This window comes from Equus asinus, chromosome 12 (genome assembly GCF_041296235.1).
Source record: "Equus asinus isolate D_3611 breed Donkey chromosome 12, EquAss-T2T_v2, whole genome shotgun sequence".
In the NCBI taxonomy this organism is placed as follows: domain Eukaryota; kingdom Metazoa; phylum Chordata; class Mammalia; order Perissodactyla; family Equidae; genus Equus; species Equus asinus.
This window is the reverse complement of record NC_091801.1, coordinates 34449738-34593916: the sequence shown is the minus strand read 5'-3', so window position 1 is coordinate 34593916 and position 144179 is coordinate 34449738. Positions and strand designations below refer to the sequence as shown.

The window sequence follows — 144179 nt, the reverse complement described above, 5'->3', positions numbered from 1 at the left end:
TGGATAGTGTTTCCCCCTCATTTATTTTCTGGAGGAAATCATGTAAAAATGGTATTAATTCTTCTTTAAATATTTGATAGACTTTCCAGTTAGACCACCTGGGTCTGAAGATTTCTTTTTGGGGGGTTTTATTTTTATGAATTCAGTTTCTTTAACGGTTACAGGGTGATTCGGATTGTCTAGGTTGAATTTTAGCAGTTTGCAGTTTTATTCCAATTTTTAAGGAATTGTTCCATTTCTTCTAACTTGTAGAATTTATGATCTTGTTGTAGTATTCACTTACCATCTTTTTAATTGAGGTCAGATCTTTATGATATATTTTATTTCATTCTTTATGTTAGCGATTTGTGTGTTCTCTATTTTTGTCAGTCTTGCTAGAGAGTTATAATTTTACTGATGTTTTTCATAGAACCAGCTTTTTTTCCACTAATTTTCTCTGTAGTTCTCCTATTTTAAATTTCATTGTTTGATGATTTATCTTTATCATTTCTTTCCTTATAATCACTATGGGTTTATTGTACTCTTCTTTTCTTTATCCTTGAAGTAGGAACTTAGGTTATTGATTTGAGACCTTTCTTCATTTCTAATGTAAGTATTTAGTGCTATAAATTTCCCTCTCTAAGAACTACTTTAGTTGCGTCTCACATATTTTGATATGTTGGTTTTTTTCATTGATTTCTATGTAATTCTTATTTCATTTGAGCATGCATCTTTGATCCATGCAAATTTTGGAACTGTGTCTTTTAATTTCCAAACGTTTGGAGATGTTCCTCTTATTTTTCTGTTATTGGTTACTACTTTGATTCTATTATTGACAGAAACACATTCTGTATCATTTCAATTCTTTTAATTTATTGAGGTTTGTATTATAACCCAGATTATGATCTATTTTGGTCAATGTTTTATAGGATCTTGAAAAAAAGGTATATCTTGCTGTTGTTGAGTGAAGTATTCTATAAACGTCAATTAGATCATAGTGATTGATTGAATTTTTCAGATCTTCTATAGTCTTGCAGTTTTCTACCTAGTAGTTCTGCTGGTTGTTAAGAGGGGAGTTTTGAAGTCTCCACCTATAGCTGTGGATTTCTTCATTTTTCCTTTCAGCTGTATCAGTTTTTGTATCTCTGTGATTGAATGAGAAGAGAATTTCTTCTAAGCAGCATATAATTGGGACTTGTGTTTTTATGCACTCTGATGATCTTTTGTCTTTCAGTTGCTGTATTAGATCTTTTACATTTATGGTGCTTATTGACATGATAGCACATAAATTTGCCATTCTCTTTTTTGTTTTCTCTTTATTTCTGTTGGTTCATCTTCCTTTGCTTATTTTTTCTTGTCTTCCTATGGAATACTTAAAATATTTTTTTGGGATTCCATATTGATTTGTTTATAGTGTTTTGGATATTATCTCTTTGTATAGTTTTAATATTCATTGCTCTGGTTATAACTATACGCCTATGTGACTTATACCAGTTTACTGGTATCAGCAATTTACCACTTCAAGTGAAGTGTGGAAAACTCAATTCCACATCTTTTATAAGCTATCCAATTTGTCTCTTCACTTTCATATGTAATCCACTGCCTACTTCAGATTTTGTCAACTCTTCCTGGGACTAAAATCATGTGCCATATAATGACATTTTGGTCAATCTTGGACCACATATTCAACAGTGGTCCTGTTAGATTAGTACCATATAGCCTAGGTGTGTAGTACCTTGTGCCATCTAGGTTTGTGTAAGTACTGCAGAGGAAGAAGAAATTTTTCTCTACCCTTCTAGGTTCTTCTGCCTGGCCTAAGAATTAAATTGACATGAAAAAGATTAACAGGAAAAAAACAAAGAAAAGTTTAATAACATGTGTACATGGGAGAAACCCAGGAAAATCAAGTAACTTGCCAAAATGGCTGAAGTTCTCACCTTAAACCCCATCCTCAGCTAAAGACAAAAGATGTTGGGGATGGGGGGATTCAGGGACTTCAAAGGGAAGGAAGGCAATTCACAGGTATATGAAAAGGAGTAAATGTTTGGGAAACAAATGTGTGGGCACACAGAAACAGAAGAACATGGTGGGAGCCCAACAACTGGACTTTTCTAGGTTCCTCCCTGTGTGCCACCTAGTTCATGTTATGTTAAGACGATAGCTTTCTCCCTGAGATGTGTCGTTTTTTCATTCTGAATTCTTTTAGGCAACTAAGGGAGGGGTAATAAGAAAAACTTTCTGATTTATTTTCTTAAAAATAACTAGCCTAAAGCAATCCTTATGTTAAGGAGTAACAAATTTTGTTCCCCTTCAGTATACTCTATAATGTTTGCACGAAGAGAAAATTGCCTGAGACACATTTCTCAGAAGTATCCCCATCGTTAAATGACACGACTGTATAGTAACAGCTGCAAAACTGAGCTCCCTCCCTTCATATTTTAGCCCCTTGGTCTGTCCTCCTCACTGAGCCACACTAATCTAGGACCTTCGCATGCTTTCTGCTGAGACATCAGATGAGCCCCTCTAGGCTCACTGCCTTGGGATTGCCTCTCACTTCTTCCTCACTTGTACACCTGGTTGCTTGGAGTCCCCCACATACCACTGTCTGTTTCACTTTAATGCTTTGCTTGTTCTGTTTCCTCTGCCTAATTCGTTTATTCTTTACCTTTTTTCCCTGGCTAATTTTAACTCACCCTTACAAGCTGAGTTAGGCATGACCTCTCCAGAGATGCCTTTCATAATTCCTCAGGATTGGTAAGGTGCCATTTTTCCGGGCTTTCCCAATGTCTTACCCATTTTTCTGTTTCTGAGCTGTATTTATGTGGCTGTCTCCCCTAAGGCTGGCGCCACATCAGTCATCCCCATCATTGCAATTGCTACACTCTCTTACAATTAATTGCCTGTTTACTCACTTATTTACTCAGTTAGATTATAAACTTTCTGAAGGCAGAACTTATGATTTATTTATTCCTGTATCCCCAGAACCCTTTAAACATTAGACATTTAATCTTTGTTGAATGGCTAACTGAATTAATTTCACCTCTCATTCATTTTTTTCTTCCTTTTCAGATTTCTAATGTCTTTTCCTGTTTTTTTCTTTTCTTTTTTGAATTGGAAATTAATATCTTTTATTTCCGTGTTACTGAATAAGGAATTCAAAACAAGAGTGAGATATAATGTATTTTGCAAGCCTTTTTCCTATAGGAACTTGATTCAGGAAATATATTCTGTAAATATATACTTTCCTTACACACAATGAACAGTGTTTACATAGTTCAAATAGGAATTCTGATGCAAAAGAGGAAGTACCTCAGGACAATGGACTCCAAGTGAAAATGGAATCTGTGAGGATCTAAATCTGTGCGTCAGAGTCAGCCACTGGGCATGATTTAAGTCCATTTACTCAGTAATACTCCCTGAGTACCTTCACACAGTGGAGTTCAGAAAGAAAAGATACATTTCTTTGTTTAATGACACTTTTAATGACTAAGTTGACTCTAAGCAAGTTTCACAGTCATATTCTTCCAATATATATAAAGTCAGGTTAATTTCTCACCACTTCACATAAATTATGCCCAGTGGTCTAATAGGCTAGTTCTTACTAAAGATAGCTAAGAAAAGCAATAAAAGAAAATAGGTTCCTCTCACTCATAATAAGCTTAAATGATAAACTTAAGTTGCCTTTTTTCCCCCCTCAGGTTAGTCAAAGAACAATGATTTGAATTTCCTCTGCCATGTCACTTAAATATTCCCTGTATCGATGAAAATATTCTGGAAAATCACTATAACAAATCATTTTGGGCACTTGTAGATGGTTTGTATCAATACAATCAAGAAGTTGATTGGTAAACTTTGAGATAAGATACTGGCCAAAAGTTTGAGATCAAATCCATCTCCTGTAGAAGTTTATCATCATCAGCTTTTATGACTCTCCATGTCTGTGCTGATACCCTGATATCGTGCCACATGTAGGAGTTGCAATTTGAGTGGATAGGGGAGCCCTGAAGAAGGCTGTAGTAAGAAGGACTTGGGCTCTGGACTCCTGTAGACCCCCAGACAGATCTAGGTTCTATAACTTGACATGAAGTGACTTTGGGCCATCGGTGACTTCACCCAACCCTGTCCTCTTATCTATAAGTTGCATATAACAAAACTCGACTCTCATGTATATCCTAAACATTAAAAAGGACAGCTTATCCCAAGTTGCTGGCACAGGTTTGGACTCAGGACCTATTGGTTTCTGTCCTACCTGTGCTCTACCCCAGGATTTCAATGCTGTGAGGATCTGTCTCTTGGAAAGAAGCATTTGTGTTCACTGTCGGCTTCAAGGGGGGAGGCGGAGAATAGGCTCTTCCCTCATGAGTTTTATAGCTATGTTGGCACCTTAGTCCCACCCCTAGACCAGAGGAGGGAGAGGGGCAGCCCCCACACCACCCCATGAACACCCCACACAAGGGTCTCTCTGGATGTTTACGGCTCTGCCTTGAATGTGAAGAGGCTCCCAGGGTAGGGACACACAAATACAGAAGAAACAGAGAGTTTGGGAACACAGCATCTCTGCTTGGCACAGAAGCCAAGTGTACTGATATCTGACGGAAATCTTGACTCAACCAAAAGTGGTATTTAAAATATTTGGCTATTACTTTTATATTAGTCACACACACACACACACTGTTATTTGTAGAACAAGGCTTATTACTTTTCAATATCCTAACCTGGGGTGCATATGGAGAGAGAATGGATAGCCAATTATCAGGAGAGGTGAGGAGGGGCATTAGTGAGAGAGGAATTAGAGAACTTGAGAACATTGGGGAGAGACAAGAAATGAGTAAGAGGCACACCCTGGGCAGATATTAAAAGGGCGTGAGGAAACAGTGAAGGTGTGAAGGGGAGGATCAGAATCACCACCAGTGCTACCTAGATGGCAGCAAACAGCTCGCTTTTACACTAGATTAGGTAGAATTTCTATGCTTCCTTCGTGTTCCATCCTGCCGCATGAACATTCTCCTGGTCTGCTGAGGTGGTAGGGTGGCTCTTGAATGCCACACTGTACTCAGAAGGACACATCTTGTGTTAATTTAAGCTCAGAGCAGTTAGAGAAGAAAGGGGGTTCTGCTCTACACAGGTGTCTCAGGGTTGTCCTGGGGTCTGCATTGTTCAGAGGCCATGTCCTTTGACCATGCTAACCCCTCATCTCTGGAGAAAGGTGGGATGGAAATGAGGACCTGAGCTGTATTTTTCTAACAATAAGTGGGAAGCTGTGTTCCTGGCTCTCATTTGAGAGTGTTGTTGTTGGAACTTGCTCTCTCACTGAAGTGTGCTGTGTAACGTGACACAACATGGATTCCAACCCTCGTGCATGGGTTCACTGTGCTTTCTTCTCAGAGCCAAGAATGTGCCACATAAAACAAAACAGCTTTTAAATAGGCATTAAAAACCCTTATAGCTTTCTGCCTCATTGCCCAAAGGCAGAAGAGCCATCAGTGGTTTTAACCTGGACCTCGACAAGCCTTGGATTTTAATGTTATAGTTGTCCACTTGATGTAATGAGGATGGTAAAGTCCAGGTCAGAGAGTTCTGAGTTCTCTCAAGGAGGACAGGGCTGGAATATCACACACAGTGCCTTTGGTTGACCAGTGTGATTACCCCTAAATAAACAAAGTTGCCTGGAGAGGAAGTGAAGTGTGACCAACACAGGTGTTGGTCTCAGCTCTTCTTCTAGTGAGCTTTGTTGCTGTGGCTGGTTCATGGAAGTTTTTTGGGCCTCAGTTTCTTCTTTTGCACACCTGGGTGGGTTAGACGACACACCCCCTAATGTTCCTCAGGTATCAAGTCTCCATGTTTCCCAGGTGTGATTCTGGCCATCACTCTCCTGCTTACTATGGGTAAGCAAGCAGATTCTGGAAGTTACTTTTGCATACGCAGGCACTAAAACAGTAGGCATTGGGCAATGCATCCTGCAGAGCCTTGGGAATGCCTTCTCTCAGTGTGAGTGGGATTAACAGAGCCAGGATCTCTTCCTGGTTGGGGAAAGCCCTTGAATATGTTTGTGTACCATGCAAGAAGTAGGCAGTCTTTTCTCCTACTGCTGTTTGTCTGGTTGAATATTTCTCATGAAAATGAAACAGTATTATATAGATTTCTACAGAAATGGCTTCCTCTCCATCTTCTCCTCTCCAAACAGCATTCCATTATTTTCCTCTTTAAAAGGATGAACACTTAAACCCAGGAGTTACTGAAACCTCTATCACCTTTGTTTTTTGGAACTGTTGAAAATTCTGCTGAAAGACTATAATTCAATCCTAATTCTAAAAAAAAAATAACAATAAATTTGGCTTTGCCTGCATCACATTTAAGGAAATTGCTTATGCTTTTTTTCTACTAAATTTTTTTCCATTAAATTTTCTATTAGATTTAAATGATTAACAATAAGTAAAGCCGCTGGGTTTTATATAGTCTTTAAAGTGTGACGGAGGGCTTTTTTTTCCTAGTCACTTGAGCGTAGGTATTATCATGAAACATCTGACATTATCTTGCCATCAAACAAAAAATGAGCAATAGTGTTCAAGCCAGTATAGTTACAAGACTTTGAAAAATTTAAGATTCAGAATGAGGAGGGAATAGTTACAGAGTACTTTCTGCAGAGAGTTCCGCATGCTGATGATCTTATACTGAGGGTAAAATTTGTGGAATATGATGTTTACTGTAGGCATGTCAGGCACACAGGGTGGGAGAGGCCTCCATTCAAGTCACTGAACATTGACTGAGCACCTGCTGTACGCTGCATGTGATGGTTGGCTATGAGGACACCACAGACAGTGTCTTCTTTTTCAGGGATGGTTCATTTCTTCTTGGGGACATCATACCTCAGATGACAACAATGGAAGATTTTGTATAATCAGACACTGGAGTATAAACTCATCCATTTATTCCATATTTATTTAGCACCTACTATGCACTAGGCAACTATAATTCCATATTGTTACACTGAATGTACTTTAAAATTCAGGGAGGTTTTGATTAGTTGGCAAACCTGAGAGTGTTTGTTGAATTATATGAAAAGGAAGAGTTGTCTGATCTTATCTGTCCCCCTGACAATATCTATCATGCCAACATCCCAAACCTTCTCATTGTCACTGGGTGTCCACAGCACTATAGCCTGGTAGACTCACCCACTTGTCCCTAGTAGATGTCTGCCAGCCTTGTACTGCTATGTCGTGTGCCTGTCCCATCTCTTCTAACCATTCAGAGAGGAAGCATGAGGGTGAATAATTGTGAAAGAGAGCAAAACAGAGGCTGCACTGAGAGTGATAGTTGTTTGGAAGAAATGGGGATGGCTCTGAGAAGTGAATTTCCTAGTTATGTAATAGTTTGATGAGAGGGAATGGGAGAATGCCAAGCAGAGGGGAAAGAGAGCAGAGACTAAAAGTCGGTAAGTGGGCAAGAGTATTTGAAAGGCGGGAAAGGAACATGTGTTTACATTGATCACTTACAATGAACACAGACACTGTTTCCACAGTGCAGGAAGGCCGGTCAATGAAACAGTATCTACTCTATCTAATCTAATAGCATTTTCTTCCAAACTTTTGCAGTGCCTCAGTTTATTCCATGCTGTGGTGATGTGCCAGGCAGGATATTATAAATTATGCCTTGAAAGCAAACTTTATGAAAATCTCAAGGGCATAAAACAGCAGAGTTTATTTGTTACAAAGACTAAGTGTCCAGGGCAGATCAGCAAGGTGGTCAGGCCATTTCTGTCACACGGTGACAGTGGGTCCACGTGGAAATGTGCATGCATATTTAGGAAACTACCAATTTAAGGTAAGGGGTGGAACGAAGACCTTCCAGCTCCTGCTTTCATTTTCATAATGAGATAGAAAACTGCAGATTGTAGATTTAAATCCAGTTATTATCCCATAAACCTGTCTTAGTTTTTTTACAAATGAAATACTTCATTTCAAAAATTATACTCAACATTACATTAAAGACTGCATAGTGATAAATAGATTATTGTCAGCTTCCAGTGAATTCTATAGAGTGGTATGGCCTTGGAGGCTGGAGCGGGGTTGGGGGGGCACATTTACTTTGCTAATCTTAAAAATCTTTTACATTAGGAATTTATACCCACCTTATATGAATTATTTGAATGTTCTATGTTAGACATATCCACTTGGTATTCTGTAGATGCTTAGAGACTACAAACAAACCAGAATTTTGTGGGACTTATCTCTTTCTTCCATTTTGCAGTTTGAAGAATTTTGCAAAAACATAATTTAAAAGTACAAGAAACAGGTGATCCCTTCCTAGCATTCTTAAAATGATGCTGCTCCAGGAAATGTAGGATTCCACTAATTACACAGGAATTCTGGCAGCATTTGTGGTATTTTTCATATTTTTGGACTTAGAGGGAATTCCTAACAATTTTCTAACCCATTGATTATTTGCATCCTGCTATTTAGGAAATCAGTCCTACGAGAACACTGCTGTTGGCTAATGGCATAACAGAGAGCAAGTGTAACATTTGTACAGTAGAGTGTTTGCCTTTATTGTTAATATTCATCATATCCAGTGGTTCAGTTCTCAGATTTTTCCTTGCCCCAGTGTTCACAGTCCCACCTGTTCCTTTGGAAGCAAGCGTCCTTGCTGAGAAGCACTCCCCCTGGCATATGTGATACAGTCCACCTGGCCTTCCCTTCTTGCACTGCACTCTCCGAGGTAATTGACCTTGTAAGCCACAACAAGAAAAAGCCTGAACAAACCAGCAGGCATGCTTGCAGGTCATGGCACCAACCCTGATACATACTTTTAAATGATGCCCTGCCACAGGGTTCTCAGAATGGAATGCAGCCAAATAACTCTTAATTCATATAATTTAAACAGCAGCCTAAATGACTAACTGCAAAGGGCAAAATATAGCAGAGGTATTAAGAAAATAATCTAAACTGAGTTGCAAAATCAAATGAAATCGCACTTCCTGTGTGATTGAAATTAGCTGACTTTGAAAGGATGAGCCTCATCGTTACTCTGCTTTAATGAGCATTTGCATGGCTCTGGGACCAGAAAGATAAGTATGCTCGGTACACAGAGGAAGTGAGAGCTTCCCAAAGCTTCCTGGGCCTTGAGCAGTAGATGCAAACGTGCATCTTCCTCCAGGGAATTACCAGCTACCCATTGTGATCTGCCCAACTTGTTTTCCTGATCAATGGCACTAACATATCTTACAAATATTTTTTAAAACATTTTAGTGGAACTTTAGTAGATTAAGTCATTTTTGTGTTTTTAAAAGATAATAAGCAGAAGGAGATTCAAAGAAAAGGATACTCATTCATTCATTCAACTGATATATGCTGGGGGACAATTTTGTATTTAATATTGGATTGTTGTTACTGATAGAGAGAAGAAAGAGACCACACTGTGTCCTCAGGATGCCCACAGCTTGGGCAGACGTGCAGAGATGAAACTGGAAGATTGAACATTGTGTCTGCATCCTGCGCTTTGCAGATTCGTGTTCCTGTATGCTATTGAAGGACTTATATTTTCCTGAAATGGGCTTCCCTCTCCTGATCTTGAGGGTTTCTGGATATTCTTGGTGTGTCCCATGTGCTGGGACATGCTTTCTTCTCCCCTGATCTGGCCTCCTGTGCCCACCATACCCACCATATCACAGCACTGCTGCTCTGCTGGGCCCCAAGGCAGTGGGAATGCCAGGCCCCCAAAGTGCTTAGGTGGGTAATGTGGACTCTGAGGCACCCAGGTTTTTTCTCAAAATGAAGTGGGGTGAGTCCTGACCTCTGCACTCCAGAGCCATCCCTTGGGTCCTCGTTTATCACCTCACAGAGTTGTCTTCTCATAAACCAGATTTGAGCATTTGTGTGGCTCCATAGGCAGGAAAAGAATAAAAGTAAAGATGCTAGTGAGGAGGCTGAGAAGGACAGCTAATGTTTCCTGAGCTCTTACTAGCTGCCCCGGCTGTTAACTTCTAACCCTCTCACCATCCCAACATCAGATAGGCAGCACAGGCAAGCTGTGCACAGCAAAGGCAGGTGCACTGGTTCATGCCAGGGACTCAACCAGCAGAGACAGAGCTGTGAGACCCTAGAAGTTGTGCCACCGTCAGGAGATTTACACCCAATCCTCATTCTACATCCCCCTCCTCCCTACCCTGCTGGGTTCCCTGTTGGCTACACCCAAAGCTGGTGGGCACAAATGTGACAGAGAGCAGGGTAGGGGTTGGGGACTGGGTTTCCAAATCCAACCAGAAGAAATACAGAATGGATTTCAAGGCCAACCAGAAGACGTCAGACACAAACCCTGTAAAGCAGGTGCTCTCCCAGCACCTCATCCTCAATTTGATAGGAAAGTGAAATTTTCTAGGCAAGCAATGGAACCAGAAAAGAAGCTTCCTGATTTTAGAGGCAAAGTATTTTAGAGCCACTGGCCTAGAATTCAAATCACACACCCTATTCTGAGCAGTCACCCCTCTCCTCTAGACACCATTCCTAGTTACTAGCCAAGCTTTTCTGCCCCATTCTTTCCTCTCTTAGGATGCAGTGTTCCCCTGAAGGATCCCATATTTCTCATGGAAGTAGACATCTGGTAGGCCTGCAGTGCCCAGACATGTGTGTTGGCATCTCTGGGTGAACACACCTGGTCCCTCCCCTGGAGATGCTCAAACTCCATGAGAATCACAGGGCAGAGTCATGGAGAAATGGACCCAAAATATGCCTAACGTAAAACTGAGCTAAAGTGTTAAGGTTGAGTAAAAATCCCTCCTCCTTTGCCCACAGTTACCTCCACCACCCCCACCCCCTGGCCCTGCTCAGTGTCACATTAGTCTCTCCAAAACAAAAATCTGGCCTTGTCTATCCCTTGGTTAAAACTCCCTATGGCTCCTCAAACTCCCAGCAGAGCAGGCACTGCACATAGGACCTGACTTGCCTGTCTCCTCAGTTGCCTCTCCTGGGAGCATCATACAGTGCCATACAGGGCCTGCTCTCTAGCCATGCTGAACCACTTTTATTTTCTAGAAAGTGCCATATCCCTCCACACCTTCGTGTTTGTGTTCGTCTCTGCCTGAGATGTCCATCTTCACCACAGTCAAAGACCACATATGCATCCTTCGAGATTCAGCTCCAACATCAGCCCTTCTGCAGATCTCCCTTGCTCCTCTTTAAGCAAGTTAAGACTTTCCCCTTCTATGCTCTCCAAAGCTTGCACTAGCATCATCACAGCCACCAGTATAGTACTGTAGTGTATTTATTCTTCACCTGTGCTCCCTCAGCCAGCCAGGAGGGTAGGGACTCTGTTCATTTTTACCTTCAATAATCAGCATGTGCTCAAATATTAAAGACAGGAAAAATACTTACATTTAATCATTAAATATTGACACTTACTAGTTAACCCAGAATGCATAGTTTTTAAACTTCAAACCTATAGAGGACCTGAAATAGATATTTTCCAAAGAAGACAATACAAATGGCCAACAGGTAGATGAAAAAGGTGTCCGACATCACTAATCATCAGGGAAATGCAAATCAAAACCACAATGAGATATCACCTCACACCTGTTAGAATGGCTATTAGAAAAAGACAAGAGATAATAAGTGTTGGAAAGAATGTGGAGAAAAGAGAATGCTCGTTCATAGTTGGTGGGATTGTAAATTGGTGCAGTCACTATGGGAAACAGTATGGAGTTTCCTCAAAAAATTAAAAATAGAGCTACCATATGATCCAGCAATGCCACTTCTGGATGTATATCCAAAGGAAATGAAATCACTATCTCAAAGAGATATCTATATCCCCATGTTGATTGCATTATTTACAAAAGCTAAGCTATGGAAACAACTAATAAATATTTGCAAAAGTGAAAGTAATTATTTTTATAAAAACATAACTTTTACACAGAACTTATTTTATGAGCTATAAAATGAGTTCACAACAGAAAATGAAATCAATGATTTAGTGATCTTTCAGTGCCGTAATATATCTAAACAATCTGCTCCTTTTTACTTACTGAAAAAGAAGAAAGCCTAGCTCCAAGGTTTGTTTCAGTCATGGAGAGTAAGAACTGTCTCAGCTGAGAAGTGGAAGACTGTGAGTAGAACAGAAATTGGAGGGGGGCAGGGGCAGGATCAGGAGTTTGGTTTGGGTTATGTTAAGTTTGTGTTATCTGTAGACACTGTTGTGGGTTGAATTATGTACCCCCGGAAATTCACATGTTGAAGTCCTAATCCCCATACCTCAAAACGTGGCCTTATTTGGAAACAGAGTCACTGTAGATATAATTAGTTGATGAGATCATGGTGGAGTATGGAGTATGGTGGGCCCCTAATCCAGTATCACTGGAGTGCTTATAAAAGGAGAACATTTGGATATGGACATGCATGCAAGGAGAATGCCATGTGAAGAGGAATGCAGGCATCAGGTGCTGCTTCTACATACCAAGGAATGAAAGATTGCCAGTGAACCACCAGAAACTAGGGGAGAAGCATGGAACAGATCGTTTCTCAGAATCCTTAGGAAAAACCAAGCCTGCTAACATCTTGATTTCTGGCTCCAGAATTGTGAGACAATAAATTTCTGTTGTTTGAGCCACTCAGTCTGTGGTACTTTGTTATGGCAGCCCTGGCAAACTAATACAGCATCCAAGTGGAGACTGTAAGTAGATGTTAGAGTCAGGAATTTTGGAGAGTAGACTGGGCTGGAGATAAAAATGTGAGATTCGCTGATGGATAGGTGGCATTTAAAACCATGAGGCCAGATGAGATCACTGGAAGAGAGCATCTATGGAGCAGAGCAAAGCGCAGAGGTGTGACTCCTAAGCTTTGCAACCCAGCAAACGAAGACCCCGTGAGGCAGCAGGGAAACTGGGGCTCCCTAACCTGGGGAATAAGTGATCAGGCTTGTCTTCCTCCAGGTGACCCCAGAAGCTAGAGCAATGTCTGATACGTGGGAGACCTTCAGTGAATAGTTGCCAAATTAGTCAATGGCTGTGTTATCCTGTGAATTATGCTGTTGGAATGGCAACTTTTGTTATTTGGTTACTAGCTCTGTTTTATATAGCAGCATAAACTTAAAAGTGTTGATTTTAAAGCAAGTATTTATGATTTATAGCAAGATAACTGATTATTCACACATTCCTGAAGATCAATAGACTTAACAAGAGCTGGTTTTTTAATAAGCCTGCATTCAAGGTTGGGAAATCCAAATGGTACAAACCATTGTATAGGGAAACTTGCTCATCACTGCCCAGTGGCCACTCAGCTGGGATGGATCCAACAAAGGCAGCCAATACCATTGACCCATGCCTGTTTGTGTCTCCAGCAATACTTTGTGCATATAGTAGACACACACACAAGTGCACACACACACTCAGTATTTCACTTTCCTTTCTTTAAACACAGATGAGCATCCTACGCACACTGCTATGCACCTTGTTTTTTCCTCTTTTTCTGTTTTACTCTATTTCTTGGAGTTTCTCCCATCTCTGTACATAAAGGGTTTCACCCCCTACCATTGCCTGCAAAGTATTCCATTTTCTGGATATAACACAATTTATTTAAACATTCCTTCATGATGGGCATTTAGGTTATTTCCAGTCTTTTGTTACCACAACCAGTGTTTCCACGAGTAACCTTGGCATATTCCATTTCCCATGTGTACAAATGTATTTGTAAAATACACTTCTAAAAGTGGAATCTCTGGGTCAATGGATATGTTAGTTGTAATTGGAACTGATTTTGCCAAATTGCCCTCCAGACACTTGGGCCAGTTCACATTCTCACCAACAAGTGCTTGTTCCTGGACACCTTGCCAAAATTGTGTTCTCTCCAAAATTTTGGTCTGTGTTTTAATCTAAGTGAAAAATTGAATTTTCAAGTAGCTTTTATTTGCATTTTTCTCAGCATGAAATTGAGAACTGTTTCATATGCTTAAGAACCATTTGAGTTTCGTCTTTTGTCAACTGTTATATCCTATACTCATTTTTCCATTAGTTTATAGGATCTCTTCATACATGTCAGGAAAATAGGTCTTTTCTTTATGGAATGAATTTCAAAGGTATTTTTTCTAGCTTCTCCTTTGCCTTTTGTTTTCACTTATGATGGTTTTTGACATTGATACTTTATTTTTATGCAATAAAATTATTAATCCTTTTTTTATGGCTTCTGAATTTGTTTCTTTGCTATAAAGGCCTTTGCTTCTCTGGAATTATAAAATAATTATCTTAATCTTTTTCACTATACTTTTAAATTTTTACTTTTTACTTATATGATTGGTTTATTTTATGCTGTTGATGTGAATCCAGTGTTTTTTTTTCCCAGATGGCTATCCATTTGTCCCAATGTCAATCACTGAATAGTCATTATTTCTTTTTTTAATTTTTATTTTTTTTCGGATGTACATCATATTTCAAATTCTGGATACATTACATCATGTTCACCACCTGAACACTAATTATAGGGAATCCCCTCACATGTGACCCTAATCACCCCTTTTGCCCTCCTCCCTCTCCCCTTCCCCAATGGTAACCACTAGTCCAATCTCCAATGCTATGTATTTTTTTTTGTCGTTTTTATCTTCTAGTTATGAGTGAGATCATATGGTATTTGACTTTCTCCCTCTGATTTATTTCACTCAGCATGATACCCTCAAGGTCCATCCATGTTGTCACAAATGGCTGGATTTCGTCATTTCTTATGGCTGAGTAGTAGTCCATCGTGTACAAATACTACATCTTCTTTATCCATTCGTCCCTTGATGGGCACCTAGGTTGCTTCCAAATCTAGGCTATTGTGTATAATGCCACAATGAACATAGGGGTGCACGTATCTTTATGCCTTTGTGTTCTCAAGTTCTTTGGATAAATACCCAGCAGTGGAATAGCTGGATCATATGGGAGATCTATCCTTAATTTTCTGAGGATACTCCAAACTGCTTTCCATAGTGGCTGCACCAGTTTGCACTGCCACCAGCAGTGAACAAGGGTTCCCTTCTCTCCACACCCTCTCCAACATTTGTTGTTTCCTGTCTTGTTAATTATAGCCATTCTGACTGGAGTGAGGTGATACCTCATTGTAGTTTTGATTTGCATTTCCCTGATAGCTAACGATCTTGAGCATCTTTTCATATGCCTGTTGGCCATCTGAATATCTTCTTTGGAGAAGTCTCTGTTCAGATCTTTTGCCCATTTTCTAATTGGATTGTTGTTTTTTTTGTTGTTGAGCTGTATGAGTTCTTTGTATATTTTGGATATTAACCCCTTATCTGATATATGGTTTGCAAATATCTTCTCCCAATTGTTAGATTGTCTTTTCGTTTTGTTGATGGTTTCCTTTGCTGTGCAGAAACTTTTTAGTTTGATGTAGTCCCATTTGTTCATTTTTTCTCTTGTTTCCCTTGCCTGGTCAGACATGGGACTTGAAAATATCCTGCTCAGACCAATGTCATAGAGCATACTGCCTATGTTTTCCTCTAGAAGTCTCGTGGTTTCGGGTCTTACATTCAAGTCTTTAATCCATTTTGAGTTGATTTTTGTGCATGGTGTAAGGGAATGGTCTACTTTCATTCTTTTGCATGTGGCTGTCCAGTTTTCCCAACACCGTTTATTGAAGAGACTCTCCTTTCTCCATCATATGCTCTTGGCTCCCTTGTCGAATATTAGCTGTCCATAAACGTGTGGGTTTACATCTGGGCTCTCAATTTTGTTCCATTGATCTGTGTGTTTTTGTGCCAGTACCATGCTGTTTTGGTTACTATGGCTTTGTAGTATAATTTGAAATTGGGGAGTGTGATACCTCCAGCTTTGTTCTTTTTTCTCAGGAATCCTTTGGCTATTCGGGGTCTTTTGTTGTTCCATATAAATTTTAGGGTTCTTTGTTCTATTTCTGTAAAAAATTGTTGTTGGAACTTTGATAGGGATTACGTTCAATCTATAGATTGCTTTAGGAAGTATGGACATTTTAACAATGATGTTAATTCTTCCAATCCAAGAGCACAGAATATCTTTCCATTTCTTTGTGTCCTCTTCGATTTCTTTCAACAATGTTTTATAGTTTTTGGTGTACAGATCTTTCACTTCTTTCATTAATTTTATTCCTAGGTATTTTATTCTTTTTGTTGCAATTGTAAATGGGACTGTATTCTTAATTTCTCTTTCTGCTACTTCGTTGTTAGTGTATAGAAACACAACGGATTTTTGTACATTGATTTTGTATCCCGCAACTTGACTGTATTCCTTTATTATTTCTAAAAGTTTTTTAGTGGACTCCTTAGGGTTTTCTAAATATAAAATCATGTCATCTGCAAAGAGTAACAGTTTCACTTCTTCTTTTCCAATGTGGATCCCTTTTATTTCTTTTTCTTGCCTGATTGTTCTGGCTAGGACTTCCAATAGTATGTTAAATAAGAGTGGTGACAGTGGGCATCCTTGTCTGGTTCCTGTTCTTAGAGGGATAGCTTTCAGTTTTTCTCCATTGAGAATGATATTTGCTGTGGGTTTGTCATATATGGCCTTTATTATGTTGAGGTATTTTCCTTCTATACCCAATTTATTTAGAGTTTTTATCATAAATAGATGCTGTATCTTGTCAAATGCTTTCTCTGCATCTATTGAGATGATCATGTGATTTTTATTCTTCATTTTGTTAATGTGGTGTATCACGTTGATAGATTTGCGGATGTCGAAACATCCCTGCATCCCCAGAATGAAACCCACTTGATCATGATGTATGATCTTTTTAATGTATTGGTGTATTCGATTTGCTAGTATTTTGTTGAGGATTTTTTCATCAATGTTTATCAGTGATATTGGCCTGTAATTTTCTTTGTTGTGTTGTCCCTGTCTGGTTTCAGTATCAGGATAATGTTGGCTTCATAGAATGAGTTAGGAAGCCTCCCCTCCTCTTCAATTTTTTGGTGGAGTTTGACTAGGATAGGTATTAAGTCTTCTTTGAATGTTTGGTAGAATTCACCAGGGAAGCCATCTGGTCCTGGACTTTTATTTTTTGGGAGGTTTTTTATTGCTGTTTTGATCTCCTTACTGGTGATTGGTCTATTCAAATTTTCTACTTCTTCTTGGTCTGGTTATGGAAGGCTGTATATTTCTAAGAATTTATCCATTTCTGCTAGATTATCCAATTTGTTGGCGTATAGCTTTTCATAGTATTCTCTTATTATCTTTTGTATTTCTGCAGTGTCCATTGTAATCTCTCCTCTTTCATTTCTGATTTTATTTATTTGAGCCCTCCCTCTTTTTTTCTTGGTGAGTCTAGCTAAGGGTTTGTCAATTTTGTTTATCTTTTCGAAGAACCAGCTCTTGGTTTCATTAATTTTTTCTATTGTTTTTTTTAGTCTCTATTTCGTTTATTTCTGCTCTGATTTTTATTATTTCCTTCCTTCTGCTGATTTAGGGCGTTGTTTGTTCTTCTTTTCCCAGTACCTTTAGGTGTACTTTTAGATTGTCTATTTGGGACTTTTCTTCTTTGTTGAGGTAGACCTGAATTGCTATAAACTTCCCTCGTACACCCGCTTTTGCTGTATCCCACAGGTTTTGGCATGTCGTGTTTTCATTTTAATTTGTCTCCAGGAATTTTTTTGTTTCTCCTTTGATTTCTTCATTGACCCAATCATTGTTCAGTAGCATTTTGTTCAATCTCCACATCTTTGTGGCTTTTCTGGTTTTCTTTCTGTAGTTGATTTCCAGTTTCATACCTTTGTGGTCAGGAAAGATGCATGGTAATATTTTGATCATCTTAAATATATTGAGGCTTGTTTTGTGGCCTAATATGTGATCAATCCTGGAGAATGTTCCATGGGCATTTGAAAAGAATGTGTATTCCGTGGTTTTTGGATGGAATGTTCTGTATATATCTACTAAGTCCATCTGGTCTAATGTGTCCTTTAAGGCGAGTGTTTCCTTATTGATCTTCTGTTTGGATGATCTATCCATTGGTGTAAGTGGAGTGTTAAAGTCCCCTACTATTATTGTGTTACTGTCTATTTCTCCTCTTATGTCTGTTAATAATTGCTTTATATATTTAGGTGCTCCTATGTTGGGTGCGTAGATATTTACAAGTGTTATATTTTCTTGTTGGATTGTTCCCTTTATCATTATGTAGGGCCCGTCTTTGTCTCTTATTACAGTTTTTGATTTAAAGTCTATTTTGTCTGATATAAGTATTGCTACCCCCGCTTTCTTTTCTTTGCCATTTGCATGGAATATCTTTTTCCATCCTTTCACTTTCAGTTTGTGAGTGTCTTTAAGTCTGAAGTGTGTCTCTTGTATGCAGCATATACATGAGTCTTATTTTTTTATCCAGTTGGCCACCCTATGGCATTTGATTGGAGCATTTAATCCATTGACATTTAAAGTAGCTATTGATAAATATGTATTTATTGCCATTTTGTCACTTTTTCTTTTTCTTTTTGCATGTTTTAGTAGTTCTTCTCAGTTCCTTTCTTCTTCTCTTGCTCTCTTCACTTGCGGTTTGATGGCTAACTTTAGTAATATGTTTGATTTCTTTTGTCTTACTTTTTTTCCTGCTTGATATAGGTTTCTGGTTTGTGGTTACCATGAGGATCCTATTTAATATACTATGCGTATAACAGTCTATATTGAGTAGACAGACTATTTAACTTGACCTCTTTCTAAAAGCTCTACTTTTTCACTCCCCTCCTCCCACATTATATGTTTTTCACATCATATATAGTCTTTTGTTTAGTGTGTGTATATCCATTCCCCTCTTATCATTGAAATAGGTAATTTTAATACATTTGTCATTTAAACTTCATATTACCTTCACAGGTAGTTGATCTGCTGCCTTTACTATACTTTGACCTTACAAGTGATTTTATTGCCTGTTTTTTCTTGTTGTTGTTTTGGGATTTTTTGATAATTTTTTTCTTTTATCTCTATTTGTGGTCATTACTTTCCCACTTAAATAAGTCCCTTCAGCATTTCTTGCAGAACTGGTTTCTTAGTGATAAACTCCTTTAATTTTTGCTTGTCTGGGAAGCTCTTTATCTCTCCTTCCATTTTGAATGACAGCCTTGATGGATAGAGTATTCTTGATTGTAGGTCTTTTCCTTTTAGCACTTCAAATATGTCATGCCATTCTCTTCTTGCCTGTAGGGTCTCGGCTGAGAAGTCTGCTGACAGCCTGATGGGCTTCCCTTTATATGTCACTTGTGGCCTTTCTCTTGCTGCTTTTAGGATTCTCTCTTTGTCTTTAATTTTTGACATTTTGATTATAATATGTCTTGGTGTGGGCCTCTTTGGGCTTCTCTTGTTTGGAGCTCTCTGTACTTCCTGAACTTGGATGTCTGTTTCCTTCCTCAGGTGAGGAAAATTTTCCTCTATTATTTCAACAAATGAATTTTCTGCCCCTTTGTCTCTCTCTTCTCCTTCTGGGACCCCTATAATCCGAATGTTAGCACGCTTGATATTGTCCCAGAGTTCCCTTACACTGTTCTCATTCTGTCTAATTCTTTTTTCTCTTTTCTGTTCTGCTTGGGTGATTTCCTCTAATCTTTCGTCTAGCTTGCTGATCCGTTCTTCTGCTTCTTGTACTCTGCTATTGAGTCCCTCTAGTGAATTTCTCATTTCCAGTATTGTATTCTTCATTTCTGATTGGTTCTTTTTTATATCTTCCAATTCTTTGCTGATGTGCTCACTGTGTTCATCCATTCTTCTCTGCATATCTGTGAGCATCCTCATGATATTTTGTTTGAATTCTTTGTCGAGTAGGTCACTAGTTTCTGTTTCACTTAGTCCTTTTTCTGGTGTTTTGTAGTGTTCCCTTGCTTGGAAAGTATTCCTTTGCCTCCTCATTATGCCTCTTTCTCTCTGCTATTTTCTTTGTACTAGGTGAGTTGGCTATGTCTCCTGATCTTGGAGAAGTGGCCTTATGTATGAGATGTCTTATGAGGCCCAACAGTGTGCTTCCCTCTCGTCACCAGTCCATAAGAACCAGGAGTGACCCCTTTGTGGGCTACTTGTGTTCTTCTGCTGTGGCAGGGTTGCTCCCACTGCAGGTACCCAGGGAGTCTGATCTTTCCTTCCCTGGCCAGCTGTTTGTAAATCCGGTTTGGAGAGGCCTCAACATTGTTGGCTACAAAGTCTATTAGCACACTCTTATTGCAAGTGTCCTCTTAATTGGGTTGGTACCCAGTGTAGCTGGTTGCTTGGCTCAGGGGCATATAGTTGTGATAGGCCTGAGGTCAACAAGACTGATGTCAGTTCTCTTAGGAGTCCAGCGGAGTGGAGCTAGCCCTTGGCATGGAGGCACTCAGTTGTTTCAGGCTTTGGAAGGTGGGGCTGATGCTTTTTATGGCTATTTGTGAAGCACAAGTCTTCTGAGGCTGATAAGTCTCACCCCCTCCCCCCCCACTGGACCACATACACTGTCAACACAGTCCTGGTCCATGCACACTTCTCAACCTCCTGGAGCGTACCCCGCCACTACACTTCAGAGGCCCCCATCTCTGCCCCAAGGCCCCCCCACAGTTCACCTGGTCCTCACACAAGCCCTGCCCCTCAGAGGCAGACACCCTTGCCTGCCTGTAGAGGATCAAGGCACTCAGTCAATGCAGGCTGAAAAGTAGCCTGAGGGCTTGCTGTTAGGTGGGGCCCGTCCCTAGGGCGGGTTGCCTGCCTTGGCTGAACTGGATTAAATCTGTGCTCTAGTGGGTGTGGCAGACCCCTGGGCTAACAGCCCAAGGGATGCACCTCAATGGCCCCCACCCATGTCCATATCAGCACACCTGGACCAGCTCAGAACAACGGCCCCCACCAATGTCTCAGTCTCAGGAGAGGATCGTCCTCTCACCGTGATGCCCCCAGAGCCCACCAGGTGAGTCCCGCTCCACCAAAGGACAGTCAGCCCTCTCTCTGGTGATTCCAGGTCACTGCAATGAGTGAGTCTGTGCGTGGGCCCCCCAAGACCCAGATCCCTTCGGCTTTCGGCTGATAGCCCCTCTGGGGTGTCCTCGCTGCAGTCAACAGCCAGCAAAGCCAGATAGCAAGACCCCCATCCCAGCTGGGCCGAGTCCGAAGGATGGATACAGCAGCACTGCCCCTGCTCCGGACCCCACTCCTCCAGGGAGGGCTGCGCCTCGCCAGCTGAGAAGCTCCGCTGCTCCCAAAGGTGGCTTTTTTCTTCTCCGGCCGAAGTCACTGCCTCTTCTGCTCTCGCCAGGACCGTCCCTTGTCGTGGGGGTTCCTCTCATTCAGTTTTCAGCTTTCAATCTGGGGTGATTCCCCCCAAAATTGCTGCAACCCGGTTGTGTTTATGGGAGGAGGCGAGCCCAACATCTGCTCACAGTGCCATCTTGACGAGAACTCTGAATAGTCATTACTTTTCTTCTTCAATATCAAATAATTCCTTTATTACACATAATACTCACAAATACATTTGAGTCTACACCAGAATGTTTTATTCTATTCCATTGCTCTGTTTGTTTGCTCTTGTATCAGACCACATTAATTTTAATTATCATGGATTTATAGTATGCTAATTTCCTCGAAGCATTGTTACCCTCTTTTTTCTCTTTCTTTTCCAGAATTTTTCCTGATATTCTTGTTCTTTTGGTGTTTCAATAAATTAATCTAATTTAAAAATATCTCATCCTGTTTTTAATGAGAGTATGTTAAATTTTAGATTTACTTAGAATGGATAGCTTCATAGAAACAATCATTTCATGCATATGCATGTTGCAAACGTTCTCTGTAGATTTGTTTTAGTCTTGAAGAAGTAATTATAATCTTTATGTTTTAGAATGCTCTGTAGTTTCCTGAAATTTAAATACATTTAAATAAAATATTAAAAATGTTTTATTTGTGCTTGTTGTGATTTCTCATGCATTTCTCTGTGTAGGGATACCAGAAATATTATGAAGTGTTTTTATAATCATTGTTGGTGTAAGGATCTCCATAATGTGACTGAGATTTATATCCAGTGTATCAGTAGAGATGACTAACATCTTATGAAATACTATTTTTTGCACATAAGTCTCATTCTTCAGGAAAATCCATTAAAATGTCAATAAACTAGGATCAAATTACAGTACAAAAGTGTTTACACATCCTAGGGCTTAGTGAATTTCCCAAGATCATCTCAAAATAGTATATGTGTTTATAAATAAAAGTTTTACTATAGTGGAACAATGGGGACAAGAGCAGAACTTCATTGAGGACAGTGTAAAATATTTTTTCTTTGGTATAAATTCTGTTTTACAGTTTCTGATAATGGATAATTAAATATAGGAGTCTGTTTCTGAGCACATCAGGCCTGTATGGTTCCCCTTGGAAAGATGTTATAAAATTTCTTCTAATTAGTCTAACAAAATATTTGTTGTCATTTCATCCATTTGAATGTGGCATTTTTAGGAGCCATTAGAGAACTATGGCTAATTTAGCATGTTAATTCCTTCTTACTACTGAAAAAAGTTGTCTTGTGTTTTAAAACATCAACAAAACATTTAACAATATACAAGGCTAATTAATTATTGAGAATCAACATGTTTCCACAAGGCAGTGAGTGAATAAGGTGTAGCTGGACTTTTATTTTAACATTACCAACTCTTATTTGCAGACAAGCCCCTTAACTGAGTTGGTCTTCATTCAATTTGTAAACCATGATGCGGTAGGAAAAATAGATACATGGTCCACCTGCTTAGTGGGACAAATGGGGGTAAAGTTGGGCGTGGCCAAAAGTGAGGAGAAGAGGCATCTGAGAACTTTGTCAAAAACAAAGCAGACATAATAGAGACTCAAATTAGTGAACACAGAATTTGAGTAAAAATTTGATGTGGATGTGGAAAAAAATATTTCATTTGCCACAGACTGTGGTGTCTATAATGAAAGGAAACTAAAATAGTCAAAAGTTTATTCAAGTCAAAAGTAAAGGCTGATGTGCCTGGATTCAAATGCGTTCTTCACTGGGTAAGAGTTCCAACCTCTCTGCAGGTTCTGCTTTGTTGTAAGATCCGATGGAGAATGTGGTCAAGATTTGAGATATCCTTCAAACGTTGCCCTTAATCAATAATATATTATGGGATATTTGGGAGAAGTTGAAAGAGAAGGAATGGAGATCGCAATATTTTAAATGCATAAAAATCTATATGTAATAAATTCACTGATGGGTTTTAATTATCTGCCTCCTCTGATCAAGGAAGCAATTCGTCAATCCCTTAGTAGCTCATTAATGCAATAAGAAATCTAAACTTGACATTGCAGAGAATAAAAGAATTTTTTAAAGGAAACACAGGTATTATGCTTTTTTTCAACACTGGATTTACTTGCTAATATATTGTTTAAAATCTATATCTATCTATGGGAGAGATTGGTCTGTAAATTTCCCTTGCAATAATATGCTTGCTGGGTTTTGGTATGAAATTTATGCTAGTCTCATAAAATGAATTGATTGCTAGTCTCTATTTTCTATTCTTTAGAAAAATTTGTGTAAAAGTCAATGTTATTTCTCTCAAATTTTTGGAACAAATTACTAAGTAGAATAGTCATGCAGCCTCAACATAGGCACCATTTAGTTCTTTAAACTGAGGTTATTTGCTTAATTTCTCTGTGCCTCTGTCTCTATGTCTGTAAAGAGGATTTTATACCTTCTCGAATTATCTTTCAGACTCATTGTGGAGACAACAAGTTCTTCTTGCTTTACATTTCATGTGTAAGCAAGTAAAGTGCCATGGAAATATATCATAAACATCTTTATAAGTCCTAACACTGTTTTGTGTAAGAAGGCCAGTTAGTGGAGAAGACTAGACAGCAGGGGTCAGAAAGTCCAACAGAAGTGTAAGGAGGTAAATGCATCCTCAGAGGGAGGTAAATAGAAGTCATGAAAGAGATCCTTTGCACTATCAAGGTGAGGGACGCTACGAACTTTCCCACCAAGGAGTGGATCCGCTTTCCCCCACCATGTTGCCTGGTGTGAAGCCAGGGAACACCATCCCTTCCCTATCTTCCACGTCTATCAGCAAGCACCTATGACATATGGGAAAATATCTGGGATAGGACCTTGGTAGTCCACATTTCAAGATGTACATGAGAATACTTAGACTAAAATTGAACTTTTTTTTAAGAGGAGACTTAAGTTACAAAAATGAAGGAGTGAAGAAGAGGTTTACTCAGCCAACCACAGATTGCTTTCTTTCTGTGCCCCAGAAAATCATAAGAGATTTTTATTCATGAGGGAACCTCTAATAACTACCTTGATCTCAGTAGATCAGTGTCTTTCCAGTGCATGGAGCAGAAGCTGTGGATGCCCTGTCCGTGTCTTCTTAGCCTAAGTCTGGGCTTGCTCTAGAGAGCAGGCAGTTGTCTACACTTGGCCAGGACAGCCTAAAGGAGAGTAGCACCAAGGGAATGCTCAACAAATTAGAAAAGGGAGTCTGTGAATAAATACTTCAGCCTTCTTTCCCCTCAAAGAGATAACACCGAATTGTCTTCTCAGGTCTGCACTGATTGAGCCTAGTGTCCCTTGGGAGTCACTCTTTGTTAATTCTTTTATTGACTTTCTTCTTTATTGTCTCGATTTCCCACTTCTTCAACGTATTTTTTGAGATCACATCCCAAGTAAACTACATGCATATAAATCCTTGTTTCAGTGTCTACTTCTGGGGGATCCCAAACTAAGATAGTGCATTTGACATATTGTCAACTGTCAGCCGCCAGCAGAGTAGTACCATCTTTTATACTGGGACAAGAGAAGGCTCTGTTTTAACATGTTTGCCCCGTATTTCATATTTTCTCTTTGCTCCATTGTGACTTAAAAGAAATGTTGGTTGACTTGGGTGAAGCATTGGTGCTCTATTAAAGGATGTTTAGATTGAGTCTAGATTTAATTTTAGTTTGAGTGCTCCATCTTTAAACAAAATAGCAGCTGAAAAATTTCCAAATGGATTGTTTTCAATAATTTATAAACTACATTCTACAAATGTAGTTTGCAAAAGGAATTTTCTACACAGACAGAGGTCTCTTTGGTTGCCTTGAATGAAGCATGTAGTTCACTAAGACACAATATAATATAAGATCCATAAAATTGAAGTTCCCACATGTTTCCATGCAAATAGCTGTCATTTTCACCCACTGGCTGTGATTCAGCCTGAGACTAATTATTCCAAAAAGTGTGTGCTGGAGTAAAAAGACTGAGGGGAGTATGTCAGAAATCTTTATTTATTCATCCAGTTATTCGTTTATTCATAGAATATTTATTGAACATCAAGTGTATTAAAGGCATTTGCTTTACTCAAATTGTGGGGAAGACTATGTGACATAATTATGAGGACTTAGCTGGTTTGAATTATGTTCTTTGCTTTGTTTCGTTTTGGCCTTATTTTCTGATCCACTATTAAGTCAAACTGGAGGAATGATAACCCTGTAATTAGTCTCTGGACTAGAGAAAGGAAGAAGCCCATAAGTCAGTGGGAGGGTGTGAAAAATGAAGCTTGGGGTCTGAGTAAACCTTCGCTATGAGGGCAGTCCCCTTTCCCTGTTGAGTTGTGTGTGTGTGTGTGTGTGTGTGTATGTGTGTATGTTTGTGTGTGTGTGTGTGTGTGTATGTGTGTATGTTTGTGTGTGTATGTATGCATGGTGTGTTTCCGTTTTAGGATAGAGAGACAAAAAGAATGATCTACAATTTTTCATTGAGTTTGGGACTGGAGCTGAAAGGATGAGGTTTAGAGTCCAAAATGGGAAAGAGAAGGAGTGAAAGCTGGAATATGTGAGGCTTTTGTCCTGGAGGGTGCAGAGCTGCTCCAGCTGCACTGGGAGCCCCACTGCTCTTCAGGATTAGAGTCTCACTTTAGTTTCTCTTTTTCTAAGAGAGCTGTTGTCCCACATTATGAAGCATTACAGGACAGGTTGGGAGGCGATCAAAGTTCCATTCCAGATTTTTTCTCTCCCTTCAAGAAATTTCCTTACTGTGTGTCTTTGGAGAGGGGTGGATGTGTGAAGAGCCATAGCTGGAAGATCTCCCTATGCATGTGAGATGTGATCTGAAGCCAGGTGGATCTAAAAGCAGGCATTTCGCCCACCTGACTGTATGTGTGGATGTGATTCTGTTGCAAGAGGGAATTTACACTGACCTCTAAGATCCCTCTGCATGGAGTGATGTCTGGAGAGGTTTTTTTTTTTGTGATTTTGGATGCTAAAAATTGCAGAGACTAGTTTCTACTCCACCTCTCACAAAAATACAGACCCTTATGGCACTTTGTGGATCTCCTGCTTTTCTTTTCATTCTGCCATTTTTTCTCCCTTATTTATTTTTTACATATTTGCATTATATAATTTTGCATACCACTTTGTTGCCTTTTAAGAATAGAATATAATTGAATTAATATATTCAAATAGCATTTAGGGAAGCTTTAAATTGCATAAAACCCAGCACACTAGCAAACAGCTTTAAATTGTAACAGAGGAGAGTAAAGTTAAACATTAAGAAGAATGTACTGACTATTAAGATTATTAAATAGCTTGCCAGGGAATGTTGCGAAGTCTCTTTCTCTGGATATTTTTATGGTAGTCTACTCTCTGATGCAGTTTGGTTGGAGTCCTGTTTGTAGAGAGAAGGATATGTTCCATTTTTTCCCCAAATGAAAGAATTAGAAACTCAAATCACTGGGTTTCTTTCCTTTCCTTTGAAAGGATCAGCAGCTGCCAACTCTGAGGTTAAGGGGAGGAATAAAAAAAATTCTGCCCAATCCTTGCAGATAAATTATCACAAAGAGGGAAACTCCTCTGCCTAACTTATGGCTACACTTGTAAAAGCAGTAAGATACTTATTTAGATAATTAAAGCCAAGTCCATTCCTCTTACAATTGCTCCAGTTTCCTCTTAGTCAAGTGGCCTGGAGCTCACTTTGGATGGGCTGACACTGCTGGGACATACATGCACAGCTGCTCTTCAAGTTCTGGCACCAGACTGGACTGGGGGAGGCAGCCCAACTATATCACAGTGCAACAATATATTCCATGAGATAAGTTGTGCTATGATACAGTAACCAATTGCTGGCCCAAAGTGCAGTGCTGGGAAATAGCAGTTTATAGTCAGACTGGCTACACACCGGTTGAAGTTCAGTAGGGGCTCTGCTTATTTTTGTTGCTCAGAAACCAGGATGATGGAGCTATCATCTTCTTGAAAGTTGCCAGCTGAGGGTCAGAGGGAGGGAGAACTCTGGAAAGTCTTGCATTAGCAATTACATGTTTGGCTAGAAAGTGATACATATCAATTCCACTCATGACTCATAGGGTAGAACAATTATATGGTCTCATCCATCCAATAGAGTTTCAGAAGTACAATCCTACGAGGGGAAAGAACTAAAAATAATTAAGAACAGGGGCTGTCCTGATGGTGTTAAGTTCAGCCTGCTCTGCTTTGGTGACCCGGGTTCACAGGTTCAGATCCCAGGTGCAGACCTATACCACTCATCAAGTCATACTGTGGTGGTGTCCCATATAAAAAATAGAGGAAGATTGGCACAGATGTTATCTCAGGGATACATTTCCTCAATCAAAAAGAGGAAGATTGGCAACAGGTGTTACTTCAGGGATAATCTCACAAAAAAAAAAATATGAGGACAGCACTAATTATTAGAGATTAAGCATCTATTACTCTCTCTCAATCTCTCTCTCTCTCTTCATTTTGTGGACTGTAAAATTGTGCAAAATTGTTGGGCACTTGTTCCATGAGTATGCACACTACAGAATATGTGTCCTTCCTGACTTCAGGAAAGATTGTAAATATCTGTTGATAATGTAGAGTGCTGAGAGCCTCAAGATCATTTATTTGAGGAACAAGATATGATTTACAATATGAATTGGACACTAGCAATATAGGTAGGAATGTTAAAAATCTTATTCCTGTATATTTTTCCTTTCAAAGATCAATAAGGAAGTCTTACGGTTCTAAGGAAGAGAACCATTTTGGCTTTCACTGACTTAATAAAATCACTTGATTCCTTTTTTAGTGCTAAGCTAGTCAACATGCCAAGAAGGGGTAATTAACTGAACCATGAGATAGAAACGGAAAGAATAGACGTTTGTTCTAATCAAATGTTACGCAAATCTAAACTGTGTGATGGCCACCAGGCGGGCATGATGTATCTTGCTGAGTTGGCTACAAGGAACAAGTTGTAGGTTAGCTGGAGAATGTTGTAGCATCCATATTCTGAAAAACTACAAGTACTTTAAAGATTTCATTCTTTGGCTGTGTATGTAGCTGCAGTATTGTTAAACTTGGAATGGAAAATAAACCCTAATCACATAAGTATGTAAGTACGAGTTATTTGGGTCCAAACATACTGTCATGTGTTTATTTGGTGTTTTAAATCAGTGTGTGTGTGTGTGTATGTGTGTACTTATTCTGTGTTATTCTCTATAGTGTTCCATTTCCTCTGGGAGGGACTCTTTCCTTGGGAATGGTCTAAGAAGCTAATACTCCCATTGCCCTCCTTCTGAAAAGGCCATCTCATCATCTGATGTTTAAACAGTGATCAGTACAGACCTGAGTTCCTTCACTTGAGAACATGTGACGGGTTTAATTTTCTTACCCTTCCTCAGAGAACTACTGCTACAAAGCGTAAAAGTGGTGAGTCCAGTATCAGTATAATTTTCCCTCTCTGGTTCACACTCACAGAACACAGAATCCTTTGTTTAACTCAGTTAAATAAGCATTTTGGGGGGATATCAGCTATAGGTCCTGTATTTACTGTTAAGGAGAGTAAAACTTATAGTTCTTGTCCGCAAAGAGCTTAGTCTATCTTGAGAAAGATGATATTTGTGTGTTACTATGTAAGAAAACTTAGAGCATATTTAACTTATTGTTAAAGTAGTTAGGCATTCTGACTCCTCACAAATAACAAGTAAGACCTGGAAAAGGCATGATTAGTTGGAGTAACACCACAGCAGGATAAATATATGTTGGGGGATCTTTCAAGCACTTGTAACTCACTTCCAATCCATATGCTGGACAATTGGTTTTCATAGTGCAATTGTAAAACTAGCCGTGAGCTGTATTGTTTTACCTATCTTGGTCCTAGGATCTGAGTTTGCATAACAACCTTAGGCAATTTTGATTTTTTTTTTAGTTTTCACTTTCTGCATGTTCTGTAGACTGCTTGTTTTATGCAGTTATGTACCTTCTCAAAGTAATGATTTTATATTGATTGCACTAACCCAAATGTTGCACTAATCAACCCAAGCTTTTGCAAACTTATGGGTATGGCCTAAAATAGTTTCAGTGAATAAATTTTGCTTTATAAAGAGTATGTCTAGGTTTTCCTTTTCAGTATTTTCTTTAAAATGTGCAGACTTGGTATCCAGTGTTTCCTACACAGGATTAACATCCTGAAGTCACACAGGAGGTGTAGTCTGAGGAAGATGTATTAGAATGAGGCATCTTAATTTTGGTATTGTAGCCACACTTGGCTCTGGGTAAGTCAATATTATCTTGGCAGAATGTTTTGAGAGGACCCCACGTTTCTGCCATAGCCAACTGCAGTGTTTGTTTCAGGAAACAGTGCCTTGCTTCTAACAATCCCTTTCCAAAATATCTTTTAGTGTTTGGCGTGCAGTTATTACTGACTCAGGGATCTAATGGGAAAGTTGTAACCGACCCAGGTTGAGTCCCAAATTGAACTGAGACATATTTCAGCATCAGGCTCCTTACATGAAAAGTCAGAAGATGAAGCACCATGTATGTGGATAGAAGCTTAAAAGCCAAGATCTGGTGGCCTCCTTCCAATGGGCTCTCAGAGACTCAGGAGAACAGCAGGAATTACAAAACTGGGGTCAGAAACCTCCTGGTCTCAATCCATGCCTAGTCTATTAACTTGGCTTTGCTCTGTGATGATGACATTTCAAGCCCCTCTCACAGTATTCAGCTTTTCAGTTGCTGGACATAACAAATAGATTCCGTCCTTTATTAGCCGTGAAACTTTAAACAAAATTTTAGCCCCATCTATGCCTCCATGTCGTTTTCTGAAAAATGGTCAAGATAATAGCATCTACCTGATAAGATGGGAAATACATAAAATACTCAATAAGGGCTAGTTATTATTCTAGGAAGAAATGTTATATGATAACTGATACTGGATTGCAAACACATTCAATTGTAATTCACGTTACAATTAATTATGGCCTATTCCAAAGTCCACTCTGCACTGGTGATCTTTAGATCTTGTAATAGTCATATTGAAGTTCAAACTCGCATTTATGTTTTTAAAAATAGTTCATATTGATGGGACAGCATACAATAGCTTTCACATTATTAGATTGTTTTACTTGATTTAATCATCGGATTTCCAAACTACGTATAATATATACACTTATATAAATCTTACATTCTATCAGTCTGAAATGTAAATGTCTAGTCTGAGGTAACTCAGAGAGATTTGCACATGAACTAACCTAAAATTCAATTGCATTAAAAGATAAGATATACTAGTTGGAACTAATACTAACACTGCACCTATAGTTAGCACGTTACTGATATTAACTATACTAATACAAAATTTAATCGGAGAGTTAAAAGATAAAAGTTAATATGAACACTTTGACACAGGAGATTATTTTTTCTCCTGGAGTTATGAAGATCTAGATTGATTTCTTTATATAGAAACAATCTTAACTCCTTTCAGGAATGGAAATTGCTAAATAAAAGTAAGAGTTGAAAAGTACGAGAATATGGTTTAAAATGGCAGTCTAGGCACATGCTTTTACTTCCAATTCCTCCTTAGATCCCACCATACTGACAACAGAGGAAAGGAAAAAGGAGTAAAGTCTTACTACATAAGATAGTAGGGGAGGTCAGGGCATGGGGCTTGGGGCAGATAAGCTCACCTATAAACAAGATATCTCTATAAATTTCCCAGGATGGGAAATGAGTGGGAGTGGGAAGGCAGAACAGCCTCACAATATCCTCTAACAGGGCTGGAGAGCCCCAGGGCTTCAAGTCAGCAGGTGCACAGAGGGTGAAGACCCAGGTGATGGGGGAGGAAACAGAGGGTCAACACGTGAGATTCTTGCACTGATGACATTCCCTAGCTCTTGTCATAGGAAACATTGTTTTCAAGGCCACTGCCATTGCCATTTGTTTATTGTTGTGGATATGTATATGACATCAAATTCTTGCCCTTTTTTAATATATTTCTTTCACAGAGACAATAAACCTTAGCGATGATGTCTAGTTTTAATGATAGAAAGACTTCAGGGCAAAATGGAATCACTGAGAGAAAAATAGAAAGGTGATGTTAAAAATGTTTTCTCATTAGAATACAGATCAAGTGTGATGGCAGATTAGACATACATCCTCCCTTAAGAAGTCAGTTGAGAATGACTTTCAGCAGTATTAGGAAATAAAACAAAGGAAGAGAAAGACATGATAAGTAGATTCATCCCTCCTGGGATGGGTCTTCAAGTACAGAGCATCTTGAAGAGCCTGAGTTTCAAGCTTGGGAAGTATCTTACAAGACTAAAGTAGGAGGAAGGTAGCTTTAGAAAGGAAGTCCTCAGTAAAGAAGGGAACTTGATGAAATAGGAAGTATGATTTGAGCTTAGAAAAGCATGCAGCTCTAATAATGTCAAATAATGCAAATACAAAAAAGGCAATCAGAATTTTGGATAAAGAAAATCTGTATGAGAAAGTTATTGCTCAAATATGGAGCAAACTAAAATGTGGAATGTTCAAGAAAGTAAAACCATCTTAGAAGAGAGAATCCATTTGCTCTTGGGGACAGCAAACACATAATTTGGGTTGTCCAGATTAAGACACTGGATTCAGAGGAAGAATTTCTGGTCTACCAATTGACTTAGTGAGAAGTATTTATACAATCATAATACTGTAAATGCTTTATTGGTTTTCACTCTTTTGAGCCAACTCATGGACAAAGTCGTGGAGACTAACTTGTGCTACAGAATGTGTGTAAAGGAAAGCTTTAGTGGGCACACTGTGGGTAGGAGAAAGGTAAGGACATTCACATTTATACTCACCCAAAGTTTGGGGGAAAAGGCCAATAGTTGGTGAAAAAAGTAAATAGACTTTTAAATACATGTAATAAGTAGAAGAACTAAAATGCACATTTTAAAACTGAGGGGAAGGAGGTGGGAGTATAAGTGAGCCAAAATCTCATGTCTTGCAGGGAAGTCAGTGACTATTGTCTAAAGCTATACATCAAGAATAGATGCATGCATTTATTATCTAGATTTGTGGAAGTAACCATCAGGAGAAATAAAAAATAACAACCGTAGGAAACATTTAAAATAGTTTGCTTTAACAATGAGACGAGGAGGAAAAGTTTGGACGGAAGTCTATTTTTCTTTATAAGTCTTTTTTGTACTATTTGATTTATTACATGTGCATATATTATTTTGATAGTAATTTTGAAATAAAATTAATTTAAAAGAACTGTTTTCTCACTTAAGTACTGTGTGACCTAGGGAAAGTTACTTAACTTCCCTGTGCCTCAGTTTTTCCACTTGTAATCTGGAGATAAAAGTAATACCTACCTCACATGGTTGAGTTAAGAATAGCACCTACCTCTCAAGAACAGTGCTTGGTATATAAGCACTCGATCAATATTAGCTTCCATTAATAGTATCAGCTCCATCTTGATGTAGGTAAGTTGGCTAATGGGAAACTCTACCTCATTTGAGTAATTTCAGTGCTTTCAGAAACCCTTAGAGAAGCTAAATTTGTCAATAAAGAAATTGACTTGTTTGTGCCAAGTTTTCACATAGAAGAAGATCAAAAATAACCTCTCTCTCTCTCTCTCTATCGACTTTTCTCTCTGTTCATCCTCAGGCTGGAAGTGAGGTGGCCGCAGTGGTCACATATTCATTTCTTGTCACAACCGTGTTTAAGGAGGGAGTGAAGTGATGGCTCTGTTTTAAGAGAAGGAAAACTTTTCCTGGAAGTTCTCAACCAACAGCACGTGGGCCAGTTTTCAACCCACTCACTGAGGCTGGGAGACCAGGCAGCTTCCTGGTTTCCATGGGAATGAGCTGGACATTGATACAAGGATCATGTCCTGAAGGTGGATGCTGGGTATCCTATACCTGGTGATGACCTAAGGAAACTACAAACAGAGGGAAAGGGCTCATGAAAACTAAAATAAGAAAGTCTGAGGCAGCGATAGCATTGTAATAAGCCAGGAACCAATGTGGAAATAATCAGACAAGGCCATGGCATAGGAGTGATCTCCCTTCCTTTTATGACATGTCTGATACCAGGAACTATAGATCCATTATATTCCCACTGGTAAACTGTTTCAGAGATAGAGTAACATACAGCAAAGCCTCCCAACTTTAGTCTTGTTATTACTATGGTTGGCCATGGCATATGTGGAAAAAATATTACGTGACATGCTGGGATAAATGGGTAATGCTGCTCAGGACTAGTACCAGCTGACTCTGTGGTCATGCCAGGACTTCAAGACAGGTGCCATGGAAGCATCTCCCTTCCAACTGGTAAATGGCAATAGAGAGAGCAATTGAACTGGGTTTTGAACATAAATGTTCTGCCATCTAGATTCAGATCTCAGTTGGACCACTCTGTCTGCAGAGCTCCCAATGGGTGTGTGAATGTTTCTATCCTTATAAGGATAGGATTTCTTGGATTTTCCATATGCTTCTCTTCCTTTCAGAGAGATCCTGGAAGTTTCCATGATGATTCTGTTACTGAAGGGGAAATATAAGTAACGACCCTGTAAATACATCCTAGTACAGATCTATCTATGCCTCAAAATTTTCTTACTGAAGGATATATTTTGCTCCAGTAAATAGTATGATTTTAGCTCAAACTCAAGGTTCTAAATACTAGCTATCCAACCATTTTCAGCTATCAACAGAGATCACAGAAGTTTTAAAATTAGGCATTGTGACAAGTGTTTTCTGTTATCTATAGATCTCAACTCCCATGGGCACATCCAGTGGAGTTGTTTTTGGATGGCCATTATGAAGTAAAACAACAGAGTCCATAAGAGGATGTGGATTAAGAGAAATAGGCTTATTTCTGGCAGTCTCCAGGCTTATGTCCAAGACTGAGTGTAGTGCCTGGGTAAGGATTTTGTGTTATAACTCCTACACATTGATTCTTGTAATGACGAAAATCTACTATGGGGATAAAATCAGTATGGAACATATAAAGCGGATTTCAGAAAACCCAATTCCTCCATCTTTAAATAAGTATTCCAACCTAATTGTGAATGTGTGTTTCAAAGATGGAGTCTCTGTTTTGACAGTCTCCCAATTATGGGGTGGGATCCTCTACTGCATAGAAAAGACATTAGATTAGTGAGTGATATTTTTTCTTGCTCTATTTTATTTCCTCTAACTCTTTTCTCTCATGGAGACGCTGACCAGGATATAAATGGTATTTTATGATGGGAAATAACAAAAGCCAAGGTTATCTCTCTCTGCTGAAATATCACAAAAACAATGGCAATGTGGAGAATTTTCAAAGCAGTGCTTTGAGGGGAAACAACTGAGGGTCTGTGTGTGTGTGCAGCAGAATGTGTAACTGCTGATGGGGATTTCCAGCCCAGAAGACCTAATAGTGATGCCCTCCTGACAGACTCTGGGCTGATCTAGAGCCAAAGGGCATCTATGTGATGAGACTGCCCATCCGGCTGCACAGAGCTCTCTCTCCTCTGTAACCACCTCCTGACTCTCCCCTCTGTCACTCTCTCCACTTTTTTCTTGGAAAGCTTTGAATATGGAGCAATTTTCTTTTAATGAAATTTCCCCCAGACCTTTCCCTCTTCTAGTCCCTGAATAGTTGCCTGATGCAAAGACAACGGCTCGAGAGCCACATGACCTGGGCTTTCTCCCTGGACACCTGCTTGGCACCTTTGCACTGTTAACCTTCAGCGTCAGGATTTTTTTTTAGTAGTTTGGTGTTATGTAAATATTAATTAGCATTTTGATAGCCACTCCAAAAGGGGGAGGGTGGTTTCACCAGCAGAGAGCATTCATATTTGGTAAAACCTTTGAAAGGAAAAAATAGCATAAAGGTGAATGATTTAAATTCCTTATGTGTAATAATATAAGGTGTTTGGAAACAATTTCATAGAGAATTTTCTTTCTTTTTAAAAATCATTTTGATAGTCTAGTAGAAAAGTTACTATCTTAAGAGAATTCATTATGTTTTTCATATCATGGACTAGTTTTGGTAAAATAAGATGTATGTTAGTATTTTTGAATAGCTCAGCAAGTGGGAGGCATGACAGGGTTGTTAAAAGCACAGGATACAGAACTGCATGGATTTGAGTTCAGTTCCTGAGTCAGTTGCTTACATCTTGTGTGAATGTGGCCAAGTTACTTAATCTCCTTACGTCTCAGTTTCTTCATTCCTAAATGGGATGATAACAGATTCTACCTTGCTAGATTTTAGGAAATTAAATGAGATAATATCTATAAATTGTTAAGCACAGATGTTGACACCTCATATGCCTGAATAAATGTGAGGTAATGTTAATAAAACATTTTATTTTCCTACCATGTCAATAATAGCCTATATGTCCATGGCAATGCTTCATAATGAGTCTTCCATTCTTTGTCCCTGGAGCAAGTTAATAAGGCGCTACTCATCTTTCCCTTTAATCTCTTGCCATGCCAAACTCCAGCATCGAAAATCTGGGATGTTTTCCATTGATTTCTGATAGTCTAGGATGAAAAATAAAAAGGAAAGTGTGTAGGTATGAAAAAGGGAAGGCGTATCTGGATTTAGGGTCATGAACAAAAATGACCCACCCCTATCAGAAGTAAGCTGTATGATCCAACAACTTAAAACTTCTCTGAGCTTTAATTTCCTCATCTGCAAAATTTGAGGATAAGACCTATCTTTCCAAATAAAAGAAATAACATGCACAAAAGCAGTCAAAATTATAGTTAAAGCATAGTACATTTTTAATAAAAATCTCTCCCATCCATCTATTCATCCATGTATCATTCATGAATCCAGCCATGCATTCATTAATTGACTTCTACAATATTTAAGAAACATAAGGGAGTGGGGAGGAGGGCTATACTCTGTCATTAACACCTCTACCTTTCACACTTTGCCTACAACAAATCAGAGACTTAAGCAGACTGGGAAGACCTGTCAGAGAGCAAAGAAATAAAAGAGAGAGGTATTAGTAATTGTGATAGACAGAATAATGGTCGCCAAAGATGTCCACATCCTGATCCCCAGAACCTGTGAATATATTGCCCTACATGGCAAAAAGGGACTTTAAAATGTGACTAAGATTAAGTATCTTGATATGGAGAATTTTTTCTGGTTTACCCTGGTGAGCCCAATCTAATCAGGTGAGCCTTTAAAAGCAGAGAGCTTTCCCGAACTGTGGTCAGAGAGAAAGATGGGAAAATGGAAAAAGAGGCAGGAGGAATTTGAAGCATGCAAGGGACTTGACTCACCACTGCTGACTTTGAAGATGGAGGAAGTGGCCATGAGCCAAAATGAGGTGGTCTCTGAAACTGGGAATGACAGGAAACAGATTCTCCCCTTGAGCTTCCAGAAGCAACCAGCCCTGCCAACACCTGGATTTTAGCCCAGTAAGACTCTTGTTGGACTTCTGATCTCCAAAATTGTAAGATAAAAAGTTTGTCTTGTTTTGAACCCCTATTTTGTGGTACTGTGTTCTGGCAGCAATAGAAAGCAAATACAGTAACTGAAGGGCAGTGGGTTCAGACACAGAGAGGAGCATTAGATCCCAGGGATCAGAGTGGGTATTGGGACTAGATGGAGCTCATGGGCATGCGAAGAAAATGCAGGCTGAATGCAGCCATCCTAGACTGACCACACATAGCTCCTTTCAGAATTAGGGGCACAGTTTGCAAATGTGTGCACTAAATAAAAGTCTGTGAGATTTGGCCAAACACATGTGGTAGGTGTGTGAGACAGGCTGAGAGGGTGGTCATAGAAGAAGCAGGGAAGGAGCAAAAGGAAGTGAATGGAATTGGCAGAACACGCAATGCTTGATATCATGATGGAGATGCAGCACGACCATGCTAAGGAGCCATACAAGATTAAAGCAAGGGCTATCACTCCAATCAAAGTGAATGTCTGAATACCTAGATTGACATGAGATGTATTGGGGGTGTTGTAATTTACTGTATTGAAGAGGCCTTTAAATAACATGTATCTACTTATAACTATGTTTTTAAAAGTCCTGTTGATAATAATAACCTTTAATTTATCCCAGAGCCAGATCATGTGTGTGGTTTAAGAAGGCTAATAATTTGGTAACCATTGAAATTGGTATGCTTTAAACATATATTTATCATTTACCAGTAGGGATAGGAAGAAACTGAATTTTTTACTAATAAATAAAAAATTGTATTAGGGGCCAGTCTGGTAGCGTTGTGGTTAAGTTCGTGTGCTCTGCTTCGGCAGCCTCAGGTTCGCAGGTTCAGATCCCTGGTGCAGACCTACACACCGCTCATCAAACTATGCTGTGGTGGTATCCCACATACAAGACAGAAGAAGATTGGCACAGATGTTAGCTCAGCAGCAATCTTTCTCAAGCAAAAAAAAAAAATGTATTAACCAAAAAATATTTGTGGAGCATCTAGTTATGCTAAATACTATGTGCTGTGAACTAGAGGCACTGAGGGAGCAACACAGTCTGTAGAAACAGATCCACTGGCCAAAGCAGTCACTATCAGAAATCTATAATATGTATGCCATATCTGTATGTACATTTCCAGTATGGCCACATGGTCCCCACCGTAATGCTCCTCCTACCCTTCCAATCAGCCACTTCCCACAGTCCATCTTTGAGGTGTCTGGGGACTTCTGCTCCTATTCCTGCCATGTGGGAACTAAGAGGGGGGAAGCTAACTACCTCCTGCTGTCCTTCCTTCCACCTTACTGTGCCTCATTGCATTTTGAGTGTGACTTTTGTGTGTGTGTGTGTGTGTGAAAGGGTGGTGGGCAGCCTGACAGGCAGCATGTTTTCCAGAGCCCCAAACATCAGGTAGAAAGGTGCTCTTGCTCTCAGTTGCTCTCCCTTCAGTTATCTGAAAGTTATCCCATGCTGACCCTTCTGCAAGGCCAAAGCCTAGACAAGGGAGATGGAAACTCCCTGCCTCCCGTGACAGGCCCAATTTCTTCCTCCTACCTTGGCCAGCAGGCCTAGTAGCTGAGAAACGTAACTGAGATGTTTATTGTCTTTACTCAATGAAATGAACACAATGATCTGAGTCTCCCTGACGTTATTCTCATTTTCTTTTTAAACCAGCATGTGGATTACTAGCTTTTCCACTGAAAACTTCAGGCCTGGTAATTTCCTCACCCTTGACGTCAGTGGGGTCCTCAGGTGGAGTTCTTGAGATACTCTAGGAATGTGGGACACATTCACCTACTTTCAGGTTTATTGTCCTGCTGCAAAGTCCTGTTGTGTTTGCCACAGGTTGCGTATGAGCTACATTCAACTTTCTCTGCATTCCTGATGACCAACTTAAGCCTCTTCCCCTTACCCACCAGACCCCTGCCCTCTTGGGGGATGGGGTGACTTGAACAGCTGACAAAGAAAAGGTCAGGAATGTCAAAATGCAAAAGACAAAGGAGCCGCCCAGGTGGCACAGTGGTTAAGTTTGCACGGTCCTCTTTGGCGGCCCGGGGTTCACCGGTTCGGATCCTGGGTGTGGACATGGCAATGCTTGGCAAGCCATGCTGTAGCAGATGTCCCGCATATAACGTAGAGGAAGATGGGCATGGATGTTAGCTCTGGGCCAGTCTTCTTCAACAAAAAGAGGAGGATTAGCAGCATATGTTAGCTCAGGGCTAATCTTCCTAAAAAGAAAAAAATGCAAAAGAAAGAAGCATGGCAATTCTGAGTCTCAGTTTCTTCTTCTGTAAAACGAAGGAATATTGGGAGGATAAGAGATGAGTGGTGATCTGGCCATCTTGGTGTGATGGACATGAGATTCTGTAAGAATCTGTAGCTACTGGTGGGTAACATGTATGTATGAACCTGTGTAGAAAAATGGTGCTGGGGAGAAATTTCCACCAAAGGTGGGCAATATTTCATTACCAGGAGATACTGACATTGCATCTTCTGATCCCACATGCAAAGTTCCCAGATTATTTTCAGTCTAATTAAAAGATCCAATTTTTTGGAAGATATAGGGTAGTCTCAACTTCCAGAGTCTATTTGATGAGATTTTGGGTTCTTTAAAAATCCCACTCCATTAGGTGTGAATAACAGTTGGCTGAAGGGTAGACTCTCTTTATGATTTGATAACATTTTTCTATAGAAACTCTAGTGTAATATGCCCCAAGGAGGTTTAAATAATCTGTGAACTTGAGAGAAGAGTGGATCTCTGCTTCAGGATGTACTTCTTAAACTCATGCGACCCAGGTGTTTCTACCAAATGGAGATAAAATTTACTAGCTCTTGGTGGGGCCTGAGACTCGTGATAGTGATGCTGCTCGTCCACGGGCCCCGCAGTGAGTAGAGGCTGAAATGCTGGTGGGGATTTGAAGTGTGGGGTATACCAGCAATGCCCTGCTGCTGGTCCATGGCACCCCTGTGATTGGACTGGGGAAGCATACACTGGAGGGCATTCCAGGCGATGCCTGGCTGCTGTTACTGACCCCCTTGTGAATGGTGGGCAGTGCTGCGTGTGGTGTTTGGGAACCCATATGATGTTCCTGCTACTTAGGCTTATGGAGAGCAGTGTGAGGTGCCCCAGGAGGAGCCAGCATGCTGGTTCACAGCCTCAGTGAGCAGAGAAGGTGTAGAGCACAAAGCTGGATCCAAAGTGGTGTCAGTGCTGCTGCACTATGGACCACAGTGTGATCAGTGGGTGTAAGTATAGGGTTTCCCAGAAGAAGTCCATTCTGCTTTTCATTGACCACACTGAGCTTTGAGAGAGCAGAGCCCATCTCTCTCCTGGGCATTCTGTGAGGCCTGTGCAATATCTCCATGGCCCGTGCTGGGAAGAGTGGGGGTTTACAGCACTGGGCTTAGTGTCCTCAGTGATGCCCAAGTCCTTGCAAAGCAATCATGCCGAGGGGCGGGGCGTGGTGCAGAGTGTAGAGGTTCTTAGCAGCTGACCCACTGTGGGTAAGGGCAGAGAGCATAATACTGGCAGCCTTCCAGGGGTCTTTGCTGCTTTTCCACAGAGCCTACCATGAGGACCAGGTCTTAGAGTGCTGTGATGGTTAATATTGTGTGCCAACTTGACAAGCCCATGGTAGGCAGATATTTGGTCAAACAACAGTCTAGATGTTGCTTTGAAGATATTTTTTAAATGTGATTAACACTTAACATCAGTAGACTTTGAGTAAAATAGATTGCCCTCCATAATGTAGGTGGGCTCATCCAATCTGTTGAGGGCCTTAATGACTAATGTCTTCCAAGGAAGATGGAATTCTGCTCAAGACCACCTTCAGACTGGAGCAGCAATATCAGCTCTTCCCTGGATCTCCAGGCTTCTGGCCTGCTCTGCAGAATTGGGATTAATAGCCCCAACAATGACATGAGCCAATTCCTTACAGTATATCTGCCTCTCTCTGCATGTAAACATCTATTGGATATTTCTCTGGAGAACACTGACAAGCAAGTGTGGTGCTGGGCAACCTCAGTGATGCCCATGCAGCTTTCCCACAGACACCCCATGAGGAGTGTTCTGAGGAGCAGAGATGCATGTGGGTGAGCATCTTCCCTCTCCCTGGATCACAGAATGAAACTGGAGATTGGAGTGCAGCATGGGAAACCCAGGGGCTGCCACAGTGCTGCTCCATGGACCCCACTGTGAGTGGTGGATGTGGAGAGAATATTGTGAAATCTCAAAGGATACCCATGGTGATCTGTTACAGAACCATGTGATTTATCTCTGTAGGGGGCACAGTGTGGGGTCTCCAGGATGTGGGTACTATTGTATATGGGGTATAGTGTAGGGTCCCCATGGGCATCGATGCCGTTCATCAACAAACTGCCCTGAAAGGAATTGGGGTAGAGGTCACAGATTCCAGTATCCCAAAGATGCATGTGGTGCTGGCCTATGGGTCACACTGTGAGTCCCAGCTGTAGAGCACAGGGTTGTGTCAGCACAAGATATCTGTTACCAATTTCCGTGGACCACCCTGTGTGGTTGGGGTCACAGCACAATTTTTGGTATCCAGATGGTGTTGATGCTGCTTATTCATGAACTATACTGTGAGTTTGGGGGTATATAGCATAGTGGGGTGCCCCACGCAATGCTGTGCTAAACTCAGGGACCGCATGATGAAGATGTGTGGAGTCCATGGCGTGTGTTCCAGGTGACATGGAGGCTGCTTTCCAAAGTGCTCACTGTGCCTGGTGGCTGTGCAGTTCTCAGAGTGAATATTTTGGGTGGTACCCATACTGCTGACCCACAGACCACTATCAAAATGTTTGGTTTACAATGCAGTATCATGTATCTCCGGAGATACCTTCTTGCTTTTCCACGAACCACCCTATGATTAGTGGGGTATAGAGCACAGGGTTGAGTGTCCCAGGTAGTGTCGTGCTCTACTGCTCCACAGACCACATTGGGAATGGCTGTGGACCACATCTCAGTGTTGGGTATTCAGGTGTTGCTTGTACTGCTGCTCCATGCACCACAGTCTGATTCACATAATGTCCTGCGTGTCCTGGAATGCATTTCTGCATTGTTATTCCCATAGCCCTGCCTGAATTGCTCAACTCAACTCTGCTGTAATTGTGTTTCAGTACAACCAAATGCCATCCTTCTTGTGCATTGCAAGATGAATTTGTGACCGATAAAAATGTTCACAATGTTTGACCACTGAAATTGACCCCCTTGGAAGAACTTAGAATGTTCAAACTGCTTTGGAATTACCACCCCCTTCATGAGTATCTTGGCTGGATAAACAGCAGGAGAAGAGGAGAGAGAAGGTGAATTCCAAAGTTCTGAAGAATGAGAAGATATTTGTAACCTTTCTTAATGTATTTTGAAGATCCTCACAGAGTTTGGTTCATGTTGTTCTTCTTTACACACTCTTGGAGAACTAAGAAACCCTGGTTCTAAGAAGAAGGGTCCCACAGGCCTCTGCCCCTTTCTGTCCAAGCGTTTGCAGTTCCCTGTAGGAGACAAAGAAAAGGACTCCTGCTTGCAGAGAAGATGTCATGAAAGATAAATCTGTCTCCCAGCAAAATGTTTTCTTCATGAGCACACATGTCTCATGGCATTTTCCTGTTAGCCTCACACTAGTGTTTGTGAATCTTTGAGAAGGGTGTTTTGGCACTTTGCAAAAGATTTAATGGGCCCCTCTGAAGTCTGTGTCTTCATATGATGTTCTTCATTGTGCCTCCCACGCGGGTGACTGCAGTCAAGTCAGGTCTAATGCCTGCCTCTTACTAACACTCGTAAAATGGATATAAATCCCTTGCTGTCTGCTTAGCCTGCTGTAAGTGGTGATAGAGAAGCAGGGCTGGGAAGAATTCTGGTGGATCCTTGGGCTGTTGGAGCTAAAGGAGGATAAAGTGTCCAGTATGAGAAAGACTCGTGCTCAGGCCAATTCAACCTCATCCCAAGGAACACATTCAGAACAGCAGGAAAGTCCTTCTCCTTAGATGGCAGAAAGCATGGATTGCCAACAGTGAAACAGCTGCTCAGAACAGTTCCTAATAATATTTCAATAGCTGACTTTGGACTTGAATTTGTTAAAGGAGGAATGAAAGGTTTCCTCTTGGAGACTTTTGAGAGGTTCACAGCAAGTGGAAATTCCCATGGGAAGCATCTGTGCAGAAGGACAGAGGGCGGAGGAGTTAGTATGATGTCTCAAGGCCTGGGGAACAAAACATGGGGTAAGGGAAGCACGTGGGGCTGCATGAGTGCTTGGACAAGGCCTTGATTTCTTCCACAAACTCCCAGAGAAATTCACGCCACCCCAGGGCATGCAACCAGTACCAGAGGTTTCTAGGGCCACTCCGACAGGGCTGGGGTTCACCTCCATTCCACCACTGTGAAACCTGTCTTCAGTTTTTGCCCCCAATCATATAAGGGTTTTTTGAGGGGCAGAAGCCTGATATCTGTGTAGGGCCAGTACTCCCTCGGGAGTCATGCTGCATTGAGGGAAGGAGGCAGGCACTGGGCACTAGCTGTCCCCCAGTGACAGGAACATCCCTATCTGGCTGACACTGTACCCCTGGATGGCTAGAACTGTGCTTACAATCCCTGCTCAGTGACATCTCTTTTGACATCCCAATTAGCCCCTGCAATGTTTAAAAAGAGTGGTAAGAATGGACTTTCTTTCCCCCAGGCTCTGCGTCTGCCAAGGGAAACAGCATTTGACATTTTACCAGCATAATGATTTGTTCAAGAAATAGCTGAGAAAAAAATGAAAGTGAGGGCCACAGTGAAGTTCATGAGAAGGGTACACTGAGAGTAGGTGCGGGGAAGGCATGGGGTCTGCATACAGCCTGGGAGTGGCATGGTCCAGAGGGCTTTGCTGACCTGAGGGTATGAAAGATTGGTGGTTCTGTGGAGTCCCCAACACCATCAGGACACCACCCCATTGCAGAGGCCTCCCCTCTGCCTGCTGGGACAGCAATGGCAGTAGCTCACCCTGAGGACAGGTGCTCAGGGAGGGTGCCTTCTTCTCTCATTCCTGCTCCACTTGCTTTTAGTGGGGTATCTACATCCAGCCCTCCACCAGCTTTCTTTCTCTCCTCCTCTGCACAAGTCATGGCACCTTTGGGAAATTCAAATGGGGCTGTGCAAAGTCTATATCTATACACATGCATGTATAGTGTGTGAGGGTGTGTATGTGTACTTGTGTACATATATGCATATATGTAGGCATGTGTCTATATAAATATATATATATATATATTTTGCCCACATACTGTTATATAAGAGAGTGAACTCTGCAGTTGACACACTCAAGGAGAGAGGCGAGCAGCAGAATTATAGTCCTGTAGGTGACATTCAGTGGCTGTGAAGAAGGAGGGTCCCAGAAAAGGAGACAGACCTTCTGTCAGAGGAGCCAGTTGTGATGGGAGGAGTAGGGCTGCATTCCACCCCTGCAGGTGCCAACTTCCTTCCTTCTGCTCCACGGGCCAAACTCCAGTCATGACTACACACACCCTTTCCACTTGGGTAGATCAGGCTGGACAGGTGACTACTGTTCTCTGTTCCTGCTCTTACAGGTGTCTGCATTCCTGAGAGCGTTGTCACCACAGCAGCGCTTGCTGCAGGCTGCACATTTGTCTGGGCTCTGGGTGGGGGTGGATGGCCTGCACTGCTCGAAAAATGTCTTCTAGGTCTGAATTAGAGCTCAAAATAGCCCTGCTGGCTGCCCAGCTTCACAGGGAAGGACTGGGTACTGAGGGTGTAGGCTCAGCCTCATATTACATTTCTGTGCGAGTCAGAGTTAGGGAATGAAAAGATGGAGATTTGGGTGATTTCTATTGAAAAGGTCCAAAGTTTGTCCCCCCATAGGTTCTGGTGACACTTTAAAAAAAAATTTCAGATGCTATTAGCACAGAAAACCAATTATATTTCATGGAAATCTGTTAGAGTTTCAGTAAACTATGTGTGCATGATTTCTATCAAGTGTGCCTGTCTCCTAGAAGTCAGAAGCCCCAAGAGGGCCGGCCATTGGGTAGCGCTGGCTTTAATAGACCCTTGCAGCACTCTTCCATGGTATTTGAGTGTCGGTATGCCAATATGAACATTTCTAGGTTATATTGCATTCATCCTAGAAGTGAGGAATTGTAGAGGCTAAACCCTTTGCTAATAGTGGGATCTACCCAATTAACTTGAGTTCTAGTTCAAGCTTTGCTGCTACTGAGCTCTGTGTCCTTGGGCAAGCTGCTCATTGTTTGTTAGTGGAGGAGGGTATTTTACTGATGGTCCTCACGTTTGTGATGCTGCATCCACCTGTGTCAATTTCAGGCTCAGCATCCGCCACATAATGGTGCTCTGTGAATGTGAACTCTCCTCCTTTCCCTCACCCAGAGACTTCTATCTATAAGAAGATGTTGTCCACACTGCCCATGATAGCAATGCAACTTTAGTTATCATTGCATCCAAGACAGGTTTAAAAGAGGACCTCAGTTACTTAGGCGGAGAAACTAATAACAAAGAGAATGGTGTGAAAAAGGAAGATTGGGAAATAAATGAGAGGTCTAAAAAATAGAGAATAATTTCTTTTATCAGAGGGTACTGTACCATAAATTAATTTGATAAATGAGCGATAACAAACCAATTCCTCAGACAGCCAGGTTGTTTTTATTGTCACAAAAAACATGATGTTACTTTCTATAAATCCATCAGGAGGTATTATATTAGATGCACATTTCTCAAAAGAATGACATGGATGCCTTTCAAATGGCTATGAGAGAAATATCTAACTGCCCAGGCATTCCAGGCTATGCACCACTGACCCACCTGTCCTTCCTGCCTTCTAGCCCACCTCTCACCTCCCTGAACCCTCTGAGCCTCCCTCTACACTTGGGCTCTGACAGAGGTCTGTCTCCTTTTCTGGGACCCTCCTTCTTCACAGCCACTGAATGTTACCTACAGGACTATAATCTCCTGTTCTAACATTGATGCCATTCCACCTGTTTAGAAAGCCCTGCTCTGTTACTCCCACGGAATCTGAGCCTTAGGGCTCCATCTTTTCCACTCTGCTTTGTTCTACTCTATGGAATCCTCTCCCAGTATATCTTGCAGGTTGATCACCTCCCTCTTAACCATTCTGTGATGTTTTTAAAAATAGACTTCATTTTTTAGAGCAGTTTTAGCTTCACATAAAAATTGAGAGGAAGATGCAGAGATCACCCATATACCTCCTGTCTTCCCATGCACAGCCTCCCCCATTGTCAACATTCCCCTAGATGTACCAAAGCCATACATTTGTTAGAATCCATGAACCTAGACTGACACATCACAGTCACCAGAGTCCACAGTTTACCTCCAGGGTCATTCTTGGTGATGGACATTCTATGTTTTGGACACATGTATGTTGACGTGGATCCACTATGTGAGATTGTTTTTAACCCCAAGTGTTCCTGATATCCTTCCTGCCTACTTACTCTGTTTGACAAGTTGTAAAGCATTATGAGCCTGTTGTGATCTCCTTTCCATCATCATTGGTTTACTGATTAAGTCATGCATAGTTAGAACACCATTGCTTGGGCTGCGCTTCAGAGCGGGATCTGTCCACTTCAGGGCACCCTCAATTGTCATCTCTGGCAATCATCAAGAAGTGTTTGTAAACTTGATTTTACTCTATTCATGTGCCTACCTCTACTTCACATCTCCTCTTTGATGTTTCTCCCAGTTTTGTTACTCTTGGGCCATACAGATTTTAATCCTATTTCTTGCCCTTTTAGATTATATAGATGAACTCTCCAATATGGTGGCTACTAGTGATAGGTGGCTATTTAATTTTAAATAAATTAAATTTGAATTAAATTAAAATTTAGTTCCTCAGTGGGACTAGCTACTGAAATTTCATGTGCTCAATAGCCACATGTGGCTAATAGCCATCATATAGGTCAGCACTGATCACAGAACATTCCTATCATCCAAAAAAGTTCTATTGGACAGCATTGTTGTATATTTAAAGGTCAATATATACTGTGATCTTTTAAAAGTAGAAAACAGATCAAAGTTTCCACATTCATTGCCCTAGACAATGCATTTTAATGTAGTCACTTTCTTTTTTAATGTTACATAGTCAATAGATTGCCTTATAGCAAATTTTTTCTGGCTAGAGAATGAGCCATTCAATTTTGGGAGCATTTTCATATTATTATTTATCAAATCAAATGAAGAGTGTTATAACCTAAATGATGTTTATGTATTAAGTTCATACTTTGGAACAGATGAAAGTTCTCCCCTAAAAAATGGAAGACCAAATAAGAGCAGAGGTCATGGGCAGTATCTCTTGTTTTTAGGTTGGAGAAGAATGTTCTAGACATGTTTATTATCAATTTGTAATTATTTGACTTCTGCTTTAACAGAGGAGTAGAAAGTTGCCCCCTTTTGAAGGAAGATGTAATTCACTTCAAGTTTAAAACTGCACCAAACAGAAACAGCTGTGTCCATATGTTACTTAACAATTATTTTCTAAATAGTAACACTAAAATTAAACTTTGTGTTAGAAAGAAACTCACAGATGATTGAGGACACTGTGGGCTTCCTCGTTGCCAAAATGCCTTTACTTTGATTCTACAAGAGCCCACTGAGGTGGGGAATGGGAGTATATTGGTCAAATTGCCACTGGGTTACTTATTTATTTTTTTTTCTGAGGAAGATTTGCCCTGAACTAACATCTGTTGCCAATCTTCCTCTATTTTGTATGTGGGTCACTGCCACAGCGTGGCCACTGACAAGTGATGGAGGTGTATGCCCAGAAACTGAGGAACCCGGGCTGCCAAAGTGGAGTTCACCAAACTTAACTACTTAGGCCATGGGACCAGCCCGCCACTGGGTTATTTAATGAGTAACAGATTACAGCTGTTGGTGTGGAGCGATGTATCAGCACTAACAAGTACTCTTATTGGTCTTAGTTTCAGCCTGCCATAATTTCCCTTCTTACAGTGGGGAAAAAAAATCAACAAATTTCTAAAAACTAGCTTGCATTCTCTTCACATTTGACATTTTAAGAGTTAGGAGATTGGAGTCATCTTTTGTATTTTTTTCTTGAATAAAATTAACGTTAATTTCCTCAGACTTTGTAGTGGATCTACTGCTTGTAAGAATCAACTGGCTTTAGGAAAAACTGTTAAATTTGCTCAGATAGAATGGATTCTTAATCTTCATCAATTTAACTGAAGTTTTCAAAATACTTTCCCCCTACATCTTATATGAACAAGCAGCTTTTAGTTTAGCATAAAAATGCACATGACACGATGTCCTTCTACCCCATGACCCCGACACGATGTCTATCTTTCACATCAGCAGCTCCCACAGCCATCTTTATTTTCTGTAGTTAGATAGAAGTTTGTGAGGTCCAACAGATCTGGAGGTTAGGCCACATGTGGCTGCTTGACGGGTGATCATTTGTAGGATGTACAGGGAAAGATCTCCACGTGAATACTCAAGTCTAGCTCCTTTTTTTTGTTTGTTTGTTTTAATTTACCAGTAAGGGGACTTTGTATTTCCAGACATATTTAAGCCTATTTTCTCTATTCCTCCCTAATAAACATACAGAAAATATGCTTAACCTGTGAAATATGTAAGTTGGCTCCTCCTACTGTTTTCAAATCAGCATCAAGCAACTGGTTTTTCAGTCTAAAAGTAAGGAGGGAAATAGAGTCATGGAGAACTAGTTTCATGCTAAAACAAATAAGAATTAGCAAAGAAAATATACCCATAACACCTAGCTCCTTTAGGACAGGACTTTCTTTAACCTTGCTGAAACAAAATGGTTATTTATTCAGTTTTAATCACAGGGATTTTGCAGCTTATGAACACATTGTGATCTGAAAGTTAATTTGTGAGTTGGTTGTTCAAGAGTCAGAATTCATTTCGTTATAGACATGTTATTGACTGTGGCTGTATTCCCAGGTTAGCTCACACAATCCTGTTGAAGTCACGGTATGTCAGGATTATATTCCCAGTTGTAGTCCAGTGACCCAGATTCTAGTGAGCGCACAGTCCTCTGACCTCCAAAGCCAGAAGTGGGCAGAGAGATGAGAAAGGAGGTGGGGAACCAGACGGAAGTTCTGGAAGCCAGGCAACTCTCTAAGCATTATTAGAACCAGGTCCTGGAAGTAGCCAAGTGAGAAGGTGGGAAAGGGTAGGGCCTCATGATGGGGCTCTGCTGGTGGCAGTGACTTTGGGGGTGGGAGGGCCAGCTGTGGGGCATCTATCTGTAGTGAATGGGAAAGGTCTTGGCTGCAGGAGTGGCCCTGAACAGAAAGCAATGTGGAGGTTGGTTACAGACCAGGATGGGGGTTGGGAGAAGGGATGCAGGTAGAACTGCAGTGATGTTTGAATGTTCTGGTCCTTTCTAAGTCGAATATCCCGCAGCTGAGCCCTTTCATATCAATGTTGATTTTCTCCGCTGAACCATGGTGGACTGGGATCAACAATTTTTACATTGTAGGATCCTGGGATGCCCTAAATACGAGGATGTTTTATTCCTACCCTTACTAGGTGTGTGTGAAATATTTTTGGACAAATAAGAGTCTCAATTTCTTCATTCATAAACTAGAGATAATACTTGTTCTTTGCTGCATACCTCGCAGGAATCTTGTGAAGATGTAAAAAAATAAATTTTAAAATATTTAAAATAATATATGTAGCTTATGCTAAAGCCAATATATTTAAAGAGATAATATATATAATTTAGGTAATAAATATGAGAGTCCTAGTTAACTAATTGCTTTGCAAATTATTTATATCTGCAAAATTAGTTCTCATGATGTTCCAAATTACCAAAAATGGGATACATATGATTCAGATGGTCCATATATTTTAATAGAGAATTTTGCTTTAACTGTCGATTCCAAAGTGCGTATCTGACATGTATAAAAATGTGTACAGAGACGATACAGAAGCAAGAGAGCAAGAGCAAATTGCTGGAATAACTTTCAGTATTTAAGGAATGCAAAGAGGATTCTGATCTGCACTTGTCTCTTAATTAGGAAGAGTTGAAACGCATGCTGTGAACACTTGGCCAAGGTCTCTACCAGAGCTACAGAAATCCCGAGCGGAAGCGTGAACGTGTGGACATGAAACTGCCTGGGTCCACCCTCAAGCCCACTCTCCACCCCTCCCGGTGTTCTCGTAGCCCCCAGCCTTGCCAGCGACTGGCGGAGGATACCGACGGCTGGCCGCGCCTCCATCTCTCCAGGGTGAGCCATGTGACACGGGGCAGGCTCTCAGCGCGCGGTTCACCGGAAGGTCCCGGCACAGCCCGGGCATGTCAGCGGAGGATCGGCAGGCAGTGCAGAGACTTGTCATCGGCAGCCCAGGCGGAGGTCCGCTCTGAAAGGCTTTGTTTCCCTGCTCGCCCAGTGGGCATCCTGCCTCACCAAGCGCCTACCCGAGGCCGGGCCGCGAGAGGCGCGGGGCACGGAGGCATGTGCAGGGAGGAAAACAGGTATGAGCCTTCAAGTCTGGGCAGGGCGCCCCATTAGTCATGTCGTCGTGAAGTGGGCAGCACCCGCCGTTCTGTTAGTCAGAGCAACAGGTAAATAAAGAACTTAGTGTCTAAGGGGCTTTTGCCCCGAGTGGTGAGCTGTGTCATTCTGTTTCCAAAACAAATGCTCCCGCAGCTCTTCTTAAATGATTTCCTTACGTGAAGTGAGCACTTGAGGCAGAGTGTTGAGACAGGTCGGCTGTGGCATCTACTGCCAAACAGCCAAAGGCCCAGGCTCCTGCGGGCACAGGGAACCCTCCAAAGGCCCTTCCTCTCTCCTCCCTCCTTTCCTTCACCTGCCCCAACTGCCCTACAAAGAGCATCCTTCTGAAGCAGGGCTTGGGCAATGTGGTGGATGCAGGAATCATACATTGTTTTGTTTTTTTCTCCCCACAAGATTTGGAAAGGGTTAGAGAGAAAAGAGGAAAAATGAGCTTGTTTGTTAGAAAATTAAAGCAAAATCCTTGTCAGATGTAAACGTTCAAGCATATTTTAACACTGTTGCTAGAAGAGTTCTATTATAGTGATTATTCCTGGTCACACTGTAATTTATTAGATTCCTATGTGATAACCATAGGACATTGATTGGACATGTGTAGAAATGACACTGTGTACTTTATTGCACATAACTTTCTTTGCAGTGAATGCTTTTGGTTCTTCTAGGTAATAGTGGAAAAGATGCCATGTCTGAAAATTTCCATGAAGCTCCTTGAGACCGTGGGGCACTGAGAGGGAGCTCCATGAGACAAGCATTTGAGCTCCTGTAAGCCTGACACTCTTGTCAAACTTCCCACAATAGACAGAGACTGGGAGGGATCATAAACTGCAGGCTTGTCGGAGAAGGAAATCCTAAGGTTCAGACTATTATGATGAAGCAGGAATCTATGTCAGGGAGCAGACCATGGTCTTACCTCAGAAACGTTTAGTTTCTCACAGGGGCAAATGAGAAGGCAGTGTTTGCAAATGTCAGCTGACACTTTTGCCATATCTCAATCTTTTTAGAGCAGCAAGTGTGAACTGATGGACAGGACGTGACAGCTGAATGCATTTACAAATTTGCTTACTTTTTATTGCTTCCTTTATTACTATTGTTTTCTGGATAAAATCTTTCCACACTGAAGAGAGGGAAGGCATTACTAAGCTCATAGAGAGAAACACCCACGGTTGACTTCAGTTTGAATTTGCTTCATCTAGTAGACCTGATTTCCTTCTTTTTTCTTGTAGCTTATAGTCCCTGTCTAATCAGAGATCCTTGTGGAGGTGGGGAAGCAACCTCTCTCTTCTGTGATACATGTTTGATGAGGGTAATACAATGCAGGAAAGGATGCCATTTCCCTTATGCTCCACATGCTTTCGTAAGATTTTCTTTCTTTTTTTTTTTGATTTTATAAACTATTACATACTCATTGTCTATAATAAATGTGCTTAAAAATAATGGTAATATATACTAATAATTCTGCCACCCACCTCTCACTGTTTTGCCATATTTCTGGGACTCTACCCCGCCTTCTCCTTAGTGACTGAGAGATCTTTGAAATGTGCATGGCTTCAGTACCATCTCTATGCAGATAATTCCTTAACTTTCATTTTCAGTTTTGCTGCTGCTTCCTGCCATAATCCCCTATCTTCTTAGCTGCAATTTTACATCTCCCTGGGCATGGCCATTTTCAATTTTAATTTCTTTTTTTCTTTTGTTTTGGTGAGGAAGATTGGCCCTGAGCCAACGTCTGTTGCCAATCTTCCTCTTTTTGTTAGAGGAAGATTGTTGCTGAGCTAACAGCTGCACCAGTCTTCCTCTATTTTATGTGGGATGCTGCCACAGCATGGCTCAATGAGTGGTGCTAGGTCTGCACCCAGGATCTGAACCTGTGAACCCCAAGCGGCCAAAGTGGAGCAAGTGAACTTAACCACTACGCCACCTGGCCAGCCCCTTCAGTTTTAATTTCTAAATGTCCAAGACTGAGTTCCAGGCCTTCTGGTCCAGACAAGACAGTATTTACTCATTTTTTCTCATGTCCACAAGTTCAACTACAAACTCTGGAAACAACACAAAGATGGTCACAGGAGGACTCTAAAGTGGAAAGAGGGAAGCACACTGGTCTGGGATTCAGGAAGGAGTGGCACAGTGCAGGCTTAGGGCCCCATCCAACAGAAGGTGGCCCAGGTGTGCCCATTCCTCCCTGGATGACACAAGGTCAGCCCACAGAACCTACAGGGGTGTTGGTGCAGAGGTTTGCTGACACCAAGAGGCCAGGGAATGGGTTGTCCTTCCCACTGAGGATGCCAACACACGCTCTTTATCCCTAGAGGATAAAGAATCCTTGGAGACCCCCTTTCCCTTCCTAGAGGCACTGTGGGGCCAGGAAGATCCACTAAAACTGGTTCTCAGGCCCAGAAGTGCTCTTCAAGCCCAAGAGCAGAAATTCCTTCTACCATCTGAAGATGCCAGGCAACTGGGCAGCCAGGGACCAGCAGATTCAGCCACAACAAGCAGCCACTCACCCAGGGAATGCTCTCTGCCAGGCTGAACCTGAGACTTCTCTTCTCTCCTTAGGGACAAGGGACAGCCAGGTAGCAACAGGGGGCTATCTTGTTACAGTAAGCACTGGCCTAGAAAATGTTTTGTTTTGCCCGAGAAGGTCTGAGACGCCCTTCTCCTTCAGAGGGCCAGTGCTTCCTGGTCTTGGGGGCTCCTCTTGCACCCTCAGCCAGCATCATCAGGGATCACCCTCAGCAGGGATCACCAGCAGTGGAGCACCAGTGGCCCCAAACAAACCAACCAGACCAAAATAATATCGCAAGGACTCTGAACTTAAATTGTCATTGGAGCCATTGCCCACAAAATTACTTAGGACCTGCCAGTTGTCCTAGACAGGCTGACTGCTTGTTAAAATGGAGGATTGGAATAGGACCCAGAGACTCCTAATATAACAGGCAAAAAATCCAGGATACAAACAAAATTCACCCATCATGCAAAGAACCAAGAAAAATCACAAACTGAATGACAAAAGATGATTAATAGATCCCAACACAGAGCTGAACCAGATGTTGGGATTAGCTGACAAGAGTTTTAAAGTAGCCGTCATAAAAATGCTTTACCATGTAATTTCAAATTCTTTTGAAATAAATGAAAAATAGAAATAAAAATTATAGAAGCAAAGGAAGGAAGTTATAAGAAGAACCAATGGAATTATAAAGCTGAAAAATACAACAAAAATAAAAACACATTGGATGAGCTCAATAGCAGCAAGGAGAAGACAGAGGATAGAATCACTGAACTTAACCACAGATCAATAGTATTTGCCCAGTCTGAACAAAGGACAGAAAATAAATAGAAAAGAAAATGGAGAGAATCTCAGAAACCCCAGAGAAAATAGCAAAAGCTCCAAGATCCGTGTTGTCAGAATCCCAGAAGGAGAAGAGAAAAGGGCTTGGGTTGAAAGAGTTTCAAAGAAATAAAGGATGCAAACTTCCTAAATGTGAAAGATTTACAAAGAGCTGAGCCAATCTCAAGTTGGACGAACCTGTGGAAATCCATGCCAAGAGACATCATAATCAAATGTCTGAAAACTAAAGCCAGAGAAAAACTGTTGTTAGCAGCCGGAAGGAAGCACCGTTTGAATGACAGCAGATTTCTTATCTGAAAAGTGGAGGCCAGAAAGAAAAAGCGCAACCTTTCATAAGTGCTGAAGTAAGAGAACGGTACACTAGAAATTCTGTATCTGGCAAAACATCTTTCAGGAATGAAGGCGGGAAAAAGAAGAAAACTAAGAGCACTTGTTACTAGCAAACTAGCCCTTAGAGAATGAGGACCGGAACTTCTCTAAACAGGAGGAAAATGACATTAACGAATCCTAAGAACTTTAGAAAGAAAAGAAGAACTGTCCAATGGATACAAATAGCGGTAAATATAGTAGATTCTTCTTCTTATGATTTACTTAAATGATATGTGATGATTGAAGCAAAATTTATGAAACAATCTGATATGATGTTCACAATATGTTGAAGAAAAACCTAAGAGAATTGTGAATAAAGTTGAGTAAAAGATGACTAAAAGATGAAAAGGTGAGTAAAGAGATCTAAAAGGATGTATGGTTTCTATACTTCACTATAATTGGTAAAACATTGATACCAGCAGGCTGTGATAACTTAGGTATGCATACTGTAATACTTACAGCAACCACTAAGAAAAACATACAAAACAATGTCGTAACAATCACTATAAAGAAATCAAGATGGAATTAGTAAATTAAGCTTCATAATATGCAGTTACTATAAGTCCCACCAATTGCACTGCCAGGCATTTATCTCACAGAAATAAAACTTATGTTCACACAAAATCTGTACTTGAATGTTCATAACAACTTTTTTTGTAATAGCTCCAAACAGAAAACAACCCAGAAGTCCTTCAATGGGTGAATGATTAAACAAACTATGGTATATCTGTACCATGGAATACTACTCAACAATAAAAGAGAATGAACTTCTGATACGTGAAACAACTTGGATGAGTCTCCAGGGAATTATGGTGAGTGAAAAAACTAATTCAACAGATTACATACTGTACAATTCTATTCCTAAGACATTCTTGAAATGGCAAATTCATGGAGTTGGAGAACAGATTAGTGATTTCTCTGGGCCAGGGATAGTGTCAGCAAGGGAAGGAGGTGGAGTGTACGGATAAAACAGCAACGGGGAGGAGGGGTTCTTGTAGTGATGGAACATCTGTGTCACAACCATATCAATGTCAATATCCTGGTTGTGATATAGTATTATAGTTTTGCAAGGTGTTCCCATTGAAAGGAACTGGGCAAAATGCACGAGGCCTATCTTTATTATTTTTATAACTGCATGTGAATCTACAGTTAGGTAAAATATTTTAAAAAGCTAGGCCAAAATTTAACCCTAATTTAATAAGATGAAGGAACCAAAAGGTTCTAACACCAGGGAACGTCTGGCTAACATTTTTATCTTTTGTTTAAATTGGAATGCTTGTGTTAATTTTCATGATGGTGATATATAGCGACAAATTAAGATTGCTTGATTGCTGTTTAGAAAACTGCCTTTTGTTTATAGTTTTTTATATTAATACCTCATCTCCTTGGGCAATATGCCACATGAAAATTATACCCACAAGGTGACAATACTTAGAACAAGAATAGAAACAGCTAAATAAATCAAATTATAATAAGGGTGATTGGTAGAATAAAAATTGGTGTTTGAATTCCTTTTTTACTTCAGAAACACTTTAAATAAGATAGGAAATTTGAACTAATTTGATATGAAAAATATGTATCTTTTCAGTAAGATCTGTGTTTTTTAAAGTAAGAGAAGGCTTTCATTTGAAGGTTTTTTTTTTTTTTTTTTTTTTTTTTTTGCCCCATGACATTTAATTGAAAGCATAATAAACACTGTGTGGCAACCACACACTGTTAAATGTGCAATTTCGTTAAGCAATATGTGGGAGAAGCATTTGGCTAGTTGACAATAAACTGAGGTAACATTCAGGATACTTTTGTTTATAAACAGAAACAGAGCACTTAAAATGATGGTGTTTGATAGCATTTGAGACTGAAGCTTAGCTATATTCATTCTTTCGACTTGGTTGTCATTTCTTGGTTTATGGAGATGGCTTTGTTGGTAAGCACAGGGAGGTGGTCAAGAGTAATTGTACCAGATGTCACAAGATTTCCAGGCCTGCTGCTGAGCAGACAGGGGTGCAGCTAACACTCAAACACCAACATTTCAGTGCTCGTGTAAATAATCTGAACCACACACATGTCTTAGCAGACTTTTTTCCAGCTAGCTCAAAAATCGTTTTGAAGACCATTGCTACACTGATTTAAAAGAATAAACTTGATATATCAGCTAAATGGATTTTCATTCTAAATAGAACAGCTAGCATATTAATCCAACTTCTTGCAGGTAAAAAAATTAGTGACTCCTATTCTTAATGTAGTATCCCAAGAGACCTCAAATACACAAGGAGAACAATTCATAATGAATTGTATATAAATCCAACTTGGCAAGTCTTATTACATTAACTAGGACAGTACCAAAGGATCTTAAACTTAAATTTAATAGCCAAGATTTAAAAACAGAAAAAAAAGATACATAGCACAAATGCTTGCAGCATAGTATAAATATTATTGTTAAAAAATAAATTAAGATTTTTCCTCTTTATCTTTATCCCAAATGCATTACCTTTGGCCCAAATTGTCAAACCTTTGAAAATGATAAATAAGCTAAAAATAACAGTAATTGGAGTGTTCTGTAATTATATGCGTCAAAGGAATTTTGTTCCTTGAGTTTTTAGTATACATTGACTTTGAAAGAAAGGAGAAGGATCACCCTAAGAAGCAATTTTTTTCAAGTTCAGATGCAACTTGCCTATCAGCTTTTCTATTAGGGATTAGTTCTCAATATTTTTTTAGAAGAAAAAAATTTAACTTTTTAAGATAAAGAATATTTTTAACTACTTAAGCCCACTCTATGAGTTTTCATCACTGTACCTTCTCCAAATCGACTATTTCATATTATTATATGAGGTGAAATAGGCAGTAACAACATGCAGGTGTTTGGACATGTTCCTTATGTTTGTTAATCCATCTCAGTATTATAATGCCAGCTAGAGAGGAACCTAATGACAGAGAACTAGACGCTTTGTCAGTAGTCACTTGCTACTGCTAGAATTTGGAAAGCAGCTGTCTGTTTTGAAACTATAGCTTAATAATTAGAATCAACATGGGTCCCACGACCAGCTTTTTTTTTTTTTTTTTTTTTTTTGAGGAAGATTAGCCCTGAGCTAACTACTGCCAATCCTCCTCATTTTTGCTGAAGAAGTCTGGCCCTGAGCTAACATCTGTGCCCATCTTCCTCTACTTTATATGTGGGATGCCTACCACAGCATGGCGTGCCAAGTGGTGCCACATCCGCACCAGGGATCCGAACCGGCGAACCCCGGGACGCCGAGAAGCGGAACGTGCAAACTTAACCGCTGCACCACCGGACCGGCCCCCCAAGACCAGCTTTTGATATTTGCCATTGGGTACACAATTATTTTACACATAAAGCATTCATCTTGTGCCCTGGCTTTGGGATCTATGAGGACATGTGGGAGGGCCAGTCCCCACCACCGCACGTTCGCAGCACAGTTGACAAAGACAGCCCATTGAGGATGTATCTCCACACAATTGGATCTTGAAGAGGATGGGAAAATTGTCAAAACTCCCGTAAGTTACAAGGAATGCTGCTTTTCCTTTTAATCTACCTACCTATTCTTCAAAAGTTAGACCAGAATGGATCCTGAAACCTCCCAGGTCCCCGGGGCCCATCAGGAGGCAAGCACTTGTGGCTGAGGCTGGGATAAGACCACAGGGAGGCTCAGAGCCTGGGGGGCTGGGGTCGGCATGCCTCTCTGAAAGCACTTTCAGTGATTTTTACAACTTTGTAGAGGTCAAAGAAATCATGACTACCAACAGTTTGGGGTTCTCACACTACCAAACTTTGATCCCTGTTTTAAGTAAAAACAGAGCAGAGAGCAATATAATTCCCATTCCCTCACTCTTACAATGAGGCAGCCCCATGTCAGCATTAACATTATTGCATTTAATCTTAACAAAGTCTTATGAATTAAATGTTATAATTCTCTTTTTTCAGTTTTGAGGAAACCAAGGCTCAGAGGTAAGTAACTGGCCTAAGGTACATGGTGAGTAAACGACAAAGATTTCTACCCAGCTCTGCCTCAAAATTCTAGTTCTTAGCACTCTGCCCTACTGGCTCCAATAAAGAAGACCATGCGACGCAGATGGCTTAGGGAACAGCCAGTGGAGGAGATGAGCAAAACACAAATAACCACTGTGCAGGCATTCACCTTTGTTCTAAGGAGGCCAGCCTCTCAGCAGGGAAGACTAGGTCTTTATCTTTTTAATTTTAATTTTATTTTTATTGAACCAAAACCAGATGGCACAAAACTCGCATTTGCAGCATAGTGCCTGGAAGTCAGGCAAATTCTTATTCCCTAGGATCTTACCCACAGGTGAAGACTACCTGGGATGTCTTCTCTTTAATTCAGTCCCTGGACACATTCCCACCTGGCCTGATCTCATATCCTTTAAAGTGCTGTGGATGTGGATATGGCCTGGACTGCTCTTGCGGTTCTCACCAAATTTGATTTTCATTATGCTTATTCTATGCTTTTCTAACTCAAGACATCAGTGTTAGAGTCCAAGAGAGCTAGGGTTGGAACTAAGTTCTGTCATTTACTTGCTGTGTGACTTTGGGAAAGTTAGTTAAATACTTAAAATCTTGATGTTCTCATGTAAAGTGGGCATAATGGTATTACCCACTTTCTTGGATTGTTGTAAGGATTAAATCTTGGACCGTTGTAAGTTTGAAATCAAGTACTGAACACAGAACTGGTACATAGTAAGCTCTCAACAACAGCTTTTTGTAACTTTTATTAATGATAATATATGTTAATATTAGTGATTTTATTTCATAGCCTGTTCTGTTCAAAGCCAGTCTAGTTTAAGACCTATCTGCATCTATTCCATTTAGTAAGTAAACAAAAATAAACCTGAATCATATTAAGTATCTCATTAAAGCATGGTATCACACATGAAAATTATTAATATAACTAATTCTTGTTTTCTTTCATATCTTCAACAAATATTAGTTTGAGCACTCTTGTGTAACCACTATTCTATTCTCTGTAGATATAGCCATACCTCTTGGAACTCACAATTTTTTATTTAGATAGGAACGTCAAAAATTAAATTAAAGATTTAAATTTTAAATACATACTTTTTTTTTGGCTATCAGTTTCAGACAATGTGCTTGAAAATGGGCCTTAGAATAGTCTGTTTAACAACTAAGTTTTTAATATTTTAACCCACAGAAAATCTTATAATTATTTATTTAGAATATCCTACATTTCCACATAAACTATTCCAGATAAACTATAAAACTATTCCAGATAAACAATAAAACTAAAAATAGAATTAATATTTGATGTGTTTCTCTCAGACAAGGGAGCCTTGAAAGTGTGGGTTTTCAAAGGGGAATTATGCTTCCCCCAAATAAAATCAGAGTTGTGTGACTCAAGAAGAATATGGATGTTGGGGACAGCCTGCATTCACTGCTGCAATATTAGGAAGTAACCAAGCCAGATGCTGAAGGACAAGATAGACCTAGATGATAAGTTGGTGAGCACAACAGGAAGGTTACATACTATATGAATCAATGCTTACAGGATTCTTGAAATGACAAAATTATAGAGATGGAGGACTCTGTGTGTTTTTGCTTCATGAATTTGAGGCTCTAATGTTTGGTGCATATACATTTTGGATCATTGTATGACTCAGTGAATTGGTCCTTTTAGCAGCATATTTGTTTCCTAATGAAAAATAAGATTTTGCATCATAAATTCCCACAAACTGGTTGGCTTCTTTCATGCTTCTGGAAGTTAGAAGTCTGAAATCAAAGTGTTGGCAGGGCCACGTCCCTCTGAAAGCTCTCAGAAAGAGTCCTTCCCCACTTCCCTACTAGCTTTTAGTGGTTGCCAGTAATACTTCCAGTGGTTGCCAGTGGTTGGAGTTCCTTGACTTGTGCATTCATTACTCCAATCTCTGCCTCTGCTGTTGCATGATGTTCTTCCTGTGTGTCTATCTGTGTCCAAATTTCCCTCTTCTCGTAAGGACAAGTTATATTGTACTAAATTCTACCTAATCTGGAAAGACAGCATCTTAACTTGATTACATATGCAAAGACCATATTTCCAAATAAGGACACGTCACAGTCACTGGGCATTAGGACTTGAACACATCTTTTTGGGGGTCACAATTCAACCTACAAAAAGCAGTATATCATACCCCTCTTTGCCTCTAGTAATTTTCTTTTTCCCTCAAGTATACGTAGTTAGATGTTAAGATAGCCATTCCTGGTTTTTTCCTTTTATTATTAATGTTACATGGCATATCTTTTCCCATCTTTTAACTTCTAACTGCCTGTGTCATTGTAATTGAAGTAAATTTCTTCTTTTTTTTAGCTTACAACAGTAAAGTTTTATTTATCACTCATAGGACATATTGACTGTGGGCTGGCTTTGGCATTGCTCCATATATCTTCTTCATTCTGAGCTCTAGACTGCTAATAAGGCCATGTTGTTATCTGGAGTAGAGAAAGGGACAGAACTGGAAACAGCAATCGTTCTCAGAGTTTCTGCTAGGAATGGGACACACCACTTCTACTCATATTTCATTAGCCAAGTCTTGTATCCAAACAGGAACAAGGGTTTATTTCTCATTCGTGTTCGTGTTGGCTGCAGATAAGCTGTGGCTCTGCTCCTCATGTCTTCTTCATTCTGGGACCCAGGCTGAAGGAGAAGCCCCTATCTGAGACTAGCAGCACACCACTGCTGCCTTTGGTTGTTGCTCTCAAGCTGAAATCATGTGGAAACGAGAGCTTCACATCTCTCTCCCCTGGATATTTGCATCCAGATTCTTGGGATAATTCCAGATTTCCCAAGAAAATGATGAAGACAGTTTCCCCATGCGATGTTTATATGTACCACCTAAGTAGCTGTGTTGTAAGCTCTTTTGTACTCTCTGGGCCTGGCCAGGGTTTAAAGCAGACTTTTTCCTTAATAGAGAGCTTTGATGGGTGTTCTGGAGAATCCTTCTGTATATATCTCTCCCCTGCTGTCCCCTTGCTGTGAACAGACACATCTCTGTTTTGGTGGGTGGGTTAATCTTTCGGTAGCACTGCAGGAATCTGGTGGTCCCTCTCAAGGTTTTCCCTGCTGAGTTCCCCTTAGCCTTGCAGGCAGACTTATCGCTCAGGAATGAAGATGGCCCAGACTAGCTCCCTTCCTTGTAAAGCCTTCATCCGCTCAGCAGAAAACACTCAGGCAGCCCTTGCTCTAGTACATTCTGGGAACATGAGGTGAATTTCTTATAGACAGCTTATTGTTGGATGATTTTTTTGTATCCTTTCTTGCCAATTTCTGTCTCTTGATTGGTATATTTAAGACAGTTGAAGTTATCATTGCTATGCTAGGGCTGAAGTGTGCCATTGTATTGTTTGTTTTCTGTTTCCTCTTTCTCATTCCTTAGTTTCTACTTTCTTGCCTTTTTGTGGGTTACATGAACACCTTTAAGATTCCATTTTGATTTATTTATAGTGTTTTTGAGTATATCACATCTTATGTTTTAATTAATGGTTACTTTAGGTATTACCATATGCATAATATATCATGTCTACTGGTATCTATCTTTTAGGGCTCCAAGTGTAGAAAGTGTACTTCTATTTACTTCGCATTCGTCACCCTCTCCACTTTCAAAAAACAACTGCCTGAAATATTTCTTCTGTATACGCATTTAGCACCACATTAGATGGTGTTATATATTTTGTTTTAACCATCAAATATGATTTAGGAAATTCATCAGAAGGAGAGCCTGTTATATTTACCCCTATTTTTACTCATTCCAATGGTTTTCTTTCCTTTCTGTTTTTTTTTTCCTGAGGACGATTCACCCTGAGCTAACATCTGTTGCCAATCTTCCTCATTTTTTTTTTGCTTGAGGAAGATTAGCCCGAACTAACATCTGTGCCTATCTTCCTCTATTTTGTATGTGGGATGCCACCACAGTATGGCTGACCAGTGGCATAGGTCCACACCTGGGATCCGAACCTGCAAACCCAGGCCACCAAAGTGGTGTGTGCCAAACTTACCCACTGCACCATGGGGCCAGCCCATTCTTTCCATTCTGAAGTTATGAGCAGTCTGATATTTCTTTATTGTTTAGAGAACTTCCTTTATCTGTTATTCAAGAGTCAGTTTGCTAGCAGCAGTTGCTCTTGCTTTTCCTTTGTTAGAGAATGCCTTTATTTCCCCTTCATTCTTGAAGGATGTTTTCACTGCATATGGAATTCATGGTTCACATTTCTTTTCTTTTTCTCCAACAGTTAAAAAATGATGTATCAATTTCTTCTGGCCTCCAGAGATTTGGATAAGAAATTTGCCATCATTCAAATTGGTGTTTTTCTATAAGTATAAGCCATTTCTCTGGCCCCTAACAACATTTTTTCTTTGCCTTTAGTTTTCAGACATTTGATTATGATGTGTATTGGCGTAGATTTCCATGGGTTCATACAATTTGAGGTTAGCTCAGCTTTTTGAAAATGTAGGTATATGTCTTTCACCTTTCACATTTGGAAAGTTTGTATCCATTATTTCTTTGAAACTCTTTCAACCCAAGCCCTTTTCTCTTCTCCTTCTGGGCTTCTGACAACATGGATCTTGGAGCTTTTGCTATTTTCACTGGGGTTTCTGAGATTCTCTCCATTTTCTTTTCTATTTATTTTCTGTCCTTTGTTCAGACTGGGCAAATACTGTTGATCTGTGGTTAAGTTCAGTGATTCTATCCTCTGTCTTCTCCTTGCTGCTATTGAGCTCATCCAATGTGTTTTTATTTTTGTTGTATTTTTCAGCTTTATAATTCCATTGGTTCTTCTTATAACTTCCTTCCTTTGCTTCTATAATTTTTATTTCTATTTTTCATTTATTTCAAAAGAATTTGAAATTACATGGTAAAGCATTTTTATAACGGCTACTTTAAAACTCTTGTCAGCTAATCCCAACATCTGGTTCAGCTCTGTGTTGGGATCTATTAATCATCTTTTGTCATTCAGTTTGTGATTTTTCTTGGTTCTTTGCATGATGGGTGAATTTTGTTTGTATCCTGGATTTTTTGCCTGTTATATTAGGAGTCTCTGGGTCCTATTCCAATCCTCCATTTTAACAAGCAGTCAGCCTGTCTAGGACAACTGGCAGGTCCTAAGTAATTTTGTGGGCAATGGCTCCAATGACAATTTAAGTTCAGAGTCCTTGCAATATTATTTTGGTCTGGTTGGTTTGTTTGGGGCCACTGGTGCTCCACTGCTGGTGATCCCTGCTGAGGGTGATCCCTGATGATGCTGGCTGAGGGTGCAGGAGGAGCCCCCAAGACCAGGAAACCTGGAGCCTCTGGATGGGAAAGGCGTCTCAGGCCCTCAGGCTGACACTAGGGGGAGGTGGATGAGTTACATCAATCATCCACCTCAGACCACTTCTTTAAGTGCCTGGGTGGGAGTCCAGGCTCAGCTGGCTGCTGGACTCTTTTGACACTACTGTGGTAGGGAATGGGAGATCAGCTGTCTGCTCAGTTCTGCTGACACTACACCAGCTGGGGAGTTGGAGCACCAGAGGGCAGGAGGGGATGTGGAAGTTCAAATCCTCTTTTGGGTGACTGAAAATGTAGAGATGGTGTTGGCATGTGGTTCTCTATTTGTGCTTGCCTGCAGTGGAGAACATACTACTAAAAAGGTTTTCTGTTGTTAGGCACCCTCTTCCTGGTTCATTGGCCAAGAGAAACAGACTTTTCTTGGAATTCTTTTTGTGCTGCTGGTGGTTCTGGATTGGAGATTTCTATAGCACTCTATCTAAAATATGAGAGAGGTAATAAGAAAATCCAGAGGACTCCCTGCCATATTGTTTCTCAAGTACTGAGCTCTCTGGTCTGTCTTCCTTCTTCTTTTCACCTTTTGAGTGTTCATATGCTTGTTTTTTTGTATTATGGCCAAGATATTTTACATATAGAAGGGAGGGCCTGGTAGGAACAGGGCTACTCTACCCTGGAATAACTGAAGGTCACCCCTGGGCCTATTTTGTGAGTCCTGTTTTACTCTTCATAACTGACTATTCTCATATACTATTGCGATGTCATTCAATCAGGTAAACCATGCAATGATACTCAACTCTGGAAGATTTTGCAGTTATGTCAAATCTATAGTTGAATAAGGGAGTGGAATGGGGAAGCCATTTGTCCAACTGTCTTTATGTGGGTAAAGTACATGCTTCCTCTTTGCAAAGTGCCAATTGAAGGTGAGATTTCATAAGCCAAGGTAAGCAAAACCCCAACCACAGAATGAAAAGCTCATGCAAACCAAGACTGTAATAGTTTTATGGACAAGTTGCAGCTGGAAAAGTGCTAGGTAGGATCAAGATAAACAGGAAAAAGGGACTTTAGGGTTGGGAATTACCTAATATTGAAGATGACCAAATTTTGTTGAATTGAGTAAAAGGAAAATTTCATATTCTCCCCTTTGGTATTGTCTAACTGAACACAGCAGCTCTAAGTCCTTTAGGCCTTAGCAAGAACGAGAGAGACATTTACATGTGATCCATCTTATAATTACACATTGCAGTGCTGTGACGCACATGGAAAAAAGTAAAATAACTGAACACATAGAGCTAGTATCCTTAATCTAGCTGCTACCTCTTTCTCATAGTCACTAGTCAATAGTCCTCTCTAGGTTGAGTGCTTTTAATCTCACAGGAATTCCCCATAGTGTGAGAATCAGCCATGGGCAGCCCATATTTCTCTCTCTATGAGGAAAACTAAAGGAGAAAGAAGACTGCGATGTGGTAACAAAATGATGCACATCAGGTTTGTTGAGAGCATTCTCACCCTGCTTCAACTTTCCAGAAATTTTTCCTATTAAAGTCTTCAGATTTAGCACAGCCTAAGAACAGCCTAAGCCTGCTATTCTAAAGGAGTGTTAGGCATGAATAACCTGGACATGGTAGTTTAAACCAAGCTCAAGCTTTTATCATGAAACAATATCACCTCTACTTAAAGTTTGATTTTTCATATTGTTTTATATATGTCTGAAAGGATGCTAACCTTATATTTGCTTTTGGTAGCATTTAAACGTCTATTAAACTTCAAAACACCATACAAGCAAGTAACCAAGAACATTTTTATAACATTATCAATATAGCTGTAATCTATTTAGAATTTATTGTAGTTTAGCAGCTCAACACATAACCTCCTTGGAAAGTCCTTTCCTGAAGAGCCTGTGTAAGTCAGCTTCACACACAGTTCATCAGCACAGTTTCTTATTTAATTTCTTCCTAGCACTAATCATCACAATCTAAATTTATCTATTTATTTTTGTCTTTACATTTCTAATGTGTGGTTCTACAACTAGGATCTTAGTTCCATGAGTGTAGCAATGTCATTTATCTTTTACTGCCTTGTCACTGTGCCTCAATCAGTGCCTAACATACATGAGAACCTCAGTAATAATTGTTGAATTAATCAATCAATCAATTCACCAATGTATTCTGTAAGGGTAAGCATTGCTACCCTATTCAATAGATTAAGATATTGAAACTCTCAGAGGTGTAAAGTGGACATTTTGATGGCTTTGATCATCATTAGAAGGGGTTATGACCGCGCCAAGACAAGGGAGGCTGGAGGACACTAAAGACAGGTGTGTTTTCTGTGGCTTAGGTTTCTTACATATAAGTGTTGAGTAATAAGCATTTGCATTTTTGTGTTAAATGTTAAATGTTTCCCCTTGCTCCTCATCACCACCCTCTGATTACTGTCCCTCTTATTACTCTCAAAGCTCTAAGCTTTGAACTTTACCGCCAAATTATTCTATTTCCTGTCTAATCCTGATTTCAGCCAGCTACAGACTCTCTGGTCATGCACCTGGAATTCCTCAAGATTTTACCCCCTAGCTTATTGTTATTCTTTCTAACACCACAGTGATGATTACATCATTACTGCCTGTTTCAGAATCCATACAGAGGATGACTCAGATATTCTGGCTTCTCAGCTCCTGCAGTGATCTTGTTTCAACTCTTAATCTGCTTCTGACACTCATATCTAGATCCAGGTCTCATCCACACCTCCCATTATCTCAGGTTCAAGCATCCTACTCTCCATCTATGTGTTCAATCTTTCTAGCACATGCTGCCTAAGAATCCCTATTCTGGTCACTCTTTGACCCAACTAGGATCTAAAATCCATTGGCCCTACTGTCTTTCACTTTAACCCACCTTCCTAATGTTCTCTCCGCCTTCCATGACTAGCTTAAATTCCGTAATCCACATTATAATTCCTCCTTTTATCCTCTGTTAATCCTCTTGCTTTTCTTTCCCATCTTCAGACTCTTTTGGCTAAACCCTAAGCCTGGTTGTATCCAGCTCTACCTACTCTGTGCCTGTGCCTGAGCACCTGAGTATGGCAAGAGACAAACACACAATCAACAACTTCAGGTGGGATTTACTGACTAGAAATCATATCACGTTTCTCTAGATGAGTATTTTACACCTTTTACTCTTTCTTCAAATTTTTAATACCTCATTCTCAGCTGATAACTTTATTTTCTATTTCACTGAGAAAAGCAAACTTTGATTTGCTTCCACCACTATATCTACCAGTCTGCCTACATCTGTGTCCACATTCCCTCGGTGTTCTCTTGTTACTATGGATGAATGCGCCTACATAATAATAACCCCTCTACGTGTGCACTAGATCCTGTTCCTTCTCACACACTCAATAAAACAATTCCAAAAAATATCTCCTTCTCCTGTATCTTCAAATCTTCTTCGTTACTTTATTAAACACATTAGAAGCATGTTGTAATACCTCCCATCTTAAAAAAACAAAATCAGTCAACCCTCCCTTGACCTCACATTACCCTTTAGATCCTGTTTAGCTCCCTTTTTCTGTTCTTTAAAGATAAGTCTGCGACAGAGTTGTCTGTGTTCATTATCTTCAATTTCTCTCCTCCTGTGTCCTGTTTTGATTACTCCAATCTAAGCAGCCCTTGTCTGGGTCATCAATAAACTCCACTTGGCAAAATCTAATAGTTAAGTCTCAATTCCCATCTTTGCAAGCCTAGCAGTGACATTTGACACAGGTGATCATTGCCTCTACTTGAGACTCATTCTTCCCTTAGTTTTCTGGAAAATACTTGTGACAGACTATGTTCTCCAAATATGCCCACAGCAACATTTCCCATCTTATAGGTTTTTTTATAATGTGACCTTGACATTCTTTCTATTGAGAAGTGAGGGTCTATGTTCCCTCCCTGTGAATCTGGGAAAGCTCAAGGTTGTTCTCACCATGGCATATGATTGAAGTGGCACTAAGTGACTTTTTAAGATAGATCATAAATGGCCATGCAGCTGTATGCTAGCCACTGGAAAAATAGAGGAAAAAAATGTGAAGATGTGTGCATTGCCCCCAGAGTGCTCCCTTATAGATTGTTTCTGTATACTTACCCTCCCAGAGATAAAACTATTATTATTACTACTCTAGAAATTACCATTCTGTTTTCTCTTCAAATTAAACATGGATTGGACTTTTAACATGTACTCAGAATCAAATACTTTGCTGCTATGTTGCTTTTTTATTGATGTCATGGACATAAGCTCTAGATGAGGAACCAAGCAAAACTATATTCCAAGCATATACTGCAGACAAGTCTTTGTAAATGAAGCCCTTTTCTCTTTTACTCTCCTCCTCACTCATTTTCCATCTCCTCTTCTCTTCTTTTGCCCACTTTTTCAATCTTTATAGTCAATTCTGTGCCCTCCCACCCTTGATCTGAATACTGATGCAAATATGTCTTTCTTTCTTATTCTTTATACCTCTGCCTTCTATGCTCTTTTCCATTTACTCTTTAATCTTAAATACTCGCTAGTTGCCTGCCAGGGACTCAGACCTATACCAGATACTTAGAAACAAATTAATGTGTAATTTGGTCATTTTCTTCAAAGAGTTTGTAATCTAGTCTCAGAAAAAAGGTGAATATAGATAAGGTAACTGAAGGACATTGGATCTCTCCTTCATCTTTCTCCTCCAGATTCTTCACTCTCAACTAGCATACCAAGCAAACTATAAACTGCATCCAATTGAAAGCAAGAGTCAGAAATTCTAAAGTGTCCTGGTGGTATAACAAAAGCATCACAAAGCACATTGGACTACCAAAGTTTTGTCAGGATAGAGTCTCAGTGAGAAGCAGATTTTTAGTTAGCAGGGAGTATGGAGACAGGAAACTGGCTCATCATGGGAAATTGTACGTTTACTTAAAATCTATGTTTCTGGAGGAATTGTTCTTATTATTCATGGATTCTGAAGTTGTGAATTTGTCTATTCTAAAATTTATTTGTGAGCCCAAAATCCATACTCGTGGTGCTTTCATAGTCATTTGGGAAGGTTTAGTGAGTAGCGAAACTTTAAGTTGACTGACAGTTCCCACCTGAGGTCAAATAAGGCAATGTTTTGCCTTCTTGATCACACTCTCATAATGTAAATGTGTTCTTTTCATAGCCTATTTAGTGCCACATTTTTTTATTATTATTTAAGTGAGGTCGTAATAGTTTATAACATTGTGAAATTTCAGTTGTACATTATCATTTGTCAGTCACCATATATATGTCCTTTATCCCTTTATCCCTTATGCCCACTCCCCAATTCCTTTCCTCTCTGGTGATGACTGTTCTCTGTGTCCATGTGTTTATCTTCCACATATGAGTGAAATCATGTGATATTTGTCTTTCTCCATCTGGCTTATTTCGCTTAGCATAGTACCCTCAAGGTCCATCTGTGTTGTCGTAAATGGGACAATTTTGTCTTTTTTATGGCTGAGTAGTATTCCATTGTGTATATATACCACATCTTCTTTACCCACTCATCAGTCGATGGGCACTTGTGTTGCTTCCACATCTTGGCTATTGTGAATAATGCTGCAGTAAACACAGAGATACGTAAGTCTCTTTAAATTGTTGATTTCAAATTCTTTGGATAAATACCCAGTAGTGGGATAGCTGGATCATATGATATTTGTATTTTTAATTTTTTGAGAAATCTCCATACTAATTTCCATAGTGGCTGCAGCAGTTTGCATTCCCACTAGCAGTGTGTGAGGGTTTCCTTTTCTCTACGTCATCTCCAACATTCATTAGTTTTTATCTTGGTGCTTATAGCCACTCTAACAGGTGTAAGGTAATATCTCATCATAGTTTTGATTTTCAATTCCCTAATGATTAGTGATGTTGAACATCTTTTCATGTGCCTGTTGGCCACCTGTATAATATTTTCTTTGGAAAAATGTCTGTTGATATCCTCTGCCCATTTTTTTTTTATCAGGTTGTTTGGTGTTTTTGTTGTTGAGTTAGATGCGTTCTTTATATATTTTGTAGATTAACCTCTTGTTGGATATGTGATTTGCAAATATTTTCTCCCAGTTGGTAGGTGGTATTTTTGTTTTGTTCCTGGTTTCCTTTACCTTGTGGAAGCTCTTTAGTCTGATGAAGTCCCATTTGTTTATTCTTTCTTTTGTTTCTCTTGCCTGAGTACATAGGCCATTTGAAAAGATGCTTCTAAGACCAATGTCAAAGAGTGTACTGCCTATATTTTCTTCAAGGAGTTTTATAGTTTCACTTCTTACCTTGAAATCTTTAATCCATTTTGAGTTAATTTTTGTGTATGGTGCAAGATAATGATCTATGTTCATTCTTTCACATGCTGCTGTCCAGTTTTCCCAATGCCATTTATTAAAGAGACTTTCCTTTCTCCATTTTATGTTCTTGGCTCCTTTATTGAAGATTAGCTGTCTGTAGATGTGTGGTTTAATTTCTGGGCTTTCAATTCTGTTCCATTGATCTGTGTGCCTGTTTTTGTACCAGTACCATGCTGTTTTGATTACTATAGCTTTGTAGTATATTTTGAAGTCAGGGATTGTGACGCCTTCAGCTTTGTTCTTTTTTCTCGGAATTGCTTTAGCTATTCAGGGTCTTTTGTTGCCCATATGAATTTTAGGATTCTTTATTCTATTTCTGTTAAGAACATCATTGGAATTCTGATTGGGATTGCATTGAATCTGTAGATTGCTTTAGGTAATTCAGACATTTTAGCTATGTTTATTTTTCCAATCCATGTGCATGGAAAATCTTTCCATTTCTTTATGTCATCATCGATTTCTTTCAATAGTGTCTTATAGTTCCCATTGTATAGGTCTTTCATCTCTTTGGTTAAATTTATTCCTAAGTAATTTTTTCTTTTTGTTGCAATCATAAATGGGATTTCATTCTTGAGTTCTCTTTCTGTTAGTTCACTATTACAGTATAAAAATGCAACTGATTATTGTAAGTTGATTTTGTACCCTGCAACTTTGCTGTAGATGTTGATTATTTCTAATAGTTTTCCAATGGACTCTGTAGGGTTTTCTATATATAGAATCATGTCTGCAAACAGCAAGAGTTTCACCTCTTCCTTGCATATTTGGATACCTTTTATTTCTTTTTCTTGCCTAATTGCTCTGGCCAAAACCTCCAGTACTATGTTGAATAAGAGTGGCGAGAGTGGGCACCCTTGTTTTGTTCCTGTTCTCAGAGAGATGGCTTTCAGTTTTTCACCATTAAGTACGATATTGGCTGTGGGTTTGTCAAAAATAGTCTTTTCTTATGTTGGCGTACTTTCCTTCTACACCCATTTTATTGAGAGTGTTTATCATAAATGGAAGTTGGATCTTCTCAAATGCTTTCTCTCCATCTATTGAGATGGCCATGTGGTTTTTATTCCTCATTTTGTTAATGTGGTATATCACATTGATTGATTTGTGGATGTTGAACCATCCCTGTGTCCCTGGAATAAATCCCACTTGATCATAGTGTATGATCCTTTTAATGTATTGCTGCATTCGGTTTGCCAATATTTTGTTGAGGATTTTTGTGTTCATCAGTGACATTGGCCTGTAATTTTCCTGCTTTGTGTTGTCTGTCTAGCTTTGGGATCAGCTTGATTTTGGCCTCATAGAATGAATTAGGAAGTGTTCCATCTTGTTCAGTTTTTTGGAATAGTTTGAAAAGGATAGGTTTTAAATCTTCTTTGAGTGTTTGGTAAGATTCTCCAGAGAAGCCATCTGGTGCTGGACTTTTATTTTTTGGGAGGTTTTTGATTACTATTTCAATCTCTTTACTTGTGCTTGGTCTATTCAGATTCTCTATTTCTTCTTGATTCAGTTTTGGGGGGTTGTATGAGTCTAAGAATTTATCCTTTTCACCTAGATAGTCTAATTTGTTGGCATATAGTTTTTCATAGTATTCTCTAATAGTCCTTTGTATTTCTATGGTATCCATTGCAATCTCTCCTCTCTCATTTCTAATTTTATTTATTTGAGGCTTCTCTCTTTTTTTTTTTAGTGAGTCTGGCTAAGGGTTTGTCAATTCTGTTAATCTTCTCAAAGAACCAGCTCTTAGTTTCATTGATCCTTTCTACTGTTTTTTTGGTTTCTATTTCATTTATTTCTGCTCTAATTTTTATTATTTCCCTCCTTCTGCTGACTTTGGCCGTCGTTTATTCTTCGTTTTTAGTTCTGTTAAGTGCAGTTTAAGATTGCTTATTTGAGATTTTTCTTGTTTCTTGTGGTAGGCCTGTGTTGCTGTGCATTTCCCTCTTAGGACTGCTTTTGCTGCATCCCATATGAGTTGGTATGATGTATTTTCAATTTCATTTGTCTCCAGATAGTTTTTTGAATTTTCCTTTAATTTCTTCATTGATCCATTGGTTGTTCAGTAGCATGTTCTTTAGTCTCCACATATCTGTGATTTTCCCAGCTTTTTTCTTATGGTTGATTTCTAGTTTCATAGCATAATGGTCAGGAAAGATGCTTGATATGATTTTAATCTTCTTAAATTTATTGAGGCTTGCCTTGTTTCCCAATATATGGTCTATCTTTAAGAATGTTGCATGTGCACTTGAGAAGAATGTGTATTCTACTTTTTTTGGATAGAGTGTTCTATATATATCTATTAAGTCCATCTGGTCTAGTTTTTCATTTAATTCCACTATTTCTTTGTTGACTTTCTGTCTGCATGGTCTATCCATTGATGTAAGTGGGGTGTTGAGGTTCCCTACTATTATTATGTTGCTGTTAATTTCTCCTGTTATGTCTGTTAATAGTTGCTTTATGTACTTTGGTGCTCCCGTGTTTGGTGCATATATATTCATAAGTGTTATGTCCTGTTGATGGAGTGTCCATTTTATCATTATATACTGCCCCCTTTGTCTCTCATTGCCTCTTTTATCTTGAAATCTACTTTATCTGATATAAGTATGGCAACACCTACTTTCTTTTGTTTGTCATTTTTTTGGAGTAACTTCTTCCATCACTTCACTTTGAAACTCTGTTTGTCTTTAGAGCTGAGATGCATTTCCTGGAGGCAGCATAGTATTGTTGGGTCTTGTTTTTCAATCCATCCCAGCACTCTGTGTCTTTTGATTGGAGAATTCAATCTGTTTACACAAAGTGATTATTGATATATGAGGGCTTAGTACTGCCATTTTATCACTTATTTTCCATTGTTCTGTATTTCCCTTCTTTCTTGTCCTGTGTATTTCCCACTCCCAATTCAGTTTGGTGATTCTCTATGATGGTTTTCTAAGTTTTATCTTTGTTTATCATTTGTGTCTCTGTTCTGATTTTTTGTTTAGTGGTTACTGTAAGGTTTGTGTAAAAGATCTCATAGATGAGATAGTCCGTTTTCTGATAGCCTCTTATCTCATTAGTCTAAGTAGGTTCCATCCCTTTTCTCTTCCCCATCTAATTTATTGTTGTCACAACTTATTCCATTTTGTGTTTTGTGTTTGTGGTTAAAATGAAGTGATTATAGTTATTTTTGATGCTTTCCTTCCCTTTATCTTTAATGTTATAATTAAGTGTTTGCTAACCTGTTCTGATAGAGACCTGCAATTTTCTGATTTTGTCTGTCTGTTTATCTCCTTGCCCAAGGCTTTGTAAACCCTTCCTTTTTTTTCAGATATGAGGGCCTTCTTGGTATTTCTGTGTTGGGGGGATCTTGTGGTGATGAACTCCCTCAACTTTTGTTTATCTGGTGAAGTTTTTATTTCTCCATTGTATTTGAAGCATAGTTTCACTGGATAGACTCTTCTTGGCTGAAAGTTTTTGTCTTTCAGTATTTTGAATATATCATTCTATTCTCTCCTAGGCTGTAAGGTTTCTGCTGAGAAATCTGCTGAAAGCCTGATAGGGGTTCTTTTGTGGGTTATTTTATTCTGCCTTGCTGCCCTTAATATTTTTTCTTTGCCATTTTCTTTTACTGGGTTTACTAATATATGCATTGGAGAAAGTCTTTTTACCTTGATGTAATTAGGAGTTCTATTAGCTTCATTTAACTGTAACTCCAGCTTCTTCCCCAGCTTTCAGAAGTTCTCAGCTATTATTTCTTTGAACAAGCTCTCTGCTCCTTTTTACCTCTCCTCTCCCTCTTGAATACCTATAATCCTTATGTTGCATTTCCTAATTGAGTTGGATATTTCTTGGAGAATTTCTTCATTTCTTTTTAGTCTTAGTTCTCTCCACCTGTCCACCTGAAGCATTTCTATACTTCTGTCCTTTAAATTACTAATTCTGTCCTCTATAATATCAGCTCAGTTTTTTAATGATTCCAGATTTTTTTTGTCTCATTCATTGTGTTCTTCATCTCCAACGTTTCTGATTGCTTACTTTTATAGTTTCAATTGCTTTTGTGAAGGATTCTCTCTGCTCATTAATTTTATTCCTGAGTTCACTGAACAGTTTTTCTGAGTTTTCTTATAACTTGTTGAGTTTCTTTATGATAATTATTTTGAATTCTCTGTCATTTTGATTGTAAATTTCTGTGATGTCATAACTGGTTTCTGGATACTTGTCATTTTCCCTCTAGTCTGGAGTGTGAATATATTTCTTCATGCTGTTTCATGGGGTGGACTTTTGCCATTGCATAGTGGTAGTATTTGGTTGCAGATCCCAGCTGCCACCACTTGCAGGGGTGGGAAGCAGAAGCTATGTTTTCTGAGCCCGCCATGACCCTTGGCAGTTGTGCCTGTCTGTTGGAAGCTGTGCCAATAGGGATCTCTGCATCTGCTTGCCACTGCTTCACACATGTAGGCACAGGAGCTCTGTCAGGGATCTCCTGCCCAGCTGCTGTGCAAGGCAGGATGATGGGGAGAGGGCACCTTTTTTCCTGCCCATACTCCCTCTCTGTACTCACCAGCTGCCTGCCTTGGCTGCTTGACTTGGTTAGGGCACCCCCATGGTTGCTTAGCTGCCTCAGTATGAAGCATTGCCATGGGCTGGGAGGCAACTCCAAGAGTGAAAGTCTTCCCTCAAAGGGCGGCCTTTTCCACATTCTCCTCTCAAAGTCATGCACCAGTCACTGTGTGAGGTCCTGTGCCTTAGATTGCTGCTGTTGGGGAGGGAGAGTAGGTCGCTTACCTCCTTCCACTGCCTCCTGGGGGGTCCAGCACCCTCATGCAGACGAATGGCTGCATGGGTCTCTTGGACATCTATTGTGTTGTGTGGATGTTGTCTGTTGGTTTATGAACATGCTTTTCATCATATCTTAGGGGGCAAAGCCTAGAGGAATAGCTCACTCCACCATAATGCTGACATCGCTCTCCCTCCATTTTTTGCACTTTTGCGTTTTCTCTGCTGGAGATTTCGATGTGTAAAATGGCCCCCAAGCATAGTGCTGAAGTGCTGTCTAGTGTCCCCAAGTGCAGGACAGTTGTGAAGTGCCTTATAGAGAAAATATATGTGTTAAATAAGCTTCATATAGTCATGATTTATAGTGCTGTGGGCCAAGAGTTTAATGTTAATAAATCAACAATATATATTAGATAAGGTGTCTAAACAGAAACACACATGAAACAAAGTTATATATTGATTGCTTAACAGAATATTGTGACCAGAGACTCACAGGATCCTAACCCTGTATTTCCCCTGGAAGCAATGATTCATTATTCACTATTTCAGTGTTCACAGTGCCTTTATAGAACACAACTACTATGAATAACAAGAACTGATTCTCAATCTCTATCTCTCTCTTTCTCTGTGTCTGTATATATATATATAGTCTCTCTCTATATATATTCTATATATTCTTCAAGCTAGGGCTCTAAGTCCAGTTTATAACAAATTTTTTTTGATGTGCACTGTGCTGAGCATTCATGGTCTAATCATGGACACCATGAGGTAGGTCACTTTTAAAATTTAGTTTGAAGCTTAGCAGTGTCTTTAATTACCCATATAAGTGGTAGTGCTGAACTTCAAACTAAGTTCTGTCTAATTACAAATTATAAGCACTTTCTTCATCCTTTTTAGGTTTTTTCATCAACTAATACTTTGGATAACTAATACTTTAATTAAGTCAGTTTTTAATGTCCATAAGCAAAGCACAGATTATAGGTAGAATTGGGATGCCTATTTCCTGGTCTTTTAAATCTAGTTCAACTTCCCCAGGGGAATGCATAAGAGTTAGTCTTACATGTGTGCCTATGGATCAAATGTTTCCTTGGATGTCCTTCTAACTTTCCTGAGTGATCCATACCCCACTTCGCCTCCTGACTCTTTGATTATACAATTTTTACCTCTGTTCCCATTGTCTTCTCAAATGTTTCCCTTGAGTCTGCTTTCCCCTTGAGAATTTCACTGTGGATTGAAAGTCCTCATGTGCCACTTCTAACTGGGGGTGCCCCTTAGTGTTGCTGCACCCAGAGCTCTGGTTTGGGGCATCCGTGTACTCCCAGACCCTGCCCTTCAGTTCCTTCTTGACCTGCCAGTCCTACCTTTTTATCTGCCTCTTAATTTCTCTCCAGCTTCTCTAGCTCATCCTAATGTGAATTTCTTCACCAATTCACAAACAATTCAGAAAGCAATGTTACCTTGGATGGTGAATGAAAAAAAGAGACTTTATAAAATACTCATTAAAAAGTGGTGATATTTCTCTATTTCCTGCATAGTTCATTGAGCACACCATCATGATCTATAATTTATGTGCCTGGTAGTTGTCACTGGTACAAAGTTGTTAGTTTGAAAGTCCCTAGAAAACAGTGTTTCATTTGGTTTATCATTATCCTAGAAACATTTATGCTATCAAATAATAGGCCTCTGCATTCTAAAAAATTGCCATAATGCGTCCATGGCCAATGCTTGAAAATTACTTTCAGAATTCCTCCAGTAATTTTATTGATTAACCTCACAGCATTTGTGATGCACATTTGCATTAATCATTTGATCACAAAACTGAGAAATGACCTGCCTCAGTGAAGATTCAATATTGCCTCTGTTCTTCATGTAACCTTTTCCACCAGAAATGTAGTGTATACCTGTGTGGATGAGTGAAATACATCCAGGCTTTTCCTGTAAGCACTTGTCTCTCACAGGTGGAAGTATGAACAATAAATCAAGTTTTTGGAAAGGGTTGGATCTGTGTTTACACCAAATGTATAATTACTAGTACAGAAGCACTTCAAGTGCATTCCTTACTTAAGAGTATTTTACTCCCACTTGTTTGCTGCCAAATAGAGATTTCAGTTGCTGAAGGAACGATGCTGACGAGGCTCATGGATTCATATAACATTACAAAGTGAGTCATGAGTAGTCACATGTTTTATGGGCTAAAGGTTTCCTAGAAAAATATACTTTGCCTTCCTCTCATCAGAAGGTAAGAAGAGCACAGCAGTGTTGTAGGATAAGATATGCTCAGCTCTGCAGCATGTGCAGACCTTTCCAGTGCCCTGAGCTTGCCTGGGGCCTGATGAGGAGAGTCAAGTGACCCATCCAACATCACATGCAGCATCATGTGCCAGGTTCTCTGAGTGCATGATCTGTTTGTGCAGAGAGAACGTTGACCTTTTAAGTGTAAGGATTCTTGCAGAGAACTGCAATGTTATGCAGTGAATGGTGTAGTCTTCCAGTGTCTTGAGTAATACAGAATGACTTCCACAAGTTCTCAATTTCCAACTCCTGGAATCGTCTTTCTGGGAAAGCTTATTTATTTGAATGACCTTATTTGCCATCCTGTTTGTAAGTTGTCACCCTAATTTCCCCTTCCCCAATGTCATGTACTTCAACAATTGAAATCTTTTGCAATGGTATGAAAGCATTCAGCATATAGGTAATGTTTATTATTGGCATAGAAAAGATTCCTCTGCTCTTCCTGAAGGTGAGAACAATTGATTTTACATCCTCCAGCATATAGATCGCCTGAGAGATGAAGAAAATGTTACTATTCAGCATAAATGCCATTAAAAATAGTAGTAGTAATGATAACAATACTTTGTATTGTGTGCAAGTCACTTTATATACATCTCTAATTCTTATAATAATTCTGCAAAAATAGTAATTTTTATGCTTATTATAGAAATTTGGAAATGAAGTTTCAGGGAGATTTACTTCATTTGTTTGATAGCTAATGAGTATTTAAAACTGAAATTTAGGCGCTGGCCCCGTGGCATAGTGGTTAAGTTCGGTGCAGTCCAGTTCAGTCGTCTGGGTTCATGGATTCAGATCCTGGGTGCAGACCTACACCTCTCATCAGCCATGCTGTGGTAGCAAACCACATACAAAATGGAGGAGGATTGGCATGGATGTTAGCTCAAGGCTAATTTTCCTCAAGCAAAAAAAAAGAGAATGATTGGCAATAGATGTTAGCTCAGGGCAAAACTTCCTCAGAAAAGAACAAAACAAAAACTTGGAATTCAAATCCATGCAGTTCTGACTCTCTTAACTTACCACTGTTCGATATCCAAATTAGCTCCTTCGTTCCCTTCTTTCTTCTTGTCTCCTTCCTTCCTTTCCATAAAATCAATCGAAGAATTTATATTGAATTGCTAATGTGATCCAAACACCATGCCAGACTCTAGAGATAAAAGAGATGAATACAATTTCACTTTATCTCTCAATAAATTCCCACTCTAGTAGAGGACATAGACATGAAAAATAATAATTTCATTAAAATATACAAGCATAAAGTACAGTGATGGCCTAAAGAGGATCAAAGATGAACAAAAGATCACCCTGAGGAGGATGCCAGTGGGGAATGCCTACCAGGAGAAGCACCTGCATGTGCACAGGATGAAGCCAGGGGACAGAGTGGGAGGATGACTGATGGTGCAGCATAGCACAAGCCAGGAGGAGTGGTGGGACTGGCAGACAGACAGTAACTCAAGCCTAGGCCCAGAGTTAGAAGGGCTGGGTGTGCTCTCCTTGCTGTGTGACTTGAGGCAAGACATTTTCCTTCTTGTTCTTCAATCTCTTCTGTCAAAATGGGGGTCTAAATAACAGTGCCCATCTATTATGGTTGACACGAAGATTAAGTGAGCTAATATTTGTGATTCACTTAGAAGAGTGCCAGACACACAGCATTTCATATGGTGAGCTTTGAATAAAAACCTTGGCTATGCATGGTGAAGACAAGTTATAGAGGCTTTGTGGGCCAGGCAAATGTACTCAGACTTGGACCTGGATAAAAGGGAAGCCACTGAAAGGTTTTCTCTAGTAGAGTAATGAGATTAGCTTTGCTTTTGAGAAGATCTCTGTGGTAGCAGTGTGGAGAGGCCTTGGAGAGCAAAGATGTGGGTGGCAGGGAGGTTGGTTAGGCTAGCCCTTCCCAGTGCTCACTTGGGTAGACTACATTATTTAATTGATGCTCTCCTCTTTTTGTAAATGCCTAAGTTTCCCAAAATGGTCAATTTAAAGGAGCAGCAATCATTTGGATATGTAAACTTAAATATAGTCTCATTACCACAGTCACATCTCATACTAATGTGGTTTTATGTATTTCTTTGAAAATTTAGTGAAGAAAGCTTGCCATAAGATATCATCTGCCCTATTAGAAACTTCTTGGGGACTTCAGAGTTTAGCAGAGGATTCAATTGCATCCACACTGAGAAGCTAGAAAATTAAGTTATAAAAACTCTTTTTTAGTGATAAATTTCAATGGAAAAAATATATTCATGGAATAAAATTTTGTTTCTTAAGTAAATTACTCTCAAATTAGGCTCCTGGCTCTAGTGGGTCTGCCAGCCATGAGTAGCTCCACATTTTTCTTTCAATAGAGACCACTTGGGAAAAAAGATTGGTGTTACCTACAAAAGCTCCGAAATTTGTCTCCTTGGCATATATACCCAACAGGAATGCGTACATGTGGCACTGAGAGATTTGTTCAAGGATATTCATAGCAACATTATTCCTAATTGGACATAATTCAAATGTTCTTTACAGCAAAATGGATATGTATTTTGTGGTACTAGCATGCAGTGAGTTCTAAAAAGCTCTGAAATAGAATGAACAATAGCTACATTCAGCAATAGGATGAATCATAAACTTAATGTTGAAATAAAGAGGCCAGACACAAGAGAATATATACAGTGTGAGTCTAAAATTAAAAAAAAAAAAACAGTGGAGGACTGACCCCATGGCCGAGTGGTTAAGTTTGTGTGCTCCGCTTTGGCACCCCAGGGTTTCGCCGGTTCAGAGCCTGGGCATGGACATGGCACCACTCATCAAGCCATGCTGAGGCGGCATCCCACATGTCACAACTAGAAGGACCCACAACAAAAAATATACAGGTACACACCGGGGGGCTTTGGGGGGAAAAAAAGGGGGAAAATGGTGGAACAAACTGTTGTTATAAATATGCATTGCAGTTAATTTTGGTGAGAAGGGAGGTCATAATGATTGGGAAAATTACAACAGATGTTTCTGGGCTCCTAGCACCATACTGGTTCTTGATCTAGGCAGTGGTCACATAAGTTTTCACTCTGCTCCTCTCATTCTGTCTCACACACATGCGCACACGCTGTCTCCCTATGTCCCCAACGCCATGTTCTGTGCCATCTCCATCTCCTTCTCCATCTCCATATCCAATCCATATCCATGTCTATCTGTACCATATGTCCTTCTCCATCTCCATATCTATATCTATACCTAGATCTATATCTACACCTGTATCTTTATGTTTTCACTCGTCTGTACTTTATTTCAACATGGCTGTTTAAAAGGCAATAGTCTAGTTTTTTATCAATATTTTTTAAGATTGTGAAAATAAAACCTGTATATAAAATGTTAGACTTAGAAAATTAGAAAAAATTAGTCATAACTATTGAGCTAAAAGAATATTTTAAATTATAGTACAATATAAATTGTCTAGAATAGTCATAATGTACTGTAATTTATACTAGAACTTTAGAATTGTAGCAATACAGCATTAAACGATCATCTCTTTTATTTCTTAGGCAACATTCTTTAAGCAGAAAGAAAATACAGTAAACTGCTGGTGAATCTATAAAATTTTAAGTAAATGGACTAAAAAATGTGAAAACTTTCATTGCTCTGAGCTGAGTCATACTGAACTCTTTCAATGTATGAAAGTCCTAAATGATATGTTAATATAGAGATCTATGATGTATATACTGTGATAACAAGGTCAAGGGTTTGTGCTGTTAAAGTAATAATTACATCAGTGATGCATGCTTATCGGCAAATTCGGGCCTAGCCTTATGTAGTTTGTGATCTAAGCCTAGGTAATCATGTCTAGAAAGGATAAGAGAGTATATATTTTGTGTAGCCAGTTTTACATGTGCATGCGCACACACACACACACGCACACGAATATAATCTCCAAATAAATGCATACATGATTTAAACACGAACATTTGTCAAGGCACACAAAGATTTCGGCTGTGAAACAGATAATAAACCCATAAAGTTTCCATCCAATCCAGGTTTGAAAAATATATGCTTCACTGTAAAGACTGTTTGTCTCCTAAACAGATTTGGTTTTTTTGAGATTCCTCAGAGCTCCATGTCCTGGACCACAGTTGGCATTATCGATCTTTTTTATAGCCATTCTTATGGGTGGTTAATAGTGTCTCATTGAATGGTTAATTTTGTTTGTTTTTGTGTTTTTATCTTTTAAATATTTATTGTGGAAATTTTCAAACACACGAAAGTAGAGAGAACAGTATAGTGAACCTGATCTTCCCAACATGTAGCTTCAACAATTTTCAGTACATTGCCCATTTTGTTTCATGTATGTGCCCACCTACTTGCCCCCCGCTTCCCCTGACCAGGTTATTATGAAGAGTATCACAGACATCAGGACTGTCATTCTTTAGCTGTGGCATACTATGTACTATGCAGGTGCCGGAGGCTGTGTTTTTATGTTATTTTCTAAATAATCCAACGTATGTTCTTTGCAAATTCTCCAATATGAACAATTTCAGATCTATGTCCGTTATAGGAAAATAAAAATCACAGAATTTTAGAAACCTCCAAAAATATTGATTTCTTAAAACTTTTTTTCACATTAATAGAAAATCTTTTTAGATTTTTTTGGTAACTTGATAGTTAAATTCAGAATGTCGTTTGTAATGGTGTCTACTCATAGTTGTTATATTTTTAAAGCTTCCTTCTTTTTCTAGGATAAAAGTAAATCATGAACATTGTACAGCCTGCAAATTAATTTTAAAATTACCTATGGGGGGATGGGTCCCTTTGGAAATATCCAGTGTCAGCTTTTATGATGTTTGTTTTCAGTTTTTTCTTTGAGTACATTTTACATAGTTAAGGTTCTGATATTTTTGGAAACTTGGATAATATCCAAGTCTTTCCTTTTAAAAGAAAAATGTGAGCAACCATGGTTTGCAGACCCCCCCCACCCAGGGGCCAGGAACCTAACTACTTAAAAAACTAATTTGAGAGTAATTTACTTCGGAAACTAAATTTTTATGCTATAAATGTATCTTTCAAGTCAAAATTTCACTGTGACAGAGAAGTTTTTATAACTGATAAAATATATTTTTGGATTACAATCAAAAGTGAAATATCTAGAAGTGTTCTAGAACTCACATTTCCTAGAGATCAACGAAGCCCATTTTGTAAAACACTAGAGTATCTGACAATTCGTAATCATAGATAGTCAAATTTTATTTCAGCCCTGAATTTGACGTCCATCTCAAGTAAACTCTTGTTCAAAAGGATAACGCGTAGCAAAATGAAGCAGTAAAATAAGAGTTGACCTGTTCTGGGGGCAAAGGGAGAGTCAAGAACGATTTCCAGGTGATGATGCCTGAGCTGAGTGTGGAGGTGAATTGGGTAAGACAGGAGAGAGGTAAGAGGTGAGCCCAGAGCACCTGTATTGCAGGGGAAGATATCCTGCACATTTCTCTAAACAATCGGGAGCTGTTGACAATCTTTAAGAAGAGTTTAGTGGCATGATTAAAGTCGTGGGCCTCTTTGTAATAGTCATTAGGAAGCTTTTACTAGAATGGAAAGATCTCTCCTAGCAGTCTCCAATGATGTTACCTCTCTTCCTGTCTGGCCCTGGTCTGTTCGATTCAGTCAGACAAGTCTTAGGGCATCAGATCTGCTGTTGTCCATTAGGCATTAATTAGATATACACAACTTACAGATGGGCAGGTCTGCATGTGGGAACAGAGCAGACAGCTACTCCTCTGGCCTTCTCTCAGATGGCTGGTTTCCCACGGAAGCTTAGAGCAGTGTGTTCCGGCTCTTTTTCTGAATGTGTGCTCCCTTTGGTAAAGATCACAGCTTTACACCCAGCCAGATGCTGCCGCCACCTCCAAGAGCCCTGCTTTCTTCTCCCTGTCATGGGACACCAAGAGCTTTACTTTTGATAATTTAAGAGAAACAAATATTGTAAGTATGTGCCTATAAAATTATAGCATTCAATATGTTTTTCCAGATGAAATATGCAAACCAGAAGAGAGGGAGGTCCCTGGACATGTGGCCCAATTTAGCGTCTAATCTTGAGGAAAGGAGATCCAAGGGGAGGCATTGTCATGGGGCATCCTCCAACTCTCCACGGGGCTTGCAAGTAGCCCTTCCAAGCTCCTGCCACATGGGGAGGCAGGGGGTGTTACACAGGGAGTAGGGCTCTGGCTCTGTTACCTCTTGTCTCTCCTAGCCCTATGACGTGGCAAGTGATTTAGTCTGTGCTCAGTTGTCCCTCTGTATAATGGAAATAATAACAGCTCCACCTCTAGGATTTTCATAAGGATAAAATAAGTTATTTTGTTAAATTGTTTTGAACACTATTTGACCATCAGTACCTTTGTTATTTCTTTATTGTGATGTAGCCACTAGGCACATATTTGTTGAATAAGTGCTTGTTGAATAGATGAATAAGTGAGTAAATGAATGAAAAACATGGTGCTGAAGACATATTTTGCTTATGGCTTACTTTATGGTCTGTACAGGCTGGCACACTTTATTAATACATGGCACATATATAGACATACACACTCACCCCACACACAGTCTCTCACACATGTATACACTCACACACTCTCATATACATGCCCACATACACACACTCTTATACATACACCAAACACGCATGCCCTGCTAGAAGCAATTCAATCAATCACTCTAGGGGATAAAAGAACATTTTGCCTCATTCTGACCACTGTTATTCGCTTTCCTGTGCCTTTGTTCCTGAGTTCATCAGGGAGATGCACCAAACACTATTTATTCACTATAAAAAGTGCCTGGGAACAAGACCACACATGGTATTCGTGCAGGATCAATTCGAAGAGTTCTGAGGTTTGTAGAGACTGGTTTCGATCATGTAAATCTGGAGCGTGTGCATTTGGGGTGGAGTGGGGTAAGATTTGATTATTATACTTAAAATTTGTGATTGAGTAAATCGAGACCCACCTGTGTTGAATGTCCTGCTGGCGCTGGGTGGTGATGTGCTGCTTCCCAGCTACAGCCCCTGAAGTTATCGTGCTTGTGAGCCAGTGGGGAGGTAAGCACACAATAACACAGGTGTTTTGGTGTAAACTCAGAGAAACAAAAGCTTCCAATGGTCCTGAGGAGAGTGACGACCACTGCATGAGGCTGGGGAGACAGACAGGGAGGTGGTCAGAGCAGATCTTTTCCCTTTGAGGCAGGTTACTGTATCACTTCTAAATTAAGTGTATGACTATATTTGGTAATGTAAAATGTAGCACTGGAGAATAAGCAATTTACTTTATGCAAACAGATTACCATATGACATATACATGTAGGGCCTTTCTTTTTGGAGCTTTGGGCCCAGCAAGAGAGCTTGCCTGTCACTGTTAGATATGTTGCTGGAGCCAGGTTCCTTCATCTTTCATGGAGACAAAAACTCTAGTTGAACACTACATTTCTAATAATTTTCAAGATTGTTTGCCTCTGGAGACTTTAAAAAAATCCTGTTAGATCCTCTGGGGCATTTGATGTAAAAATGCTGTAATTAGAATCAGTAGCATGGCTTCATTCTATCCATGGGTGGCTCTCCTAAAGAGAGTGAAAGAAGACCCTGGAAAACAACGTGGTCATTGTAAGCAGGACCTCCTTCAGGGCCCTCTGGGATGGCACACTGGGAGAGGATTACTGTTGGTCACGGAATGGGTAATTTCATTGGTTCCACTTGCCAGCCACACTGGCACATTCTGGTCAGTCATGTTCCAGTCGGCAGGCCTTGGAAGCTAAGAACTCCTTTTCTCTACCTCCCCACCAGCATTTGTTATCTCTTATCTTTTTGATGATGGCCATTCTAACAGTGGGAATGTAAATTGGTGTGGGCAACTGTGGAAAACAGTATGGAGGCTCCTCAAAAAATTAGAAATAAAACTAGCATATGATCCATCAATTCTACTTCTGGGAATATATTCAAAGGAAACAAAACACTAATTTGAAAAGATATCTGCAGCTCCATGTTCATAGCAGCATTATTTATAATAGCCAAGATGTGGAAGGAACCTAACTGTCCACTGATGGATGAATGAATAAAGAAGATGTGGTATATATACAAAATAGAATATTATTCAGCCATAAAAAAACAAATCCTACCATATGCAGCAACATGAATGGAACTTAAAGGCATTACGCTAAGTGAAATGTCTTAAAAAAGAAATCAAAAAGCACCAAACTCAGAAAAAAAGATCAGACTTGTGGTTACCAGACGCAGAGGGTGGGGCAAGGGGCAATTGGAGGAAGGGGGTCAAAAGGTACAAACTTCCAGTTATAAGATAAACAGGTACTAGGGATGTAGTGTACAGCATGATGACTGTAGCTAATGCTATGTGATCTAATATAGATATGATATATAAGAAAGTTGTTAAGAGAGTAAATCCTGACTTTTCATCACAAGGAGAAAATTTTTTTCCTTTTTTCTTTTCTTCTTTCTTCTCTTTTTATTGTATGTATATGAGAAGATGGATGTTAACTGAACCTATTGTGGTAAACATTTCACAATATGTGTAAATCAGATCATCATGCTGTATGCCCTAAAACTTACACAGTGGTGTATGTCAATTATTTCTCAATAAAACTGGGGAAAAAAAGAAGAGCTCTTGTGTCCTAAAGCTCTGCAGGCAACACGTGGTGCTAAAATTGCAGCAATCTTGGAGACGCTGAAGGTGCGACTACCCCTCAATTTCCACACCACCAACCGTAGAGCATGCAGAGGAAAGGAAAGCTGCTTTCCTGACAGTTTCAGATCATCAGTGTTGAGAAGAAACAAGGCAGCCATAATACAAAGTACAGGTTCAAACTAGATTGCAGAATCAAGGCCAGATTGCAGAATCAATCTGGAGACTTGGATGTTACTATCAGAGAAATTCTTTTGCAAAGAGGTATCATGTGAAGAATCATTTAATGTTTGCAAATGTATTGACCTTTTATAATTCCATCACCTTTTTCTTGCTTTTTTTCAATGGAGATGTTTTAAGCTACTTGTTCATTGAGATGTATAACTCAAAATTAAATGAAAAAGATAAGGTATAAGGTCAGATCAACTATCATTTGGTATCTGTGTATAAAAGAAGATCATTACTAAATATTAATCTTTTGAGTATTTATATTGAAAAAATGTACACTATGAAGAAAAAAGGTAGCCATGAATTGGATAATTTTTCCCATTAGGTGAATGTTATGTTAAATTTAGGGTGAAAATGTCAGGATGGACATGGAGGTCTGTTTTTATAGAAAACGAAGGTATAGCAACACCGCCTTTTTAATTATTTGCAGAAATTCAGAAATTCACTTGTTATGTTATATTGAGCTTTGACAGTATTATTGCTTTGGGGGCGTTATGACTTAATCCATGTCACATGTGACTCCATGTAGGAAAATGACGTGTGAAAACAGCTTACTGAATCACTGGGTGTAGCTCTGTGCAGTTTCCTATTATCAGTGTTTTATGGAGAGCTCACTCAAAATGATAGATGAAATAGAGGACAACCTCCAAACCTCTAATGCCTGGTGGAAATTATACTAGTCGAAAACTTCAGGAAATTACTGAAGATTTTCAGAATTAAAATGTAGATAGGAGGAAAGAATATGGTGATGATAGTAGATTGATATCTTAAGTTACATTGTGACGATGATGGCAAAACCTCCCGTGAAGGACGTCTTTTTATTTGCGTTTACAAGTAGGATTTTAGCATGTTTATCTCTGGCTCAGATATTTTTTTTTTTTAGAGAGTGAAAAAATGTTTCTCAAGTGAATCCAAATATTCACCAGTCTATTTCTAGTTCTAAAATGTTATCGAATTTCTTATAAATACATATATATATACTTAAATTACTTTATTTTTTTTATCTTTTTCCTTCTAAAAAATAAACCCTTATGGGAAAAAGAAGAGGTTAATTAAGGCTTCTCCATGCGCGTCTGAGGAAAAGATTTGGTGCATAATTCCTTTTCCTTTCAGAGTTTCCCAGAGGCGGTTTTCTCATCCTCTAGGCTGTGTGGGAGGGCAGCCTGGCCTTCAGGCTCACATCCTCCCTCCAGGTTTGTACTATGCAGGGCAGGAGCCAGGAGACCACAGGCAGGTGTCGGGCTCACTCCCTGTCTTTGGTGGTGTCCCAAACTCCACAAGGTACAGAGGTCCAGGAAAAAATGTGAAATCAGCCACCCAAGTTGAATGGAAAATTTCAGGATGTTAGAAAATATGGGGACAGCTGATGGCTGAGGTCATGGCTTAGAATGATTTTTCAGTTTACCTGTTTACTCAAACCATTTTACCCATTCCTTAGCAAAAAAGAAAAAAAAAGGAAAAGGACACCTCACAGGAAAGAAGAAAAAAAAGCAATTAATCTATTTTGGCAGGCAGAATGAGTATAGCTTTGTTTATATTCCTAGATTTAGCACAATCTGTATGAGCTATCTACATGATAAAACTCTCTAGAGGTTTTTTTTTCACCCTTTGTTCTTTGTGTTATTTTTCAGAAATCATTTAAAAATCATTTAAGTGTAGGGGCCAGCCCCGTGGCCAAGTGGTTAAGTTTGTGTGCTCCGCTTTGGTGGCCCAGGGTTTCACTGGTTCGGATCCTAGGTGCGGACGTGGCACCGCTCGTCAGGCCACACTGAGGCGGCGTCCCACATACCACAACTAGAAGGACCCACAACTAAAATATACAACTATGTATGGCGGCAATTGGGGAGAAAAAGCAGAAAGAAAAACAAAGAAGATTGGCAACAGTTGTTAGCTCAGGTACCAATCTTTTAAAAAACAAATCATTTAAGTGGACATTTACAAGGATGTTGAAGGCGAGCCATAATATACCCAGAAATACACTAATGGGTGAATATTTATATTCCTTTGAGAAATATTCTTTTTCCAGAGCGGAAGAGACACCCCTTATTTGGTTGATATGCTTTGTTGCTATGCCTTATGGTGTTCAAAGAGGTTGCTGAGGAATTCCGGAAGAAATGGAAGAATGTCAGGAGAGGCTCTCCATTGGATTCTTGTTCTACGTAGAAAGAAAAAGAGAGAGGATATGATGTTTACTCTGATGGACTTCACTATTGGAAACTTGACCCAACATATGGTGGTCCCTATGTTCTTTACATTCTCCACTTTCCTCATAGGGGCTCCCTGAGTTCCTCCCATTCCTTTCCACTGTACAAGTCCCTGCTCAGGGCCCTTCTCCCTGCAAAAAGTAATTGAATAGGTCAGGTGGATGTTCTCCCCAGGGGGCTTCCCCCAATGAGTGTGTTTTGGGAGCACCTTGGGAAATGCGAGGGGCTGGCAGTCTACAGAATATATGGCAGAGTCTGTGACCTAAACGTTCCATATGATGTTGAGTTCTTTAGTGTAAAAGCTTCCTGGAATCTTCTGATATGTTAAAGTAAACTTTGAAACTTCAAGAAGAAGATAAGGTATACAACATGTGACAGTCTCTGACCAGAGGCGTCTTTGAGAAGCGTCTGAAAGACTCATTTTCTGGAGCACAGTTTGAGAACCAGACACTGGTTTTCAATGAGCTCAATGAACTCCTTGGAGGATCAGGCCTGTTTTAAGAAGAGTCTTTCTTGCTTGCTTCTTTTACATATCTAGTTCTTCAATGATTAAGCTTTTCTTTGAAGAAAATTTTCCTTGACCAATAAACGAAAAAAAGAAAAAAGGATTCTAGAAATATTTGTGGATGCTCAAGACTGAACCTCAGTGTCAGCTATTTTTTTCCCCTGGCTTTGCTACTCCTCAGATTTTTTTAATGGTATTTTTGGAATGAAACCACATATTCAAACTTGAGTATGAAATCCAAGAGCCAAAAATGTCTGAAATTTTTCCCACAAGTGCGTTAGAACCACGAGCAAATGAAAGGACTCCCTCTTAGTGGGAGATCACTGAGGTAACTGGACAGAAGGTAAGAAAAATGAAAGTAATTCTGTTGATTCATGTATAAATTCCCCATGTAGTTCATTAGCTGGACACTCTTAACTGAACACCAGGCTGTCCTGGGCAGAGGCCATAAATCACTGAATCCACTGCAATGGCTGCCTGCAGGATAAGGGAGCTGCATGCTAGAAGCTTGCTCCAGTTAGACAGACTTCTACAATAATGCATCGTGGTCTCTTGATAAGGGGGACACAGTAAAAGTTGTGATTTTTAATCACAGGCCAAGAAGACAAACAATCAAGTGTAAAATTAGAAAAGATGATTTTTGAACATCAACCTGAAACTTCGTGTTTTCCTGCATTATCCTAGGTTTCCAGGCCAAATCCATGCATTGTTAGGCGTAAGGCCAAATTACTTAAATTCAGTACAAGGAAAATCAATAAAGGCTGATAAATGTGCCTGTTTAGGGTCTCGTGGCTGCACAGGACCTTCATGTCTATAACCTGAGTTCTCCCAGGAGCCCCCTCACTGGGACGAAGCAAGCATATTTGAAGGGTAGTTAAGGAAACTCCTGGTAGAATGCTATACAATCCATTTCTAACCTCTACTTTTTTCTTTTACATTTTTAAAAATTTTTAGTTATATACTCTATAACTTATTCTGGACAAAAATCTTCTCATCAGGCTGTGGGATAAATTCAAAATGAGTAGGAGAAATGACAGCTTATCCTTATTTCAACGTGGAAATGTGGCTTCTCCAGATGTTTCTAATGTTCCAAATAGGCATTTTCAAAACTGAACATTGTATCAAGGCTGCCAGTCTACAGGACTCTAAACAGTGATGGTGCTTCTGTATTTCCCCTCCCCACCCCCACCAGAAAAGTAGAGAGTGACTTTGACTTGAGGTAAAACAGAATTTTTCTTCCTCGATATAGTGACCAATGACAGTTAGACACAGACACTAAGCCTTATTTGTAGAACTGTTACGGGTATGAAAGAGTCTTAATCCAGAGCATCAAGTGGTGGGTGAATCATTCTGAAGGCTGGTTTCCAAGACCACAAGAAATCAGCGAGGCGATCTTTAAGAAACATCAAGAGCATATACCACATCATAAGAAAATCCCATATATGTCCTCCTCCCCACATATAGGAGAGAGAAAGAAAAAAGAGATGGCAAGAGAGAGAAGGAGAGAGTGAAACAGAAAGACAAAGAAGTCTCACCATGTTGGAAATATGGCTTTTGTTAGAGTTGTCGTTGTTGTTTTAATCCTGCCCTGAGCTCTTCTGTGGGGGAGACGTGGAAACAGTGGCCAGAGCATGAGAATTTGAAAAATGCATTAATGTAGTGACGGTTTGCTCAACTGCTGCATGGGGAAAGTTATTTGATTATTCATAGATGTACGTCTGTGCTTTGCATTGTTTCAGCTTTAAGGTGTTTTATAACAACTTTAAGTGTTTGCAATGAGAAGTTAAGTTATTCCACAATTGACTAGATCATGTCTATTTAGCAACAAAATATTCATTCCATAAAAATTTTCTGCTCATCTCTTAGGTCCCAGGAATATGCAGGTCATTGGGAGATAAAAATATGATCCCAGTCTCTACCCTAAAGGAATTCACAGTCTAATGAGGAGACAGGCACATAGGCAAACAACGGTAACGTAAATTACATATGATGTGCAGTAGCAATGTAGATAAGACGCCCCATATCAGTCTGGGAAAGTCAAGGGAGGCTTTCCAGAGGAGGCGGCAGTTGGACGGAGAGGCCAAGAATATGTAGGAATTAAGCAGATGAATAAAAACTGGAATGGGCTCTAGAGGCATTTGGCACAGGATAAACATGATTTTAGGTTTTCTAGAAAACTATAAATTATTCAGTTTTTTCTGGAGAGTGCAAAAATATAAAATAAAATCATTTATTGAGGAATCAACAAAAGCTTATGGTTTTGAGTAATATCTTAACATGTACAGAAGTTGCCTTTACTATCAAGTGCTAAGAAAATATTTTTGTTTAAATTACTTTATTTTGCTGTATTAGAGAAAGAATGACAAAACTCTGTTTTGGAACTTCTCTGCCATCTTATATCCTGGTTGAAAGAGTAAAGCGGGATATTTCCATGAAAGCACTGCAAAGACATGACTGTTTATCCAATAACCTTGTTTCCTTTGGAGTTGAGCCAGTGGATCAGAAATTCTCTCATATTAATTTTTCCTCATTAATTAAAGACTCAGCCTAGAGCCACAACCATATCAGATATTCCTACTTAGAGAGGTCCCGGTTTGGATTAGAATCATTTGAATAGGCGATTTCTGAATTTTCTAAGATCCATTGATCCTCTAGTACAGCTTCTCCCATCCTTTGTCCATGTGCTGGGGCATGAAAGGCTCACTGGGTAACAAATTATTCAATATGGTTGATGAATTGGCTATAGTGTTTTTTGTGGTAGAAAAGTCAGTTCCCTGGGTTCCCCTTATGTATATTTAGAAAAATGTTCATGATCCAAATGCATTGAGCAAAACACCAGAAATATCAGCTCTTAACTTCTTAATGGTTTTCTAAGTGTTTACTTATCACTCAATAAAATATAATCTTGTGACCAGTAGTATAAGAAGCTCTTTTGCCAATAAGAAACAATATTGAAGTTTTGATATGATTTACTGCATTTTTCTTTTATCTGATGCCCTCCATAGATTAAGTTGGAGTTTGGATCCCACTCTTTGGTGGGATCCATGGTTGATCATGTGGAGGCTAGGCTAATCCTTATCTAAAAGCCCAGTAATTGTTTCATTTTTTTACTTGTTATGGGAAAGAGAGTAAAACAAGGTACCTTAATAAGTATTGGTCACATTTTTCTCTTTCCTTCTGAAAATGGTAAGGATTGGTAGTTTGGTGTTTCACCCGATTAAGTGGATTAACTTACAGGAAAGAGACAAAGCAGACACCAAGGGGCATTAGATGTCAAACTCTAAGTGGTTTTGCTGCCAATATTCACCTCAGTGGCACTTCTGAAGGGTACAGTTGACTTTGGGAAGGTTAGAGTAAATGATGTGGTCCATAGGTGACATGTAGACCATTCTCAGGGAAGCAAGTACCTCTTAGTGAAGAGGTGGAGGCCAGCCCCTATCCTTGCCTTCACTTGGCTTGCGTTTTCTTGAACCTAAATAAATAATGGCTTTCTGATCCTTGTGGAGGGCCCCTGGAGTTGTATATCAGCACGCATGACAGCCAAGCACTTATTTCACTTTCAACGCAAAGGTCAATATGTTTTAGTAACTTATTGTCTTTGTATAGTATCCAGTCACTGGTGAGAATTTTGACGGCAGAATTTGTTGGTGTCAATGGCAATTGTTTATATGAAAAAAATACGTGAAAATCTATTTCTAATCTTCCTTTTCAACTCTGCTCCAAAATATTTTTCTTCTGCATATTGTTTTAATCCTTCTGATTGAATAAAAATTTCTTTTGTTTTTAAAATGACTTTACCTTTGATATACACCCAGATAATAGGTCAAATACATGGGGACAGAACATAGCATTATGAGTTAAACTATTGGCAGAGAATGGAAGGTAAACAAAGTGTTCTGCCCTTTGATTTTTAAAATATTATTTCTTTTCTGCTTTCAGAAGTAATTTATGCTTACATATAAGTGTGCACATTATATAAATGTGTTGTGTAGAAGATGCAACTTTTCAAAGGTCTTGCCAACCTCACTGGATGATGAACTTTTTGTATCTTTATGTTGTTTGTAAATCTGAGAAACATCATTCTGACTTTTTCTGCTTTTTGCATTAAGCAAAATGCTTATTGCATGCTGTCTATATACTTTAATCCATAATTATAGCATGGTTGATTCTTGGATCATACATCTTAGGTGATTTTATATTAAATAGTGACAAGGAGGAGGTGAGAGAGACTGATGGAGGAAGGCAGAATGCCTCTTTCTAATAGACAAGGATAAAATAATACTTTCATTAGATAAAAAGTACATTTTTGGCTTTCTTCTGAGTATTGGTATGTATAGATTGAAAACCAGGTTCAACTCTGAGAAAAAATATATGTATTGAACTTCACTGTGTGTGATACTGTGGCATGTGCTTGTCATAGATTCATGCAGTATTTTTACCTCCATCCATCCAGACTCAGGAATTATCTTCACTGTAGAGATGATGAGACTGAGCACAGGTCATCCACCTTGTAATATGTGTCATAAAACAACAACTTGCATACAGGTCAGTCTGATTACAGAGCCCTGCTCTTCCTGCTACACTCTGTGTTCATACAACAAGACCAGAATGGCCTGGATTAGAATGTGGCTGCATTGATCAGTTCTTTTTAAAAAATAGTATTATAAATGTTTTTATAGCCCACTATTATTTCAAATGGCCCAACAGCAATTTCTGTAAGACAAATGAAAATGCAGCCCCTTTCTTGTTTAAGATTTGAAATTGAAAGAGAGTAGCTGCCTTTAAAATCAATCAGAACACCTCTGTGGAAAATTACCTGGGCTGTTTCATGGTTGGCAAGAGCAGAGGAGGGAGCTGGCGTCCCCTGAAGAGGCACACATCCAGCCCCAGGGCGGGCCAGCACCCACTGGCAACGGCTCAGCCCTGGAGCTGTCAAGATTTTCCGAAATTGTAAAAATCTGAAAGTTACATTTTAGAATCATCGTTTCTTCTAATTCTTTTTTATTGCCCTTTTATTGCCTCAGGAAAGCAGTAACACAAAAGATCCTTTTACATCTTTTGATTTAAAATGCAGAATCCAAGAGGGGCTTGCCTGGCTATGTTCATGGGGGAGAATTTGTAGCTGATCAGTGTTCATCCTACCAGTAAAAGCCCAATTATGGCAAATAAGTTCATTCATTTTATCTTATAAACTCAAGAAAAATACTCAAAAATCCTAATATATGAAAGAAATGCCTGGATTCTCACCCTATTTAATTTTATAAAGAAATCATTATAGCTATGCAAGCTATAATTTCTTTCTCTTTCATTATGTAAAATAGTTTTCATTGTGCAGAGAAGCTCCCACTCCATACCTCTTTTGCCCTTCCATATTTTATAGTATATCTTTTCAGCCTAATTTCAACCTCTTTCAAAGCCACTGTGCTATAAACTATTTTTAAAACGAATTTATAAAGAATTTGGGATCATTCACGAAAAAGTTTGTGCTCTTTTCTTTTTAATTTTTTCACTAAGATGTCTTGTTCAATACTTCATTTCATTGAGTGCCTAATACAGTGATTGATTGGCAAATGTAGGATGCAATGAATAATAATGAGAAAGAGAAGGGATTCTAACCTTGTGTACTGTGATTTACATCACGTCATTCACTAGGACAGCTGAGCCTCAGCTCCCTGCCCCTAACCTCCCATCGCCATGTGACTCTCTCCTTCTCAGAGTGTGGTCTCCAGACCAGCTGTATCAGCCTCAGCTGGGAGCATGTTAGAAACGCAAATTCTTAAGTCCACTAAAAACTTTCTATTTCAGAAATTCTGGAGGTGGGACTCAGCAATTTGTGTTTTCACCAACCCTCTAGCTGATTCTGATGCTCTCTGCAGTTTGAGAGCCACTGATGCAACCCTGTCTTTGCACCAGTGTTTTCTTTTCCCCTCACCCATGGCCTCTGGAATCTCCCTTCTCCTTGCTGGTGGCGACAAGACTGCTTCCATCCACCACCCACCTAATCCTTAATGCTGGAGAGGGAGGGGCTAGGCTTCTCTATTTCAGCTTGTCTTCAGAACACTAGAAGGCTGGAAGAGTCTTTAGTCCCTGCTGGGCTAAGGCAGATCCAGGACATAGTCCTCCTTCCTGCTGCAGGAGATGGGGAAGGGGGACCTTTAGTCACTAACTTCAGTGGGGAACCACTGGTACTCAGAAGAATGTCTTTATCCACAAGTACATATAATTTGTCATTGTAACCAGTGTTTAAGAACAAACCCCAAAGCTCATACTGGACAAGCACAATTGGGAGAAGGGCAGAAACTTGCAGCTACTACAGGTGCTCTCGCTGCCCACCACACGGTACTCTGACCTACTCTCAGCTGAGGATAGACCTCCTAGGAAACATACAGGTGGTTGCCGTGTCCAAATACAGCGTTGTCAGATTAAGCAAGACTGGGCTAACTGGACCTGACAGATGGCCACATCGACAAGGAAGTCCGCACTACTCCAATGTTAACACGTAGAAATAGATGCTGAAGGGGTGATTTATGTCTTTTTGTACTGTATTGCCCCCAAAGATCTTAGGTTGTTTCTTGCTGATTACTTTGGTTATTTCCTGCTGTACTCCCTCCATTATAATCAAACTTTTACTTCATTTAAATTTTTTAGGCTCAGGACTTGGTGATCATTTTGTTTTGTCTTAACAAACATGGCGTTAAAATAAGCTCAGTCTATAAAATGAGAAAATACACTATGATCAGTATATTGTCAATAATATGAAATCTCTTCACCAAATTGTATTGTAAAATAAGAAATAGAGCCGTCCTTCATTTTATATATCTATATAATTATATAAGTTATTTATTCAGTAATATACTTTTGAAGTAAAATGATATGCAGTTTAGTTATCTATTATCCATTTATTGTATTTTGGATAAGTTTAGGTATTATGAAATAAAAACATTTAAAAGACAGAGAAGAGTTACTTGTCATCAATTCAGAGGAAATAATTTTCTCCTGAGAATGACTATTTGCAATTTTACATGAATATTCATAAACAATAAATTATTAAAGTGACACAAGTAAAATTAACCAGAGAATCAGAGGAAAAAATACATCAAATAACTTCTACTTGACAAAATGTCAAACATTTTAAAAAGATAATAGTACAGGAAAAGCCTAAGCAGCTTGCTCGGCCAAGGTGGCCATGAACATTCCTGAGAGAAGCCCAGGAGCTGTTGCGGTAGGAACCTACCTGACACCAACGGGGGAAGCTACCTGATCCTGACGGCTGACCAGCGGGCTGGAACCAAAGGCCTCTCACAGTGACACCCCTGCCACGGTCAGCCTCACCAATGTGGGTAGTCCTTGCAGCTTGGAGTAAAATTGCATTTAGAAGCTTCTCTGTAGAAAGCAGAAAGCCTGGCCTGTTTGGTGTGAGTGGACTGGAAAGAGCCAGTATACATTTCTGGGCCCCAAAAAGGTAGATGAGGATTGGGCAAGACTGGAAACATAATCAGAAAATTAGAGCAGAAATCTGAAAACCAAAGTGTGGCTATGTCATATTTTTGCGTAGATCAGGGATCCTGGCATTGGGTGGCTTGTGAGGGAGCAGAGAGTTCAGGAGAAAAGAAAGCTGGCTTTGGTGGACATCTGTGTAGTGATGTCTCCCACTGCCCCTGACCTCAGCTAGGCAAACTTGGAGTGCAGGAATATTCCAGACCCCACCTTCTGGTGAATCCAGTCTGCTCCTATCCTGCTGCCCATCTTGACATTTTGGCTTTCATTAGATGAGGAACTGAACTTGGGTGGAGAAGGAGGCATGGGGCTAGGAGCTGAGCTCGCGGTTAAAGCTTGGCTACTTGGAGTGAGTACAAGGATCAGCAATATGACACCTGGACACCTGGATATGGACACCACCTGGGAGCAGGTTAGACATGAAAACTCTCAGGCACCATCCCAAACCCACCAAGCCAAGATGTCAACAAGACCCACAGGTGATCCTGTGCACACTGAGAGTTGACAAACAGGACCTCAGAGCCTGCAGGTGAGTGAGATTGTGTGTGACTGAAGGTGATAGCCTCTTATTGTCCTTCCTGCCAAATCTAAATAAAAGTATTAACACACAATACAGGAGAATTTCAAACCTCTATATATCAATGGATATATAAGCAGAAGTTGAATATAATTACCATTTATTTTCTTTGTTAAGAGAGTGTATCACTATTTTATTCAATCCAAGTCTCTCCTTCCCACTTCTTAGAATCAACTACTGCTGCCTCCTAACTCTGTAACAGGAGAACTATAGTAACTGATGCTCCCTACCTGGGAGGGGGCAGAGTCCAGCCCCAAAATAAACTTGTGGAGAAAGCCATCCATCCTTCTCTACCATCCTGACGGCTGAAATGGATGAATGACAGGCCTGCCTCCTGGCCATGGTCTATGAAAACTACTTAGTGATAATTCAAAAGGTCTCACAACTATCTCTACAAATTTCCAAAAGAACTGGCTGGATGGATTAAACTGATTGTTATAACCAGAGGAGCTTAATTAAATGAAGTAGTGTACACAATATATAACCATACCCGTCTTTTATTCACAGCAGCTCTCCCACTACTGCTATAAATACCTCACCAGCCCCTTTGGAGTTTGTAGACATGGATATGCTGCCATTTCCTCTGCGAATCTCTCATTGTTTGGGGGTCTGGCCAAGTGCCACAACGGAAAAGTTGCCCTGCTTGTTGCTTTTCTACGTGTGTGCTTTCCACAAAGTGATTATTACTTCCTGGAGGGCTAAGGGGCTAAATCGAACTTTGGCCATAGATTTACTCCTGTGGTTGTAGATTATACACATTTACTACTGAAAATTAAACGAGAGAATTTTTTTTCCCTCTGCGTGTGTCCATCTCAGGTAAAGGGAATGCTTTTGTTTTTATCTGCTTCTGATGAAAAGAAAAGAGTGATAGAAAAGTCATCTTATTTGAGAATTTTTACTTCCCTAGATGACAGAACACTTGTTTTCAATTTTCCTCAAAATATTTCCCATATCTAAACTAGGTACAACTTCTTGGATGTGGGTCTTAGCCAGGAAGCCTTAGACTTTTCTAAGTTATAATTGCCTCATTACCCCAGAGTGTCCACATTTTAGTGGTGAAAGAAAGGACTGTTTAGCTTGGAAGACTGTTTTAGTCTGGAAGATAAAAGCCAAGAGAGGAGTGTGGGTGTGCGAGGAAGAAACAGTGGCCTTCAGAAGATGAAGTGTTAATGTTCAGAGGACGGAGACCAGCTGCTTTTCCTCTCCACTGAAACCAGACCAGAGGAAATGGACTCACATGCACCAGAATGTAAGGGAGCTGTAAGAGAGCCTGTCATGACAAGGAGGGCTGACACTAGAGGACGGAGAGCCAATAGGATTTCTAGAAAGAAACTGAGCAATGGCTCTGTAGATTGTTACATGTTGTTTTATAATTGCTGAATTATAATAGTTCCTAATACATCCTTGAAATATTTAATTTCAGGGCACATTGTCATTTCTCCTTTCCAACAGATTTCTACTAGGTGCCTACAAGATATAAAATCACTGTGCTGAGCGTAAGTCAGCAGTCTCCTTGTTCTCATGGTGGAGTGGAGAAAACAGGGTCTTCGGAGCCAGAAGAATCTGAGTTTGGATTTAAGTTTAACAACTTACCACTTTTGTTACCTTGACTCCATTATTCAAACTCTCTGAGTTTAATACCCTTATCTATAAAATACCAACTTCATAGAGAAATTGTAGCCATTTAAGATGATGTATGTAAGTTTCCTAGTACAAAATGGGTACATATTAAGCATTTAATAATAACACTGGGTACTCGATATTATGATCTACAAGGCCTATTAATGCAAGGGACTGTTGAGTACTTAATTATGATAATGAGATCTATTCCTATTTTACATCTTAAGAAACTGAGGCACTGAGGGGTTAAGTAAGTTGCATAAGGACATAAAGCCAATAAGTAAATTGTGAGGCAGAGATTCAGTGAACACATATGTTGGCTTTAAAAGTTGGTGCTCTTCCTATTATACCACCCAGTCTCATATTGTATGAAACAAATTAAGGACACTGAGAATGCTTATTAGCATATGTACCTTATATTAAAATCCACAGTTTTTAAAGCTCAGGTTCTCAGAATGTCTATCAAACCTGGTCCACGTGTACTATATTTGTCCCTTCTACACTATTTTGAGTATCCAATCTATTGGGGAGGAGGCTATCATCACTAAGTCGGGAGATGTACCTGTAAATATGCTTGGAAGAGCTCTCAAAAATTACCAAACCTCTTTGCAATAAATGGGAAATATGTTGAATTTATTTTAGATCTGCAGGCTGTTTTTCACCAATTTCTATTTTATCCATGTATTCATTCAACAAACGTTTGTTGATGTCTGTGTTCCAGATGATGTGCTGAGTACTGGGATTTTATCTTTTAAGGATGCTCTGTCTAGTGAAAAAGAAAAGTATCAACAAGCTATTGCTATATAGTAAAATAAGTACTACATTATAAATGACATGAAGCTCCCAGAAAGAGCAAATTTGGAAAAGTATTTCAAAGTAAGTGGCATTTAAGCCAGGTGTTATGTATTGCAGGAAATCAGACTCTAGGCAAAGACCTTGGTAAAAATGCTAAAAATTCTTAAAAATTACTAAGCTGTATTTATAGAAAATCTTGATTATCTGTTGTACCATAATTCAAGCTCATGTTACCTAAATGAAAGTAAGATATTTTAATCATGAATGAAGTTTGAATGGTGAGGGCATATTCGGAATATATCGTAAAAATATTGCTGCTAATTCTTCAGTAAGAAATTAAATCAATGAACAAATTTTTCCTTTTAGAAAATTATCTGTTTAGGTTTTGGACACCAAGAAATGACTTGTCTCTAGACCTATAAATGAGGGAAGGAAATGTAGGTAGATATGGTTCCTGGGATAGCCAACCAGATCACTTTGAGAATGCTTGATTCACTCACATTTGCCCTTGAAAGATATTTCTACGTCTTAGCTGGTGTGCAAACTTTTAGGCAATCATTTCTATACCACATACTCTAACTAAAGTTGTCTTTTTTCTAACTTAAGAATGCTCCAGTCAGTCTATCAGCCATTTCTTTTACATTTATAAATTGCTGCTCCAAATTATTTTACTTTTGAGATATATTTCCCAAAATATCAAAAAATTAAATGTAGAATGTTAAATTGAAGGGTTTCATTTTCAGTCAAATGCACACCCCTTTTATATGTTAGCTAAAAATTTAAATGTAACATACAGTGGAATGTGTGTGAACATTATTGGTATTTTAGGTCATTTGCTAATGGCCTGTAACTAGTACCTTTGAGATATTAGTTCTGACTTTTATTTGTATCACAAAGACATTAGAAGGAAAATAATTCTGCAGGTTCTGAGCATACCAGAGAGAAGTGACTAACAATAGCAGAAACTATTCTTGTAATGTATTTGGAGTTTGGATTCAAATACAGAATTTGGTAATTGTTACAGTGCCTATAATGGTTAACAGTTTTTTTAACTGTTGTGATGGTTTACATATCAGTTAATACACATGCTTTTGGTAAGTATGTGCCTATATATGGAGTGGCTGATCATGCTACATTTTATTAAGCACATATTGGGTTTGGGTGGAGCCTTGTTCAAAATACCATAAAGGGACATCTTAACTTTTTTTAGTTAGCTCTGCTCCTATGACACTATCACTTATTTATATCGCTAGATGTGGAGTTTACTTTGCATAGCTTAATTTTCAACTTGGGTCATTTATGATAAATCCATTTTTTCATGATTTTTTAAATGCAGATTTTCTATTTTTACTCAAAATGACATTTCTATTAAAAATCTTAAACTGTTCCAGTGGCCTATGTGATAATCACTCATGACAATGAGTGATTGTAATTTGATTTCATAAAGCCAACATAATAAAGTTATCATAAATAAAAAATTTTGAAAAGTATTTTTTTTTTTTTTGTGAGGAGGATTTGCCTTGAGCTAACATCTGTGCCAGTCTTCCTCTATTTTATGTAGGATGCCACCAGAGCATAGCTTGATGAGCAGTGCTAGGTCCATGCCTGGGATCCAAACCTGTGAACCCCAGGCCATCTGAGTGGAGTGTGCAAACTTAACCATTATGCCACCAGGTCAGCCCCCTGAAAAGTATTCTTGACTATTAATGATATAAATATTTTAGGCAATCAGAAAGTGTGATTTTTGTTAAAGGGATATACTAACAAACTACCATCACAATGTTGTCTTTCTGAATGTGACAGTATTATCTTAGGAGTAAACAAAAAATACTAACAGTTTATTATATTCTAACACATAAAATAACACTTGATATTCGTAATAAACACTATTCACTTTTTCTCTTATTAACAGAAGAAACAATTCTTGGTATAGCAGTTTGGTACTAATCATGAAGTAAGTAAAGTCTCAAAATAGTATACAAACAACAAATTTTAAATCAAAATGTTTATTGTAAAAAAGAAACTTGAAAATTGTTTTTTAAAAAAGAAACATTGATTTCACAAGTCTTAGTTGTTTGTAGGCCTTAGCTATAGACAACATCTCACTTTCATACAAAACTCATTCAATCATATAAAAATAAACACAAATTTACATTGACTCATCAACTATACAATTAATTAAAAAAGGCACTTGAAAGGGGCATTGTATGGATTGCATTTGTTGTATGAGTTTAGAAGAGTTTAAGTACATTACTGAGTTTCTAAGAATCCTTTCTTGCACTTATTCCCATCTTTAAATTAATTTTAGAAAATCATTAAAAATGCTTTAAAAAAGTAAGACATGGAGCATGCACCAGGAATGTTCAAAGCTAGTCTTTCCCTCTTCCCCCAAGGCACATACTGTTAATTGGCAACAAAAAACCCCACAAATACAAAAACCAAAAAAGCACATTTAATACATTCTCCTGTGTTTCGTTCTTGTTCTTTTTTTCTCTCTCTCCTTTAAAAATACAGTTTAAAGCATTACAGGTAATCAAAAAAGGCTTTAGTTCAACAATGGTGACCAGACATCAGACACGTAATGAAGTAAACTTGGAGTACTTTATAAGGCACCTGAGATAGTGTCTGGCAGTTTCTCTTCCTATAGGAAATTCTATTACAAAGCAATACTGTTCTTTTCAGTTGAAATGATTTGGCAACAATGTAAATCTTTGCATTCTTTCTTAGTAAGAAAAGATGCAATGTACTTTTCCCTTCATCTTTGAAGAGAAAGATCCTTGTCTTTTATCCTCTCAATCTAGCTGTCAGTAAATATATAGTAATTTTAAACTTCACATGGAAAGGATTAACTTTAAACACATGGATTTTGTGCTTTTGCAGCTTTTAGTGTGTGTGTGTCTATACATATTATTTGGTCAGTTAGCACAAGAGAAAATGCCTTTGGACTTTTATTTGTCATTTGGAGTTGGAGTGAAGAAATGCATTCTGTTCGAGTAAACATTGATTGCGTCATTCAGTGTGCTACACAGCAGCCAGATTCCTCATGTTTGTGCAGAAGAGACATTCTGGAGAAGGTTTTGGAGCAGTTTTTGCACTGGTATTTCTTTACATCAGAGTGGGTCTGCAGATGAGCCCTCAGATTTGACCTGTCTGCAAATGCTCTGTTGCAGTGAGGGCAAGAAAAAGGCTTCTCCCCTGGGGGTGAGGGTGGAGGGTGAGAAAGAAAGATAGTCAGTGTTTTTAGAGGAAACGTAAGGTCAGATAACGCTTATGAAGAACAATCACATTTTGCCAAAAGAATGAGAAGCAGCAAAACTGGATTAAAATTTCCCATAGTAGATACTTATTTTAATATCTGGCCCTTTAAGGTAAATTTGAGTATTGCATAAAAAAAAATCACACCAAGAATATTATTACTGCTGCCAGTCACGCAGAAATAATTCATGTAGTTCTAGGACTCTCACTTATTAAAGCTTTCTGCTTCAGCAGGTGCAGCTAATGTTGAGCTCCTCCCAGCATTTCCCAATATTTCCCTTTTCCCTCCTTCTGTATTATGACTAAGGCTGGATAAATGTCTTGACCCTCTGCAGGGTAATTTTGTGCTAGGAATAAAAAATTCAGCAGCAAAAAAAATAAAACAATGGAAAACAATTTCAGTTATAATTATCCAACCTGCAATAGGGTGATAGATACCACAGCAAGAATGTAACCAAGAGAAAACTTTAGGAAAACCCTTCATCTATCTATTGAATCAATTAAGATTAAGATAGCAACATTTGTATTTGCTGATTATTGGGAGCAGTTTCACAGAACACACATTCAAGTACATCTTTCCTGATTTTCTAACTGATCTTTGAGACCAAACCTTCTGAATCTACTTTCCAAAGTCTAAATGCTGTTTGCAGTCTCTGGAGCAGAGGTTGTTAACTAGCATTAGAGAACTTTGTGCTCTAATGACTTTTTGAGTCGGCAGGAAGTAGCTATAAATGATCATCCATCATTAAAAGCATTGTGTCACTACTTAATGCAAATCCGACAGCCAGCCCAGAGCTTCATTCTATCAGAGTAAGATTCCTGTCTACATTTTTCTCTTACCAGTGTGAGTTCTAATGTGTCCTTGAAGTAACCAGGGTCTGGAAAATGCCTTGCCACAGATCTTGCAGACACAAGGTAAGGTGTGGGTCCGAATGTGCATCTTAAGGGCGCCCAGGCTCACATATTCCTTGTCACAGTATTTACAGCTGAAAGATTTCCTAGACTGGGCGTCACAGTGCAGCTGCTTATGTTTGGCGAGCCCAGAAAAAGTTGAATAGGTCTTATTGCATAAATTGCACTGAAACTTTTCAGCTTCAATGGCATGGGGGTCTGAAAGCTTGGATTGTAGTCTTTCCTCTTCATCACTAATGGGGCTTTCTGAGCCACTGTGGTCCTTGGATGAGGTGTCAGATGGAGGAGGGGGACTCACTCGCCCCAAGGATGAGGGGTATCCAGGAAGAGGAGAGAGGCCATTGGGCAGTGGGGAGTGGAATGGAGCTGCCGTAGTCCACACAGTAATGGGGCTGTATGCTCCCGAGCTGAGGATCTCTGGTTGTGGGATGACAGGCATGGGGTAACTCTCATAGAGATATGGGGAAACAATCACTAGGAGAAAGGAAAGGAAAAGGAAGAAGATTAAGGTAAGAATAACTTCAAAAACACACTAAAAAGCTACTGGATAACACACCCAGGACTTTATAATGAAGAAGACAGACATTTAGGAAGACACAGGCATTGGTAAAACATTTCATTTCTACCCTTGCTGCTGCGTAGTTATCATACTTAATGCACATCGATGCCTCCTGCATACACAGAGTGACAGGAGCTATACCACACTCTGCAATCAGGGAGTGCAGCCAGGCGAATGCCTTCACAGTCCCCACCGAGGAGGACAAACCCATACATTATTTTTAAAGATACAGAAAAGCTGTTTTCCATTTTACGCATGGGGTATTTACAGATTTTATGACTGTGAGTACAAAGATATGCATAAATCAAGTTGCTTTCTAAAGGAAAGGAACCTCATTAGACGAAAAAAGCAGTAATTCAACATTTACTTGTTGTGTTACTCATCTTCCGTGTATTCATTATGCGTGTATATACAAGCTTTAGAAAATGAAGTTGCAAGAGTTGAATGAAATTTTCCTCATCAGTTAAGAGTTTAAAGTTTTGAATTAAAACTTACCCTAACGGTCAAAAGAATCTGAACTTTTAGAACACTGTTTAAAAGGAAAACAACTTAGTCTTTGGTTCTTTTGTAATAGTCTTTGAGTTGTAATATATATTTATATTTATAGATATATAGATATAATTTCCTTTACTTATTTATTATTATTATTATTATTATTATTATTATTATTATTTTTTACCTGTGTGTGTGTCCAGTTCGCTGTAGTTTGGCTTTTTGGAGGCGTTGAAATGCTTCTTGACCAGGAAAGAGCGCGGCATCTTGCCAGCGAGTCTGGCGGGCGCCCGGCGCGGATAACGGTCCGGCGGGAGGACGAGGCCAGTCCCTACAGCATCGCGGCCGCCGGGCTCGGGCTGGGGCCGCTCAGGTGCGGCGGGCGGACGGCCGGCGCCTCTGAAGTCGCCTGGCTCCTTTAGGAACTGAGGCTGTTTGGGCTGGGAGGGTTTTTTTCCTCTCTTTTGCAACAGGGATCCAATCACAGCTGAGAGGTTCGGATTTCAGCTCCTCCCTCTGGGACAGCTGTGAACAGAGGAAGAATCTGTTGTCAGACTAAATTATTCTGGTTCAAAATGGGCTGTTCTTCGGGATTTCAGTGGAGAGGAAAAAAAGTGCTTAAGTATTTTCCAGAGAGGTATTTTACTTCTTTAGCTGTGTCAGTCTATTCCTGCGCTCTGAGAGCTCTGTAAGTCCAAGGAACTGTGATTTCTAAAATGGGCCTGGCTTCCAGATGTCGAGAAAAGCAAACACAGTGGGACAAAATGTTCGCTGGAGGAAGGAAAGGTTGTCCTCCCAGAGCCCAGGTCAGCCCCTGGTGTTAATGAGAGCCGATATCTCTGGACGAGGCATTCGGAGAGCTTTTACTCATGCAGGGACCAAACAATTAACTCTTGGCTTTTGAAAAAGGAAGGTAGAAGCTGCGAAGACAAAAGCCCCTGTGAGCGCCAGGGCGCCCCCACCGTGGGGGGGCTTCCTGGGTCTGTAACCAGCCCGAGCCACATGATCTGAATGCTGGGAATGCTGCATGTCTTACAGACTCAGCAAAGCCTGAGGCCGCACTTCCTCGGAGAAATTAAGTAATCATGGCACCATATTAGCTATGGTGGCTTGAAAGACATGCTTTGTAACCCGTGAAAGACCTGCTCATGGGAAGAACTGGTAAACTGCAAAGATGAGGAGTGCTGCTCAGAGAGGGTGGGGGGACAGTAGGTAAACTGTCATTAGGAACCACAGAAAACTCTCTCACAAATACATTTGACAAGAGTTTTGATCTTTCCATGTATCACTATGTTTTTTTATGAAAAAAAAATGTATGGGTCTTTAGAAACAATTACTTCATTTCAAAAATGTATCTGCTTTTATATGTTGCTATTTCTTAAGTATAAAGTTGTCAAAATTCATCTCAGTAGTTTCCTGGATTGTGTTTTTAAAAAAAGAATGCTGTTATGAGTGCTGCTTAAAGTTTTAAGAAGCTAGTCTAGTAAGCAGCAAAAATAATTTGATTTTGTGTAAAGTATTAAATCTAAAAATACTCTAAGGTGACTAGTTTTAAAAGTAAAATTTCAACTATATTTTCAAGCATCTCTCTCCATTCCAGACTTTTCTCTCTCCCTTTTGCTCAAAGATTAAGGAAAGAACAAATTTGCAATGAGACCACCCTACTCTTGTTTCTAACAGGTGCTGGAAGAAAAAAGTGAAAAAGAAAATAACAGTGGTGAAGTCAAGACTTGTAAGAGGAAAGCACATTCTTGGGCTGCATAACTTCTTAATCTTGGGATGAGAAAACAGGAGAGTGTGCCTGGGTTTGGGGAGGGCAGGGGTGCTCACAGGTTTCCTGAGCTTATTTCAATGATTCCCTTTTCTTCCAACAGTCACTAATTTAAATGTCAGAGAAAGGAATTTAGGTGAATCTTATGTTAAAGGAACAGTATTTGTAGGAGATAGGAAAATATGAATATGCATTGGATTCCTCTACAAACTAAACAGTAGTATAATTCAGAGCAAGTTTTCTAAGCTTGCTACTTTTTGTGAGGGTTTGTTCAGATGGAGGCATCTGGTTTATCAGAGCAAGAGTCCTCCTTGCCCTTTCCACCCTACGTCCTGCAAAAGGCACATTTTGTTAGAGATATAATACAGTTGTGAAACACAACTTACCATGTGCTTTTAGTTCCTCCTTTTACTCTACACAGCGTCTATTCACAATAGTGAGGAGTGTTAGAGAACATTTTGGTATTTATTTGTTTATAGTTATAACACAAGATAACCTGTTAAAGTGTGTATTTTTAAAATTCATTTTAAAAAAGTTTAAAGTAACTAACTATGCTTGAAAAAACACTTGAATTTGAATTACAGGTGCGTAACTGAGCTGTCTCCCACCACATGTCCGAGGAGGGCTCATCACACATGACACAAATCAGAATCAGAACATGTTACTGCACCTACTGGGATGAGCCGATGGTGTTCAGGATCGAGTAGGAGGCATGTCATTACACAGGTCTGCGTGGTAACTAGTCACTGGTAGACCTGTGTGAGGTCTGGTCTGCTGTCAGGAGAGGGAGAGCCTGCGCGCTGACAGCGTGAGTCAGACTGCACAGGTGCTCCGCTCAGACGTAGCAGAGGGCATTTGGTGCCAGAACCATGTGGTAAAAATGGGAGAAGGGAAGTAAAGTCCCCATCCAAAAGCCGACTGCTGGGATTCTGCTAAGACAAGATGGAAGGCTCCTGTCCTGCAAGCCGGAGGGATCATATGAAGAGTGAGCTTTGGTCACTGACTAAAAGACTCTCTCTTGCCCAGGGACAGCAACCTTTGCTGAGGCATTGACACTAGGTTTAAAATGTTTCATCTGGGCAAAACAAATCCAAGTGGGTTTTGCTAATACAAGAAATTAGTCCTAGGTTGACATAATTAGGTGCATTGTAATAGTGAGAAATGGCACTTATCCTGAGATGTTACTGGGCACGCAGCCCAGCCAAGGTGAAGCTGGTGGGCACAGGTAATACACACAATAAGGAAGGCACAGGCTCAGGCCTTAGGCTCTTTATGGTTGAACACGGGGTAGAGAGAAGTGAGGAAAGGAGGGAAAGTACTGCCTGCCTGTGGGCAATTTCCAGGCTCAGTAACCCTGCCTCCCAAAAGAAACTGGGTTACGATGGGGGAAGTGGGGGTTACAAAATAATAACCCTCCCTCTGGTTGAGCCTCACTAGAGCGTCCTCTCCTTTACTTGCCTTCTGTGGGGTATGTGGGACATTAGAAGACCGTGTGATCGAATTCTGTAATTGTCATGAATTTTATTGGGATATGACTTGATTTGACTTATCTAACAATCTTTTATTTCTTCTGTTTTCTGAAGAAGCTGACAAGGATAATTTGTGGAAAACTTTGTAAATTAAAGGTCTGAGAACTTGTGGGAGGGCCAGCCCTTTCCCACAGATTCCTCTGCATCGGTGGGATTTCTCCTGGATGCAGTCTTTTTCATGAAACATATCTTCTTACCTTGCCAATAGGAAAATGAGTTAGCTCTATGAGGTTGGGGAATGCACCTCAGATTTGTTTACTTTGCACAGAGATTCATGTACATTTTTGTTATTTAGGCATGTAAAAAAAAGACAGTGCAGATACTGACTACAAAGTTTAGGAAATGGAGTAAATCTAGCACAAAAGAAGCCATGGCTTGGCAGAGGCAGAAAATCCCATCTGGTGCTATGCCATGCCACCTAAAGTAAATGACATCTCTTTCTATCTTTAGAGTGTGGCGTGATCCCCCTGGCATGGGTGGGGGAGAAATTAACTCCCTGGAATGATATGTTGTTATGAAATACCGTTCATTTGACTGTGATATTTAGATAATATTATAATGTATTACTTATTTTTTAACTATTTAGATAGTAACAAAATGTTTATTATATGTAACTTTGAAATTTGAATGACAAAGATGTGATGTCGTTTCATGGTTTTATATATGTTTGTATTTGTATTTCTAATTCATAACTTAATTCAGCCTCAGATAAAGTACACCAATCCCTAAAAGATAAATAAAAGTTTCCTGTTGGTACCTGGGTTTCTCTATCTATAAATTACGATTAATACTCTTCCCTTATTTCTTTTAGAATGATTTAGGGACAAATATTTCCCAATATAAAAGGAAAAATTAATAGGCTGAGCACAAGATTCTGTTTATATTTTCTGAGCTTCTTAACAAGAATAACCCCATTTCTCTGGGGATATGGATGGAACTCACATACACAATCAGCATACATAAGTGTATTTACTTGGTGATGTCAATAGAATCAAATGTGAACGTGTGTGTGTGCGTGTATGTCTGTGTGAATTGGGGTGAAGAATGATAGCAAAAAATGATGTCAGGATGTCCTTCTGCTGTTTAGGAATTTCCGTTATTTCTGTGTGTTCCCAGAACCACATTCAGCAGGCTAAGAGCCACTAGTGTTGTCTGTCTGTCTGGAGTTGGCTCTAGTGCTGTTAGCTCGATAAGTACCATCATATAGGATCAGTAAATATGAAAGATCAGTTCAAACAGAAAACCTTGTTTAACACGGAAACAACACTTTAATGAGATTTATTTTGTGTCAAATCACTTGTATTCAGACTCTTATTTCTGGTTTTGGTTTTATAGCTCATTTCCTTTGGGTGGTTATAATATGGTTAATATATCATGCAAGGTGAAAGATATTCATCTCTTGAATGTTCAATTTGTACCTGTGGAAAGTGTTGATGATCTTATCTGTAAGATGAGCAGAAAAGACTGCAGAAAATGTTGAATTTATCTGTATTTTATACAACGGCTCAAGGATATGTGGTTGCAAAGAGACATCTATTGGTCAACTTTGGAAGACATTGCTTTTTGTGTCCCTTCTTTTCTACAACTTTTTAGCAAGGTCTGCCACCTAGTGGAAAATGCATGATTTGATTAAATACTGAGAACATCAACCTCGCCTCATTTTGTAATTGCCCCATGTTCAGAACATTATTTAAATCTTGAATTTCTAATTTATTCTTAACTAAAAATGGCTTGTTTTTGTAGAAATACAAGTGATATTTATACAACAAATTATGTTGGCTTTATAAGATAGGTGAGTAAGGGAAATTTGTGATGTTCATCAATCTGTGCAGTCATGAATACAGACGTAAGCAAAAATAGTAGCATTATAATTAAAACATACTAAGCATCTCAAATGACTTATTCCCTATCTCCTCATAATGACCTACAAGGTAGAGGGGTTTTAAAGGCCAGGAACAAAGCCTGAGCTCGGTTTTCCAGGGCCATTCAGAATGAAAAAGATGGAGCCAGGATTTCGACTGGGTCTGTCTGCCTCCAGGGTTTATGCACTTCATTGCAAGGCTCTCCTGCACTACTGTGGTTTGCCAAGGTAAGCTAAAGATGCTTAATGTCATATGGTCTGTAGAGTAATGTGTAATGGTGCAAGCTATGTTCTTCAATATTTAATATGAGCTGGCCACTGCATTAAGCACTTCACACATGTTGTTTTAATTAACCCCCACAAAGTAGCTAATCCTGCAAGGTAGATATTATTATTCCTATTTACAGATCAGGAAATAAAAGCACAAATGAAATATCTTGGTCAAATCACTCTGCTAGTAAGGAATAGAGGTAGGATTTGAATCTGGTATGTTTAATTTCAAATCCTACTTATTTCACCACTCTATGATTTTCCATCATAGGATTGGATTAGACTCATGACCAACTGAAAACATGATCTCTTTGAAAATTTGCCTTCTTACTTTCTTCTGCCCTTCAGAGAATCTTTACACATGCAGTTTATAGTCTATAGTGTTTGGAGCTTGTTTGCACTTCCCATCCCACTCACCATTATCTCTGCTCTGTGTCTCTTGTTTTGTTTTGTTTTTTTTTTAAAGATTTTCACCTGAGCTAACATCTGTTGCCAATCTTCTATCTTCTTCTTCTCCCCAAAGCTCCCAGTACATAGTTGTATATCGTGGTTGCAGGTCCTTCCGGTTGTGCCATGTCTGCGTCCGCGATCTGAACCAGCAAAACCCTGGGCTGCCAAATTGGATTACATGAACTTAACCACTGAGCCATGGGGCCGGCCCTTCCTTGTTTTCTGAGTAGCACCAGAGTCATGGTTGCTTGATTGCAGACTTGACAGTTTACCTCCAGGAGCTGGTGTGACTTCTGGGAAGACATGGAATAAAATCCTAAGTGCTTAACTAGGTAGCTCTCATGGTCTTTTGGTCTGCCAAAAAAGGAGATAACCACTAATCATTAACTTGTATTCTATAAGAAGCACATGGTTTTTCAAAATTGGAAGTGATAATCTTCATTAATTCAGTCTTTAATGAAATTAAGTGGGAAAAAATAAGCCCATCGATAAAGAATCAACATTTCCAAATATAATGGAGGAGTTCTACAGTCTGGAAGTATCTCTCTCTTTCTCTCCATACGTGTGTGTGTGGGGGGAGGCTATGGATGTGTTCACATGTGTGGTATCCATGTGTGTGTATATGTGCATGTATGATGTGCTTGCCTTGCTCCCAGCATGAGCCTCCATTGGTTCATGTATGAGTGAGCATGTCTGGTAAATTTTGGCGTAGGTTGGTCTGCATTCATTTACAGAAGGACTTGAGACACTTCCTCTAAGAGAATAGGGAGTCAGGCCTACCAAGCCTGATCCTATAACAAACCCTGAGTATCCAAATAGGAGTGTTGCTTCTGAGTATAACACAGTGTCTATGGCTCCAGTATGTCTTTTTGGCTGAGTACCCTAAAATGCTGTGGAGAAGTGAACCTGAAATATGGATTTACTAAAATGCTGTGAGGCTTTAGAGGGTAGACAATATTGCTTTGGAATCTCTGTGGCAGAAGTGATTAAAAAAAAATTGGAGAGACTGGCTTGTGAGAGAACCTCCCTTGTCTTCCAATGGAACCCTATAAAGTGTTGATACTTGAAGAGGTCGCAGGCATCGGCCTTAGTGGCAGCCAGGCCAACAGATATTGGTAGTGCCAAGAGATATGTGGGGCCCAGTGGGAGTAGAGGTGTTGCCCAATGAGAAATGAGGGCTTGCCAGATAATCTGGTTCTCAGCAAAGTAACAAGAGTGCCTTGTAGGGAAGCAGTTCTTCCTAGCAAAAAAAAGGTGCCTAGAAACCATGGCAACACATATCAGAGAGACACCCGGGTAAAGGAGGAAGAACACTGTATATGCTACATAGAAACTGAATAGTTGCCTCGGAGCCCGTGAAGGATAGTTAGGATGACTTTCCAGGGTGCTCAGGTCCTAACTAAGTGGGAAGGAAAATGCGCTTGTCACTTAAATGCAAAGCAAGGACTAGTGAGGACAAGTGGCCAGTTTGCATGAGTGTGCTAAGATCACTGCCTGCATGGACCTATTACGCAGAAATGCCCTCACTTAGCACCTTGCCTCTTTCTTTCCCTCAGACATCTGGACACATCTACATGGACATCAAAAATGAAATCCTTTGAAACAGCAGACTGTGAAACTTTCCAAGACAATTTAGAGAAGTAAAGTCTAAATTACACCATGCTTATGATTATCTCCTTAATTTAGATCTGAGTTCTCCAACTTAGTGAAGTGTTTTCCAAAAGCACACCTCAGTCCTATCACTCAGAAAACACAAGGTCTGTGAGAGCTTCTCTGGCATCTGCAAGTACTTTGTTACTTTTCTCTGCTCCAGAGACGTTGGCCATCGTCAGCCAGTTATACCTTTTGCAACCCCCCAGAAAAGAGATCAAGAACCTGATCTGGCAGACCCTTGTGGCTATCTTGATTCACCAGTGATGAACTATTTTGCCTGGATAGAAGTGTCATTTCATGTGCTGTGATTTTTCAAAGTAGACCTTTTCTTAAATTGTACCATGGTGTTTAAAAAGAAGCACACATCCCCCACAGGTAGAGTGAGATTTTCTAAAAGTGCTCTTTGGCCTGCACTTAAAAACGAAAGTCTTATCTTAAAGCCAGTGTGATAATGGGAAATAAATATTGTGCTCAAGCATCCCCTCCTGAGCTTAAAAACCTGTCCTTGGATACAAACCTTTCGCTGGCACTAGAGGACAATTGGCCCCCATTGCCCAACTGACAAGTGAAGAAGCCGTCCAGTTAGCTGGCAAGCAGAAAAGTATTAAAATCTAACATTGAAGTCATTGTTAATCTAAGTCTGGCCAGCAGTTAGAGATGATTGGCTGATCACAGAAGTGTAAGCCCTTTTAGGAGCTGGGCTGGTGAGTTCCTTTGTCATTTTGTGTTCCCAGACGGGGATTCCTTCCTTCCCTCCCCAGCACAGCTTTACAAACCCAAACTCTATTGAGAGATAGAATTCATTATTCCACTTTCAAAGAGAAGCCTGAAGACACTATGAAATCATTTGAAAGTGATTATGGATGAAAGGGCATAATGAGAATAATCCTGAACCTTCAGGTTCTCTTGAATCTTTGGAATTACATTGACAATGAGTGAGTGACCATCCAGAACCAGTGATGGTACTTCAGAAAAGTGTCAAGGTAATTTGAGTCTGAGACAGAATAAAATCATAGAATGTTAGACTTGGGGATCTTAATGATCTAGTGCAACACTTTCCCTTTATTTAGGCAGCCAGAGAGGGCAAGAAGGCTTTGCTCAAGGGTGTGAACCTTCTTTGCATCACAGAGGATTAGATCTGAAATGTGCTGACTTCTAGCAAAAGGCACTAGCAGATAGCCTCCAGGGTGCCCTACAGCAGGCCACCTTTTATATGCAAATTTAATTGCTCAGCTTCTGCAAACACTCCTTGAACAACTTTAAAGAAATCAAAATACAAAGAAGGAATAGTTCTCTATTTCAAAACTCCTGTGAAATTAGTACCCTATCCTACTCTGCCCTCCTGCTCCCATGAAGTGGTCCAGTTTAATGCCTAAGAAGTTTATTATGGACACGGTATCAGCCCTGAAAATTTAATTTTGGTTTTCATTCTTATACTTCTGTGCCTGGTGCAGAACCATGTCAGAAGAGATGCCCACATGCTATGTTGAAAATTATTGAACAGCAGATGGTACGTAAAATGACAACTGCACTTCCACCTTAGGAGATATCATCCTACTTATGGAAAGAAAATAACAGAAAGTACAAGATGTCTTGGTTTCAATATTTCAGGCCAAAGTGCAAAGGAAGACTTTTAACCCACACAACCCCAAATGGAATATCCTTCAATATAAGAGAGAACTTGTAAAAAGGATGAAAGTGTTCAACTTGGTTTTCCTGACTCCCGGTTTTGAGTTTTCTTCTTATGGCTAACTGAAGAGTGAATTCCCCTTGGCTGTAAGTTATGAGTGAGTGAGATTTTGAAACAACTTGTTTCATCTAATGAGTAGATACCATGAATTCTGAACTCCAAATATATGAGTATGGTGGTGTTCCCAAAGATTGAGTTGCAAGTTCTTTAGTTCCTGACATCTACTACAAAGCCACCAAATAAACCTGTGACCTAATAGGAATAGTGAACTTGCCAAGCATCTGTGGGACAAGTCCTGTAAACAACTTGGGCACCCTCTTTGCCAAGTCCCTCCTGTGGAGACTGTTGGGATACCACTGTTGGGCACAAAACAACAGTCCTGACTTCTCCACATACAACAAAATTTCTCTCATTACTAAAGATGATAATGAAAATTTATCAAGTTGTGGTAAGGAAGAAAAAATGAAAGATCTTCACAGTAGCCGATATCTTTAAACATATAGGCTATGGCGAGGCAGCTTTGCATAGAGAGGACTGAGAGCCAAATTCTTCATGACATGAATCAAAGTGACACTTGTATCTATCAGAATAGAAACTTTATGCTGGAGGAAAATCACCCATAAGCCCCAGGGAAGTCACTGATTTAACACAATGATGTTGAAAATCAAGACTGCTCAGCACAGAAGGCATGGGTGGTGACAACAAGGATTAAGTGTTAGTGTGAAGTGGATCAGTGAGGCCTGTAAGGAAGGCTGCCAGAACACAGAACACAAAGGGAGCCCTTCCCTGGCTCTGCAGTTAATCTCTCTTCTGAGGACACCTGCTAGAAAGGTAGCTGAGCTAGAACACCTACAGATCTTACTCTCAAATGGCATGGAAATTGGGCAGCTGTAGAATGTCATAGATAAATTAACTTATTACTCAGTTGATTGTAGAAAACCAATTTGGAAGCTGCTCCTATGTATTGTATAATTATCTTTGAGATTAAGATTGAGCTGCTTTTTTTTTTCTTTGTACTCAGAATAGAAACGTTGGCTAATTCCACTAGCGGTGGGTCAATGGATTCCAAAGTGAATTAAAAAAAATAATAATCTCAAAACAGAGAAAGTGTTATGCTCTTCATCATCATCATCGTTTCCTCATAAGAGCACTTAAATTTATACATTTTCAGGATGTTTCACCAGATAAGCGTATAGTCAGTTCAGGTAGGTGAACGATTCAAATGAAGTATCAGCATCATTGCTCGAGCGTTTAGGGGAAAAAAGGAACATTTTTTATTTGGAAAGCACAACTAAAGATGATTTATTATAAATCCTTTGTTTAACATACAACTTATATTTTCTTAAACTGTATCAGCCTGCTTGTTTAAAAAGGGGTTAAATAAAAGCTCTTGAAGAGTAACTTTATAAAAAGGCTTTCCCTCTCAGTTTCCTCCCAACTCCTGCCTGGAGTCCTTAAGGGTGTCTCATCACTTATGCATCTTGGTGGCAGTGTTGATGTCTTTCTCCTCCTTTCCTGGCCCAGAGCTAGGCCTCCAGTAGCCACCATAGCTGCAGAACATGCTGTGCAAGTTGTCTAAGCCATTGCAAAACTTCCATGAGTTTCCTGAAGGGGGATATTCCCTCTGGCCTCATTTCCTATCTAAATGCAGACACATTTTGCTTAGACTTATGTGCATGCTCTGATGTGCTCCAGCCCTCAGCAGGGAGAGAATCTCTCACCCCAGACTTGTTCTCTTCTACTCTACACAGATTATTGAATACTGCAGCCACATGGCCTCAAGGTCTTACACAGCCTCACGCCTTTTACTTACACTTTATTTTAGCCTCCACACTGGGACCTAGGACTGAGAAAAGAGGTCATGGGGGCTTGCTGAGAGGACAATATAAATGACAAATACTGTGCTTAATGCAAAATAACCTTTCCCTTTTGACCCTGAACCAATTGTCTTCCGATTTGTGCCCATTGATTCTGTTTTCCCTGGAAGGCTACTTGGTCTTTTATGCAAATAAACACCTGATATGTGATCTCTCCTGGCCCAGCAGACATCTCCTAAAGGTTGAATGCAAGGATGATCATATAGATGATCATAACCTAGATTCTTGAGATAGAAATCTTGTTAAATACAGAATACGAAATTGAGAATTATGGCTAGTTGGTGACAGCAGCACCCAGAAGAGTAGACTTTCCCTCTGTCACATGCAAAAACACCATCAAGGATACTTCTGTTCCCTTCAGCTCTGGGATTACTGTGGTTTAAAAGCTATGGAGTGGTTTCTCCCTTCATTTTATCAATACTAGACATTCTGAAAGATAGTACAATTACCCACATAGCCATAAAGTCATACGTAGAGGGCACTGCTTATAGTTTCTCCTAACCAGGGACAATACATAGATTTTTATATAAATTAGGAAAAGAGGAAAGTGCTATGAGATGACTGAAAAAATGAAGGAGTGAAAATAGGGGTGAAGGTGTACTGTTTCAGTTTTAGGTAGAAGTAATTATTCTTCAAGTTGCTAGGATTCCCAATTCTTTCTTTCTTCCTTCCTTCCACCTTCCCTGTCCTTTTTTCTTTGTTTCTTTGTTTGTTTCTCTTTCTTTATTTCTTTCTTTTTTCTTCCTTCCTTCCTTCCTTCCTTTCTTTCTTCCTTTCTTCCTTTCTTCCTTCCTTCCTTTCTTCATACTTAAAAGTACTTGCATATGTGTGTGTGTATATATATATATATATATATATATATATATACGTTCTTAATAAACACTTATTGAGTGCCTACTTTGAGTCAAGAATTTCACTAACTATATTTATGAATCTGATTTAAATCTCATAACAACTCTCTAAGACAGGTATAATTTATTATCTTACAGCTGATAACATTGAGACCTAGAATTCATACACATGACAGTTGTTCTAAGTCTACTGGTTTTTTAAACTGGATATTAGCAGAACAACCCTTTATTAACCTCCAATTATTTGTAAATCAGACAATAACAACCCTCATGCAAATTGGGGTAATTGTGTTTGGTTAAAAATATAATAAAGAGTAGCATGTTGTAGTGTAAGTGCCCACTAAATTATGCAGTTTTAGAGTTCTGTAGTGATTGCAGACTTTGAAGTTTGACAGGTCTGTATTTGAATGATGACTAGTGTTATTTAGCAGCTGAATACCTCAGGCTAATGATTTAATTCCCATTTACTCAATGGTAAAATGAGAATATTGATGATTGTGTTCCAGAGTTGTTGTAAGGACTTCAGCTGATGCATGCAAAGTGCTAAATGTAGTACCCAGCATAGGGCCATAATAGAAAGAACTATCCTTCATTAAGTGCTTACTATGTGCTAGATACTGTGCTAAGCATTTTAACAGGTTTTATTTTATTTAATCCTCTCACAATCTCTTTAATGCAGTCCTGATAAAAATCAGCATCTTGCACATGAGTTACCCAAGTTCACAACCCTTAGGTCCTATAGACAAAAATCAAATCCCTTAGTCTGACTCTAGAAGCCACTATCTCATCTATTGCCCTAGTGCTTCCCCTACCATAAGACCTGCTAGCAGAGGAGTCGAATTAATTATAGCTCATATTGTTAGTGATCACATAATACAACACCCTTAAATAACATCATTTTTTGTAACAAAAACATTTTTAAAAGGAACTACACTGGCAATTTAAACATCCAACAGCAGCAATTTTATTTCAGAAAGGTGATTGTTGACCTTTTAGTGCCATGATTTTAAGGTGACCCTTAGTTACTTTCTGTTTTGTCTTGCTTTGAAGCATCTTAAGACAGGTTGCAGAAGAAGCAGTTCTGGGGCTTCTTTTATTTATTTTTTATTTTTTTCATAGTGGAAATTTATTTGTTTACTTATTTTTTTAATTGCAGTAACAGTGGATTATAACATTATATAGCTTTTGGATGTACATCATAATATATTTTGAATTCTGTGTAGATTACATCATGTTCACCACCCAAAAACTAATTATAGTCCATCCCCTCACATGTGAGCCTAATCACCCTTTTTGTCCTCCCCGTTTCCCTTGTGGTAACCACCAATCCAATCTCCAATGCTATGTGTTTGTCGTTGTTTTTATCTTCTACTTAGGAGTGAGATCATACGGTATTTGACTTTCTCCCTCTGACTTATTTCACTCAGCATAATACCCTCAAGGTCCATCCATGTTGTCACAAATAGCCGGGTTTAATAATTTCTTATGGCTGAGTAGTATTCCGTAATGTATAAATACTACATCTTCTTTATCCATTCATCCCTTGATGGGCATCTAGGTTGCTTCCAAGTCTTGGCTATTGTGTATAATGCTGCAATGAACATAGGGGTGCAAGTATCTTTATGACTTTGCGTTTTCAAGTCCTTTGGATAAATACCTAGCAGTGGGATAGCTGGATCATATGATAGATCTATTCTTAATTTTCTAAGGATACTCCATACTGCTTTCCATAGTGGCTGCACCAGTTCGCACTCCCACCAGCAGCGTACAATTGTTCCCTTCTGTCCATATCCTCTCCAACATTTGTTGTTTCCTGTCTTGTTAATTATAGGCATTCTGACTGGAGTTTTGCAGTTTTGATTTGCATTTCCCTGATAGCCAATGACGTTGAGCATCTTTTCATATGCTTGTTGGCCATCTGTATACAGTCAAGTCGCGAGATACAAATTCAAAGTACAAAAATCAGTTGCCTTTCTATACACTAACAATGAAGTAGCAGAAAGAGAAATTAAGAATACAATCCCATTTATAATTGCAAGAAAAATAGTAAAATACCTAGGAAAAAACTTAACCAAAGAGGTGAAAGATCTGTACATGGAAAACTATAAAACATTGTTGAAAGAAATCGAAGAAGACACAAAGAAATGGAAAGATATTCCATGCTCTTGGGTTGGAAGAATTAACATTGTTAAAATGTCCGTACTTCCTAAAGCAATCTATAGATTCAACACAATCCCTATCAAAGTTTCAACAACAGTTTTCACAGAAATAGAACAAAGAATCCTAAAATTTATATGGAACAACAAAAGACCCCGAATAGCCAAAAGATTCCCGAGAAAAAAGAACAAAGCTAGAGGTATCACACTCCCTGATTTCAAAATATACTAAGAAGCCATAGTAACCAAAACAGTATGGTACTGCCACAAAAATAGTCACACAGATCAATGGAACAGAATCGAGAGCCCAGAAGTAAACCCACACATTTATGGACAGCTAATGTTTGACAAGGGAGCCAAGAGCATACGATGGAGAAAGGAGAGTCTCTTCAATAAATGGTGTTGGGAAAACTGGACAGCCACATGCAAAAGAATGAAAGTAGACCATTCCCTTACACCATGCACAAAAATCAACTCAAAATGGATTAAAGACTTGAATGTAAGACCCAAAACCATGAAACTTCTAGAAGAAAACATAGGCAGCACACTCTTTGACATCAGTCTTAGCAGTATATTTTCAAGTACCGCATCTGACCAGGCAAGGGAAACAAAAGATAAAATGAACAAATGGGACTGCATCAAACTAAACAGCTTCTGCACAGCAAAGAAAACCATCAACAAAATGAAAAGACAACCTAACAATTGGGAGAAGATATTTGCAAACCATATATCAGATAAGGGGTTAATATCCAAAATATACAAAGAACTCATACATCTCAACAACAAAACACCCAACAACCCAATCAAAAATGGGCAAAAATCTGAACAGAGATTTCTCCAAAGAAGATATATGGGGCTTCTTTTAAACAACGTCCTGCCTCAACTCTTACTGCTATTGGTTCTCAGGTTGGTGTTATTTATTGCTCTACGGGAGGGCAGTGGATCTGAGCCAAGATAAGGTATTGAGACCTTCTGTCACTTCCCAGCCACAATTTAATAGTACAGTACACCCTTGTTACTACATGACTCATCCACAGATTTAGATACATTGCTGGTCAACCTAAGTCTTCCAAACATAACAAGGACACCTGCCAAAGCCTCACATAGCATGACTAGTGTATATAGTACATGTATTAGTTCTATTTCTTGGGACTAGAGTTATAAAGTATGAAGATGCAATAAGTCTGAGTGTGTTACTTGAGCAGAGTTTGTTACACTGTCATGGTTTAAATCATGGATCAAAGAGCATATGATTGGGGTAAATGGAGCAGGGGAGAAAGATTTAATTTTCCCTCTATTCTTACTTTCAATGACAGCTGCCTGGAATTTATATATTTTATACACAGAGGTGTATGGGAATTTAGAAAACTTGATTTATGAGGCCAGCCCCGTGGCCTAGTGGTTAAGTTCATTGTGCTCCGCTTTGGCAGCTCAGGTTTGCAGGTTTGGATCCTGGGTGCCAATCTATACCACTCATCAGCCATGCTGTGGTGCAACTCACATACATAAATAGAGGGAGACTGGCATGGATGTTAGCTCATGGTGAAACTTCCTCAAGCAAAAAAAAAAGAAAACTTGATTTATATATTAGTTCATTGGTTACCCCACCAATTTATTTGTGCATTTTTATTAAATGCTCAAGATGTCCAAGAACATGTCTTAGACACTGGGGAAACCATGGTGAGCAGAACATTCAGAGCCCTGATCTCATGGAGCTAACAGGTTAGGGGGGGGAAGGTTATTTATTGCCTCCCAAAATATGAACTACAGATTACAGCAATTGTAATGGGTAGAGGATGCTACAAAATGATTTAACTGGAAACCAGTCCTTCTTGGGAGTCAAGATACTTCTATGATGATGTGAACTGAACTGAATTTAGAGTGTTGAGTAGATACTAGCTAAGTGAAAGGAGGGGAAAGGGAGAAAGATATTCTAGGTAGAAGGAATAATACACGGAGGGGAACCTGAAGAACATCTGGAAACCAGAAGAGGTCCCTGTGTTAGGACAGAACGGAACAGAGGAAGGTGTTGCAAAATGAGGCTGAGGAGAGGCTGAGTCGCAGGCTATTTTTGGATATGCTAAAGATATCATCTTTATTTGAAGATAAACAGGAAGACATTGGAGCAAATTTTGTGTGTAAATATGTATGTTGACATTTCTTAAAAATATAAAATACTTTTTAGAAACAAGCCACCTTTCAAGCAGTCTAGCTTGATTAAAAATGAAAAGTAAAAGGTTTCATCCTTACTCTTCATCCAAATACAGTGCCATGTTTTTGGGAGCATCAGTATTTATTCTTTCTATATATTGTTGGAAGTTCTCTCCATGAGTCAAATAATATTCCTTGATTTATCAATGTTAAGCAGTATCCATTGGCTCCACGCCAGGAGATCTGGAACTGAAAGGGCAGGGGGTTGCTTTCCTTTCTTCCTCAACCACAAATTTTTGGTGTCAGATTTTAAATTTTCATTCTTTAGGTTTATTTTATAACTTTAAGTTAGAAACAAACACAATCTTGATTTCTGTAGTTCTATAGTAAAATGTAATAATAAGTAGAGTGACTCATCTCACTTTATTATTCAAAATTGTTTGAGCTATTCTAGGGCCTTTCCATTTAAATTTTAGAAAAAGCTCTTCTGTGTCTATCAAAAATCTTGCTGGAACTTTAAAAGGAACTGCACTGAACCTATAAATTAATTTGGGCAAAACTGACATCTTTACTATATTGAGACTTCCAATCTGTGAACATGCTGTGTATCTCTATTTATTAAGGTCTTCTTGTATTTGCTTTGACCCTGAAAATTAGACACAATTATTAATACTGTTTTATGAAATTAATTGTTATGTATATTTACCCAAATGTTTACAATTACTTTTGTGGTAATAATGAAGATCCCCCAAATGAGAAAAAAACCAAGGCTTTTTAGTCAGAGCTTGCTTAGCAAGGGAGTCAGCCACTATCACTTAGATTTGACCAATACTCAAAGGCAGGAAAGGGAGTGGGAAAGTTTCATGGTGAAAAAAGGAAGGTTCAAGTATTCTCTGATTGGGAGTTGTTGGAGGAAGCTGGAGGTAGGTTAACTAGAAGCAGGATATGTTGCATAATTGGTTTGAGGACCAAATTTGGCTTTCTCTATTTGGTCCTGAGTTGAAAGTTGGGGTGGGGAGTACAGAGTCTGCAAATAGGGTCTGGGCAAATTTCTGCAGAGGTTGTTTTTTGTTCTAGGAATGTTGCTGGGGAGATGGTGGGTCAGGATTCCAAAGGCATGTATGGTCCAGATATTGTCTGTTTGTATACTTACTCTCTCATTGTGTTCCCTAATTTTTCTTGTATCTTAGAACTTTCCTATGGAATCATTACTTTCTTTTTCTTTCTTCGACATTTTTATTGAGACTATGACAGTTTACAACCTTGTGATATTTCAGTTGTACATTATTGTTTGTCAGTCGTGTTGTAGGTGCATCACTTCACCCTACATCTTTAACTTCAACATATGAGTGGAGTCATACAGAGATTGTCTTTCTCTCTCTGGCTTATTTCACTTAACATGATACCCTCAAGGTCCATCCATGTTGTTGTGAATGGGACGATTGTAACCTTCTACATGGCTGAGTAGTATTCCATTGGATATATATACATCACATCTTCTTTATCCAACCATCAGTTGATGGGCATGTACGTTGTTTCCACTTCTTGGCTATTGTAAATAATGCTGCAATGAACATAGGGGTGCATGGGACTTTTAGATTTGCTGATTTCAAGTTCTTTGGGTAGATACCCAGCAGTGGGACGGCTGGGTGATATGGTATTTCTATTTTTAATTTTTTGAGGAATCTCCATACTGTTTTCCAGACTGGCTGCACCAGTTGGCATTCCTGCCAGCAGTGTATGAGGGTTCCCTTTTCTCCACAACCTCTCCAACATTTGTTACTTTTTGTTTTGGTTATTTTTGCCACGCTAATGGGTGTAAGGTGATATCTTAGTGTAGTTTTGATTTGCATTTCCCTGATGATCAGCGATGATGAACGTCTTTTCATGTGCCTATTGGCCATCCATATATCTTCTTTGGAGAAATGTCTGTTCATGTCTCCAGCCCATTGTTTCATCTGGTTGTTTGATGTTTTGCTGTTGAGTTGTGTGAGGTCTTTATATGTTATGGATATTAAGCCTTTGTCAGAGGTATGACTTGCAAATATTTTTTCCCAGTTAGTGGGTTGTTTTTTTGTTTCCATCCTGTTTTCCCTTGCCTTGAAGAAGCTCTTTAGTCTGATGAAGTCCCATTTGTTTATTATTTCTATTGTTTCCCCTGTCTGAGAAGACATGGTGTCCAAAAAGATCATTTTAATACTGACGTCAAAGAGTGTACTGCCTACATTTTCTTCTAGAAGCCTTATGGTTTCAGGTCTCACCTTTAGGTCTTTGATCCATTTTGAGTTTATTTTGGTGAATGGTGAGAAAGAATGGTCAATTTTCATTCTTTTACATGTGGCTTTCCAGTTTTCCCAGCACCATTTGTTGAAAAGACTTTCTTTTCTCCATTGTATGCCCTCAGCTTCTTTGTTGAAGATTAGCTGTCCATAGATGTGTGGTTTTATTTCTGAGCTTTCCATTCTGTTCCATTGATCTGTGCACCTGTTTTTGTACCAGTACCATGCTGTTTTGATTACTGTAGCTTTGTAGTATGTTTTGAAGTCAGGGATTGTGATGCCTCCCGTTTTGTTCTTTTTTCTCAGCATTGCTTTAGCAACTCGGGATCTTTTGTTGCCCCACATGAATTTTAGGATTCTTTGTTCTAATTCTGTAAAGAACGTCATTGGGATTCTGATTGGGATAGCGTTGAACCTGTAGATTGCTTTAGGTAGAATGGACATTTTAACCATGTTTCTTCTTCCAATCCATGTACATTGAACTTCTTCCCATCTCTTTATGTTGTCATCCATTTCTTTCAGAAAGGCCTTGTAATTTTCATTGTATAGGTCTTTCGCTTCCTTAGTTAAGTTCACCCCGAGGTATTTTATTCTTTTTGTAGCGATTGTGAGTGGTATTGTGTTCTTGAGTTCTTTTCCTGTTAGTTTGTTATTAGAATATAGAAATGCTACTGATTTATGCAAATTGAATTTACACCCTGCCACTTTGCTGTAGTTGTTGATTACTTCTAAAAGTTTTCCAATGGATTCTTTGGGGTTTCTGATATATAAGATCATGTCATCTGCAAACAGCGAGAGTTTCACTTCTTCCCTCCCTATTTGGATTCCTTTTATTCCTTTCTCTTGCCTGATTGCTCTGGCCAGGACCTCCAGTACTATGTTGAATAAGAGTGGTGACAGAGGGCATCCTTGTCTGGTTCCTGTTTTCAGGGGGATGGCACTCGTTTTTTTCCCATTGAGTATGATGTTGGCTGTGGGTTTGTCATAATATGGCCTTTGTTATGTTGAGGTAGTTCCCTTCTATGCCCATTTTGTTCAGGGATTTTATCATAAATGGCTGTTGGATGTTGTCAAATGCTTTCTCTGCAACTATTGAGATGATCATGTGGTTTTTATTCCTCAGTTTGTTGACGTGGTGTATCACGTTGATTGATTTGCGGATGTTGAACCATCCCTGTGTCCCTGTTACGAATCCCACTTGATCATGATGTATGATCTTTTTGATGAATTGCTGAATTCTGGTTGCCAAACTTTTGTTGAGAATTTTTGTGTCTATGTTCATCAGCAATATTGGCCTGTAGCTCTCCTTTTTCGTGCTGTCCTTGTCAGGCTTTGGTGTCAGGGTGATGTTGGCCTCGTCAAATGTGTTAGGAAGTGTTCCATCCTCCCTAATTTTTGGAATAGCTTGAAAAGGCTTGGTATTAAATCCTCTCTGAAAGTTTGGTAGAATTCCCCAGGGAGGGTGATTGTTGATGTATGAGGGCTTAATGCTGTCATTCTGTCACTCATTTTCCGGTTTTCCTGCATTTCTTTTGTTTCTCGTCATGTGTGTTTTGGTCTACCCATTGATTACTGCAGTTTCTTATGCGGTGCTTCTTAGATTTTTCCTTATTTATTTTTTGTGTCTCTGTTCTGCTTTTTAGTTCAGTGGCTGCCCTGAAGTTTGTATTCAGAATATGGTGCATAACATAGTCCATTTTCTGATGGGCTCTTATTTCCTTAGTCTAAACTGATTCAGTCCCTTTCCTCCTCCCCTCCTAAGTTATAATTCTCATCTCTTATTCCAACTTGTGTTGTGAATTTGTGGTTAAAGTGACAAGAATGTCTTTGTTTTTGGTGTTTTCCTTCCCTTTATCCTAATGCTATAGTTGAATATTTGCTATCCTATTCTGATTCTATCTGTCTCCCTACTCTTTGTTTTGTGACCCCTTTCTCCCTTTTTTTCTTTTTCCAGATATGAAGGTCTTCTTGAGGATTTCTTGTAGAGGGTGTCTGGTCACTACGAAGTCCCTTAGCTTTTGTTTGTCTGGGAAAGATTTAATTTCTCCCTCATATCTGAAGGATATCTTTGCTGGATAGAGTATTCTTGGCGGAAGATTTTTATCTTTTAAAGTTTTGAATATATCACTGCATTCTCTCCTAGCTTGTAAGGTTTCTGCAGAGAAATCTGCTGAAAGTCTGATAGGGGTTCCTTTGTAGGTTATTTTCTTCTGCCCTGCTGCCCTGAGCATTCTGTCTTTGTCATTCATTTTTGCCAGTTTTACTACCATATGCCCCGCAGTAGATCTTTTTACGTTGACAAATCTAGATCTGAAAGCTTCCTCCACATGCATTTCTCTCTCATTCCCTGGATTTGGGAAGTTATTTCTGCTATTATTTCTTTGAGCGTGCTTTCTCCTTCATTCTCTTCTCTTCACCATCTTGGATTCCTGTAATGCTTATGTTGCATTTCCTGACTGAGTCAGATATTTCTCAGAGACTTTCGTCATTCCTTTTCAGTCTCAGTTCTCTCTCCTCCTCTGTCTAGAGCAATTCAACATGTCTACCTTCGATTATGCTGACTCGCTCCTCTGTGATGTCCACACGAGCATTGAGGGAATCCGTATTTTGTTTTATCTCTTCCATTGTATCTTTCATCTCTAGTATTTCTGATTGATTCTTCTTTATAGTTTCAACCTCTTTTGTGAAGTAGCTCCTGAATTCGTTGAATTGTTTTTGTATATTCTCTTTTACCTCCTTGAGTTTTTTGACGATAGCTATTCTGAATTCATTGTCGTTTAGTTTACTTATTTCTGAGTCCTCAGGACATAATTCTGGATATTTATTGTTTTCCCTCTGGTCTGGAGTTTTGATGAATTGCCTGATGCTGGAAGTATGGGTTTTGCCCATTGTGAGATTATTCGGTTGCAGTTACAGCCTATTGCCACTGGATGGGGGTCGAGAGCTGTGTATTCTGAGCCCTCTTCCTTCTAGCCGAGTTGGCATGGCACAGGCTGGGGGCCGTTTTCTTTTGCTCACATTCCCCGGTTTCCCAATCAGCTCTTGCTCTCTGGTCTCCTGGAGTCTTGGCTTGATGAGGTCACCCTGCACGAAAGCTTTCACCCCATTAGAAGGCTTCCCTCTAGGCTGCAAGGGCGCTAGGGAGTCCTGGGTGATCCTGGGGACGTGTGACCCCTCCCCCACTCCTTCCCTCACGGGGCCTCATGGGACAGCTATCCCAGTCTTCAGGGGAGGGAACGAAGTTCTCTCGTACCCTGTTCCAGCTCCTCAAATGGGTGCTCCAGCCACTGCACCTTCCACCATTTGCATGCTGTGAGTCTCTGAGCATTCCTGTGCTATTTGGATATTTTCTGTTGGAGTATATTTGCTCTTTTTTGTTTTATGTTGGAGAGGAAAGAGTCCCAGGAAAGCTCACTGGGCCATGATGCTTATGTCACTCCTATTGTACTCTTGTTATCCACTTTTCTAATGTGACTTTAAAAAACGCAACTTTGTTCCTTTTGAAAATATGGTCCTCAGCTGAGAAATACACCTTGGTGATTTAAAGTATTGTAATCTGCATAGGCAACACATAGCTATCATATATATTAAAAGCAAGTCTGGATCCTATATAACATTTTCACATTCTAGAATTTGGCCTATTAAAGATTTCAGGCCAATTGAATTTTTGGCATTATTGTGTGCTTCTTTACCCGTGCTTCTTCTAGAGGATGGGATCCTTGAAAGCAGTAAAACTTTGTGAATCTTTCTCTGAATTTCATGTGCCAAACCTATGGCCTGACCTATCATGAATTTTTGTTAAGCAGAGTTGAGAGTGACTTTATATCACGATTTTGTGGTGCAGTAACAATTTAAGACAGTGAGACAAACATAGCATATAATCCACCAGTAATAGAATTTTTTTCAAATTTCAAATCTACGAGTTTCATAGATAACTAATTGTGCTCATTGTTGGTTCTTCCTAGAAGATATCCCTTATGAGAAAGCAAAAATATGTAATTTAGGCTCTTTTCCCATTCCAAAACTTACTTCACAGAAACATATACACCATTACAGCTTTAAAAAAGTCACCATTAATTGTTTATTTAATCAGTACTCTCTTACCTTTTTAAGTGTAGAAATAAACAAATTCTCTTGGTTAGAACTTTACTCAACTATAATATTCACAAATAGGATTCTATCTTGAGTCTTTAGTTTCATACTGCAAAGGCTTTTTCCAAAAGAAGCAAAATGGAGTTATATATGCCATACATCCTAGATAATTTAATAAAGTTTATGTTTTAAATATCTATGAATTTAGGAAGGAAAGTAAATGGATATATGGATAGATATAGATCCACAGATACAGAGATAGACAAAACTTTGTCTTTGGCTTCTAGCTTTATAAGTGACCCAAAAATGAAGTAAAGAATTTGATGAAATGACTCATTTTTTTCCTAAATGGTTTTTGATTGTTAATTCACTCCTATTTCTGTGTGATGCAATAGGATTCTATCCTACAGTTAACAGTTGCACCATCTATAACCCCCATTTTCCTTATATGAATAGAGGGTATAACCATCTCCAAGGGTTAAAATGAGAATTATGTTAGATATTATGGGTGGTGCTCATAGCAGAGCACCTATCATATGATATGTTATCAATAAATATTACCTGATATTTTTTATAGTCACGATTATAGGTATCCTTCAAGGATCTGTTAAAATGCCACTTGTCCCTTATTTTCATCAATTCCTGCCCTGCTTACATAGCTGTGATTTGTGGTGTTATCTCACTTGCAAATCTCTTTTCATTTGTTCCTAAATTCATTTATATATTAAGAAAAAAATAATTTAAACATCAACTCTCTGAGGCAGGATAACTCCCTAATCTCGGGAAGTACAGAGTTTATTTTGGGAAGTACAGAGAATAACAGAAGAGAGAAATTACAAATAATGTTTATCATCCTTATTTTAATTTTCCTGTATTTTCCAAATTTTCAACAGAATTTTAAATAAAATAAATATTTTCTCACCATGAGTTTTTTTTTTTTTTTAAGATTTTATTTTTTCCTTTTTCTCCCCAAAGCCCCCCAGTACATAGTTGTATACTTCTCGTTGTGGGTTCTTCCAGTTGTGGCATGTGGGACGCTGCCTCAGCGTGGTCTGATGAGCAGTGCCATGTCCGTGCCCAGGATTCAAACCAACGAAACACTGGGCCGCCTGCAGCGGAGCGCGCGAACTTAACCACTCGGCCACGGGGCCAGCCCCCTCTCACCATGAGTTTTTGACCCTATATACAAATATTCAAAGGTGCTTTTATTTACACATAACATTATTTTACTAAAAATTTTTAGAGTGACCAAATTTTATAATATAGGAAAATATATATAGTAGTTTTATAGAGACCTAATTTATATATCATACAGTTCATTCATTGAAAGTGTACCATTTAATGGTTTTCAGTATATTCACAGTGTTGTGCAACCATCACCATAGTCAATTTTAGAACACTGTCATCACCCAAAAAAGAAACTCTATTCTCACTAGCATTTACTCCTCATTTCCTCCTAACCCCTCCAGCCCAAGGTAACCACAAATTTACTCTGTCTTTAAATATTTTCCTGGACATCTTATACAAATAGACATTTCTTTCAATCCTATAATGAAATACCTATCCATTTATCAAGGGCTTTTATTTCCTTCAACAATTTTTTGTAGTTTTCAGAGTGAAAGTTTTATACAGGTTTTGTCAAATTTATTCCGAAGTTTTTTTTCTTTTTGATGTTAATGTAAATGAAGTTGTTTTCTTAATTTCATTTTCAAATGGTTCATTGACAGAATATAGAAATACAACTGATATTTGTATATGGATCTTATACCCTGCAAACCTGCTGAAGATGTTTATTAGTTCCTATTATCTTTAGTGGACTCCTTAGGATTTTTTATGAGCAAGATCATACCATCTCAAATAGAAATAGTTTTAATTCTTCCTTTCCAATTTTCATACCTTTTGTTGCATTTTCCTGCCTAATTTTCCTGGTTAGAACCTCCAGTCCAATGTTGAACAGAAGTGGTGAGAGTGGATGTCTTTGTATTGCTCTTGATCTTAGGGAAAAAACATTTAGTCTTTCATCATTAAATATGATGCTAGCTGTGGGTTTTTTCATTTTTTGTAAGATGTTGAGGAAAATCCCTTCCCTGCCTAGTTTGTGGCATGTTTTTGTCATAAGGTGTTGGACTTTGTCAGTGCTCTCCTTGCATCTATAAAGGCTCTGTTGGTAGGTGCACATATATTTATAACTCGTATGACTTCCCAATGGATTAAACACTTCTATCATAATAAAATTTCTCTCTTTATCTCCCATAACATTTCTTTTAAAGTCCATTTTATCTGATATTAATGTGGCTGCTCCAGCTTTCTTATGGGTGCTGTTTGCATCATGTGAGTTTTTTCTACCTGTTTAATTTCAACATATATGCATGTTTGAATCTAAAGTGTGTCTTCTATAGAGAACATGTAGTTAAACATTTTCTCATCGATTCTGGCAATCTCCACCTTTTGATTAGATTTTTTAATCCATTCATATTTAATGTTAGTACTAATATAGTTAGATATGTCCACCATTTTACTTTTGTGTTTTATGAGACCATAGCAAACTAGACCCAAGCTGAGGCTTGGAAAAGCACTTGTGTACCTAAACCTCCTCTTGTGGGACCCTGCCCTGTCATGGAATATACCTTGACTTGCCTGTTGGAGGGGTATGAGAGACACAAGCAGGAAAGCTGTCACTGCAGCCAAGATTATCCTACATCAATCGCTCACAAATGATCTGTGATGGCTGATGCACACATGAACCCACTCACAGAGTATTTTTAGTATCCTTTAATCAATAATAGACTCCCTTGAAGGGGATCAGAATATGCCACCCCAAAATATGCCTTTTGGCATAAGGATTATTTTGAGCTAATTATTTTGAGAAAGCAAGAGAAACTCTAAAAACAGAGCATAAGTTTTCTTTTGTAAGGGAAATTCCAATTATAAAGGAAATTTCCATTTATAAAAGGGTCTCCCTCTTCTGTACTAAGAAGGAAGAGGATGACTCTTAACAACTCTCGAATGGGAAGGCACAGACTTAAATCTATGTAACAAACTTGACTAAAAAATTCTTGTTTACCACAAATTTCCTGATCACCTGTCCATAACTTGCCTCCTGCTCCCCTACCAGAAGTCCAAAACTCCTTTTCCTTTGTCAGCCTAAGATGGTATGTAAACCCTCAAATTCTGGCTGCCTTGTTGAGCCATATTTTTTTTTTCTGTGTGAACTCCAATTTCTGTGTACATACATGATTAAAATTGTCTTTTTCTCTTAGTCTGTATTTTATCAGTTTGATTCACAGACCCCAGCTATTGAAACTAAGAGGGTAGAGAGAAAAGTTTTCTTCTACTACACCTTACACAAAGTATCCCCTACAGGTATCTACATATGAAAAGCTGTTTTTAAAATGGTGAAATGATTATTAAGCAATCAAGCTTAGTATCATTAATGAGACAAACATATGTTGTACCTCCTGATTTGATGCAGTTGGAAGATGAATCACCTTTGTAATATTCCTACCAAAAATGTTAATCTGAATCATCAGATGAATCTAGATTGTGGAACATTTTACAAACATTAAAAATATATCAATGCATAGATACCCATGTTCTGTTAAAATATCAGGATGGAATGAGGTATTTTAGAGCAATGATCAATTAAAATGTTGGTGGCACCAAATAAATCTTCTCAAGAGGACAAAATGTCTCAGGAAATAAGATTAATTGTATGGCTCTGCTTCCAAAGTCAGAATTAAAATTGAGAGAAGGAAAAACATGAAGCTAGAAAGTGGAGACATATAGCAAATTTAAAAAGTATGTCTAGGAAGTAACTGTGGGTGTGGTTATTGACATGTAGAGTTGATTGGAATCAAATATATCATACGCTACCCAAGTCTTTGAGAGTTTTGCTGTCTAAAGAAATCATTAGCCAAGACTAAAAGAGAATGTGACTATATAAGAATTAAAATAACCGTTGGTTCCTAGCCTTCTATGGGCAAGAAGTAGGCCTGGAAAGCTGCTCAGTCCCCAGGGAGGAAGTCTGTCCAATGTCCATTTCAGATGTAGCCAAGGAGCATATTGAAAAGGAAGACTTTCCCATGGTGAGGCCAAGACCATGGAGATCAAGGGGCTCTAGGAATAAAACAAAGCCTGGCCAAGGAACAATCTTAATCCCTGGTGAGGGGCCTTCAAAATGTCTGCCCCGTGAACATTTAGAATTGCTTTTGACCAGTGACCATTGTGTGTCCCTCATTCTCCCTTTTGTCAAATGAGATGAGTGCTTATTGTCATTTTTCCTGCCGCTATTCCACTATTTGTATCAGATATTTGAAGGGGCAGTTCATTGGTCTGCAGACCAAGAGAAAGGTCACACCCAGACCTGACTAGAGTCTCTCAGCCACTATCCAGAAAGCCTTGACTTTGATGTGATGCATGCCTTGGGATGTCCCTTAGGAAGAGATGAGAATATTTTGCCTTTGGGAGGGATAGTGAGTTGAATATGTAGTGACAGGACAGATTTATTAGTAATTAGTGCTATTTGCCAAATACGTTTGGCTTTCAGTCCTCAGGAAAAATGATAAGATTGAATTTCCTGCCCCTCTTTTGGTTGGGTGATATCATGTGACTAGTTCTATGGCCAAATGTTTGTGAGGGGCCCTGATGTGTGTCACTTCCAGACCAGAACATTTAATTACTCATGAAAGCCCCCTGGAGCTCTCAGTCCCCTTTCTCTTTGCCATGCAACTGGGACCCTGAAAGTCTATAAGGACTAAAGACATCCCCTACCCCACCTCACCCCCTGGCCTAGAGATAGTTCTTCAAAATGAGCATTTAACATAAGCAAAAGATAAACCTCTGTGTTTTAAGCTACTGATATTTAGTGGTTTTAAACTTTATTATTTTTTCTCACCACAGCTTGAGCTGGTCTATCCTGAATGATACATAAGTCCTCTGTTTCCAAGGACATTTTAGATGAGTAACGAGATAGACATGCCAGTGAATAGATGTTGTATGAGTCAGAGTGCCAACAGAAAATGGATTTCACCCCAAATGTTCCAATGAAGATACTTATAAGTAGGAAACTCACAGAGAAAATGTAGAGTAAAGGACCAAACAAGAGATGATGAGGCACACAGAGACTAGCAGAGCAGGAAGCTGTCACCATCCTCGGAGCTGAAGGGACAAGGGAAGAAACAGAAATACTGAAACCCAGTAGGATTTGGAACTCTGGAGAAGAGGCTGTCCCAAGACCCTCTTTCACAGCAGGAGGCATGATTGTGAAGCGAGAATGTAGAGGAAAAGAAACACCTGGATTTCTTTTTTTATTATTTAATTAATTTTTATTGAAGTAACATTGGTTTGTAACATTATATAAATGTCAGGTGTACATCATTATATTTCCATTTCTGTGTAGACTACATCATGTTCACCACCCAAACTCTAGTTTCCATCTCTCATCATACACTCTGTCCCCCTTTACCCCTTTTGCCCTTCCCCTCCCCCCTTCCCCTCTAGTAACCATCAATCTGTTCTCTGTATCTATGTGTTTGTTTGTTGTTGTTGTTTTTATCTTCCACATATGCATGGAATAATCCAGCATTTGGCTTTTACTTCTCCTGCTTGCCTATCTACTACCTCCTACCTGGTCAGCCAGAAGTCTGAGAAATGCATTCCACATGGGCTAGCCTTCTATGGTTCAGAGAAGATTGGAGAAAAGGTTGTGGGTGGGGAATGGGAAGGGATCAGTCAAAATGATATTGTGGGTGCTCTGATCAAAGATTTAAAGGTTATCAGGTAGGATGCTTTCAGAAAAGCAATGAATTCTGTTGAAGCAATTCTTAATTTTTTATTAATTTTTATGCTCATGAAGCACTTGTGTAGAGTAATAGCATTATCTTTGAAATGACTCCTAATAATAAACTCAGAAATATAATTGTTTAATTATTGATTGTCAGGCTAAATGTCTAAGCTAATTGAAAAAAGATAATTTAAGTATATTCCCAAGTCACTGATTCTTGAGAGTATTAAATTCTTTAAATAAAAAAAAAAGGAATCTGGTGGCCTAGTGGTTGGGTTCACACAGTCTGCATTGGTGGGCCAGGGTTCATGGGTTCAGATCCCAGGTACAGACCTACACACCACTCATCAAGCCATGCTGTGGCAGCATCCCACATACAAAAAATAAAGGAAGATTGGCACAGATGTTAGTTCAGGGACAATCTTCCTCACCAAAGGAAAAAAAATCTATTATTTTAGGTAAATAAGTTCAAAAGCCATACAAAAAATGATAGTGAAAATCAAAGTGTTTTCAGTCAATGCACTTAAACAGAAAAACCCTCCCTTAACTTATGTTACATGTTCACTTGCTGATTAACTTCACATCAGCCCTAGGAGATCCTGTTGGGCAATAGCATTATTGGTGCTTACACCAAAGAATCGCTGTTTTGATAGTTAGTAAGGTAATTTTAGTCTTTTTACTTTGGAAAGTTGTCTAAATTTTTTAATCACATGTGAAAATGATCTGCCAGGAGTCAAAATATTAAAATGAATTGTATTGTCACACGCAGTAAAGCAGATAAGCCACTATCACTAAACAGTCATAACTGAAGCTCCCTAGTTATTGTAGAATATTATATATTTCTTAAGAATTGGTGTTTAGACAAGTAACAAAGCAATTTATTATTTTTAAACTGCTTCTACAGAGTTATAAAATATATTAAGGATAATACGACACAGTTTTTGGAATTTTGCCTAATGCTAGGTTCCTATAGAAGGTACATAGTCATGAAAAGGTCATTATTCCCTTTCTCAAATAAGGAGTGAATGAGCCAGAGTGAGTGATTCTCTGTGTTTGCTTTGTTCTTCATATTCGCTCTTTCATGTTCATGCAGACAAGCTATAAAAAGCACATTTCTGTGGCACTCCTGTGACTGCAGGCATGGCCCTGGGGGATGTGAACTAAGGTGCATTGCTCCTGCTGTGGGGAATGGCTGTGTTGTTCATGGACTTTGTTATTCTTACTTATCCCTGAGATCAGTTGGAGCTGTTATTTTGTCCTCCTGAAATATCATTTCAGCCTGGCAAGGTACAGAGGCCTTGTGTAGACTCTTCCCTACCCTGGTTCCCAAAAGATTTCACTGCTCTCATATAACCCTCTTGTATTGCTGGGCTGAGAGCTGGCTCCAATGGAGCAGGCCCACAATTGGATACTACATCAGTCACACGGCAGGGTGGAGGCCTGAGCCAAACGTCCCCTGATGACAGAATGAGGTTATAAAGATATGGTCAAGTGTGTGCAGCCACAGGGGCCTTGAACATAGGATTCTAGAGGTGAATGACATGTTATTACTCATGAACTTATTCCCCTACCCCCAATGCAACTCCTTCTAGATTTGGTAGGACATGTCTGGTGATATAGAGAAGGGATGCCTAAGCCCAGCCTATCAATTTCAGGCTATGTTGGATGTACTTAAGATAGATGATCTCACAGACATTTGCATTGTTTAGGGATTTCAAATCTTCTTCTAAATCCTTTTGAGATTTCAAATGTTTGGTGACCAACAGATTACCCTCCTAGTTTCAGAAACAAGATTATGAAGAGAAATAAGAATGGTTAGGGGTAGGAAAATGATTTAAATGAGTCAGAGTAACAGATGAAGATAAGTTAGTCTGGTCCCCATATTAATTTTTTAGGGCTATGCAGAAGCATTTTCTTCCTCGATTTCCCCTTCTATTTAAATTCAGAATTTTTACCTCTCTAAAAAGGTATTTAAGGGGACAGCCCAATGGCACAGTGGTTAAGTTCACATGTTCCACTTTCACAGCCTTGGATTCACTGGTTCAGATCCCAGGTGCAGACCTATGCACCACTTGTCAAGCCATGCTGCGGTAGGTGTCCCACATATAAAGCAGAGGAAGATGGTCACAGATGTTAGCTCAGGACTAATCTTCCTCAAGGAAAAAAAAAGGTATTTAAACTCCTTTTCTTTGCATCTTCATGTTGTATTTCATGATCAATTATTCTTCTCAATTTGAAATAATTCTGCTTCAATTTCCCCTCTTCTTTCCAATTTTTGTTTTCCCTCCATTGTTTCATTGAATGTATTTTGAGAGCTATCATATAATATTTTGAGAGAGTTCTTTTTTATTTCCTGTCAACTAATTCCGAATGATCTACTTTCTTGACATTCAACCAATTTACATTTGCATTGCTCACCTTATAATTGCTCCATTTTTTTCATTTCATGTTCACCTTATGTTAATCCTCCTTAGTCTTTCCTGATCATATTGCAACCTGTATTTACTTGTCCCATATTAAAAGAAGGTGTCTCCTAAGGTTAAGTTTACTCAGATTTCCAGTTTTGTGATTTTAAGCTGTGACCTTTATTTTTAAACATGTGTGGATCCTAAATGTAATAGAAACGCTTGACACAGCTTACTAATATTAAATACACTGGTAAGAAAATAGGTTTAGTTTGTATTTAAAAGCTACACATGGGCAGAACTCCTGGAATGGAGAAGTGTGGACCTCAATAAATATGTTTACACATAAAAGCAACTAAAATACTAGATAATTTAACAAAATCAACTTTTACAGAACTCTGAAAATCAACCAAGTGCATACAACAATCTGAAGAGCATATATTCAAGAAAAACTACTGAACCTCAGAGAAGTGAGGATTATGGCATTTTAAGTTGCTCTATTTTCATTCCCCTCTACCTAATCCTTAGTAATCTTAAAAAAGAAGCAATAAAAGAATTCAAATACCACCATTTTGCACCCCTGAAAAATAAAGGATCTAGACATGGGCCAGGCCTGTGGCCTAGAGGTTAAGTTCATGCACTCTGCTTCAGTGGCCCAGAGTTTGCACGTTCAGATCCTGCGCATGGACCTATGCACCACTCATCAAGCCACACTGTGGCAGGATCCCACACACAAAATAGAGGAAGATTGGCAACAGATGTTAGCTCAGGGCCAGTCTTCCTCACCAAATAAATAAATAAATAAAGTATCTAGACAATGATCATAAATGGCTGCTAACATCGCAAAAAGAGAAACAACCAGACATTATATGCCTCCTGATGGAAGTCCTTGAAACCCTACATTAAATAGTCTTACCAAAAAACAAAAAATATATTAACTGCAATCTAATAAAACCTCTAGATCCAAAAACCAATTTACAGGAAATTCAGAGGACAGAGAAACATGCTAAACATCACCACAATTATGAAAATAGGAAATTCCAGACTGTGGGCAACTGTATAATACAAATGACCTGATTTTCTTCAATAAGTAAATACCAGAAAAAACAGAGAGGAGAAGAGGAAGGCCAATAGATTAAAAGATATTTAAGATTCAAATCACCCAGATGTCAAAGTTTTGGAAACAGGTAGACAGGTAGTGATGATGGTTGTACAACATTGTAAATGTAATTAATGTCACTGAATTGTATACTCAAAAATCATTAAAATCACAAATTTTATGTTATATAGATTTTACCACAATAAAAAAATTCTTTTAAAGAAAACAAAAATACTAGCAGCCCGGCAGCACAGGATGGAGCAGATCAGGTTTGGAGCTCCTCAAAAATCCCCATCCCCAACGTATTGCCGCTATTAGACCTGTCCAGAAGCTTCCTGGAAAAGCCACATTAACAGAGTGCTTTCATTGCTCCATCTGATTCACAGCTCTGCCCCTTTGAAAATCTTTATCCCAGGACAATTTTTGAAAATAATCAACTGCAGTTGTTTAACATGGTGGCTGCCTAAGGCTGTGATGTCAGTTTGGGAAAACAAGAGCAGAGCCAAAAATTTAAAAGGATGATCCAGGAAAGGAGATGTTCAAAGACTACTTTTAAAAGCTCAGACATATTCTTGGGATATAGAAGACCATGTGCCCATGCCAGTGAGACCTGAGGGGCAGTCACTTCTGGTGTGGTATTGGCATAAAAACAGATAACATTATCGATGGAACAGAATAGAGAGCCCAGAGATAAACTCATTCATATATGGTCAATTAATTTACAACAAAGGAGCTAAGAATATATACAATGAGGAAAGGACAGTTTCTTCAATAATGGTGCTAGGAAAGCATATGCAAAAGAATGAAACTGGACCCCTATTTATAGCATACACAAAAATCAACTCAAAATGGATAAAAGACTTGAATGTAAGACCTGAAACCACAAAACCTCTGGAATGAAACATAGGCTATATGCTCATTGACATCAGTCTTGGTGATGATATTTAGATCTAACTTCAAAAGCAAAGGCAACAAAAGCAAAAATACAAGTGGGAGTATGTTAAACTAAAAAGCTTCTGCACAGCAAGGAAATCATCAACAAAATGGAAAAATGACCTACTGAATGGGAGAAAATATTTGAAAATCATGTATCTGATAAGGGGATAATATCCAAAATATATAAAGAACCCATACAACTCAATAGCAAAAACCCAAACAATCCAGTTAAAAAACAGGCAAAGGATCTGAATAGGGATTTTTCCAAAGAAGACATACCAATGGCCAACAGGTACATGAAAATATGCTCGACATCACTAACCATCAGGGAAATGCAAATCAAAACCACAATGAGATGTTACCTCACGCCTGCCTGTTAGAATGACTATTATCAAAAAGACAAGAAATAGGGGCTGGCCCAGTGGCATAGTGGTTAAATTCACAGGTTCTTCTTTGGCAGCCCAGGGTTTGCCAGTTTGGATCCCAGGTGCAGACCTACACACCAATCATCATACCATGCTGTGGCAGGAGTCCCACATATAAAATAGAGGAAGATGAGTACAGATGTTAGCTTAGGGACAATCTTCCTCAGCAAAAAGAGGAGGATTGACAGTGGATGTTAGCTCCAGGCCAATCAAGAAATAATAAGTGTTGGCAAGGGAACCCTTGTGCACTGTTCATGGGAATGTAAATTGGTGCAGCCACTATGGAAAGCAGTACAGAGGTTCTTCAAAAAATTAAAAATAGAACTACCATATTATCCAGCAAATTCACTTCTGGATATTTATCTGAAGAAAACAAAAACACTACTTCAAAAAGATATATGCACCCCCATTTTCATTGCAGCATTATTTACAATAGCCAAGATATGGAAACAATTTAAGTGTCCATCAATGAATGAATGGATATGGAAAATGTAGTGTATATATATATATAGACTATGGAATACTATTCACCATAAAAAAACAACAAAAAAATTGCCATTTGTAACAACATGGATGGAACTTAAGGGCATTATGCTAAGCAAAATAAGTCAAATAGACAAAGACAAATACCATATGATCTCAGGTATATGTGGAATTTTAAAAACAAACAAGCAAACAAAAACAAGCTCATAGCTATAGAGAACAGATAGTGGTTGTCAGAGGCAGGGGGTTGGGGTGGGCAACGTGGGTGAAGAAGGTTAAAAGGTGCAAATGTCTAGTTATTAAAATAAATAAGCCATGAGCATATAATGTACAACATGATGGCTATAGTTAATAATAGTGTGGTGCATATTTGAAAGTTGCTACGAGACTAGATCTTAAAAGTATTCATCACAAGAAAAAAATTTTTGTAACTATGCATGGTGACAGATTTTAACTAGACTTATTGTGGTGGTCATTTTGCAATATATACAAATATTCAATTGTTATGTTCTACACCTGGAACTAATATAATTTTATATGTCATTATACCTGAATTTAAAAAACTGATTGAGTTAACAGATGGAAAACCCCTAGTAGAATGTCCAGTACATAGCAGGCACTCAATAAACAATGGTGGGACCTGGAGAAAAAAAAGTAGGTGAAATAAAGACTTTTACAAGAAACAAAGTCTGAAAGGGAATTCTTTGCCATCACACTTGCACTACAAGAAACGTTAAAGGAGTTCCTCAAGCAGGAGCTTGGTACCAGATGAAAGGAAAGTATAAATATGGGAGCAAATATAAAAGACAATTTTACCTCATTTTTTATCTCCTTAAAATATAATTGACAGTTAAAGGGAAAAAAACAATAATAATGTATTGTAAGCATATACAGAAATAAAAGTATGACAATTGAACAAAGGACAAGAGTAGAAAGCAAATATCAATATGGCAGATTAAAATTCAAATTATAAACTCAAAATTGTGTTGAATGTTCAAGGACTAAAAACCTGACCTGAAAAGTAGACCTTGGCAGATTGAATAAGAAAGCAAGAACTTCACTGATACCTTAAATATGAAGATGCATATAAGTTAAGAGAAAAGGATGTAAAAAGATAGATTAGGCAAATACCAATCAAAAGAAAGGGATAAAAAGGGACTTTCTAATGAGATAAAGGCATCAATTCACAATGAGTAAATAAAAATCCTAAATGTAGAATCTTATAATAGAGTTTCAAAATACATGAAGAAAAAAGTGGTAGAAGTTAAAGAAGACAGAGAGAAATCCATAATATCAGTGAAGACTCCAAAACTCTTCTTCCATAATTTGATAGAAAACATAACAGAAATTCACTAAGGATATAGAGGCTTGAACACTACAATCAACTCGCTTCACTCAGTTGACATTTATAGAATACTCCAGCCAACAATAGAAAAGTACAAATTATTTCCAAGTGCACGTGAAGACTCCTTCACAAAGAAAAATCATTTTAGATGATTGAAGCCTGACCATCAACTATTAAACTAGAAGTTCAAAAGGGAAACATATTCAGAAAAATCCCAAATATTAGGAAAATAAACATGAGAAAAAATAACCAATGGGTTACACAAGAAATCACAATGAAAATTAGAAAACATTTTGAGCTGAATGATAATGAATATACGTGAAATCAAAATGAGTAAGATGCAGCTACAACAGTACTGAGAGGTAAATTTAAAGCATTAAATGCTTATATTACATGAGAAGAAAGGTTTTACGCCAATAATATGTTTATAATTTAAGAAACTAGAAAAGGAAGATCAAATTTAACACAGAAGCAAAAGGAAATAATGTGTATTCTTTTATGAATTAGGGCAAAATAATGAATTTTTCAGGTAAAAAATATGTTTCATATTGCTAAGAAAGCTTAAAAATGAGCTATTTTACAATGCTCTTAAGAAGAAGAAAGAAGCATCATGGCAGAGTGAGCTTTCTCAGGACTCTCTCCCCAGAAAAAAAAAAAGGAGCAACCATACTCCAACAAAAAATATCCTAATAGCACAGGAATGCTCAGAGACTCACAGCATGCAAATGGTGGAGGGTGCAGTGGCTGGAGCACCCATTGGAAGAGCTGGAACAGGGTACGAGAGAACTTCGTTCCCTCCCCTGAAGACTGGGATAGCTGTCCCATGAGGCCCCGTGAGGGAAGGAGTGGGGGAGGGGTCACACGTCCCCAGGATCACCCAGGACTCCCTAGCGCCCTTGCAGCCTAGAGGGAAGCCTTCTAATGGGGTGAAAGCTTTCGTGCAGGGTGACCTCATCAAGCCAAGACTCCAGGAGACCAGAGAGCAAGAGCTGATTGGGAAACCGGGGAATGTGAGCAAAAGAAAACGGCCCCCAGCCTGTGCCATGCCAACTCGGCTAGAAGGAAGAGGGCTCAGAATACACAGCTCTCGACCCCCATCCAGTGGCAATAGGCTGTAACTGCAACCGAATAATCTCACAATGGGCAAAACCCATACTTCCAGCATCAGGCAATTCATCAAAACTCCAGACCAGAGGGAAAACAATAAATATCCAGAATTATGTCCTGAGGACTCAGAAATAAGTAAACTAAACGACAATGAATTCAGAATAGCTATCGTCAAAAAACTCAAGGAGGTAAAAGAGAATATACAAAAACAATTCAACGAATTCAGGAGCTACTTCACAAAAGAGGTTGAAACTATAAAGAAGAATCAATCAGAAATACTAGAGATGAAAGATACAATGGAAGAGATAAAACAAAATACGGATTCCCTCAATGCTCGTGTGGACATCACAGAGGAGCGAGTCAGCATAATCGAAGGTAGACATGTTGAATTGCTCTAGACAGAGGAGGAGAGAGAACTGAGACTGAAAAGGAATGACGAAAGTCTCTGAGAAATATCTGACTCAGTCAGGAAATGCAACATAAGCATTACAGGAATCCAAGATGGTGAAGAGAAGAGAATGAAGGAGAAAGCACGCTCAAAGAAATAATAGCAGAAATAACTTCCCAAATCCAGGGAATGAGAGAGAAATGCATGTGGAGGAAGCTTTCAGATCTAGATTTGTCAATGTAAAAAGATCTACTGCGGGGCATATGGTAGTAAAACTGGCAAAAATGAATGACAAAGACAGAATGCTCAGGGCAGCAGGGCAGAAGAAAATAACCTACAAAGGAACCCCTATCAGACTTTCAGCAGATTTCTCTGCAGAAACCTTACAAGCTAGGAGAGAATGCAGTGATATATTCAAAACTTTAAAAGATAAAAATCTTCCGCCAAGAATACTCTATCCAGCAAAGATATCCTTCAGATATGAGGGAGAAATTAAATCTTTCCCAGACAAACAAAAGCTAAGGGACTTCGTAGTGACCAGACACCCTCTACAAGAAATCCTCAAGAAGACCTTCATATCTGGAAAAAGAAAAAAAGGGAGAAAGGGGTCACAAAACAAAGAGTAGGGAGACAGATAGAATCAGAATAGGATAGCAAATATTCAACTATAGCATTAGGATAAAGGGAAGGAAAACACCAAAAACAAAGACATTCTTGTCACTTTAACCACAAATTCACAACACAAGTTGGAATAAGAGATGAGAATTATAACTTAGGAGGGGAGGAGGAAAGGGACTGAATCAGTTTAGACTAAGGAAATAAGAGCCCATCAGAAAATGGACTATGTTATGCACCATATTCTGAATACAAACTTCAGGGCAGCCACTGAACTAAAAAGCAGAACAGAGACACAAAAAATAAATAAGGAAAAATCTAAGAAGCACCGCATAAGAAACTGCAGTAATCAATGGGTAGACCAAAACACACATGACGAGAAACAAAAGAAATGCAGGAAAACCGGAAAATGAGTGACAGAATGACAGCATTAAGCCCTCATACATCAACAATCACCCTCCCTGGGGAATTCTACCAAACTTTCAGAGAGGATTTAATACCAAGCCTTTTCAAGCTATTCCAAAAATTAGGGAGGATGGAACACTTCCTAACACATTTGACGAGGCCAACATCACCCTGACACCAAAGCCTGACAAGGACAGCACGAAAAAGGAGAGCTACAGGCCAATATTGCTGATGAACATAGACACAAAAATTCTCAACAAAAGTTTGGCAACCAGAATTCAGCAATTCATCAAAAAGATCATACATCATGATCAAGTGGGATTCGTAACAGGGACACAGGGATGGTTCAACATCCGCAAATCAATCAACGTGATACACCACGTCAACAAACTGAGGAATAAAAACCACATGATCATCTCAATAGTTGCAGAGAAAGCATTTGACAACATCCAACAGCCATTTATGATAAAATCCCTGAACAAAATGGGCATAGAAGGGAACTACCTCAACATAACAAAGGCCATATTATGACAAACCCACAGCCAACATCATACTCAATGGGAAAAAAACGAGTGCCATCCCCCTGAAAACAGGAACCAGACAAGGATGCCCTCTGTCACCACTCTTATTCAACATAGTACTGGAGGTCCTGGCCAGAGCAATCAGGCAAGAGAAAGGAATAAAAGGAATCCAAATAGGGAGGGAAGAAGTGAAACTCTCGCTGTTTGCAGATGACATGATCTTATATATCAGAAACCCCAAAGAATCCATTGGAAAACTTTTAGAAGTAATCAACAACTACAGCAAAGTGGCAGGGTGTAAATTCAATTTGCATAAATCAGTAGCATTTCTATATTCTAATAACAAACTAACAGGAAAAGAACTCAAGAACACAATACCACTCACAATCGCTACAAAAAGAATAAAATACCTCGGGGTGAACTTAACTAAGGAAGCGAAAGACCTATACAATGAAAATTACAAGGCCTTTCTGAAAGAAATGGATGACAACATAAAGAGATGGGAAGAAGTTCAATGTACATGGATTGGAAGAAGAAACATGGTTAAAATGTCCATTCTACCTAAAGCAATCTACAGGTTCAACGCTATCCCAATCAGAATCCCAATGACGTTCTTTACAGAATTAGAACAAAGAATCCTAAAATTCATGTGGGGCAACAAAAGATCCCGAGTTGCTAAAGCAATGCTGAGAAAAAAGAACAAAACGGGAGGCATCACAATCCCTGACTTCAAAACATACTACAAAGCTACAGTAATCAAAACAGCATGGTACTGGTACAAAAACAGGTGCACAGATCAATGGAACAGAATGGAAAGCTCAGAAATAAAACCACACATCTATGGACAGCTAATCTTCAACAAAGAAGCTGAGGGCATACAATGGAGAAAAGAAAGTCTTTTCAACAAATGGTGCTGGGAAAACTGGAAAGCCACATGTAAAAGAATGAAAATTGACCATTCTTTCTCACCATTCACCAAAATAAACTCAAAATGGATCAAAGACCTAAAGGTGAGACCTGAAACCATAAGGCTTCTAGAAGAAAATGTAGGCAGTACACTCTTTGACGTCAGTATTAAAATGATCTTTTTGGACACCATGTCTTCTCAGACAAGGGAAACAATAGAAATAATAAACAAATGGGACTTCATCAGACTAAAGAGCTTCTTCAAGGCAAGGGAAAACAGGATGGAAACAAAAAAACAACCCACTAACTGGGAAAAAATATTTGCAAGTCATACCTCTGACAAAGGCTTAATATCCATAACATATAAAGACCTCACACAACTCAACAGCAAAACATCAAACAACCAGATGAAACAATGGGCTGGAGACATGAACAGACATTTCTCCAAAGAAGATATATGGATGGCCAATAGGCACATGAAAAGACGTTCATCATCGCTGATCATCAGGGAAATGCAAATCAAAACTACACTAAGATATCACCTTACACCCATTAGCGTGGCAAAAATAACCAAAACAAAAAGTAACAAATGTTGGAGAGGTTGTGGAGAAAAGGGAACCCTCATACACTGCTGGCAGGAATGCCAACTGGTGCAGCCAGTCTGGAAAACAGTATGGAGATTCCTCAAAAAATTAAAAATAGAAATACCATATCACCCAGCCGTCCCACTGCTGGGTATCTACCCAAAGAACTTGAAATCAGCAAATCTAAAAGTCCCATGCACCCCTATGTTCATTGCAGCATTATTTACAATAGCCAAGAAGTGGAAACAACGTACATGCCCATCAACTGATGGTTGGATAAAGAAGATGTGATGTATATATATCCAATGGAATACTACTCAGCCATATAGAAGGTTACAATCGTCCCATTCACAACAACATGGATGGACCTTGAGGGTATCATGTTAAGTGAAATAAGCCAGAGAGAGAAAGACAATCTCTGTATGACTCCACTCATATGTTGAAGTTAAAGATGTAGGCAAAGAGAACAGATTAGTGGCTACCAGGGGAAAGGGGGAGTGCGGGGGTGGGCACAAAGGGTGAAGTGATGCACCTACAACACGACTGACAAACAATAATGTACAACTGAAATATCACAAGTTTGTAAACTATCATACTCTCAATAAAAAGTTAAAGAAAAAAGAGTACAATAAAGCTACCCATCCAATGATGGGTAGCTTTCATCCAATGAAATCTGCTTTCATTGGATGAAAATATTATATGTCTGCTTGATCAAACCTTACCCCTTCCTGGACAATAGCCTCCAAGTTTTAGACATTCAAATTTGAAGT

General features: G+C 39.1%; 1 protein-coding gene and 1 long non-coding RNA gene across 5 annotated transcripts; one reads left to right on the top strand and one right to left on the bottom strand.

The window, feature by feature from the left end:
* Window positions 1-49467: 49467 nt before the first annotated feature.
* LOC139039901 (uncharacterized) lies at window positions 49468-95053 on the top strand. Of its 4 annotated transcripts, XR_011493224.1 has the most exons (8): window positions 49468-50044; window positions 50747-50846; window positions 51308-51438; window positions 54463-54611; window positions 56991-57315; window positions 57743-57766; window positions 79232-79341; window positions 80008-95053. It is a non-coding gene; the product is annotated as an uncharacterized lncRNA (long non-coding RNA). The 4 variants fall into 4 exon arrangements; XR_011493225.1 differs by lacking the exon at window positions 51308-51438 and having other exon boundaries at window positions 49490-50044; window positions 80008-95039; XR_011493226.1 differs by lacking the exons at window positions 50747-50846; window positions 51308-51438 and having other exon boundaries at window positions 49506-50044; window positions 80008-95033.
* A 5981-nt stretch (window positions 95054-101034) lies between these two features.
* SNAI2 (snail family transcriptional repressor 2) lies at window positions 101035-104743 on the bottom strand. Its single transcript, XM_014862292.3, has 3 exons — window positions 103966-104743; window positions 102656-103201; window positions 101035-101755 (listed from the first exon to the last, which is right to left on the bottom strand). Exons 1-3 carry the CDS (start codon window positions 104042-104044, stop codon window positions 101574-101576), a joined length of 807 nt encoding a protein of 268 aa, XP_014717778.1. The 5' UTR covers window positions 104045-104743; the 3' UTR covers window positions 101035-101573.
* Between the last annotated feature and the right edge of the window lie 39436 nt (window positions 104744-144179).

Coding starts and splice junctions, on each gene's coding strand:
- SNAI2 (XM_014862292.3), bottom strand. CDS start 104,044: ATGCCGCGCTCTTTCCTGGTCAAGAAGCATTTCAACGCCTCCAAAAAG. Junction 103,202..103,965: donor CGAACTGGACACACACACAG/GTAAAAAATAAT, acceptor CCTTTCTCCTAG/TGATTGTTTCCCCATATCTC. Junction 101,756..102,655: donor ACACATTAGAACTCACACTG/GTAAGAGAAAAA, acceptor CCTCACCCCCAG/GGGAGAAGCCTTTTTCTTGC.